The sequence below is a fragment of the Bombyx mandarina genome, chromosome 11 (genome assembly GCF_030267445.1).
Source record: "Bombyx mandarina strain Sakado chromosome 11, ASM3026744v2".
NCBI classification, from domain to species: domain Eukaryota; kingdom Metazoa; phylum Arthropoda; class Insecta; order Lepidoptera; family Bombycidae; genus Bombyx; species Bombyx mandarina.
Window position 1 is genome coordinate 4111181 of NC_143218.1, and position 144179 is coordinate 4255359.

The 144179-nt window shown below is 40.0% G+C and overlaps 11 protein-coding genes across 14 annotated transcripts in view; 5 read left to right on the plus strand and 6 right to left on the minus strand.

Annotated features, from left to right (window-relative positions):
- The first annotated feature begins 265 nt into the window (after positions 1-265).
- Urm1 (Ubiquitin-related modifier 1) lies at positions 266-2586 on the plus strand. 2 transcript variants are annotated; one of them, XM_089731436.1, is made up of 3 exons: positions 266-966; positions 1600-1806; positions 2414-2586. In XM_089731436.1, exons 2-3 carry the CDS (start codon positions 1606-1608, stop codon positions 2540-2542), a joined length of 330 nt encoding a protein of 109 aa, XP_089587562.1. In that variant the 5' UTR covers positions 266-966; positions 1600-1605; the 3' UTR covers positions 2543-2586. The 2 variants fall into 2 exon arrangements, with proteins under 2 accessions (XP_089587562.1, XP_089587563.1); XM_089731437.1 differs by having other exon boundaries at positions 272-966; positions 1604-1806.
- A 5287-nt stretch (positions 2587-7873) lies between these two features.
- LOC114244376 (lachesin) lies at positions 7874-75136 on the plus strand. Of its 2 annotated transcripts, none has more exons than XM_028176166.2 (11): positions 7874-8181; positions 55248-55359; positions 57430-57519; positions 57875-58002; positions 64512-64706; positions 65549-65702; positions 66617-66714; positions 66966-67087; positions 67878-68058; positions 68493-68660; positions 69470-75136. In XM_028176166.2, the coding sequence occupies exons 2-11, from the start codon at positions 55296-55298 to the stop codon at positions 69626-69628; spliced, it is 1359 nt and encodes a 452-aa protein (XP_028031967.2). In that variant the 5' UTR covers positions 7874-8181; positions 55248-55295; the 3' UTR covers positions 69629-75136. The 2 variants fall into 2 exon arrangements, with proteins under 2 accessions (XP_028031967.2, XP_028031968.2); XM_028176167.2 differs by having other exon boundaries at positions 65561-65702.
- On the minus strand, positions 19721-24658 carry LOC149501925 (uncharacterized). Its single transcript, XM_089731548.1, has 5 exons — positions 24630-24658; positions 24323-24519; positions 21818-22117; positions 20992-21308; positions 19721-20219 (listed from the first exon to the last, which is right to left on the minus strand). The coding sequence occupies exons 1-5, from the start codon at positions 24656-24658 to the stop codon at positions 19929-19931; spliced, it is 1134 nt and encodes a 377-aa protein (XP_089587674.1). The 3' UTR covers positions 19721-19928.
- On the minus strand, positions 28223-29203 carry LOC114244378 (uncharacterized). The gene is given in 2 exon segments (XM_028176168.2): positions 28223-28820; positions 28823-29203. Coding segments are annotated over 2 exon segments (543 nt in total). The 5' UTR covers positions 29052-29203; the 3' UTR covers positions 28223-28506.
- Positions 75137-76465: 1329 nt separating the features above from the next.
- Positions 76466-82648, minus strand: LOC114244366 (uncharacterized). The gene is made up of 6 exons (XM_028176149.2): positions 82320-82648; positions 81132-81329; positions 80681-80797; positions 79241-79342; positions 78170-78265; positions 76466-77434 (listed from the first exon to the last, which is right to left on the minus strand). The coding sequence occupies exons 1-6, from the start codon at positions 82476-82478 to the stop codon at positions 77069-77071; spliced, it is 1038 nt and encodes a 345-aa protein (XP_028031950.2). The 5' UTR covers positions 82479-82648; the 3' UTR covers positions 76466-77068.
- A 2018-nt stretch (positions 82649-84666) lies between these two features.
- Positions 84667-95731, plus strand: LOC114244445 (uncharacterized). 2 transcript variants are annotated; one of them, XM_028176273.2, is made up of 12 exons: positions 84667-84864; positions 85308-85424; positions 87139-87301; positions 89308-89564; positions 90513-90679; positions 91263-91434; positions 91836-91945; positions 93354-93453; positions 94163-94291; positions 94369-94470; positions 94707-94802; positions 95261-95731. In XM_028176273.2, the coding sequence occupies exons 1-12, from the start codon at positions 84757-84759 to the stop codon at positions 95402-95404; spliced, it is 1665 nt and encodes a 554-aa protein (XP_028032074.2). In that variant the 5' UTR covers positions 84667-84756; the 3' UTR covers positions 95405-95731. The 2 variants fall into 2 exon arrangements, with proteins under 2 accessions (XP_028032074.2, XP_028032075.2); XM_028176274.2 differs by having other exon boundaries at positions 91356-91434.
- Positions 95732-99285: 3554 nt separating this feature from the next.
- LOC114244401 (RNA-binding protein 48) lies at positions 99286-100569 on the plus strand. Its single transcript, XM_028176195.2, has 2 exons — positions 99286-99609; positions 99770-100569. Exons 1-2 carry the CDS (start codon positions 99502-99504, stop codon positions 100562-100564), a joined length of 903 nt encoding a protein of 300 aa, XP_028031996.2. The 5' UTR covers positions 99286-99501; the 3' UTR covers positions 100565-100569.
- Positions 100570-105346: 4777 nt separating this feature from the next.
- Positions 105347-113303, minus strand: LOC114244434 (uncharacterized). The gene is made up of 2 exons (XM_028176244.2): positions 113093-113303; positions 105347-108084 (listed from the first exon to the last, which is right to left on the minus strand). Exon 2 carries the CDS (start codon positions 108073-108075, stop codon positions 106465-106467), a length of 1611 nt encoding a protein of 536 aa, XP_028032045.2. The 5' UTR covers positions 108076-108084; positions 113093-113303; the 3' UTR covers positions 105347-106464.
- A 1800-nt stretch (positions 113304-115103) lies between these two features.
- Positions 115104-127553, plus strand: LOC114244372 (uncharacterized). Its single transcript, XM_028176159.2, has 14 exons — positions 115104-115364; positions 116085-116219; positions 116913-117035; positions 118404-118537; positions 120804-120944; positions 121579-121699; positions 122303-122407; positions 122908-123059; positions 124234-124293; positions 124814-124927; positions 125888-126019; positions 126298-126369; positions 126841-127057; positions 127383-127553. The coding sequence occupies exons 1-14, from the start codon at positions 115215-115217 to the stop codon at positions 127518-127520; spliced, it is 1794 nt and encodes a 597-aa protein (XP_028031960.2). The 5' UTR covers positions 115104-115214; the 3' UTR covers positions 127521-127553.
- Positions 127554-129334: 1781 nt separating this feature from the next.
- Positions 129335-138545, minus strand: LOC114244404 (uncharacterized). Its single transcript, XM_089730757.1, has 10 exons — positions 138460-138545; positions 136377-136457; positions 135765-135839; positions 135547-135645; positions 134390-134488; positions 132831-132975; positions 132259-132350; positions 131129-131616; positions 130867-130928; positions 129335-130005 (listed from the first exon to the last, which is right to left on the minus strand). The coding sequence occupies exons 2-10, from the start codon at positions 136455-136457 to the stop codon at positions 129932-129934; spliced, it is 1215 nt and encodes a 404-aa protein (XP_089586883.1). The 5' UTR covers positions 138460-138545; the 3' UTR covers positions 129335-129931.
- Positions 138546-141488: 2943 nt separating this feature from the next.
- The window catches only part of LOC114244360 (uncharacterized), a 7219-nt gene continuing 4528 nt past the window's right edge, over positions 141489-144179 (minus strand). The window contains exon 2 of the mRNA XM_028176142.2: positions 141489-144179. This exon is cut by the window's right edge and continues 1973 nt beyond it. The gene's annotated coding sequence lies outside the window, so the exon portion shown is untranslated.

Here is a 144179-nt window from a genome sequence, read left to right on the forward strand (position 1 = left end):
CTTCGTTTGCAACGCAAAATGCACTTTCATAGACGCTAAACGGTTAACAAGCTACCATTATAGCACGTACAGATCTGGAGGAGCACTACATTTAGCAAAATGAAAATAATTGACACAACCACATTCCACGTGTTCCCGCCAAAAACACTACCTAAAATAAATATATTATTATACAATTTCAAAGCTTCTTAAACAAATTTTAGTCGATTTTTTTGTTTTATCTCTATTCAAATGTTTTTCTTAATGATAACGATCGATCTACACTAGTACCATAGATAATACCAAAAGCAACGAATCCAAACCATATCAAAGTGATTTTTTGGCGCAAACGCGAGTGAATCGTTTTGTTTTAATAATTTAGTTTGTTCAGGCTTAATATGGTGGTAGTTGCTAACAGTTTGATATCTGTGAAAGTGTCCGTATATAGGAAAATAAAAAAGACCCTTGAAAGTAGCATCTCCGGTTTTTCCAAAAAGTTCACTTGTAGTCTTCGTACATAATCACCATTTTACCAACATTTTATTTCACCCCTTCGCATCTCATTTCTTTTAATTTCACCCCGATTGATAAAAATCTCAAATTAATCAATTTTATCGCAATGCGCTTCAATTTGTTTTATAGGATAACAGGATAGGATAGTAGAAGAAAATATAAGACTTGGCTTAAAGGTCTCGTTTCCAGGCCATAATTTAAAAAAAAAACCTAAAATTACTATCAAATTTCACATGGCCAGAAAATTTTGAATGATGAATTAAAAATATTTTCCAATTTAATTAATAATTCTGAGCAGTTTCTTAAAATAATGAGAACCGGAGAACTAATTCTCTTAAATGCAATTAAATTATTTTCTTGATCGATTGTTATAAAATCAAACAAATCACTCAAATAGACTCAAATTTTCTATTATTATTATTTGTAAACTGCCTATACCTATTTGTTTATTTTTATATTTGGTAGTATTATAAGGTTCGTACAGAATTTTGTTTATATTAATGAATTACACATGACCTATTCGTCAATTGAATTTAAGGTACCAATTGAATGATAGTTAAAAAAATTATAATGCAATAGACGTATTGGAGACAAGTGGAAAAAATGTAGAATTGGCAGAAAGCTGTGAATGGCTGTGATTTTGAATTCGCTTTTGCGAATAACGTTTTGCCGGAAGACAAGCTTTGCTCTACTCATAAGACTTAACAATGAAAACGTACATTCAATATTACACAGAACACCAAGAAAAAAACGCTTTGCATATTCGTATCCAGCGATAAGACCATATATCTGTCCAAGTTATCAGAAAAATATCTGAAAATAATTACACATAATTAAAACTACTGTTACAATTTAATATTAATTTAACATGTCTATGTTCAACAAACTACTGACGTTAAATATTGTTTCACAATTGACTCTTTTGTCCCTATATGATAGTATGGGATAGCCTTTGCATAATATTTAAACTTAGATACCTCATATTTGAAGGTAACAATTGCCAGCAAATTTCATAATGTGTTTGACATAGCAAAACTTGACTGCACTTTGTGAGTAGGGAACAAAACCATTTAAAAAATCAAAATCCACTTCGGACTATGATTTCAGATAGAAATGGCAGAGACTCTAACTGTAGAAGTGATGTTTGGGGGCGGAGCGGAATTGCTTTTCAATAAAGTAAAGAGGAAAGAAATTACACTGCCGCCGTTGAAGAAATTTTTACCGGATTCTCAAAATCAGAATTGGACGTTAAAAGAGCTGTTGATTTGGTTAAAGGACAACCTGCTGGTGGAAAGAGAAGAGTTGTTCTTGAAGGTTTGCTCTTATTTAACATTAGTGTCAACAGCCAAGGGTGCTTCAAAACTTAGTATTAAAACACAGCAGACATCTTGTAGTTAGCAAATTTTGTCTATTTTGTTAAGAGGAGTTCCACAAGCAGACCTCCAGGCCTCAACTTGTGACTTTGTTGAATATTAGTGAGAGTTTATACTACCTTCATGCAGTTATTTTATTTACCTAATTTAGGTGATAAATTATTTTTATAGGTCACTAACCATATGGCCAATCTCAGGTGGTTACAGCAGCCCATAGGCACCACAGTGTGAATTGTTTAACTGACCGCAGAGATTAGGTTGAAATCTCTGCTGTAAATTTATAACCGATGACTCACGCTATTTAGCAGAAATAGACAAGATGCAGGTAATGTAACTGTACTGAGACCTTAGGACTTATATCTCAAGGTGAGTGGTGCATTTACGTTGTAGATGTCTGTGGGCTCCAGTAACCACTTAACAACAGGTAGGCTGTGAGCTCGTCCATCCATCAAAGGAATAAAAAAAAAAGTTGTGCGAGCTCGCATATGCTTTGCTACCTGGACCATTCTATTTATTATTAGCTCATAGTTTTCTGTCACTCGTTACAGGATGATTCTGTCCGACCCGGTATACTGGTGTTGATTAATGAAGAAGACTGGGAGCTCCACGGACAGTTAAATTATGAACTCAAAGAAAATGATAAAATCATGTTCATATCGACGTTGCATGGCGGTTAAATTTGATAACATAATGAATTAATTAAAACTATTTTTACTGTTTATGATTGTGTTAATTATTTATAAATTATATATGGAAGCAGACCAGATAGAAGGTTGGCCCGCACACTCTGAACTGTATTGATAAAAAAAAAAAAAGTTTTTACAAACCGAATTGTGAATCCAACCATTCACGGATCCACTTTAACATACTCAATTTGTTTTTTTTTCTAATTAAAATCGATCCAACCAATTAGGAGTTCAGTCACATACAGAATAATGATATTATATAAATAATTTATTGATGTATTGAATACATGATTTTGTAAAATGACATTCAATGACCACCCAATAAATTGTTTTCGTACGTGATAAGATTAAGATAATTTGTTCAGTCATAGCCTCCAAAAGAGTGAGCTGGTATACTGGCAAACGATGACATAATTAAAGAAGTTTGAATGATAATTGTAATTTACAAAATAAACATTGGTGATTTTAATATGTTACGACATTGAATAAATATGAACCGATTAGATAGATTAGATATGTTGATCAGAGCTTATGACGTCATATGTGGGGTTGTAGAGTTTTATTGTATATTCTATGATTGGTTCGCTGACTTGGGCCGCAATTGGCGTCACATGTGACCGTCGCGCGTGGACATCAGCAAACCAAGAGTCTCGGTCAATCTGCTAGAACTTCGTTAGAGGAAGGACATGTCATAGCGCCCTGGGAATTTTGTGGAGAGGGAAATCTTCGCCCGCGGTCGAAGAAGCAGATGAGCACGCGGAGTCTTCAGAGCAGTCCTCGTGGAGCGTACAGTGCTAAATACAGAGAGAACCGAAGTCCCGCAAAATTATTATTTGCGTAATTACTGGTGGTAGGACCTCTTGTGAGTCAGCGCGGGTAGGTACCACCACCCTGCCTATTTCTACCGTGAAGCAGTAATGCGTTTCGGTTTGAAGGATGGGGCAGCCGTTGTAACTATACTTGAGACCTTAGAACTTATATCTCAAGGTGGGTGGCGCATTTACGTTGTGGATGTCTATGGGCTCCAGTAACCACTTGACACCAGGTGGGCTGTGAGCTCGTTCACCCATCTAAGTTATAAAAATAAAAAAAAGCAGATGAGTATGCGAAGTCTTCAGAGCAGTCCCCGTGGAGCGTACGGTACTAAATACAGAGAGAACCGAAGTCTTGTAAGCCCAGAGATTCCAGACGGTTGCTTACTTCGCCGCGGAAATAGGCAGGCCCCTGGTACCATTCGATCATAATATGCCCAACTTCACTCCACCACGCCAACAAACGCTGATAGGCAAACAGAATACTCTAATATTACCCAGAGTTAGTCGCTCAAGACATTTACGGCAATATATCTTTGCTGTCATAGATCGAAGTCACATAGAAAAATTATGTCATATTTTTTATTGGAACGAAGTTCCTTATGGGACGATGCGGAGGGTACCCTAACCGGGAAAAAACGTCCGTAACGTAAGATTTTTATTAGATTACTACTTACGTACTGTAATGCACACAGTGTACGACTTAACTTTGTAAAAACCTACCAAAAATATCATATATTTTTATCATTCATTGACCACGATCTCAGAGCGTTCGTTTGCGCAATACACTAACTCTTATGCAAACAACCGTGAATGAAGTGTACCACAATAAGTTCGCACGTTACCAAATGACCGTGGGTTGCTGCGAAACTTCAGCAACTGCAACTAGTTGTATTTTCTTTACACCTCGAATAGAACTTAAAATTAATATTTTTATAATATGGAACTTCGTTCCTATCCGGTGTCCCACGACGCCACACATCTTTTTTATTGCTTAGATGGGTGGCGAACTCATAACCTACCTGTTGTGAAGTGGTTACCGGGGCCCGCAGACATCTACAACGTAAATGCCGCCACCCACCTCGAGACATGAGTTCGAAGTCTCAGATTTTACAGTACAACGGCTGCCCTTCAAACCGAAACACATTATTGCTTCACGGTAGAAACAGGTAGGGTGGTGGTACCTACCCGTGCGGACTCACATGGATCGTGTAATCTTTTAATTATTAAAACAAAGTCACACAAACTGACTTCAACCACGTCTCGAAGCAAAACTGACGTCATGATATCTTCTCCGTACTTCTGCCTGTGTCTAGTTTGATGATTTCTTATCACCAGTAGCTCATCCTCTCCACGTGTCCTCTATCTTCGGCAACACTAATTGCTTCAGGTCGCTCTAAATACGTTATCTCGGATCCTCCCGATCCACTAACGGTGCTTTTAGGTACCTCAAGCACCGGTCATCGTTCCCGTCGAATCCATCGCTTGCGACGAAGGGCTCGGCGAGAAAATTAACCCAAAGACACAGCCCACTGAGTTTCTCGCCGGATCTTCTCAGTGGGTCGCGTTTCCGAGCCGATGGTAGATTCTGCGAAGCACGGCTCTTGCTAGATTTATGTTAGCAGCATCGTCAGGTTTGAGCCCGGCGAAGCTGACATGGTCTCTCTAGCCCAAAATAAATAAATTATTAGTAACAACAATTCGTTCCTTAGAATTGAACTTCAATTGAGTTTCTTCCATTCATATAGCAAAATAAGTTTTTTTGACAATATGATATATTTTTCCGAATTTTAAACTTTAAATGGCTCTCCTCTGTAGTTGCAAAAATGTCGCTCAAACCAAATATCATTTTACCCGTCGATATCATGTGAGAATAAGCCGTTTTTTTTGTAAGAAATCCTCTATCGAGTTTTCTCTTTCAAAACAGTTTCTCCGCAGTCTTGACTGAAATAACTTAACTTAGCTTTGAAGCACAAAGAAGTGCTTTTGCGCCTTGTAGAGCGTCTACGACGTAGCGTCCAAAATCGTAGCGCAGCTGTAGCTATGCCTACAGTACTGAAGTCTAAGATCCAACTTAAGTATTTTTTTTGTTACGTTGGCTAGCGCACGGCGTACCTGATGATAAGTAAAAAGGCCTTTGGACATTCGCTCGAAGTATCAACTGTATATTTAGTACCAAATCTTCAAATGTTTAACGGATAGCGATAAATTTCACGACTAAAATCTCCGAATGAATTATACTTACAATAGTTCTTACATAATTAACCGTAGACAGAAATTTGAATATTGGGGAAATCTCAAATTGGAGGACTTATTGGTGGTTGGACGTCTCGTGAGTCCACGCGGGTAGGTACCACCACCCTACCTATTTCTGCCGGAAGCAGTAATGCGTTTCGGTTTGAAGGACGAGGCAGCCGTTGTACTGTTATAACTGAGACTGTCCCTAAGTCTGCTCCTAGTGTTAGAGCTGAAGGCGTCTAATGCAAGGTTGTTGGATGAATTTTGGATTTATTTTCGTGAGTTTCGTTGCGATTTTAAGTAGTACATAATATTCCTTATTGCTTTACTTAAGTATATTATTATACTTACTTATACTTATTTAATTATTATTATTATAATACTTATTTAAGTATATTCATGTAAATTTAAAGTCACGTAATTTCAGTTATTATTTATGAACCCTATCTGCTCGTGTGACGTGAAAATAGCGCGGAAACTTGTTTAATTATTATTGTCTACTTAACATTATATGTATATGTATGCATTTTACTGTTAATCTCTCGAATAAATAAATAAAGATGACGTACCTAAGTCCTTTAACCTGAATAGAAGAAGAGAATCGAAAATAAACATGTAAAAATTAACAATAAACGTTTCCATGAAAATTGGGGAAACGCGCCCTCCTTCTGTCTCCCTCACATTTATTCCGTCTCGTTCTATCTCACCTTTTACAGTGAATGTAAAGTTTTTGGATGCGGCAATTTGAAAAGCTAATTTTTTTTTCGTACATTGCTAAATTTAGATATTTTCTCTTTATTTACAACAGCAAACTGTTTTATAGTTAGAACAATAAAGTACTGTATAGCTAACAAATAAATCTAGATTCTTGACTATTCGATAATCTTGCGTTGATGTATTTACAAAAATATGCAAATATGACATTCCTGTTATTCCAAACGCTGTACATATCAATTATAGTCATTATCATTGTCTATGTTTGTATTCATGTAACAATAACGACCCATCCTGGACATAGGTACTGCTAAAAATGCATTACAATAATTTTATGAGTGTTAACAATATATTCATTCTTACACTTAATAGGATAAAGCTTTAATCCCTAATTCGCCTTTTTAGGGGAAATATTTTTTAAGTCGTCTTAGCCTAAAGGATAAGGACGCCCGGTGCATTCGTATCCAGTGACGCGATCGTGCTGAGGTTCGAATCTCACAGGCAGGTCAATTTTTGTAATGAAATACGTACTTAACAAATGTTCACGAAAGGCTGCCACGGTTAAGGAATAACGTCGTGTAATAAAAATTATTTTGCTTATTTACTGATGTAGGACGTGTTCTGAGTCCGCACGGGTAGGTACCACAACCCCGCCTGTTTCTGCCATGAAGCAGTAACGCCTTTGAAGGATGGACCGAAAACCCGTCCACTTCTCATGGTAATAAAATAATAATACTTCGGATGCCGATATAGCCAGTATATGGAATTCCCTGCTTCCTTTGAGAACGACAAAGTTTCATTGATTAGTTCATCGCTTAAATACACCCTTATGCGTGTATTTAAAAAGAACTTTCTTCAATGGACACTAACAATAAGACAATCTACTGCAATAAATTCTGATGTGTAATCCCAGCTGCTTTGACTCTGCGTTAATGTTTCTTTTATTTTTTTATTGCTTAGATGGGTAGATGAGCTCACAGCCCCCCTAATGTTAAGTAATTACTGGAGCCCATAGACATCTAAAACGTAAATGCGCCACCCACCTTGAGATATAAGTTCTAAGGTCTCAGTACAACGGCAGTCCCACCCTTCAAACCGAAACGCATTACTGCTTCACGGCAGAAATAGGCAGGGCGGTGGTACCTACCGGCGCGGACTCACAAGACGTCCTACCACCAGTTGTACGTATATATTTAAACGTATATAAGTATGGATGTCAGGCCCTGATAGCCGTAACATAGGGAACCTTAAACTGAAGTCGGATGACCGTGCGTGATTTGTTTCTAGCTATTATTATTTACTAAAAGTTTTAGAAAACTGTAACTATAGGAGACGCCGTTAAGAATATAACAAAATAAAAGTAGTTTACATAATAAGTCAAATTATTTTTAATTACTCTCCTAAGCTGATTTCATTTCTAAAATGTCACACAAAATCACAAAAGGTGACCGTATGTGATTTGTTCCCAGTTATTTCATTCTTATTATCTATATACATAAATATTGCGAACCTTAGAGCGCCACATCCAAATTTTAAGGCTCCTTGTAGCTTTATCGAACGGCGCCAAGGTAGACAGTCTAAGTCTGGAGCACGATACGCAGACACTCGTTTGTCCGCAATCCCAGTTTTTAATTCGGGTTTCCTGTGAAAAAACCTTAAAAAAACAATAAAACATTTAGTTAATATGTGTAATTTTCAAATAAAACTCATATTTCAGTGTTAAAATTGTGTTTTTTTGTGTTAAACTAATTCACTCGGATATTCTTGCTCGTTTCCAAGATGGCTTCTACCCGTTGACTTACACTAGAAGATTTCTAACGTCATATCCTGTGTGTCCTATAGCGGAATCCTATTGAAAATAGACAGGTAAGTCTATTTATTAATTCCACTACAATATATATAAAGTTTTTAGGTTGATAATATTTAACAACTGATAAAATATATCGGAGAAAATAGTACAGAGTTTTCCTGTTGCAATCAAAAACCATTTTCCTTGTGAGAGCGTATAAAATACGCATTATATTTGATTGTGTTTGTTGCTAATGAAAGAAAATATCTATGGAGATTAATCGAATTAAACTAAAGCGCTTCTGATTTCGCGAATAGAGAATATCTCTTTGTTCGCCAAATTAAATCCGATGTATAAATATTGGCTAATATAACGGCTAGACAGTTTAAAAAGTTTTGTTTTATTTTATATTACACCGTTTATGGTCTATTTGGCGTTGATTTGGTTAATGTAGTCCATGGACGTCATTGCTGTATATCATCTTACGATCCGGCTTTGGAATAAGCTCCCCTCCACGGTGTTTCCCGAGCGCTATGACATGTCCTACTTCAAACGAGGCTTGTGGAGAGTATTAAGTGGTAGGCAGCGGCTTGGTCTGCCCCTGGCATTACTGACGTCCATGGGCGACGGTAACCACTCACCACCAGGTGGGCCGTATGCTCGTCTGCCTAAAAGGGTAATAAAAAGGTCAACCTCCATCATGTTTTTGAAGTGTAAACTTCGATAATTCGCCCTCTAAGGCATGACCCGCGCTTGGTGACAGAAACCTTCAGAATTTTGGTAAAAATACACCTTCTTACAAAGTACCTAATAAGGTTTTCAGTTGCCAATACGATAGGATTTTACGGCTCATTCGGTCGCATTTAAGTCGTCGCGACCTAAAGGATAAGATGTTCGTTGTATTCGTATATAGCGATGCACCGGTGTTCGAATCCCGCAGGCGGGTACCAATTTTTCTAATTAAATACGTACTTAACAACCATTCACGATCGACTTCCACGGTGAAGGTATAACATCGTGTAATAAAAACGAAACCCGCAATTATAATTTGCGTAATTACTGGTGGTAGGACCTCTTGTGAGTCCGCACGGATAGGTACCACCGCCCCGCCTATATCTGCCGTGAAGCAGTAATGCGTTTCGGTTTGAAGGGTGGGGTAGCCGTTGTAACTATACTGAGACCTTTCCGGCTTGGCTGTGCCCCTGGCATTGTTAAAGTCCATGGGCGACGGTAAACACTCACCATCAGGTAGGCTGTATGCCCGTATAAACGCAATAAAAAAAATATGGTATCGTCGGGAGACCACATCATTAAAGCATTTGCTAGCTTTATTTACTTCAAATCTTCTGCCTCTAATTGGAACTTGATAGAAGAAATCCAGTCTAGGATAGTCAGGATAGTAGGCAGTAGTATGCTTAATGCCTCTAAAAATTCTTCGCTCCAAACATCACAGCGGCAAAAAGAATAATTTCCAACATTGGTGGTAGTAGGTACTGGTGGTAGAACATCTTGTGAGTCCGCACGGGTAGGTACCACCGCCCTGCCTATTTCTGCCGTGAAGCAGTAATGCGTTTCGGTTCGAAGGATGGGGCAGCCGTTGTAAGCAATAAATTACATTCTTAATGCCAAGGAAACTGTTGAGACGCTGCTTACCATTCCGAAGCTCATTAGCGGAAGGGCAACGCACGAGATGTACCATGGGAAGAACTTGGTTTCAGGAGTAGCGGGATAAGGCATAGGCCAAAAATCATGGCGGTTCTAAGTGAAGCGAAATCTGGAAGCTCTGTGATGTCTAGCTATGATTAATGGTTTCGTCGGCTTGTATAAGCAGTTGTCGCCATTGCACATTTCGTAATTCTTTTGTAGGCAGAAGAGCATATGGCCCACCTCATAGTCAGTGGTTACCGTGGCCCATGGACTTCAGCAATGTCAGGGACAAAGCCAACCTGCAGCCTACCGTCAAGTTCTCTCCACAAACCTTTTTTGATGGACATGTCATAGCGATCGGGAAACGCCGTGGAGTAGAGCTCATTCTAAAGCCGGATGGTACATTTTTTTTATTGCTTAGATGGGTGGACGAGCTCACAGCCCACCTGATTGTTAAGTGGTTGCTGGATCCCATAGACATCTACAACGTAAATACGCGACCCACCTTGTGATATAAGTTCTAAGGTCTCAGTATAGTTACAACGGTTGCCCCGCCCTTCAAACCGAAACGCATTACTGCTTCACGGCAGAAATATGTAGGGCGGTGGTACCTACCCGTGCGTACTCACAAGAGGTCCTACCACCAGTGAAAAAGATCTCTGGAAACGCACTGTCGATGAACGCAGTGGTTCTAGGTTGTATGGATGAATTGTACTCTGGTAATCAATCATGGTATGAGGGTAGGTAGCACACACGAATTATCTATGTCCGTTGCCAATTCTACAGTCGTACCAAGCCGTCAAAGCGTTATGACTGCGAGGCCCTACGTCATCCAGTGTCCAATGAGTTCAGCGCGGCCCCGATTCGCGTGCTTAAGTCAAATAAATACAATTTGATTTATAAATTAACACACAGGGGCGATGGTTTGTCGTTGCTTTATTTGTATTAGGCACGATTTAGGTCCGTTAATACTAACTAGTGGTCCCACAGTAGACGAAATTCGATTATAATTAATTAAATGGTTTTATTCTCAAAGACTATTATACTTCTATAAAATAATCACAGTGTGTAATGTTTTTTTTGAATTGATTTAATGTATTTTTTATGCATAAGTGGTCCCCCTGTAGTCGGAATTCGACTATAATTAATTGAAATTATAAGTTTGTACACTATCATGTTTCTATTGTCAAAGACTATTTATTATACTTCTATAATCACAGATTTCGCCAAGACTACACTTTAGACAATCAATATTAATCTATTCTCAATTAGACTACGAAATTTAACAATAGCAAAAGAGTATATAAGCGTGTGTATGTCAAATACATGGTATGTAGTGTGTGTAATGTTTTTTTTATTGATTTAATGTACATATTTATTTATGCATAATTAAAAAGAACTAGAGGTCCCGCAGTAGTCGAAATTCGACTATAATTAATTGGAATTGTATAATAAGTTTGTACACTATTATGATTGTATTTTATACTTCTGTACTCACAAATTTCGCTAAGGCTACACTATAAAAAATATTAATAAAGCCATTTAATAAAATATTAATAAAGATATTTAATCTATTTTCAATTTGACAAGACGCCAAGAACAAAAGTTTGACAATAAATAGTATGCATGCGTGTATGCGTCAAATACATGGTATGTAGTGTGTGTAATGTTTTCTTTATTGATTTAATGTATCTCTTACGCATTGTTTTTAAAAAAATATTAGCATTGTGCACTTCTTCTCTATATTCTCTATAAGTGTGGAAAATTTCATGCTCCTCCGTCCGCGCAATTTTCGTAAAAAAGGCGTACAAAGTTTTGCTTCACGTATCAATGTATATAGTTAGATTAGATCACCGACATAGCGAAAGGTATTATTGTTCTAATGCCGCCAAGCCTCGTCGAACCTACTCTATACTAAGACCCTAGAACTCATATCTCAAGGTGGGTGGCGGCATTTACACCGTCCAACTGAGCTTGAAAGCCTCTCCGAAGCTCTCATTTGGCAATAACTGAGTTTAAATTGCCATTAGTATTAAGCGTAGAGATCATTATTCATTTTAACTACGTCTTAAAGCTCTGAACGGGTGTGCCAACAGACTGTGCGAGGTTTTTGGTCCGACTCTATGGAGCTAGGTTAGTTGCAAGCCTTTTTAAAGCTTAGATAGGCTGAACATGCCCGGCTGACCATCACTTTTAGCGATAAGGCCGCCTATTGTACAAATTTATCAGCTTGTTGACTGTTTTTAAATGTAAATTGTGTTTTTGTGTGCAATAAGTGTATTCTCTCTCTCTCTTTTTCTCTCTCGCTCGCTTTCTCTCTCTCCTCGCTCTCTCTCATCATGTCACGACGCACCTGGTGTTAAGTAGTTACGGGAGCCAATAGACAGCTACAACATAATGCCATTACCTGAACGAGACATAAGTTCTAAGGTCTCAGTTTGAGCAGTCCAACGGCTGCCCCACCCTTCAAACCGAAACGCATTACTGCTTCACGGCAAAAATAGGCAGGGTACTTACCCGGGCGGACTCACAAGTCACCCTACCACCAGAAAGCAAGCAATATTCTTTGAGATTTAAACAATGGCAATAATTTATTGTGATTAGATTATTTTAGCTTCCACTGTAGTCAGTTGATCAAATTCAGTGTTATTAATTTATCGTTGCGCATTCTTTGGACGGCTTAAGAGAGTTTTAACTATGAATGTGAAAGGCTTTAAAGGAAGACGTAGACCTAAGAAAAAATGGATGGATTGCGTGAAAGACGATATGTGTAAGAAGGTAGTGAGCGAAGAAATGGTATATGATAGAGGAGTGTGGAAGAAGAGAGCATGTTGCGCCGATCCCAGGTGACTGGGAGAAGGACAGGAGAATGATGATTCTTTGGACTTCTTCCCGGAAGAACGAAAACGAGCTAAAAGTCGGCGAGAGACTATACACCACCAGAGTGCATATCACGATGCACATCAACGAGAGATTGTTTGGTGGGTGATCACAAGGTGAGTGGCGCATTTACGTTGTAGATGTCTATGGGCTCCAGTAACCACTTAACACCAGGTGGGCTGTGAGCTCGTCCACCCATCTAAGCTATAAAAAAAAACCTTTTTTACGCCTTAACCGTCTTCGCCTTCTTCTTTTTCTCTGTCGTTCTGTCTGTCATTCTTTTCTCCCTCTCTTACCGTTTTCTCTCACTCACGTTTTAAAGCTTCGTTCGACACTCTTTAATTCGTTCCATTCTTACTAATACACATATAATTCTTCTGTCCGCGTGTACAGTTACGTAACCGATTTTGTCCTATTTTAGAGTATACGCGTGGACACCGATAATGCCGTTGTCAACCAAGCCACTGTCACTGATAACATTTCATTTTAATTCACGATTCTGGTGTTTGATAAACTTTCTTGAGGCGTGTCGAATTGATTAGATTAGTATAAACAGTTGAATGTGGTAGCGGTTCAGCGGTTAGAGGTTTTGCGGAGCTGAGATTATATTACAGGGGTCCATGGACATCGCTAATAATGCGCGAAAAAAGTAGGTTTAATAGTAAACGGTTAGTGCTCGTGCACCATTTTTTATAATGAAAAATGTAATGCTCTCTCGCTGACAGAGAAAGATAGAGAGAGAGAACATACTTCACTACCCACCAAAACACAATTATCATTAGAAAACAAGCAGATACGTTTGTACAATAGGCGGTCTTATTGCTAAAAGCGATTTCTTCCAGTCAACCGTTTAATTAACGGAAGTTCTGGAAAAGATAAAGATACAGCAAGTATGCTGCGATGTTCTATTAATAATGCATTATTAAAGAAAATACATACATACAGTAAATAGATATTACTTACCAGTTGTACTTACCAATTGTTCACGATTGACTTCCACGGTGAAGGAATAACCGTGTAATAAAAATCAAACCCGCAAAATTATAATTTGCGTAATTACTGGTGGTAGGACCTCTTGCCAGTTCGCACGGGTAGGCACCACCGCCCTGCCTATTTCTGCCGTCAAGCAGTAATGCCTTTCGGTTTGAAGGATGGGGCAGCCGTTGTAACTATACTGAGACCTTAGCGGTGAAAATATTGAAAAATCGATAGTAACTGGTAAGATTGCAGGCAAAAGTACTGGTGGCCGCAATCCAATGCGCTGGTCTGACTAGACCGTACCACTTTGGATACCACAGTCTATGATGCCATACGCACCGCCGAGCATAGACGAATATGGCGAAACATCATCCAAAGAAGGATAATGGGATACGACCAGGTCACGACCCTCAGCCATGAGGAATGCGACTCAGGGATGAGAATATAGATAATAAACGCCCAGGCGAAGAGCAAAAACCTTTTCACGACATTTGCCCGACGCGGGAATCGAACCCACGGCCCTCGGCACAACCATCAGGTGCGCTGACTACTGGACTATCGAGTCAGACTTTTGACTAATTAAAACTAATTTTACTTATTATTTAAATTACTTTTAATGTGTTATAACATTTTCGGCGTCTCTTATAGTTACAGGGTTCGAAAACCCTTGGACTATGGGTGATGTTGGGACCGACATATCCAGGGATTTGTCGGGGCCTGTACCTATTTGCTGGTAGCCTTAGAAGCTATTTCAGCTACACCTAGACGGGTAGCTGAGCTCACGGGCTCAACCTGAGAGAATTTGCTAACACTAGCCCTAGCAAGAGCAGTGCTTCGCTGAATCCATCATTGGATCGGAATCTCGATCCACTGAGAAGAACCGACGAGAAACTCAGTGGGAACCGGGTCTTGCCACAATAAAAAGGTTCGCCATTAGCGCATTGTCAGTCGAAGTTTCTCCTAGCTGTCGCGCGAGGGTCAATCCGAAATCGTCCTTTTGTTTAATAATACATTTTAATTAACGCATTTGTAATATCACACGGACCGTGCCAGATCATAAATAAACATGTTAATTAGATTTTTAATGTATAAAAGACTAGGGTTTTCTTACAACGATACAGATACAGTCCGCTATCAAACATGGCGCGATTTGCGATTTGCCTATTAGGTAAGGTAGCGTCGGCAATTTTTATTTTTTATTGCTTAGTTGGGTGGACGAGTTCACGATCCACCTTAAGTGGTAACCGGAGCCCATAGACTCCTGCGACGTAAATGCCGCTACCCACCTCGAGACAGGAGTTGTTAGGCAGGGTGGTGGTACCTAACCGTACGAACTCACAAGACGTCCTACCACCAGTTTTTAAATTTACAGCTTTGGTCACTTGAAGTTTGACGTTTTAAATGTTACGATAATTGATACTCTAAAAGGGTTTTAAACTTTAGCGGCTGACTACCTTGTAAATAGTATTATTTGACGGGTTCTTACCAAGATTTTAACATGTGGTGGGTTTTCGACAGTTCGGCTTGTCAGAAACGCCACTTTCGCGTGTAGAGTAAGGACCGCGCGATGCTTAGGGGCAAGTCCTACCCTCTTCTGGTCCGTTTTTATGTTACCACCGGAACGCGATGACTTACCCCGAAAATAGGTCTTAAAATCGAACTCATGAAATATGAGAACCGTTTTTAAAACCGGTTAAATAGCAGGGTGATTTGAAATTCGTATGGCTGTTACTGAATTAGCGGAAATGTATGAAGTCGTCTCGATTCGTCTTTCCCAGAGTCTATTAAATATTACGGCACCTTAGTAACAGAAATCGACATAATTACTTCAGTACACCAGTGACCTACATGGCAGTCAAAGGGCTAATGAGTAAATCCTTAATTTCAGCCGTAATAAGCTCTGTCTCCTGCAACCCATTGGGCCAGACCACGGTCTGCGAGTCAACCCCGAATTACGCTCTGTCCTCGCAACTGTACCCAGGCTTGATTCCGTCGTCCACTACGAGCGTGTGCGAGACCAGTCCGGGTAATATGCTGCCGATGCTTCCTTTCCCGACCGTCGGGGCGGGTTTGAGCTATCCGATGCCTTACCCATTCGGAGTAGGACTCGGCTTCACAATGGGCCAACCCGGGTCAACCGTGTGCGAGACTGTATCTAATGGTCACACCCCGTTGGGCTACGCTGGGGTCGGATTCCCAGGTCTGTCCGGTTTTGCGGGTCTACCCAGCATCCCGATGCCGGCGTTGTCGAACTTGGGCGTCCCAGCTGTAAGTTCTGTTTGTGAAACAATTCCGAACATCGCAAGCCGTGCCCTGCCGGTAGGAGGGAGCACGACCGTCTGTGAGAATGTGCCCAATTTCATGAGCTACGGTCTTCCATACGGATACGGTTTCCCCATCGGAATAAATCCAGTGGGGGGAGCGACGACAGTCTGCGAGCCCACCGTTCACGGGTACGGCGTTGGATTACCCTTCGGCCGGTCTTTTTTATGACTTCTTCCACGTCATCCTCGTTCGAAACAGAAGACCGCGACTACATGAAGTTCTTATTGTCCAAGTCCAAGGGGCATACCAAAAAGAATCATTACATATCGATGGAAATTTGAAATAGTTGACGAAATTCATGTTTATCTGGATGACCGTCTTACATTAGCAAATTGGAATATTCTTTTTTAAGTTGCGTATTTTACACTAAAAGATATAAAACATGCCGAATCTGTATCCAAAAAAAAGTTCTTCATTTGGAATGAATTAAACATTGTGTAATTTTTTTGGTCTTGGCTTAATAAAAATAATCTATGTTCGGTTCTTGTTAAGAGATAAACTAAAATACAGAATTTCGCTATCATTCAACAATACTTTAATTTACAAGCAATAATTTGGCTGCGCTTTTGTGTCTACGGGCCACAACAACGACCCGTTCAACCACTCAACGTATTATTATATTCCTTCGTCTATAAAAAAATGAAGAAAAAAAAACATGTAAATGATTTAAATAAAACTGGGCTTATTTGAAATGTATTTTTGTATTTTTGTTAATTATAAATTGACAAACACTTATACATTGAGCATCGTGGTATCTTCTCCTGTGTTATTAGCGCCAAAAGCACACACACACTCAAATATTATTAATCACCCTACTCGAATCCCAAAATAACTTTGAGAAACGTACACAGATACGGTAGGCAGCAGTTAGGTTTTGCCGTTGACGTTGCTGACGTCCGTGGGCGACAGTTACTGCTCACCATCAGATGGACCGTATGCTCGTCTGCCTACAAGGACAATAAAAAAATACAAATCGAGTAATAATCTATTTAGGTTACAGATGTAAAGTTCCTTTAAAAAAGAGATAATACAGCTCTTAGCACAACATCAACACGATGGTACGAAGTTATTGTAGAAATTTTTATTCTGGCCATCGCTAGTAGCTTCGATAATAAGCCTTTTTTTTTTTTTTTTCTCGGGCCGGGGGCCGAACCGCCTACGAGGTCCCCGCGCCTAGGGGGCGCGCGGGGTATGTGAGACTCAACGATCTGCAGGTGTTGAGAGCAGATCGCGGGCCCAAGGATTTTAGGGCCCACCCACTAAACGACTCCCCTGCACTCTTACACCCGACGTCCGATCTCCGTCCGGGGTCAGAACCCGTTCAGAGTAGGGGGGTTCCCGCGGTCAACACTACAACCAGACACGCGGCGCCACCCCGAGGACGCCCGACCGACGGGTCGTCGAGGCGATAGTCGACGACCAACGACGTCGGTCTCCGCGGTACGGCGGCCCTACCAGGCCGCCCGGGCGGTGCCGCTGGTGTTCCGGGATACGCCGCTGGGCCAGAACCAGCCTGCCGGGTCGGAACGCGATACACCGCCGACCGGGTTGCTCTTCAACAGTATGTTCGGCGACGACAGCGACGACGAAAATGCGGACCGCATCGCAGTCCGCAGCCGCCGACGCGCCGTCCCGTCCTCCTGGTGCCAGCGCGCTAGAGTGACGGTAGCGTGCGGCGCAGCCTCAACCCCCTTAGGTCGCCCCGTGACCATCACCGGGAGGAGACTGCCTCCTCATAGGGGCTGGAGCTGGACAAACGCCCTCCTACGAACCCCGGCTCGACGGCGGCGGCACGGCGCCGAGAGGGAAGAAGAGCTCTCCCTCTCCCGTTCCGCCGCCTCCTTCTGCGAGATGGTGGACTCGCAGAAGTCGAGCATCGCCTGCCAGGACTCGTCGCTGCCGAGCATCGCAGCCACGACGGTCGGAAGCGACAAGTCCGGTCCTATTTTTGCAACGAGGACGCAGCGCTGCTCCGCGAAAGCGGTGCAGTACGCGAGCGTGTGCTCCACCGTGTCCTCGTTGCAGCCACTGCAGTGGTGGCACTTCGGCGTCGGCTCCCTCCGGGCGACCAGGTGCAGGTAGCGACCGAAACAGCCGTGTCCCGTGAGCACCTGTGTCGCTCGGAAGGTGAGACGTCCTCGGTCGCGATTCACCCATTCCGAGAGGACCGGGCGGATCGCCTCGACGGTCCGTCGCCCGTAGGCGGGGTCCGCCAGGCGGCGAGACCATGCCTCGAGCACGGCACGCCGAGATTGAAGCTTCCGCGCTCGAACTTCCGCCGCGCCGGGACGCGGCTCCCCCCTGGAGCGGAGATCGCATCGCCACGCGTAATCCGCAGCGAGCGCCTCCGCTTCCAGGTCCCAGGGAGGCGTTTCGATAATAAGCCTAACTCAACGACGCATCGACAAACTCTATTTAAAATCGCGACATCCCTACATGCATTATATTTTTGATAGTTGAAAATGCAAATTAAGGAGCGGACGGTTAGCGTGGTATGGACATATTGTGATGCCTAGAGAGGAGATGCATGTGGCTAGAAGATGTATGGAAATAGTAGTGCAAGGTAGAGGGGGTTTTCCCCGACCGAAAAAGACATGAATGGAGTGTGTGAATGACGATATGAAAGAGAGAGGAGTGAGGGTTGAGGTGACGGCTGATGGAAGAGAAAAATTAGTTGTGCCGACCCCATCTAGTGGGATAAGGTGGGGAAAAATAGAAGAGAATTGAAAACGCATTTAATCTCTCCTCCTCGCGGCGTTTCCTCACAGCTGAGGGTCGTGACCATCCTGCTTAGACAGGATTTAATTTTTTGGTAATGTCTTTCCAGCGTTTCCGATCATTGGCCGTGTGAAGGTCTTCGAGGAATGGTGCGGTGCGAATTTGTTCAAACATTTAATTGAGCTAGAGTTGAAATTCTCCCGGGTCACTTAATTTGCGACTGCGGTTGAGAGTAGCTGGCGTAGGGCAACGATCCGAGAGGCAAACACCAAAACCCTCCGATTTCTGTCTCCTAACCTACCTTCAGTTCCATGTTGAAGGCGTGCAATGAAACTAATCTGAGCCTCGTCCTTGCGTCGTTTTTTTTATGGCTGAGTTATTACTGTTGGCCCAGAGACCTTCTTTAACCAGGACAGGTGGGCGAGCAAGGTCTCAGCCAGAATAGGTGGGATTTGCTAACAGCTACCCGAGCACCTCCAAAGGAAACCTAACAACTCAAGAGTAGCTGCTTCGCGAATGAATCTACTACCGGATCGGTATCGGGACCCGCTGAGAAGATCCGGTGAGAAGCTTAGCGGGCTGATGTTTAGGTTAGGTTGCACGTCGAGCTCTTTGCCGAGTTCGAAGATTACGGTTACCGGAGTCCCTACTCCTAGTGTTAGAGCTAAAACCTAGGAAGCAATAATGCGTGTCGGTTTGAAGGGTGGCGCAGCCGTTGTACTGAGACCTTGGAACTGTCTCAAGGCAGGTGGCGGCATTTACGCTATAGATATCAATTGGGCTCCGGTAACCACTTAGCACCAGGGGTGCCGTGAGCTCGTCCACGCGTCTAAGCAATAAAAAATACAAAAACAATGATATTAATCACAAACAAAACATAAATCTGCATTTATTTCGATCTTTCACACGTTTACAAATGTAATCTACAAAATAATTAATTAATACAATAATTATATATAAAAATAAATGACAGTGCAGACTACAAGGCGAACGGTTGATTTTTTAAGATTAAAGTTACATATCCGTTATTTAAATTAAAACTCCACTGAAACTAAGAAGGATCAATTTTCATACCTAAAATACATTTTTTGTTACTTTAAGTTGTGTTTATCGTATACATAACTTTTATATCACAATTTAACACCTAACCTGGGACGTGGAGTACGAAGCTTGGTATTTTAAAGACCCTGGACAAAAGTCGAAATGTCATGGAAATTGATTAAATCACCAAAAGCCTGCAGTGTGCACCGTTTTGTTGTTTTAAAGCGCAAATAAGCTAGTTGCAGCTGCTGCAGCTAATAGGCTGGTTGCAGCCACTGGTGCAGATAGGCTGGTTGCCGCTGTTGGGGCAAATTGGCTGGCTGCAACTATTTGTGCATAGCGGCTGGTTGTAGCCGTTGAAATCGAAGTTACGCGATACGCTTTTGATGCTTGGAGTTCCTATTGTGTGGACCCGGTAGATGGGATTAGGTGAAAAGCAGATTGTCGGGGCAGCAGGCACGGATATCCTGGGTAAGCTGACGACCAGTGTATCCGGGACTGGAGGCTGCACTGGCTTCGGTTGGACCTGGTAAATTTAATTAATTAGGTTAGCTTATTCGTAAAGTGGTTTTAAACAAATGATGTATCTAATGATAGCCAGACTGCTCTCAAAGCACTACGACCCGTGTAAAGTAGACTCCATTCTAACGCTGGACATGTTGCGTCTGATACGCTAGGAAAAACAGTAACGACCACCCACTAATTTATTTAACAAAGACATTGACTATGACCTGGAATCGATCCAGATTCAAAGGCGCAGGTCTTAACACCACTACACCACCATCCAGCTGTTTATTTATTACATAAAATCTTCGTTAACCATACTAAGGTTTACGTTGGATTCCTTCAGTTCGTTGATGGTCGCAGCCACATCAACAAGGCATGCACGGTTATCCGGCATCAGTATACAGTAAACACCCAGACAAAGAACAAACCTTCATGTTCCTCACACGAATGCTTATCCCAAGTGGAAATCGAGATCGCAACCCTCAGTGCGAGTGAGTGTCTTAACTGTTGCCCCACCGAGTCAATCGATCAGATGAAAATGCGATCAGAAACGAGCAATTATGATTGTACAGTTTATTATTTTAAGGGCCTTAAGCGATTACCAGTGTTTATAGACGTCGTAATGTGAACGTGAACGCGCATCTGAAGGTCTCCATTGTATAATTCGGCGTCTATCTAGCCCTACGAACCGGATTGGAGGGCTGCTTCGTGCAAGAAACATGGGGAATAGTGTCATCAACTCGTGCGGTCTTAGAACACGCACAACGATGTAGCTTCGCGGCGATAATTACCTGGATCGGTGCTGGCTTCGGCACTTCGACCGGTGGGGGTCTGACCACAATTGGCCTTGGGGTCGGTGGTCTCACTGATGGCACCCTGACGTAGAACGGTGAAGGTGTCGGGGGTTGTACTGGCGGTGGGTTAACAGTGATGGGAGCGGGGGCAGGGGGCTGGACGGATGCTGGTCTCACGTAGATTGAAGGCGGAGTCGGCAGGGTTATCTTCCCCGGGCGCACTAAGATTGGCTGAGGCCTCGGAAACCTGACTTGTCCAGGCTTAACCAAGAATGTCCCTGAAATTGAAACCTTGAAGTGTTGAGCTATGGCATCTTCTCAGCGAGTTGTAGACACAATTAAAACCACTTTTACCAATTAATCCCGCGTTATTTTACGCGATGGCTGTAAAATATTCAAAACATCGGAAATAAAATCATAAGAAATACTAGATTAAACCGTAAAAGGGATGTTAGTTGTATTTACGAGTCGCAAAAGAACTATAAAATAGCTTTATAATGGAGGAATAATCACAAATTCTGATTAGACATCTACAATCTAGCATATCCTCAAGAATGCCTCTTAATTTGTTTCCGGCAACCAAAAACTGTGAAGAGTGCAAGGTTTTGTTTGCCGTCCTCCCACCAGCTCCTAGTCGTCAAAGCCCATTGTATGACGACTTTTCACTATTAGAACCAAAAGGCTAGGCTGCTTCGCCGCGAACACGGGCAGGACAAACTGCTATGTGGGCCATATGGTATCCAAACAGTTCCGTATGATTCCTGTTGGCGCAATTGAGGCCTTCCAATTTCTACGTATAGATGGCGCTGTAATAAAAACTCACCGGCCGGAGCCTGTCCGTACACAAATTTGACATTCGATTCCTGGGGACTGCAAGCGTGCAAATCTACGACCTCTCCCTGGATGTTCGAGTCGTACGCGTCGCATGGATTGCACGGGTCACTGGGCTCCGGCTGGCAGGGATCCTCGTAGGGACAAGGCGGGCATGGCGGTAAGCACGGATTGCAGGGTGGGAAGCATGAGTCGCACGGGTATGGGTTCGGAGGGGGGCATTCGCAGGGCTGTGGACAAGAGTCGCAGGGGTTTCTTACTGGTTGACCGTAGGTCGAGCCCAGGAGTAAAACTGTGAAGAAAAACAATCGGAACTTTAATGTCTAAAACGTCAATATTCTTGTCCATGGTTATCTGCTAATTTGACCAACAATTCCAATCCTAACATTTCTTACATAATTCAACATATGACACAAGGGTTTTGCATAAGTCTTTCACATTCGCTTTTAAATCGTCACAGATTTGCCACTGATTGTTGTTTTATAGCTGAGGTAGTAAATACTGCGACTATCCGTAGCCACTGACAATACCATGGGCACAGCCAGACTAAGGAGTCGGTCCATAAATAATCCTTCCACGAAACCAAGGAAATCCAAAATTGATTGTACTTGACATAGTCATTGATGTTGTCTTCGTATTTCGTGATGCGTATAACTAAAGTAACTTTTGCAGCTTAACAAGCTTACTGTGGGACTGTGTAAAAGTCCCTAAGTCGCGGTGAAGGAATAATATCGTGTAATAAAAATTGAACCCGCAAAATTATGATTTGCGTAATTACTGGTGGTAGGACCTCTTGTGAGTCCGCGCGGGTAAGTACCACCGCCCTGCCTATTTCTGCCGTGAAGCAGTAATGCGTTTCGGTTTGAAGGACGGGGCAGCCGTTGTAACTATACTTGAGACTTTAGAACTTATATCTCACATTGGGTGGCGCATTTACGTTGTAGGGGTAGTGTAGTATGGGCTCCAGTGACCACTTAACACCAGGTGGGCTGTGAGACCGTCCACCCTCATAAGCAATAAAAAAAAATTTTAAATGAAATCTCAAGTTGATAAAAATTAATGATTCCCTGACTTTGGATTGGCCCAAATGGTATAGCACGCTAAGCCTACCGGTGGGCCGCATAGCGTTCAACGCGTTAAGGACAAAAAGCTGGACGCGAATTTTAAAACCTTAAAAAACACTACTTTTAAATCGACCTTGTTTTTTTTTTAAATTAATTTTTACTTACGAGATAACCAAGCTACGAGCCCCTTTACCATCTTCTGGTCGTCTGAAATAACTTCGAAGCTACGAATATTTATACAATACAAATTTTAAAGCCATAATTTTTCTAATAACACAAGCGACACGTCATTGCCAAGCAAAAATAGACATTACCCACAACGTTATAGCAACCACATTGCTTTTACGCATCGACTTATCAAAAAGTTTAGAAACAGTCCGTCGGAATCATTGTATAAATATTTGAAAAGTTCTAACCGCTTGATTTGTGATTAATTAAAAATAAAAAATTTAAATAATTAACAAAGAAAAAAAATACGTGTCTAATTCATTTAGGGACGGTCTTATATATATTTTAATAACAATTAAAAGTTGATAGCGAATTCTCAGTTTCAGGGAGCATCCATTAATTACGTAAGGGTACTGGTAGTAGGACCTCTTGTGAGTCCGCACGGATAGATACCACCACCCTGCCTATTTCTGCCGTGAAGCAGTAATGCGTTTCGGCTTGAAGGGCGGGGCAGCCGTTGTAACTATACTGAGACCTTAGAACTTATATCTCAAGGTGGGTGGCGCATTTACGTTATAGACGTCTATGGGCTCCAGTAACCACTTAACACCAGGTGGGCTGTGAGCTCGTCCACGCAACTAAGCAAAAAAAAGAAGAAATTTGGAGAATTTTTCCTCAACTCTCTCTCCGTCCTCTAACCTCACTCGAGATTCTTCAAAATTTATGTTTTGGCTGTAAACGTATTGGATTATTGAGTAAAAAAACAAACAAAAATACAACTAGTTCTATTGTTTCTATAGACTAGTGTCTGTGAATATTACCGTAATTTAAAATAATATCATCATTCTCCTGTCCTTCTCCCAATCACCCGGGATCGGCGTAACATGTTCTCTCCTTCCATGCTCCTCTATCATATACCATTTCTTCGCTCACTCCCTTCTTACATATATCGTCTTTCACGCAATCCATCCATTTTTTCTTAGGTCTACCTGTTCCTCTAAAGCCTTCCACATACACAGTTCATTTAAAATAACAATCATAAAATTAAATAATAAATATTGAACAAGAATTACGAAATTATTCTATTTGGATCCATGGAGATTCATGTACGGCATTAAGAGCGACTACTGGAACTAATATAACCAAGTAATTTTCAATAAAATCATCTCTTCTCTTTTCTCTTCTTCAACCCGTGTACACCGAATGCTGAGGTCTCTTTAAATGCGCTCCATTCCCTTCTCTTGCCTCCCACATTCAGTCCCTACCAGCCCCTTTGACCAGATCGTAGGCCCACCTCATTGGTCTACTCCAGTATTTCGAAGGCATGTGAGCGACCCACATCCACTTGCTCCGAGCAATCACTTTGGCTATGTTAGTTAAACCAGAGAACTTGTCAAATTCTTCAATAAAATCATCAGTTCCCTCAACTTCGGTCTGAATTAGCCACTCTGAGCCGTTTTCGCTTGCGCATAGAAACTCAGTAGCTCGTCTTGTGATCGTATCTAAGACCTATCTAGTAGCCGAAGGGTCTATTTCAGCTACTCACGTATTGGTAGGTGAGCTCACACGCACAGCCTGACAGACTTTGCTAACTCTGACATTATGCAAAGGTTTTTTTTATGATTGAGTTTCACCACGACAGGGTGAGTAATGTCTCAGCCAGGAGTGGTGGGATTTGCTAACAGCTACCTGAACGCCTCCAAAGGAGACCTAACAACTCAAGAGTAGATGCTTCGCGAATGAATCTACTAGTTTAGAATCGCGACCGGCTGAGAAGATCCGGCGAGAAATTTAGCGGGCTGATGTTTAGGTTAGGTTGCACGTCGATTTCTTTGTCGAATTCGACGAGTACGATTACCGGAGTCCCCGAGCCTGCTCCTAGTGTTAGAGCTGAAGGCGTCTAATATTATGCAAAGGTAGTGCTTTGCAGAGTGTACTACCGGATCAGAAACGCGACCCACTGAGAAGATCCGGTGAGAAACTCAGTGGGCTGTGTCTACGGGTTGCCCTTCGAACTTTTGATCGATGATCGGTGCTTGGAAAGCCTGAAAGCACCGATGAGAAGGTTCCAACAAGATATGTTTGGGGCGACAGCAGCTTTTGCGTTACCCCCCTCGCTTGAGACGGATATGTAGTCAGAGGCGGCCACGGTAAGAGAGATAAAGATTATTTATTAATAACTAGCCGTACTCGCCCGCTTCGCTGGGCATTTAAAATTAACATTATTATTTATTGTCATTATTATAAGGGAATCCAACACTCATATAAATATTAGCCTATCCATTAAGTACATGTATTTTCTACATGTATACCAAGTTTCAAGTCAATTGGATGCATGGTTCGGTAGTTATAACGGAACATCCGTAAAAACCACTGTAGATTTATATATTAGTATAGACTAACGACCCGCCTACACTTCGGGAACATTTAATTTATTGTTGATTATGAAGATAAGATAGCAGTGCTTTTTCCTACTTACCGTTATATTTCGGGTAATTAACACTATATCTTTACTAGCAGACCCGGCCACACGTTGCTGTGGCTAAGGTTGTTGTTTCTAAATAACACGTGGCCGGCTATGCTAATACTGAAAATTAACAAAGTAAGAACAATTGGATTTCACTGTATTGCGTTTACTACGAAATAAATTTCACTTATATTTCACATATAGTCTTTGCAAAATGTGGTGTTTGTGCCATTAAATTGTAGCTTATGTGAAACGTTGGTATTTTTAACACAGCGCCATCTATGAGATACTAATGTCGTAAAAACTGATTTATGGCGCCATCTGTTTTAGACTTATGAAACTTACAATTAATAACAATAATCAACTCAAGAAATGAGTTTATTGTTAATTAATAAATATTGCGAGCATTAATCGAAATAAAAAAACATCCTATGGCCTAAGTTGAAGTAAAACATATATTTAACAAAAAAGAAAGTAAAATCGGTTCAGTAGTTTAGGTGTCCATCGCGGACAAACAACGTGACACGTAATTTATATATATTAAGATAAATTATAGCCAGTGTTATTCTGATGTGTTAGCTATATTATTGTAAAGTTTCATCAATATGTATTCTGTAGTTTTTTCTTGGAAGAGTAACAAATGTACATCCATTCATTCTTACACACTTTCGCGTGTATTATAATTTTGATCTTACTATCCTGATTGAAAGGATATTATTAGTGACATATAGCGCTTATCAGTCTAGAGATGGTAATAAGATCCCATTTATTCAAGAGCTTGTTAGAGCGTCTTGTGGGACCGCCCACCACTGCCCTGCGTATTTCTGCCGTGGAGCAGTAATGCGTTACGGTACGACATCGGTTATACTGTAGAACTAAGACTTAAAACTCATGCTTCGATACGGGAGGTGATATCTACGTTGATCATAATTTAGTAGGCTCCGATAACCACTTAATTCCAGGTGGACTGGTAGGGTGTCCCGCTATCTAAGCGATAGCAAAAAAAATTACTGGTGGAGGACCTCTTGTGAGTCCGCACGGATAGGTACCGCCGCCCTGCCTATTTTTTTAATTTTTTTTTTATTGCTTAGATTGATGGACGAGCTCACAGCCCACCTGATGTTAAGTGGTTACTGGAGCCCATAGACATCTACAACGTAAATGCGCCACCCACCTCGAGATATAAGTTTTAAGGTCTCGAGTATAGTTACAACGGCTGCCCCACCCTTCAAACCGAAACGCATTACTGCTTCACGACAGAAATAGGCAGGGTGGCGGTACCGAACCGTGCGGACTGACAAGAGGCTCTACCACCAGTACCTACTACCACCAATGTTGGAAATTATTCTTTTTGCCGCTGTGATATTTGGAGCATAGAATTTTTAGAGGCATTAAGCATACTACAGTTACTGCCTACTATCCTGACTATCCTAGACTGGATTTCTTCTATCAAGGTCCAATTAGAGGCAGAAGATTCGAAGTAAATAAAGCTAGCAAATCCTTTAATGATGTGGTCTCCCGTCGATACCACATTTTTTATTTATTTATTACGTTTATACGAGCATACAGCCCACCTGATGGTGAGTGGTTACCGTCGCCCATGGACTTTAACAATGCCAGGGGCAGAGCCAAGCCGCTGCCTATCATAACTATACTGAGACCTTAGAACTTATATCTCAAGGTGGGTGGGGCATTTACGTTGTAGATGTCTATGGGCTCCAGTAACCACTTAACAACAGGTGGGCTGTGAGATCGTCTACCTATATAAGCAAAAAAAAAACGATTTAACCAACTGAGTTTTTCGCCAGAACTTCTCAGTGGGTCGCGATTCTGATCCGGTACTAGATTCAGCAAAGCACTGTTCTTGCTAGGATTATCAGCAAGATTTTGATTTGTTTACATTATCCTTGCATAGATGGGTGAAATAGTTGACAGTTCGCCTGGTGTTAAGTGGTTACCGGAACCTAGAGACGTCAAAGCGTAAATATCGCCACTAACTTTGAGACATTCTCGGTTATAACTGCTGAATGGTGAGTTTCAAGAAATAGACGGTCTGTGGTACGTTCCCAGGCGAGCCTACAAGACGTCTTACCACCAGTAATTAAGCAGAGTATATTTTTTGGGATTTTTTTAATATCATCTCGACATGTTTATTGTTACAATGAAACACACAGAAGACCCATCAATATGTTTAATCATATAATATTTTGTAAATAAAAATTACATTTGTAAAAGATTTTTAACTAGATCAAAATAAAAATGCAGATATTTTCTATTCATAGTCCGTTATGAAGGCCGACTTGATTCGTTTGGAAAATGACACATAAATTACACACAAAACGCTTCTATTGATATGAGAATGTTTTTGACTAATGGCAGGCGGGAAACATGTGATTTATCCGTGGCTGCTCAGAAGATTTGGAGATTGGTAAGGTTTTTTGCGCAGAAAAGAAGCAATTTTGGAACCAATACATATAAGCAGAGTCGCCAAACTAATTCTGGCGGCGTCAAAACCAAAATTAAGACTTATATAATGTGTACGAGGAAGTATTTTTGCTTAAACTAGAAATTAACAAAAACAATTTTTTTTTTTTTTCTCTTTACAAATCACCGAAAGAACTGGATTGACGTAACTGAATATTAGAGGAAATAATATGTTTTTTTTTTTTAATAAATGTTCTTTGAGGTGTAGAAAGAGATAGAGGAAGATCGTGCGAGAGAAAGTGATATCAGACGCGTTGATCACGACCCTCAGCATTGAGAAATACAATGCAAGGAGGAGCAGGAATTATAGATGTTTTGACGCCTTTTTTTTGTAATTCGGAACATTATTTTCTTCTCGCTTCTGCTGAGATTCGAACTTCAAAGAAGACTTTCTTTATTGAGGACTGTTTTTTTATTTATTTCCTTTAGAAAACGGCAAATCTTATCCGAGAGCTTTGTGAGTTCTGTCGTTGCGTTTTGTGTAACTTTCACCGGAGCTTAGGACTGACAGGAGTAGCTGCAAGTAGCGCAGGGGTTGCAAGGGTTGCAGGGATTGCAGGGGCTCCCACAAGGGTTAGTTCTTCGAAATATTCCGGCGGGTACGTGAATCGGTGGCATCTGCATTGTGGGATACTTGGGTTGCCTAATAATGATCTCTGGAGGGGTGATGGGGCAAGGTTTCTGCTGCGTTATCGTTATAGGAGGGGGACATATGGGTGCCGGCTTGGGGGGTCGTACCACGATAGCTGGGGGATTTATGGGGGCTAAAGGTTTCGGTCTGGCCAGCACGGGGGGTGGTGTTATCGATGCTAGGGGGGCGGTCTGACTACTATAGCCGGGGGTGTGATTGGAGCTATCGAGGGTGGCTGAACGGTTATTTGCGGGGGCGTTATTGGATATTGCTGCGCTGGGTACACGACGATCGGAGCTGGCTGGAGTATAATATCGGGAGATGAGGTTATGAAGAAAGTTCCTCCTGGCACTCTGAACTTCTGGAAGCCGATCTGCTGCAGACGATCCACGACCATGTTCTTAGGTGTCATAACGTTAGGAAAGCCGTGGGCTTTAGTGGCTGGAACATTAAAAAAGACATTGTTGTTAATAACGAACGCAGGTTGTTAATTTTCATACAGGGCAAGTAATGTAAAGTTAATTAAATCGGTCGTCGGGTCCAGTCAATGGCCTCTTGTAAGGCATTGCGACATTCTTTATTGCCTTAATAGACATACAAGCATATGGGCAAACTGATGGTAAACACCGACCCTCGTACAGATCAGAAATGTCGGCCAAGAGGCGGCCTGAAAAGGTTTAAGGGTTCGTGAGCCAATAACCAAAATTACATGTATTTATTATTAGCTCAGTATTCTCAGCCAGCTTATGCTTTGATTATGCTAAGATTATGAGGTATTTTCGATAAAGCAAATTAGTGAGTATAAGTGCTATGGCCAGCGTGTTTCAACAGCCATAGGACATACCGCGCACCGCCGAAGGTCTATTGCCTTACCCTCGTTTTATGAAGGACATGTCTTATCACCGTGGAGGAGAACTCTTGCACTTGATTGGATGTGGAAACCACCTGTATATTAGTGTGTGCTTCTCAATGACTTCAGATGACTGCTTCCAGAAGTTCTTGTCTTATCAATAAAATGTATTGAAGACTTGCATATCTCTGCTGGACTGACTTTCTCTCTTTAGAAGAATAATGAAGATACGACGAGACGAATGTTGTGTTCCTATAATCTCTATGGACATTGGTAAGTCTACCAGAGTCGCTGCAAACGTTCTAACTCAGTTACCAACTAAAATACACCTAATACGCCTAGTTCTAATTTCTCGATAACTACCCTAATGGGAGGCTCTCAGCAGTCTTTGTTACCTGCAGCTTGACTTCATCCCAGAGTCAGAATTTAATAGATTAATAAAATATTAGCTGGTCTAAGGCTTACCAGGCCATGCTCGATTACTGGGAGCGTTCGAGGCTGCAAATGCATCGGTTCCGTAGTTATTGCCTGAGCCGGACCCACAGGAAGAGGCGCAGGGGTCGCACGAGGAGCTGCCGGGATCACAAGGTGGGGCGCAGGGATCGCAAGGGCTTCCGCAAGGGTCGCTAGGTGGGGCGCAGGGATCGCAAGGGCTTCCGCAAGGGTCGCTAGGAGGTGTGCATGGGTCATAAGGAATTGTGCAAGGGTCGCATGGATCACATGGAACACTGCAAGGGTTACATGGCGACGCACAGGGATTGCATGGATCACAAGGCGGGGCGCACGGGTCGCATGGAGCAAACGGGCTACACGGCGCGTTCGATGTACACGAAACGCACGAGGCGCATGGGTCGCACGGTGGCGGGCAGGGGTGGCACGGTTGCGGGCACGGATTACGCGGTGGCGGACGGGCGTCGCATGGAGATAAGCATAAGCACGGGGCTGGGCACGGACACGGGTTACAACTTTGGAAGCAGTTCGGCCACAGCTGGAGGGCCGGTGCCGCTGCGGTCGATGCTATTAATACTGTAACAATGAGATTTTACAATTACTGCTTCGGTAGCCTTAGCATGGTAGTACGTAGGGGAAGCTCATCCAGAAGAGGAACGCAGAAGCCCTCATGGTCACTATAAAAAGGGGCACAGCCAAGTTGCCGCTCACTACAGTGAAGTTTTATCAACCTCCATTGTTTAGGGAGCTCGGTGAAAAGGAGTCCAGTTTTTATTTTAATTTTTTTTTTATTGCCCTTGTAGGCAGACGAGCATACGGCCCACCTGATGGTGAGTGGTTACCGTCGCCCATGGACTTCAGCAATGCCAGAGCCAAGCCGCTGCCTACCAGTTGGACTGTCCGAGACAATAGTCGTCTCCGGTGACGTATTTTTCTTGGTAGCAGCCGTTGTACTATACTGAGACCTTAGAACTCATATCCCAAGGTAGGTGGCGTAGAAACGAGCCAAAAGCCCGGCACTAACTAAATAGTTGGACAGTATAGAAATCGCAGCGGACCGATCTTCATGGAAAAAATACGTGTGGTCTCGTATCTCAATGATGAGGGAACGTCGAGGAAGCTATAGTCCAAAATAATTTGAATCCCTGGATTATTATCATTGTAATTCTCCGATCTGTTTAAGTCAGTGGATTCCAAAACACACTTAACCGGTTTGAATTCATATGCGTGTCCACTCTAAAATGAAGATTATTTAGACATCAATCGGTACGTGCTTTTAAGTTGCAGCTTTCGGGATCCATCTAAGCACGAAAGGTCGGGAGCTTTAGAGAGAGACAAAACACAAACGTACTGAAACGATCTATTCTAGTCGAAGTCATTTAAGCTTGCGTTATTAAGGATAGCTCGATCTTCCTCTGCTCCTCTGGAGGAGCCGGAGTCCGAAATGACCCGGTCTGTTACCACCTCAACCGGATATCCGATCGAAAAGCATTTTTTATTGCCTATTTGGGTGGACGAGCTCACGGCCCATATGGTGTTAAGCGGTTACCAGAGCCCATAAACATCTACAACGTAAATGTCGCCACCCACCTTGAGATATGAGTTCTAAGGTCTCAGTATAGTTACAACGGCTGCCCTGCCATTCAAACCGAAACGCATTACTGCTTCACGGCCGAAATAGGCAGGACGGTGGTGCCTACCCGTGCGGACTCACAAGACGTCCTACCACCAGTATGCCACCACCACCATCAGTAAACCACCACCACCACCACCAGTAAACCACCAGCTTACTGAGGACACCAACAAAGATCTCTCCTTACCTAAGACTCCTAATGCAGTAGCACGCGCCATGGCTCCACAGCTTCCGTGTGAGGCTGCTACCAGCGCCAAGCTTTATATAAGCAGTACTTGTTTTAATTTGCAATTGGATTTGCACGCATTAATAGGGCTGTCGATTGTCAAAAGCAAAACTTCTGATATTTTTTGTGGCAGGTCGCTGTGTACATGACAACGCCCCTGTATTGCTGACGTCCATGGTCGACAGTAACTATTCACGAATAGGTCATCGTCTGCGTACCAAGGCCAAAGCTTTCCGTATTTCTAATCGACTGAAATGCCGAGCTTCGTTCAATGGTTGAGTCCGTGGACAATGCAAAGTGAATTCCACCACCTTTGAGACGTGAGGTAGTTATCTCAACTGTTGGCTGCTAACAGGAAAGAAATATCTGGTCATCGTTCTCTTCGAACCCGTCGCTTGGGACGAAGGGCTTGGCGAGTAAATTAACCCACAGGCACAACCCACTGAGTTTCTCGCCGGATCTTCTCAGTGGGTCGCGTTTCCGATCCAGTGGTAGATTCTGCGAAGCACTGCTCTTACTTGGGTCAGTGTTAACAACACTCCCGGTTTGAGCCCCGTGAGCTTACCTACTAGTTTAATGAATCTAAAATAACCCTTCGAGGTTACTAGATGAGGTAGGAAAAGGTATGAAAATAAATAAACTATGTCATCTACCCGGGTGAGCTCATTATTCGTACTTTCCTATCATCACCATCATTCTCCTATCCTTCTCCCAGTCTCTTGGGGTCGTTGCAACATGTTTTCTCCTTCCATTCACCTCTATCATATACCATTTCTTCGCTCACTCCTCTCCTACACATATCATCTTTCACGCAATCTATCCATTTCTTCTTAAGTCTACCTCTTCCTCTCATAATATGTCCTTTATTTACGCTAATTCACCAAGCGCTTCCACAGTATAGTTATATTTCACAGTTAATCAACTGTACTCAAACATACCATAGTATTTAAACTTTTGTATATAAATAGAAGCGTTTGACTCAAATTGACATTGAACGAAATCATGGGTATTATCCGACTGTTGTTTTTTATTGGTGAGCAATTAATTTTAAACTTTAACTCGACTGCCGTAGAATGTAAAATTCGTAACTTAAATTTATATATTAATACGTGAAGCAAAAACTTTGTAAGTCCTTTTTACAAAAATTGCGCGGACGGAGGAGTATGAAATAGCCCACACTTAAAGAGAATATAGAGAAGAAGTGCTGAATGCTAATATTTTTTTAAAATTATGCATTATATATACATTAAATCAATAAAGAAAACATTACACACACTACCATGTATTTGACACAACACATACATATAAATATACTCTTTGTGTATTGTCAATAGTGAAACTTTTGTTATTCTTTAAAGTCTGTGGTCAAATTGAGAATAGATTAATATTGTTTGTCTTTAATATTTATCTATAGTATAGTTTTGGCGAAATCTGTGATTATATTATAGAAGTATAATAGTGCTTGACAATAGAACCATAATAATGTTTACACTTATAATTTCAATTAATTATAGTCGAATTTCGACTACTGCGGGGACCACTAGTGTAAATAAACGCACAAATCGAGAGGCTTTGAAAAAGTGTGGCTTTGAAGTCGTCGTAGCGTGTGTAATGTTTTTTTTAAATTGAAATAATGTATTTTTTATGCATAATAAAAAAAAAAATTACCATTCTGCACTCCTTCTCTATATTCTGTATAAGTGTGGGAAATGTCATACTCCTCCGTCCGCGCAACTTTCGTAAAAAGGGATACAAAGTTTTTGGTTCGCGTATTAATACATAGATTTGGTCATTCCCTTCAGCATTACTCTCCTGCGCTTTGGCCGGTCCGTGGCGGTGCTACACCACGTCCGACGGAAGCCAGATCTGCTTCGACAAGGCCGGCGAGCCGTGCCTCTCCAGCCCTCAAATAATAATGCCCCGGCGGGCTCTCCCCTGCGTTGGAGCCTCCACTGTCTACACGCCCTGCAATTAATTGTCCAGCGAAATGACTTTCAAATATCCCAGGAATGTTTCGACCGTATCTTCGCGTTGGCAATAAAATAAAAAATAAAATAGTTTATTTATTTACTTTCTATACTTGACAGTATAAAGGCGGATTTAATGCCATAGGCGTTCTCTGACAGTCTACCTTAGGGGAGTGCAGATATGAACCTTGATAGTGATATTATTTAAACATATTTGTATATATAACATACATAACATTTATAGATACAAATACTCGCACTTAAATAAATACATATACATAAATATATGCATATAAATAAACATTATAAATTTACCAGTTGTTTAAGCAGTTTCAGTTTTAAGGTTAATGTGGAGCGTAATTAAATTCCTTGTTTGTTTATCGTCGCATATATTCCGGTCATCGGTCTCGTCGAAAGAACGAATGAAAGAGTCACAAGACCCTTTACGAGCAACGTGTCAAGCAAGTTCTTCTACAAGGGCAATAAATAAATAAATAACTAGCTTCTGTTACGAATGAGAAGGCCGAACTCTCTTTAAAAAAAGGATTTATTCGACACTACAAAATATTTATAATGAACTAGGTGATCCGGCAGACTTCGTAGTGCCTCAGTCGATAAATAAAAGACCTAAACTTTTGTTTAAGATAAACTTAAAACAAACAAAAGGAAATCGTCCGACGGGGGACACATCAAAGGAAAAACAAAATTGCTATTTTTATTTAATTCCGAGCATTTTCATATTTATTTACCTTTTAAATCTTCTCTGGACTTCCATAAATAATTCAAGACCAAAATTAGCCAAATCGGTCCAACCGTTCTCGAGTTTTAGCGAGACTAACGAACAGCAATTCATTTTTATATATAGAGATATAGATATGCCTCAATCGATAAATAAAAGATACATGAAAGGGACACATCTAAGGAAAAACAAAATTGTTAGACAAATCGGTCCAGCCGTTCTCGAGTTTTAGCGAGACTAACGAACAGCAATTCATTTTTATATAAATAGAATAGATAGATAACTAATTATAATAAAAGGATTTGGAGATAGTGAGGAAAATTGGTAAACGTCCCACTTCAATAAATATCTGACCCGAACTGAGACTGGTATGTTCTTATAAAATCATTGTAAGAGGGCTTATGATGGTAAGCATTAGTCTATACAGGCTAGGGATATAACAATTCGAATTGCAACTAATGTTTGTTTTGTACTAAAGACACGCATGAAATCCGTACTATGATTTCGGCACCTACTCAAGGAGTAACATTGAAAAAAATACTATGAGAATACAGTTTTAAAATCAATTTATTGTCTAAAAGTTGCTTTGGCACTGGTCCCGTTAAAACCGCTGCTTCTCAAACTTTAACAGAGTAATATTCTACAATCAGCATTGAATGAAACAACAAAAAACACGTGTGGCACTCGGGGACTGCCGCGGTAAAGCTATTGCATAGCATTTTTTATCAACTTATGCAATTATAATTAGACTAGCGACCCGCCCTCGCTTCGCTTCGGAAACATTAAAACACACAGGACCAAAAAAAAAATTAAAAAAAAAAAAAAAAAAAAAGTAGCCTATGTTCATCAGGGACAATGTCGGCTTCTAATGGAAAAAGAATTTTTCAAATCGGTCCAGTAGTTTCGGAGCCTATTCGAAACAAACAAACAAACAAATCTTTCCTCTTTATAATATTAGTATAGACAATAATAATTTAATATTAAAACAATAGTAAAACAAGACCACGATATATTTATAAACATTAACAAAAGCAAAATATTAACTGTTCCCTCCACACTCATAAGCTAGACCATGCAAGAGAGAGATGGGTAGACTTTTCATGATGTGCATGCAGTGACGACGTCACGCTGCGCGCTTATTCACAAACACTGCACAAGCGCAACGTGTGAATGTGTTGAACGCGAGCTACATGGTAGGCGGAGAGGGGGTGTTAGGTTTTATTTTCGTTACGGAATTTCTTGTTTCGGTCGTCGCGCTCAAAGCCTGCGATTAAAGCTATGCAATAGCTTAATAACGTTAAGTTTCATCATACGACACAATGAATAAAGGCTTACAATTTTGTGTGTGTGTATGTTTGCGTGTGTGTAGGGACACAGTTTAGGTATCACGTGCAAGTGCCCATCGTTTATTATAATGAGTCAGTCATACATAGTCCGCCCGACATAGCAGACACTTCTGACATACATAACGTGACAATACACGCGAGTGAATTGGAACTAAATGTTTTTTTTCTTTTTCTTAAGGCAGCTACAACCTTACTTACAGTGTATGTATGCGCGTCTGTTTGAATGTGTGTGAGCGTCCCCTTACAGCTAATTAATTTCTAATTTCTGCCGTGAAGCAGTAATGCGTTTCGGTTTGAAGGGTGGGGCAGCCGCTGTAACTATACTTGAGACCTTAGAGTTTATATCTCAAGGTGGGTGGCGCATTTACGTTTTAGATGTCTATGGACTCCAGTAACCATTTAACACCAGGTGGGCTGTGAGCTCGTCCAGACATCTAAGCAATAAAAAAATAAAAAAAAATTTGCTATGGTGTCAAAAGTGCTAAGTGCATCGGAATGTCCCTCATTAAAAAACCCAATATGACCCAGCGGTAGCTTTTATTAACTGTTCTGAAGTAAATGCCCTTTAGCCGACAAGGTCCTTTGCTTGCTACCCACATCTTATTGTGCACTTTAGACTTACACATCATGATTCAAAGTGGCTTTCGCCTTTCGGTATCTATTGGATCTGGTAGCAGCTCTACAGGACTATCCAGGTGTATCCATGTCTAATCTTTTATTTACGGGCTAAACGAGCATCGAAAATCTACATGGCCACCGCATCTCAAACTTTCAGTACATACGCCCCAATTTAATTGAATCGAAAGGTTTAGAGCCGTCGACTTTGTTCCGAAACTATCAACAGAGTTTGTTCATAGTTGGGACGCTTCCATGTCCCTCTCCGGCTACGCTGTTATAAAGTTCGATTTTTCCGGCTTTTATTTGCGCAAAACTTGTCATAGAACTCTAGCTTCTTTTCGAACAAAGAAATATTTCTTATAAATTCAATGGTGGACAAGCAAAGCCCGCGTTACAGTGAAAGGTTACCAGCGCCTATGGACACTGACAAAGTCAGGGACCAAACTGCTATCTACCACTGAAGACTATCCTCAAAACTTGAGAGGGACATTACGTGGCAAGAGTGATCTCTGGAATGAACAGTTGCTCCACATGCTTCTTCTTCTTCTTGCTTCGGTTTCACCAATACTGAGGGTCGTGATCACCTCCTCGCAACAAGAGTTTATTCCGGAGCATTCCGCACTACTTGCTTCTATCTGCCGCCGCATGTAGAGCATCGTGAACTGTGGTGTCGAGGGAATAATTCCTCAGAGCATAGAGAAGTGATATCTCTGAGCGGCAAGACTGCGTTTGTTATTATATAACTGAGTTTCTGTATCAAAGGCTGTATTTGTTCACGGGTACTCAGTGTTAAATTGGATCCCAGAGCCCGCAAGCGTTACAGCTCAATTCCACAACAAGAAATTGGGTTCTGAATTGCATGGTACAGTGGTCATCCCAATCTTCAAGCCGAAACGCATCACTGCTCAGCGGCCGTAATATGATGGTGCTACCAACGCGTATGGGCTCACAATATGCCCCCTTTTTTGGAGGTTGGTGACGAACTTCCTACGAGGCTCCCGAACCTGTGGGAGCACATGGGGGCCGTGAGGGCACTTGGGACCCCCGACCTACGGAAACGTCACGTCTATAGTCTCTCGATCAAAGTCACTGCTGTTACATACGAAACCTTTATCCTTCGACGCTACATCCTGTTAGGAACATTATATTTTCCATTTTAACACTATAGTCATGAAACTTTTAGGATTATTTTATTTAAATTGCAATACTATAAACAGACGTAAAATTAATAACAAACTCTATCGAAGTATGATTAAAATATATTTATTAAGAGTCAACCCTCATGCCCATCATTTATGTAAGTATTATTATTTTAAAGTAGTGACACTATTACATAACTTGTAGAATAATTCATGACTCAAACACTTTTGCTGCACATAAAGTTGGCGGATTTGGTCACGGCTTGAGCGGAGTTACAACCAATTATAATTTGAAGGCAAAACTAGGACGATCTCTGAAAGTATACCGCATAAGGCAGTACAAGGATTTTTACTGATCGTAGGATCTCTTGTGAGTCCGCACGGCTCGGTACCACAACCCCATCTATTTCTACCGTGAAGCAGTAATTCGCTTCGGCTTGAAGGGTGGGGCAGGCGTTGTAATTACACTTGAGACCTTAAAACTTTTATCTCAAGGTGGGTGGCGCATTTACGTTGTAAATGTTTATGGGCTCCAGATTGTAGTAATAAAAGGAAGTATAACTACATAAAGAATGTCTGAATTTTTCAGCGAAAGCCAAAACTTCTTTTGTGATTTGACTCCCTGGCTGTTAAAAACTTCAATGCGGAAAAAAATAACGGGCCACTTCAAGCTCACAAACCAGAGCTTTCGTTCTCCAGCGAGGCTGAGGAAACTTAACGAAGTCCTGAAATAAATAGAATATATATACATATAAATGAAGAACTTTTCATAAACTTTATTCAATGAAAAGAAGTCCGCTTCGGGGAGCTTTTCATTCGTGCACGGTTCATTAGAGAATTCGCGGTTAATATCAATGGTCCTGAACTTAAAAGCGAAGCAGCTTTATATTGGATAATGATAAAGTCGACGAAGCTCCGATTTTAACAGATAATTTATGAGTGTCGGCGAATATACAGGTATAGTTAATATCCTATTGGGCTAAGGAGATATTTTTGTGGGCCGTCTGGATTTTCTGAGGAATTACTCGACAATAGCACCTATTATGCATTTTTAGATATTCATTATGAATGTGATAGGCCGTCTTCGAATGAGGATTGAAAAGAGACAGCTCTTACCCAGAAAGTAACCGGTAGACAACCGCCAAGAGCAAAAGTTACATTTAACTTGAAGTAGTATGTCTATATTTCCTAACCACTGCAAAGCATGCAGATAGGGCTACCACAAGCTCTAAGGAATTAAATACCCTCGAAATAAGTGGAAAAAAAGAATTCTAAAAATGATTTATTTTTCTATTGATATTAATCTCGTTACTTGATGAAAGGTGATTGCATACAGCAGAGATGCGAATGTTGCGATGGATGTGTGGAGTAACGAGAATGGATAGAATACGGAATGAATATGTTAGAGGAAGTCTGAAAGTGGCACCTGTGACAGAGAAGCTGAGAAGTGCGCGTTTGGGATGGTATGGACATGTGATGAGACGAAATGAAAATGAGGTTGGTAAGAGAGTGTTAACTATGAATGTGGAAGGATATGGAGGAAGAGGTAGACCTAAGAAGCAATGGATGGATTGTGTGAAAGACTATATGGGTAAGAGGGGAGTGAGCGAAAAAATTGTATATGATAGAAGAGTATGGAAGGAGAGAACATGTTGCACCGACCCCAGGTGACTGGGAGAAGAGCAGGATAATGATGATTAAAATTATAATTTTAAGTATCTTATTAACTACTAATATTATTTAGTTAATTTCAACACACACATTACAGATAAGATTTTTAGCTTAAGGAGATGCTTAATTCAGTTTCCATTTTACATATCTGCGATAGAACAAGCGCATGTCCACTCCGGATTTACGAAGCTTAATGTCACTCCGTCGTCGAGTTCTTTTAACTAAACTTTGAGAAGCGCTGGCTGTCCTTTTAATTTTGGGATCGACTTAAAAAAGTTTTTAATTAAATCTAATGCAGACTTCGGAATCGTTGGCTTTTCGAGTCAAGATACTTAGAAACCTCTGATCTCGATTTCTTTGGATACATTGCCAGAAAGAGAGGTTTTTTAAGAGAAACTGCTGGCAGCACGCAAGGTATGCGAAGGCCCAGAGGCAGAAGTCCAATGCGCTGGTCGGACCAGATACACTTTGCTCTCAACACTTCAGTCCACGTTGCATTCCACACAGCCGAGGATGGGCAGGAGTGGCGTAGGATAATCCAGGAGAAAGTTATTAAAGGAGGCAACGATCCTGACAATTGAGGATTATCGAGGCAAGGAGGAATCTCGATTTAGTCACTTCTTAAATTACTCTTGATAGCTCAGTTAGATCTTGACATGCGTGGATGAGCTCATGCTGAAAAGGACGCCACTTGCATAACGGCTGCCCCACTTAACAATTCGGGAGTCAAGACTCATCATCATTTTGGGCCTTACAGCCCAGGGTGGGCCTTAGCCTGGTCCAGTATGTCTCTCCAGACGGGAATCAAGTCTAGAACCGCTAAATTCCTGCACTGTCGCAGCCTTGTGGCCAGATAACAGATATTTGAAGGATTCCTGAATCGTGCTAACGACATTTTCAAGATAAAGTTACATATATACAAGTTCTGAATAGCATTCGTCCTCAGACAAAGCCCACTGAGTTTCTCGCCGGATCTTCTCAGTGGATCGCGTTTCCGATTCGGTGGTAGATTCGGCGAAGCACTGCTCTTGCTAGGGTTAGTGTTAGCATCGTCCTAAGGTTAGAGCCCCGTGAGCTCACCTACTCATTCGATTACGCTAGCATAACCAGCAAAGGTAGAAAAAAAAACAACATTCAGACCGTGGACCAATAACATCCGCTCGGTGGAAGATTTTCCCTATGTCTTTAATTCCAACTGTTATAATATTCAGAGAACATGGCTGCCCATTCTCTGAAAAATCCTTTAGCGAAGACACCCACGCGAAGAATTGCAATGGTATTTCCAGACCAGACTCTGTTTCCATGCTACCACAAATTCTGAATACCTTCGGACATCACTTCAATTACGGGAACATGCGCTTATCTAATTAATATTTTTACTGTTTTGTTAGATTCACGTGTTTATGGCTCACCCGGCGAGGCCATAGTCATCAAGACACAAGAGTTCTAATTATCATCAAATAGAAACGCATTACTGCTTCGCGGGGGTTTCATTAGCATATTAAGAAACCCTTTAAATCCCTAATAAAAATACAATTAGTTCATAATCTAGTTAATTCTCAGCTTCTAAATCAGCAATGTTGTGTTATTTCTGCTCTACTTCACCTATGGTTATTAATATTTAGATAAATTTCGCGAGATCTTTTTTATCTGACGACCAGTAAGGGCTCTTGCTTCATGATTTATGCACAATATGTCCAAAGGATGAACGCACTCCTTACCAATCAACCGCAGAGAGTGTAAGGGGAATGATGTGGATATTTGCATTGCTTTTTAGTAATGTTATTATGGATAATACAATCCACTTGTTATACAAAATTTAGACTATGTATTTTTACAGTTTAATCTTGAGTTTTTAAATATCGCTAGTGGTCGCCCGGTAGCCGAGATTCGACTATAATTAATTGTAATTATAAGTTTTGTACACTATTATGATTCTATTATCAAAGACTTTTATAGTTCTATAATCACAGATTTCGCTAAGAATACACTTTAGACAAATATTAATGACCAGCGACCCGCCCTCGCTTCGCTTCAGAAACTGTAATTTATTTATTATTCATTTCTCCACTATTTATCGGATGTTATTATACATTTATAAACCTTTCTCTTCAATCACTCTATCTATTAAAAAAAAGCCGCATCAAAATCCGTTGCGTAGTTTTAAAGATTTAAGCATACATAGGTATATGGGGACAGAGAAAGCGACTTTGTTTTATACTATGTAGTAAAGACAAATAATATTGAATCTATTCTCAATTTCACCACAGACTGTAAGCAATAAGAAAAGTTTGACAATAAACAAATAGTATTCGTGCGTGTGTTTAATGTATTTTTTAAGCATAACTAAAAAAAAATTAGCATTCTGCACTCCTTCTCTATAATCTCTATATTAAAAGTAATTTCTCTGAATGAAACATCTCAACTATGTGTTTTACTTTACATAAAAAATAAACTGTAAAATTTCTGTTATTCTCATATATTGTGTGTTCGTAGTGCATAACCTAATTATCTAAATAATTTTAAACAGAAAACTCGTTATCATCTTGTAGAAGTAGCGTGTTACATACGAGGGATTTAGGGAATCTTTCTTTTCGTGTAGAGTCGAACCGTGTTATCGGAAGGCTAGCGGCAGGACGTGTTGTGAGTCCGCATGGGTAGATACCACCACCCTGCCTGTTTCAGCCGTGAAGCAGTAATGCGTTCCGGTTTGAAGGGTGGGGCAGCCGTTGTAACTATAATTGAAACCTTAGAACTTATATCTCAAGGTGGGTGGCGCATTTACGTTGTAGATGTCTATGGGCTCCGGTAACCACGTAACACTAGGTTGGTTGTGATCTCATCCGCCCATCTACGCAATAAAAAAGGCTACCAGTAGTTTCAATTAGCTTGCTTCTATGCTTGCTAGTTATACATGTTAGTAACTGCCATCTCCAGCTAAAACCTCATACCAAATCCCAAATCTCTTAGTAAACCAATAATCAACCACTTGAACACATCTGGTACAGTTTTCGTACGCCCCCACTTAAACTTTAAAAGCCCCATAATTGATTTTTCAATCTCGGTTCGCCCCTTTTTATGTGGCCCCTCGTTTTGCAGACAATTGGATTCCGTAGGCGCGCTGTGAATGTGAACTCCGATAATGATGTTTTAGACTATTGAGACAATGATAAGGAGAAAACAGAGATGTCGATTTGTGAATTTGAACTTAACCTATTGTTCAAACACGTCATTACGGATCCTCCCGATCCACTAACGGTGCTTTTAGGTACCTCAAGCACCGGTCATCGTTCTCGTCGAACCCGTCGCTTGCGACGAAGGGCTCGACGAGTAAATTAACCCATAGACACAGCCTACTAAGTTTCTTGCCGGATCTTCTCAGTGGGTCGCGTTTTCGATCCGGTGGTAGATTCTGCGACACTGCTCTTGCTAGGGCCAGTGTTAGCAACACTCCCGGTTTGAACCCCGTGAGCTCACCTACACGTCAAGGAGAAGCTGAAATAGCTTCTCAAGGCTATCAGCATAGGTAGGAAAAAAGAGCCATGGTAGCAATGGCATAGTTCTGGAAGCGAGTGGCTACGGTCGCCTGTGGACAACGGCAGTGCCGGAAAAGAAGAAGCTGAACCGATAAATAGTCTTTTGCCACGAAATTAGGAGATTTTTCTGCTACATTGTTGCTATTAATGTATAAGAACAATGTCTATTAATATCTACAAGTTTAGTAGTATGTGGTATTGAGCGGTCAGTATTATCCGCTAGTACGTGTCCTCCCGTATACCTCGCAAAACTACTAAAAGGTTCGTCGGAGAATGAACAGCAGCAAACTGTGACTAACATCCGGTATTGTTGCGTGAAAGAGTAACAAACATAGGTACTATACGTCCGTACATTCTAACAAACTTTCACGGTTTTTATTATTAGTAGTATTTTTAAATAGTTCGATATTATTTTAGCAACTATTAAAATTTCTTTAGTCAATAAATTGTAATGTTATTGTATTACCCGGGATTTATTCCCGTAGATGCATTACAGATTTCGAAGTTTCCGCCCGCTGTATAAAAGCGATTGGAAAACTTTCCCCTCGCTTATTTCCCGCCCACATTTGACAGTCCCTGTCAAAAAAAATCAGTTCAACTCTGTGCCTCGTAGATTATACACCTATTAACATACTCTGTGGTTTTTATTTAAAAAAAAGAAACAGTGTCGATGCAGTATTTAGTCTAAAGTTTGTGTTTAATTTCATCAACATCTCCGAAGCTGTATAAATGTGAGTAAAAATTTATTATTAAGTTTTCTTGATGAGCACTCAACTGCTCTCCGATTCCAGTTGTGTTTTTTTAAGATTGAAGTATTTGTTACTGTAGGCCCGGAGGCCTTACCAGTTTCACCAGGACAGGCAAAGGCTCAACCAAAGCGGGGTGGGATTTGTTATCATCTGCCCGAGCGCCTCCGAAAGAGACCTAACAACTCAAGAGCAGCTGCTTCGCGAATGCAAGATTACGGTTAATGTGAGCTCCGGTCTAAGTTGTATATTAGTGGACGCATTGGCCCGCTTATCTCCGTGAAAATCTTTAACCTATAAATACACAATTGAGACCGTGGCGCCTTTTTTATTTATTGCTTAGATGACTATTCCACTGTTGCACTTTTATTGCTCACTTCCATAACAACCTTCTGTGTTATTAAATTAAATTAAAAATTAACTGATACCTTTTTTACGCGTAGCTAACTTAATCGTCTCCGCCATCTTGGTTTTTATTTGTCATTCTCTTTTCCCTTTCTCACCATTTTCTCTATCAACCTTAAGTTTCGTTTCACGCTTTTTTCAAACGTTCCGTTCTTACCAATCCTTCATAAATGTTATTTATTTTTAATTCAGTAAATAAACCATAACATTTTGTTAGTAAGTATTATTACTTATATTCTATGTTATACTCTATTGGAACTACGAAGTCCTATTTGACAGCTGTTATTATTATGTTATTGTGTGTGTGAATTAATTGTTTAATGATTTAGATTGATTGTGTATTTTTAAATCACGATTGATACTTGACGACCATGAAAAAAACATGATTGTTATTTCGAATTATGCGAAACGTGAAGAGTTACGTTCTAAGAAATATGTCAAAAGGGACTTCGTAATTGGAACAGAGTATAGTAACTTAAAAACCTAACACATAACAGAACTATTAGACTATTTATTACATTTTTTTCCATCTGACCGCTGTAAAGGCTTATTATTTAACAGTCCTGAGTCGATCTTGCTGGATATGATTTTCAGAAGACTTTTGCCACTGTCATCACACTCACACTGATATATCCATCTTGATCTTAAAGCAAGCATTCTTCGTACGAACGTTTAGTGATTTATTAAACGCGCGAAATATTCAATAAATTATCTTTACCGGAACAAGGAAAGCTGAGGTTTAATATTGGAATACCGATCGTCAACTATTCGCGGGGGCTCAACAATAGGGACGCCATTATTCGTGAGTTCTGACAGTTTTACTAGTAACCACGGCCGTAGAGACAGTAAGGGTCGGTCCAGCAGCCGTCAACGCGAAATAAAAATGCAGTTTAAAATAGATCAATGGAGAAAGCGAATCACGTGCTGAGACAATGAAAAGGAATTTTGGGAATGAGCTCCCCTCCGCGGTGTTTCCCGAGCGCTTTTTTTTCCTACCTATGCCGATAGCCTTGAGAGACTATTTCAGCTTCACCCTAGCGTGTACATGAACTCTCGGGGCTCAAACTGGAGGTGTTGCTAACACTGGCCCTAGCAAGAGCAGTGCTTCGCAGAATCAACCGCCGGATCGGAAACGCGACCCTTGAGAAGATCCGGCGAGAAACTCAGTGGGCTGTGTCTATGGGTTAATTTACTCGTCGAACCCATCGTCGCAAGCGACGGGTTCGGCAGGACGGTGACCGGAAGACCGCTATGACATATCCTTCTTCAAACGAGGCTTGTGGATTATTAAACGGTAGGTAGCGGCTCGGTTCTGCCCCTGGCATTGCTGAGATCAACGAGCGAGTGTAACCATCACCATCAGGTGTTGGCTCGTCTGCCTACAAGGACAATAAAATAAAAGACATTTCATATTAACAAATCGATTTAGGTTAATCAATGAAAATTGAACCGTAATACACAGTGCAAATGATTTGCATAGAGTATTTAATTGGTCTTAAAAAAGTAGACATAACTACTACTTTTACTGATTAATATAGCGCTTGTCAATAAACGGATTATTCTTATAAAACGCGACGTATACTCGTTTGCCGAAAACGACAAAAAAAAAAGAAACATTGACATGTCACGTTCCCGCCAAAAAGTCGCTGTCAAATATAAAAATTAACAGAAAGCAATACGTTATCATTAATTTGGTGGCACGCAATACTGTTTTATTTAAAACTACATCGCGTGTAAACGCTGACCGGTTTAAAATTTACAATTTTTATATGAGCTCTGTTCATACGTCATTGTCCGAACAACAATACAAAAACTATGAAGCATTACCGCGTTAAAACAAAGATCTAACGATAGGGGCGCTATAGTATTGATTTCTCCCTTTTAGGTGTGAGCACGACTTGCATAAGGTCGGTTGTGAAGTTTTCAGAGACCGACTTTTATTAATTAAATAATAAAATAACAATATAGATAAATGTCCTGGTCTGAAGTCTGAAGTCTGAAGTCATCGTGGCCTAAAGGATAAGACGTCCGGTGCATTCGTATGTGGCGATGCAACGGTTAACAAAATGTTCACGATTGATTTCCACGGTGAAGAAATAACATCGTATAATAAAAATCAAACCCACAAAATTTTAATTTGCGTAATTACTGGTGGAAGGACCTCTTGTGAGTCAGCACGAGTAGGTACCACCGCCCTACATATTTCTGCCGTGAAGCAGTAATGCGTTTCGGTTTGAAGGGCGGGGCAGCTGTTGTAACTATACTGAGACCATAGAACTTATATCTCAAGGTGGGTGGCGCATTTACGTTGTAAATGTATATGGGCTCCAGTAACCACTTAACACCAGGTGGGCCGTGTATGATATGTAAAAACGAAGAAAAAATTGGTTGTTTATAATATCACTTTACTGACGATAGTTTTATGTGATAACGTCAATAGCCCTTATAGGCAGATGAGCATACGTCCCTCCTGATGGTGAGTGGTTACTGTCGCCCATGGACGTCAGCCATGCCAGGGATAGAGCCAAGCCGCTGCCTACCGTTCAATACTCTCCACAAGCCTCGTTTGAAGAAGGACAAGTCATAGCGCTCAGGAAACGCCATGGAGGGGAGCTCATTCCAATTCTCAAAGGATATAACTTGAGTCATCCGTGATCACGACCACTAAAGCATTCGAAGAACCATAAATAATATGACATAATAAACGCAAGAATAAAACCGTAAAAATTCTTTTAAGCACGGCCACGAGTCGCGAGAATCGAACGAAAATTTCCGTAAAACCATTTTTAATGTTCCCAATGTTTGACGTAGCAACAAAGTGGCTTTTCGTCGTGATTAAAAATCAAATGTTCCGTCCGACCCCTATTTCAGGGGTAGTTTTAGCCCCAACGATACGAATACAGGTCGCGTGTCGGACATTTATCACGATCGTCCGATACAATAAGTACTGGTATCATTGGCCGCGGCTATAGCTCAATTCTCACAACGTTTTTTATTTAGCTAGTCGAATTTTGCTGGTGGTAGGACGTTTTGTGAGTCCGCCCGGATAAATACTAAAATCCTGTCCAATTTTGCCGCGAAGCAGTGGTCCTGTTTGAAGGGTAGACCAGCCGTTGTACTGTAGAAACTGAGATTTGAAATTCATGTATCAAGGTAGGTAGCAGCATTAACGTTGTTAATGTCTATAGACTCTGAGAATCACTTAAAATCAGATGAATTGTGAACAAAATTAATAAAAACACGGTTTAAATCTCCTTTTTTTTTTTAAATACGGCAATTGGCTTCTTGCTGTGCCATTATTGCCAGTATCAAGTTGGATCTTCTTTTCTATTTTTTTTTTTTTTTTGTACTCTTAAATACAAATTAAAGGAATTGTTTAGGAAAATTAAGTATTAATTACTGTTACCATGGAAGACAATGATAATAATGAAGAGAACGACGCTGGAAAACGCTGAAGGAATTATTTTTAAAAACATCATCATGGCGTCAGTCGTGCCTTCGTATAGGATGACTAGCTTTTGCCCGTGACTTCATTTACGTAGAAGGTGAAAATATTTTTGGTATAATAGAATGTTAAGGGGCTATTTAAGGTACCAAAATCGCGCTTTTTAACCGACTTCAAAAGAGGAGGCTATCAATCCGAACACAATTTTTTTATCTATATAATAATATGCTCACCGATTTCTCGAGAATGCTTAAATCGATTCTGATAATTCATTTTTCTTTTTCTTTTTTGTTCGAAAGGGTAGACTTCCCGAATGGTCCTGTATTCATCATTATCAGGATCTGATGTTGGGATCCTGGAGAAATCCAGAAAAATCTATACTTTTCAAAGCCATCCCAAAGTGTATCGTGAAGTGATTTGGGTGTTTCTTGTTAATCTGTGCCGCCGCCTTGTTTATCATTATTACGCGATTTGATATTTAGCCTGCTGCGATGTTATTTTAAAAGTGCAATATCTTCTAAGATACTCATTGAAATCAAATTATATAAAGGGCAAATTTGTTTTAAATTAAATATTTTTAATGAATAACGTATTTATCTACATAAGGATTAATATCATCTTTATAAAAACACCTTCACTAATAATGGTTTTTTGTAGAACAAATTTGGTTAGCATAAAAAGAGTTATAGTGAGCCAACCTTAACATATAGACATATACTCTTGCGGACTTATTTTGAGAACTTTTTAAGGGGAACAATTCTGTCATACATTATTTTAGCGAAACTAGTTATAGCCCTTTCCGCAGCGAACGCAGCCGAAGCTCTCAAAAGTAAAAAAATCCGAATTTAAAACATCATTTATTAGTGCTCCGTTCATATTGGCCTTAGCGTTATGTTAGCCCATAGACTTACTCAATAAATGGGTTAACTAACGCTGAAATAATTTTCCAAATCGGACCAGTACTTCCCGAGATTAGCGCGTTCAACCAAACAATCAAACAAGCTTTATAACATCAATATAGATGGGACGATAAGTTTTTTTTTTAAATTTAGGATACCATGCAATACATCAGCACAGAACATTACAGGTATCATATACATTGATTTCACACTAAATGCTAACACAATTACAAGTACCGACTGCATGCATTGTAAAAAAACAGTTCATTATATAAAAAAAAACTACATATAACATTACATGAAGACCTTACATTATTACAAATAGCACAAGCTTAGAGCGCAATTTAAAGACCTCAAGTTTTATGGACTGTATCGTGGGCTACTTTAGCGCCATTCGTCTTTTGACACGCACCACCGCAGCCACTCTGGGAAATAGAAAAACGCAAAACTTAATTCGATAAACATCCCGCCCGTCACATGGGAATCCTGCTAATTACTGGCATCAGTATTGCGGGGTGGGTCCGTATTCAATGGGGTGACATTTATTCGTGGGGGGCGACGGCTTTACGGCAATTGATTGTAATATGTCGATTTGTTTACAAGAGTGATTTAAAAAAATATTATATAAATAAGATAGTACTTTTACTGGTGGTAGGACGTCTTGTGAGTCTGCATGGGTAGGTACCACCGCCCTGCCTATATCTGCCGTGAAGCAGTAATGCGTTTCGGTTTAAAGGGCAGGGTAGACGTTGTACTGTAAAAATTGGGACATTAGAGCTCATATTCTTTTTTTATTGTTTAGTTAAACGAATGGACGAGCTCTCAGCCCACCTAGTGTTAAGTGGTTACTGAAGCCCATAGACATCTACAACGTAAATTCCGGCACCCACGTTGAGAGAAGACTTGAAGATAGCAGCTATGACTATGCAACAGACTTAGTGCTCATGTTTCATGGTAGGTGGCGGTATCCACTTAGTGATATCTCTCTCTCTCTCTCTCTTCCCAGCTATTTATCCCACATGGTGGTGGGGTCAGCTTTCCTGACTTTACTCCTCCACTTCGCTCTGTCTTCGAAATCCTCGTCAGCAACATTGCATTCTCTCTTGTCCTTCAGCACTACATCCCTCCACCTTGTCTTGGGTCTGCCTCTAGGTCTCCGACCGGGGAGGTCGAGCAGTAGCGCCAAATTTCCGACGTAGTCAGGTGGCTTCCTTTTCACGTTACCATACCATCTCAGCCTACTCTCCTGCATCTTGTCGGCGATGCCCCGTACTCCTAGACTTCCACGCACGTACTCGTTGCGGATTTTATCGAGCCTAGTCACGCCGCACATCCATCTCAGCATCTTCATTTCAGCAACTTGAATGGTATGTACGTTCCTTTTGGTTGCCGCCCATGTTTCGCTGCCATACATAAGAACAGGCCTTATTATGGTCTTATAGATCAAACCCTTGAGCTTAACGGGCATCCTCCTATCGGAGGTGACACCACTTACTTCTCGCCATTTTAGCCACGCTGCGGCTATTCGGTGTTGAATGTTGCATTTTAAATTTCCAGATCTGTGCATCATAGTACCCAGATACTTGTATTGATCGCACATGTTTACAAGTTGACCGTCAATGGAAATTGGACTGTTGTCACCTGGATCTGGGTCATTAAAAGACATGTAATGTGTCTTCGCAACACTCAATAATAGGCCACCGGCCTGTAACTGCTGTTTCCACAACAGGAGTGCCTCTCGTATCTCTGTGCGGCTCTCGGTGCAGATAGCAACGTCGTCTGCATAGATGAAAGTCCACGAGGCTGAGGACTGCGCCACCTCAGTGAGTGAGTCTATAACCATGCCGAACAGAAAGGGACTCGGTACTGAACCTTGATGCAGACCTTCTGCAACTGCTATTGGTTTTGTCTGAACCACTACTGTTCGTACCATTGACCTCGCATCCCTGTACAGATATCTATGAGCTGTACTGATATCTATGAGCTCTAATAACCATTCAACACCAAACCGTTAGATATTTTACCCTCCTCTATGAAGACAAATAAGGCGCCTTGCTTGCCAACCCTTGCCTTCTGTCAGAAATACGTCAAATGTCAAACTACAATGACAGATGCAAATGAATTCAAATTAGACATGTTGACATTTCCACCCTAATCTGCAGGGTCGCGTAATCTTTGATACAATATGAGAAAGGATTTAATACGGAACTCCCACGGGGTTTAAGCTTTTAAATTCACGGGGGCCCGGTCCGCTCGGACTTTGAGCTTTAAGGATTTATTAATTATTTAGATAATTATTTGTACCAGCTAAGCTAACTGAGTTTCTCGTCGGATCTGTTCATTGGGTCGCGATTCCGATATGGTTATAGATTCAGGGAAGCGCTGCTCTTGCTAGGGCTAGTGAGAGAGAAAGAGTATTCTTTATTGTACACCAATAATAGTGCTAACGAATTCTCGCAGGTTGAGCCCGTAACCTCACCTACCTGTCTGCGTGTAGCTAGAATAGCCTAAGGCTAGCAGCGATTACGTAAGGGAAAAAAATACCGCCTTTCAACACGCGCCAGTAACGTAACGATAAACTGATACAATCCCAATCAGTACCATCGCCGCTGAGAACACTAACATGGTACATTCTGCCTATCCCTGACGCGCGAATAATATGTAAGATACATCTAATTAACGCTGCCTACGGGTGCTCAAAATCATAGAGTAAAAAGTAGAACTGTTCAGAAAATCCTTAATTAATTTTAAGAAGTCTTATTTGCGTTCAGGAAGAGAATGGATATGGTTTTTTTTTGTAAATTTCTATTGTTTTAGTAAGTAGACTAGCTGACGTGGTTAGTGGTTGTCGTCGCGCATGAGAGCATTAACGCCATGGTGACAGCCAAATCTCAGCCTATCAAAAATAAGCTTTGCAAGAGAAACACTAAATTGATACGACATAAATCTTTAAGTTCGTGCAAAAGTTCCAAAGCTCCGCAACGCCGAGGGGAGTTCAAGCTAACCTCTGATGGATTTTGACATACGTGCTTCGCAAAAAAAGCGTAATAACAGCTTTGAACTACAAACATTTTGAACTGTAGGGTGTACGTAGGTGAAGCCGAGAATTTAATAATCCGCAAACATTTTGGTTAGGGGTGGCATTGTACGCCCCTCGTATAAGCCGAGGGGTTGAACCACGTCGCACAAGCTATTAAAGTTAGGTTTACCAGCAAAACGGCATCGATGCCTCAGTGCTCTGATCTGTTGAGTGTAATGAGGGAATAGATTCGACAATTGCGTTTTATCAGTTTTCCTAAAATCCATTTCGTAGATGGGTAGACGATCTCACTGCTAATCTGTTAATTAGTTAGGTTATATATTAATACGTGAAGCAAAAACCTTGTATCCCTCTTTACAAAAATTGCGCGGACAGAGGAGTATGAAATTTTCCACACTTATGGAGAATTTAGAAAAGAAGTGCAGAATGCTAATTTTTTTTTAAATTATGGATTAAAAATACATTAAATCAATAAAGAAAACATTACACACACTACCATGTATTTGAGACACACACAAATATATACTCTTTTTGGTTTATTATCAAACTTTTGTTATTGCTTAAATTGTGTAGTCAAATTGAGAATAGGTTAGTATTGTTTATCTTTAATATTACGAGTATTTGTCTATAGTGTAGTCTTGGCGAAATCTGTAACAATAGGACCATAATAATGTTGAAACTTATAATTTCTATTAATTATAGTCGAATTTCGATTACTGCGGGACCACTAGTATTTTAGAAATACCCACACCCCATCAATTAGTAAGTGTGGTTCGCTTACCGTTTAAGTAGCTAGCGATGGTGGTACTCCATCAAGAAAGTACCTGTAAAAACATTAATAGAACACAAATTTCAGGAACGGTACCGATACGCGGTCATCAAAACATTTTAAGCGCTTTTTCGGATAACGAACGCGACGGGACAATGCAAAGCCGCCGTAGTCCGAAACATGTCTCATCGGATCCCCCGGATTCACTCTCGGTGCTTTTAGGCTTCTCAAGCACCGATCCTCGTTGAACTCTTCAGCGTAAGCGAACTCACCCATAGACACAGCCATCTGAGTTTCTCGCCCACTCTTCTCAGTGGGTCGCGATTCTGATCCGGTTGTAGATTCTGCGAAGCACTGCTCTTGCTAGGGCCAGTGTTAGCAAATTCTCTCGTGTTGAGCCCATGAGCTCACCTACCCGTCCAGGCCTAGATGGAATAGCCTCTGAGGCCACCAACAAATAGGGAGAATAAAAAAGCGCTTTTATGCGAATGAAGTTTAGGTCTCACCGCGAATTCTCCTTTATGTCTTCTGAAAACAGGTGTCACGAAGTGGTAAATTGAGTTTAGAAAAAAGAAAGAAGTCGGCTGGAGCCAAATCTGGTGAATGAGGTGGCTACTCGATGTTATTTGTCGAGATTTTAGTAAGAAAATCGTTCATAATGACGGCCTTGTGCGAAAGCGCATTATCACGGTGCAAAATTCAAGTTTTTTATTTATTTTATTTTTTATTGCATAGATGGGTGGATGAGCCCACGGAGCACCTGGTGTTAAGTTATTACCGGAGCCTATAGACTTCTACAACGTAAATGCTCCACCCTCCTTGAGATATAAGTTCTAAGATCTCATATAGTTACAACGACTGCGACGTAGTTACGAGATATAGTTACAACGAAGGGTGGACCTTCAAACCGAAACGCATTACTGCTTCACGGCAGAAATGGGCGGGGTGGTGGTACCTACCCGTGCGGAATCACAAGAGGTCCTACCACCAGTAATTACGCAAATTATAATGTTGCGGGTTTGATTTTTATTACACGACTAGTGGCCCGCCCCGGCTTCGCTTGGGAAGTAGCGCACGCGATGTAAAGAATTTTAGGTAATTTTTTTACATATTGGAGTTTCAGAAAGGATCCTTAATTTTTTTGAAAATATAATAAATATAGCCTATGTCACCCGGGGATAGCGTAGCTTTCCAACAGTGAAAGAATTTTTTAAATCGGTTCAGTAGTTTCGGAGCCTATTCAATACAAACAAACAAATCTTTCCTCTTTATAATATTAAGTATAGATGTTATTCCTTTACCGCGGAAGTCAATTCTTTCTTTCCTCAGATCTGGCCTTTTTCGTCGAATTCACTCTCTTAAATGCTGCATAACCCTGAAATAATCTATATATTAATACGTGAAGCAAAAACTTTTTACTCCTTTTTACGAAAATTGCGCGGACGGAGGAGTATGAAATTTCTTACACTTATAGAGAATATAGAGAACCAGTGCACAATGCTAATATTTTTTTAACATAATGCTTAAAAGATACATTAAATCAATAAAGAAAAAATTACACACACTACCATGTATTTGACACAACACATACATATAAATATATTCTTTGTTTACTGTCAATTGGGAAACTTTTGTTATTGTTTAAAGTGTGTGGTCGAATTGAAAATATATTAATATTGTTTGTCTTTAATATTATTAATCTATAGTGCAGTTTTGGCGAATACTGTGAACGAATATTACGAATATTATCGAATTATAATAGTGCTTGACAATAGAACCATAATAATGTTTACACTTATAATTTCAATTAATTATAGTCGAATTTCGACTACTGCGGGACCTCTAGTTTATTTACCATTTGACCTTCCGACAAGAATGCCGATTGCACAACACCGCGATAGTCAAATAACACAGTCAGCATGACTTTGACTTTTGATCGACTTTGGCGCGGCTTTTTCAGGTTTGGTTCAGTTGGAAAGCGCCGCTCCGAAACTTATCGACTGTTTTGTATGTCAAGCTTATAGATTCACGTCTCGTCAATAGTGACAATGCGTTTCGTGAATGTTGTGGAAGAATTGAATAGTTCTCGTCTAGACTGTGTCAGATCACTGTGTTATAATTTGCGTAATTACTGGTACTGGTAATTACTGGACCTCTTATGAGTCCGCACGGGTAGGTACCACCACCCTGTCTATTTCTGCTGTAAAGCAGTAATACGTTTCGGTTTGAAGGGTGGGGCAGCCGTTGTAACTATACTGAGATCTTAGAACTTATATCTCAAGGTGGGTGGCGCATTTACGTTGTAGAAGTCTATGGGCTCCGGTAATAACTTAACACCAGGTGCTCCGTGGGCTGATCTACCCATCTATGCAATAAAAAAAAGTGTTATTTAAATTGACAAATCTATTGACTATGTTTTCAATCGAAGAGAACTATAAACTGACTGGCGTTTTAGCCTGTTTTCTTTAAATATTTCCACCGTCTCGCCTATTACGACTAAAAGCAATGGTGCGTTCACCCTAATACCAGTAAAAAACTACTCCTAAACCACCCCTGCGTGCAACGAATCAATCCTTAACAAGATATCAAGGGGCGAGTCACCCCTGACTTTAATATTTCAACTAATATCAGAGTAGATCCAAGTGATTGATAGCGAAGTCAAATGGGAGTGTTTCAAAAAAAAATGCACTTTTGGGAGACGTATCGATATTTAAGACTTAAAATTGACTGACTGGGTGGTGCGGTGGTTAGCGGCCCAGACTGTTGCGTCAAGGATCGCCGGTTCGATTTCCTCATAGGGTAACGTTCGTGTGATGAACAGGCTTGTTTGCTGGTTTTGCTCATCGCAATTACATCCCTAACGCTTGGAACCAATGTTTACCGATACTCATAATACGATGTAAATGCAACCATACTACTTCGTATTTAAGGTCGAAATCTCAATCTTACTTTCTATCCCAGCCTTCAACCGAGCCTGTGGCGTGCGAAACTAATTCCTCGCAACTGTGGGCTTCCCTATACAGTCCCGCAAAATCGCCAGGAAATCGATAAATATCCCTACCAATCCCACTTGATCTATGGCCCTGCTAGCCTCGCCTAAGTTCTGATAAGCTGCGTTTGTTTTGATAGATGAAGCTTCGTGAGCGGCACGGCACAGCGGGCTGAGGGGCAGCCAAGATGGAGGCAGGTTGGCTGGTGGTGGTGGCGCTCTTCGTCGCTGCGAGCGCTCAGAACAATCGCAGTGAGTATGACGCTGGAGACTTGGAGAGTCCATAGACAACTGTCATCACAAAAAAATTACTATTTTCTCTCTAGTTATGTAGCTCATGGTCTACCACTAGATGCTTTGCAAAGAAGTCTCAGTTATATATTTATTTATTTATTTAAAAAGTACTGCCACATCACAAACATTTAACATTGAAAACAACTTAAGCTATTTAATTTATGGCCTGATGCATGTGACAATAATGGCGTACATAACGTTGGCAATTCATCGGCTCGAAGATGGAATAATAATAATTAAAAAATAATACCTAATGAAAACATACTTTGAAATTCAAATTCAACAAGTAAAACAGTAATAATTGTATTAATAATAATATATGAATAATTGTATAGCTGCTAACCCATCCAGCAAGCCGGAACGTGATTACTTCGCGACTGAAGCTGGCAGGATAGGTCTCCCAAGAGATGGTGGTGGAGTGTTTGCAAGGGTAGATACCACCACCCTGCTTATTTTTGCCGTGAAGCAGCAATGCGTTTGGACTTGAAGAGTCGGGCACCTGTTGTTCTATTAAAATCGAGACCTTAGCACTCATGTCTCGAGGTATGTGGCGACATTTACGCTGTAGTTATATACGGGCTCGGGTAACCACTTAACATCAGGTAGGTCGTGAGCTCGTAATACATAATAACATTATTTTTAAATAACAACAACCGGCAAATCTCACAGAATACAATACGATATATTTCGCCAAACGAAACACGATATAATAAACGGAACTAACAATAAAGCAATCGTTAGAGTCTGGCAACACCGGAAACGGGTCGTAACTAAGTCGCGCCGCGTTCGGCTCCGCTTCCGGGCGCCATTTGCTTTTACCTTGCTCCCTCAAGATGGACGCCTGTGTTTCGCTGTTAATGCATTTTCGTATTTATTGGTGAAATGTAATTTATTAGCTGTGCTTTCTTTTTGTTTGTTTTTATCGTGAAATATATTAAACTAACACCTTAAAATAAACAGTGTAAGTATTAAGCAAACCTTGGGGCGACGAAGGTATTTCTGTTTTCCCTATGCTATGCGTACCATATGTTCCTTGTAGGACGGGTTCTAGGGGTATTATTAAATTTATCCTATTTTACCATCGCAACACGAGAGAAGAGTAGCAGTTAACCTTCGTACAACCTAGTACAATAGTAATAATATATTGTACAACATAACGTGGGTATGTCGTAACTGGGTAACAATAGCATGTCGGTGACGCGAACCCGTAATACTGTTACGCGCTGGGGTTCGGGATAAATAAAATTCCACCGAAGTATAAATTAAACTGTATTAGCACTTAGAACGCTTAAAACACTTTAAATTTCTCAATTCGCTTCTTCCGCTTCGCTTCGGTTGATCCGTTCGCAGTTTCGCTTCGAGTAGCTCCGATTACTGACTGACTGCGTGCCATCTCTGCAACGCTACAATAGCCGATACGACATCCCTAGAATTATCGAGAATATTCCACACAAGTCGAATATTGTATTCCCGCTATCTGACAATAGATGGCGTTGTACTTCTCGAGCGTTCTAGGTGCTACTAGATCCTTCGATATTCTTTTGACTATTCAGCGACAGATGACGTTACTGTTAGCGGCGTAATAATATTTCCGTAATTCAAAAATTGCTCAACGTGGCTGTAGAAATTTTCGCTTCAAAAAACTAAATATTAGATCTCACAAAATAGCGACAGACGCGTGTAACTCGCTCCGTAAAACCGACAAAATTACGACGAATCGCAACGGAAATTATATCTAACACTAAACGTTGTGATTCAATTAAATCTGCAAACATTTGTGTCTTGCGAACTTCGCAAATGCCGGCGGTAGTGCGGCGACGCGGCGATGACTCCGCGTCATAATTGCGGCTGCCATTATTACTTCCTTCACTCGAATAGTTCGCGGTCGATGGAAACATTCAAAAGTCTAGACGACATTAGTAAGGATACAGCAGCGAAACTATTTAAATGTGATTTTCCACTTACACTGAACAGAACATGAAGGAATTTCTTGAAAGTGCGGATTCAACTATGCTTCTTGCTCCACAGATGATGGACCACGGTTTCTGTCGAGAGGCCACTCGTTTAGAACTGTGGTTGGAGACACGCTGCTCCTTCCCTGCCAAGTCCAGAATCTTGGTAAGTTGACATAATCTTTTTATGTGATTTCAACAATCGTCCTATTTCTCAATGACTTTTTAATGCCTCTCCTCAGTCTGTCTGAGCCCAATGATATTTTTTTTTGTATTGCCTAGTTTGGGTGGCTACCGGAGCCTTTACACATCTGATTTTAAGGGCAACATTGGCGCTGTTGCGTCACTCCTTTGATTTACCCTGGAGCACTACATGTAGGTACACAGACCCTTGTTGTACGTCGCAAATAAGCTGGTCAATCCGATGTGAGACGAGCGTCAGCAGTCCCGTGACAGACGGACCACGTATCAACTCTGCTCGTGTGCCAAACATACAAATTAATTCTAATCACCGATTCCAGGATCCCTGGTACTGCTGTGGAGGCGAGGCCCTGCAGTGCTCACGGCTGCGAGTCTGATGGTCACGCGAGATGAAAGGTTTCGTCTGGTTGATGGTTACAACCTTCAGATAACCGATGTCGGGCCTCAGGTGAGGGTCTAGGAAATTGTAAAATTAATAATAATAGACATAAATGACGTTGATTTAACTAGAAATTTCTCCTCTGCACTCAATACATGCATTCGAGACATTCAAAGCTCAACTATGTACTGCTGTATATAACTAGTCAGGTTATAAGTATTGTCACACAGTAAAAACTTTTCTTTTAGAATGCTGGCCACAAAAAAGTTTATTGAATTCGAATTTCGAATTGTTCATGAAAATAAAAATGTATACTTTTAGAATTTTACTCATTTTTAAATATGGAGTGGACGCTTCAAGAAGACCGTGTTGCAGTTATTGCGTTGCTTCGTTGCGGTTGCGCGCTAATTCAAATTTTTAACATACTGAAAATTTTGAATATAACCAAAAGTTTCGTTTATCGTACCATCAAACTATACAATGAAGACTCTAGTGTAGATGACAGGTCAAGAAGTGGTCGCCCTCGGTCTGTTAGGACTCCAGCAGTGATAAAAGCTGTGAAGGCGCGAATTCAAAGAAATCCCAAACGTAAGCAGAAACTGTTGGCCCTTCAGATGGGGTTAAGCAGAACCACGGTGAAAAGGGTGTTAAATGAAGACTTAGGGCTTCGGGCATATGGAAGAAAAACAGGACATCGTTTGAATGCTCGTCTAATGGACCTGAGACTTAAGAGATACCGCGCTTTGTTGAAGCGGTACGCGGGAAAAAAATATCGGGAAATTCTTTTTTCAGATGAAAAAATTGTTACCGTAGAAGAGACATACAACAAACAAAATGATAAGGTGTACGCACACAGTAGTGAAGAAGCGAGCAACCGTATTCCGCGTGTCCAACGAGGTCATTTTCCATCCTCGCTCATGGTTGGGAGTTTCTTATTGGGGCTTAACAGAGGTACATTTTTGTGAGAAAGGTGTAAAAACAAATGCAGTTGTGTATTAAAATACAGTCCTGACGATCCTTGTGGAACCTGTTTCTCATACCATGTTCACTATCAGGCACTGGGTATTCCAACAAGATTCGGCGCCAGCTCATAGAGCGAAGAGCACACAAGACTGGCTGGCGGCGCGTGAAATCGACTTCATCCGGCACGAAGACTGGCCCTCCTCCAGTCCAGATTTGAATCCGGTAGATTACAAGATATGGCAACACTTGGAGGAAAAGGTGTGCTCAAGCCTCATCCCAATTTGGAGTCACTCAAGACATCCTTGATTAAGGCAGCCGCCGATATTGACATGGACCTCGTTCGTGCTGCGATAGACGACTGGCCGCGCAGATTGAAGGCCTGTATTTAAAATCACGGAGGTCATTTTGAATAAACTTTAGTGTCATAAGAATCTATGTTTTGTTAAGTTCGTTTTGGTATATGAATGGTTACATAATGAATAAACTTGTTTCAATTATTTTACATTAAACATGTGACAGAATTTATGACCTGACTAGGTATAACAAGCTCTACTCCGATCGGGGAACCGAAGCCGGTTCAGTGTGCTTCGTTTGCTGCTAGGGGCGCTGTTCCAACTCCATACAAATTCGAATTAACTTTTATGCTATCGAAAACGTTAAAAAACTCGCACTAAATACACTGGGATTGGTAAATGCTGTAAACAAAAGAGAAAATTACTTTTGAATTATCGAACCAGCCCTTCAGAAAGTCAAAAGCAGATTCTAAAAAATTATAGTGCGCGACTTAAAAGAATTATAAAGCTAACTCAAAAGAGTCAAAACAATTTTTATATATCAAATGCAGACAATAAATCGAAAGCTACATGGAGAATAATTAATGAAAGTAAGGCAAATTTTCCAAAAGAATATATAACACGAATAAAAGTAAATGACCGTATAATAACAGACCCCATTAACATTGCCAACGAATTTAATACCTTTCTTATTAATGCTACTAATACTGATAATGATATTGATAAAATAAACTCTCCGGTAAATTTAAATGAAACACCAGAAATTTTGAAAATAGATACAAGTAATAGTCACAGTACACCTCACTCTTTATTCATGAATCCTGTTATTCCGTACGACATCTTTTTGTTAATGAAATCCCTTAATAACACTCATAGTTCTGGTTATGATAATATTATTACATCGGCAATTAAATCGGTAGCACTTATTATAAGCCCAGTAATTAGCCATATCATAAACTTATGTATAGAACATGGCGTTTTTCCAAGCAAACTAAAAAGATCTGTCATTAAGCCACTCTTTAAGAAAGACGATAAAGAAAACATTGCTTGTTATAGACCGGTATCTTTACTTCCCATTTTTTCCAAAATTATAGAGAAAGTTATTTACGAAGCTATTAACTCCTACTTTGAAAAACATAATTTATTTACACAAGAGCAAAAAGGTTTCAGAAGAAATAAATCAATTAATATGGCTATACATGACCTATTAAAACCTATATATTACAACTTAGATAATCGAACTCCTACTGCTACACTGTACATGGACATGACTAAAGCGTTTGATTATGTGGATCATAAAACCCTTCTAGATAAATTAAATGCTTACGGAATTAGAGGCAATGTCCATAAATTATTAAAATCATATTTAACTGACAGATATCAAAGGGTTGAAATAGACAACATATGTCCACTGAGTAGGACAGTACAAAGCTATCACTCAAATTGGATGAAAATGAAATTCGGTGTACCTCAAGGCAGCGTACTAGGGCCGCTCCTTTTTCTAATTTATATTAATGACTTCCCTAAAGCCATAGAACATCCGATGATTCTCTTTGCCGATGATAGCACCGTCATCTTTACAGAAAAAGAATTAAATTCCTTAGAGTCCGCTATTAACACTACTCTTAAGCTAGTTATAGAATGGTTATTAAGAAACAATTTATTAATTAACCTAAATAAAACAAAAATTGTCACATACCCACAAGAAATACAACACTCTTTGAAAATAGAATATGATGGGACACATATTGAAGAAGTGAATAGTACTAAATTTCTGGGTATTTGGATTGATAATGATATGAAATGGCAAACACACATTGATACAATATGTAAAAAATTAAACCAATATACGTATGCCTTGTATAAGTTAGCGAAAGTAGTAGACCAATCAGCTGTACTGACAGCTTACCATGCATATGTGGCGTCAACCCTTAGATATGCTTTAATATTCTGGGGAAATGCCACTAATACAGAGTACGTATTTAAAGCACAAAAGAAATGTGTGCGTGCTATAGCAAACATTCATGTACCAGACTCATGTAAGCCTTTCTTTCAAAAGTTTAAAATCATGACTTTTACATCGTTATATATTTATGAGGTAGCGATTTTTGTCAAAACGAACAAACATCTGTTTGCAAAACCGCAATCTGTTAGGAATACTTTAAAGATCTCTTCGCTACCTCATAGAACTGCCCTTTATGACAAGAGTTTTTTTAGTATGTCATCAAGAATATTTAATAAACTACCAATAAAAATTTTGAAGACAGTAGATTTACAAGATTTTAAGCAAAAATTGCAAGTATTTTTAATAGATAAGGCTTACTATAGTATGTCAGAATATTTAGACGATAACTTTACATAATTAAGATGATAAAGTAGAATAATTTAAGTTTTATTTTTTATTTTTATGTAGACTTACACCTAATATTTGTACGCTTTACTAGCAGGACATAGTCATACATTTATTAATATTAGCTTATTAATCTTTGTTAAACTATGACCACAAATAATAATAAAATAAAATAAAAATAAATAAATAAACTGATATCGACAACTAGACAAACAGATTAGGTAGTAACATTGTTACCCTCAAAGCTATCGCTCGTTAACTCAGAAAGTAATTTACCCTTATTATTCGGTCTAGTAAAACGAAACACAATGGCGTAAGATACTCCGAGCCACGTCGCTAACGGCGAAAAGAAAAATTTAAACCTAAGCATCGCGAAAAACGCGTAATTGGGCCGTTGAAATATGATAATTGCCGCATAAAAACCTCCGCGGCGTTTCGGAGATCGTTATTTTTTATGTGCGGCAACATTGAATGCGATTTCGCGCGCAATTTCGCTACGGCCATTTTGGTGTATTTTTTTTTTTGACGCGAACAATGGGATTATGACTTTTGAGAGTTACGACTTGTATTGGTGAATCGGTTTGTTTTTGTTTTCTATTGCAAGCTGCTTCCGTATATTCACAAGCTCGGGCCGAGAATGAATAAATACTCCTCACTGAACCACCTATTCATCATTATCATCTTCTGTTCACCGTCCACTGCTGAACATAGGCCTTTCTGATTGATGCCTAGTGCGGTCGGTTCGTTGCCTATCTAATGTGACCCAGCGATTTTTACTAGGTCTCTTCTCAGTGGGTCGCGATTCCGATCCGATAGTAGATTCAGCGAAGCACTGCTCTTACTAGGGCCAGTGTTAGCAATTCTCTCAGGTTGAATCCGTGAGCTCACCTACCGGTCTGCGTGATGTTTGAATTGCCCCTTACCAACGATTAGGTAGGGAAAACTAGGTCTTCGGTCCATCACGTAGTTGGCCGTCCAGCACTGCGCTTGCCAGTACGGGTTACTAATTAAAACTCAATTACTTTGACTGGCTCGGTGGAGCAGTAGTTAGCGGCCGTGACTGTGGCGCCGTGGGTCGCGGGTTCGATTCTCGCATCGAGCAAACATTCATGTGATGAACAGGTTTATTTCTTCTTTGTTTGGGGGCTTATTATGTGGTACTCCAGTAGACGAAATTAATTGAAATTATAAGTTTGTACACTATTATGATTCTATGTATTATCAAAGACGATTTATTATAGTTCTATAATCACAGATTTCGCCAAGACTATACTTTAGACAAAATATATTAAGACAAACAATATTGAATCTATTCTCAATTTGACCACAGATTAATGCCATTCATTCATTCGCAAACTTAGCGGCTGTGCAAATGGGTTCGGTACTCAATTTGCGAACCCGTTTGCGCTTCCTCCTACACTTGTTTACGAATGTCTCACGAATTTCTCCTCCTTTTTAATTCGTCAATAGAACATTGAAGAGAAAAAGAGTTTTGAATTCTTTCCCAGACATCATTAACAGCCATGCTGTATTTATGGGATTTCTTTTGATGAAAATACGGTACACAGTAGACGTCACGATCTATGAAAATAGAGAAACGTCCGTTGCCTTCGCAATCCTGGGCGCAACTGGTCACACGAATGTGTGGGAGACTACGCGAAGGATCGCGGTTCGCGCGCTTTGATGTCTGTTAAAAAACCGACACAGCTTGGAAAACCACGAATGCAACGAAAACTTTGCATAATCATTTGCAAATGTCGTCCTACACTTGCGGGTTTGCGTATTCGTGCGAATGTGAGTGACCGGTATAAAACAATACGAAAAGTTTGACAATAAACAAATCGTATGCATGCGTGTGTGTGTCAAATACATGGTAGTGTGTGTAATGTTTTTTATTGATTTAATTATTATTATTATTTAGCATTATTTATGCATAATAATAAAAAAGAAGACGTAAAGATCTTTCTCATTGCCACCGATAAAGGATCATTAAGAGTCACTCGTGAGCAATAACACCGGGAGCAAGACTAAGCTGCGCTCTCATAATATCACTTTTAATGTCTCCGAAATGTTCCTAATCGAACTTAGCTCGCGAATGACACGAAGGATTCCGGTTTGGCGTTTCATTTCGTTTTAATGTGACGTCGTTAGTTGAAGATTAAACGTTCAGTTAATATCCAAGTCGCGGGCCCTTGATTAACTGTCGGACGCTTCGCAAGGGAGCTCAGGGCGCCGCGTTTCTTAATACGTTCGTTATGGAGATGGGTAAGTTTAGTGTAGAGCGGTAAGACTTATTCGAATCCGTAGTTATAGAGCAGGATTACGATGGTCAAACAGGAGATGAATAGCTATGCCGAAACCTGAATAAAGTGTATGCTTATAAAAAAATTAATTCAACAAAAACGTCACAATTTTTTCGCGTTACGTGCTGCTATCTCACAGTCTACCCAGCGTTTACCAGACAACGGACAATAGGACCTGGGATTATCAGCCTGATTCACTGAGGTTAATCCAGCTGACTTTTCAATCTAGCCACGCTTCTATTTTTACTAAGAGTAAGCCTTAATGTTTCGATGCATAATCCTCTAGTAGCTCATAATCATTTTTGCAAACTGTATTTCGATACGAGCTATTTAAATTGAGCTCGATTCAAAGACTGCGTTTCACCAGCTACGTGCGATGAACGACATCAGAATAATTCACTGAGAACTCAAATTAAATGGAATGAACAATATTAAAAATTCCGTCCTGGAAATACTTGTGCAATTTTCGGGATCAGTCACGCCGGAGTTGAGTTCATCCGTATTATAAAAAATCACTGTGTAATAAGTCTTCCGTCTATTTATTTATAGCAGAAATGCTCCCTTCGTTTACACTTGTGAAAGTGACTCCGCGTGACGGATACTTGTGTGAACTCATTAAGGATTTCATCAGAGCAGCACGGCGACACCAATTTTCGTTTGATTTTCCAGGACGCAGGCGACTACGTTTGCCAGATATCTGACCGAGTGGCTAGGGACCAGGTGCACACTGTGGAAGTATTGGTGCCACCGAGCGTCAGAGCCTCTCCGGAGACGAGACACGTGACGGCCAGACGTGGAGGAGCTGCCGTGCTGGAGTGCCGAGCAGCTGGGAACCCTGTACCAACCGTCACGTGGCATCGATTGGTGAGTTTTAAAATTGGATTCAGAATACGTGCTCCGATGAATTATTCAAATCAAATCAAATCAAAAAAGTTTTATTCAACATAAATGAAAGTACATACTTGTTGAACGTCAAAAGAACTTCGATATGATCTCTTGTTTTTATCGTCACACCGTCCGTTATCGAAGCAGATTTCCCCCCCTTCCCACAAATTACGTGCCCAGAGATCTTTTTTGTGGCACGAACCCATTCACTTTTACAATAAATTCCATTAATCGCTTCGAGATCACCTTTGATATATCGATGTTCAAACGAGACTCCTTAGAAGTATGTAAGCTAAAGCACGGTTGTGCCTTTAGCATCGCTGATGTCCACGAACAACGATGACTACTAATAATCAGGGGAGGTGATTACGACTCATTTGACATTAAACGGTTACAGAAGCCCATAGACATCAACAACGTAAATACTGCCACACACCTTCAGACGTGAGCTCTAAGTCTCAGTTCTACAGTACAACGGCTGCACGAGCCTACAAACTGTAACGCATTACTGTTTCACGATAGAAACCGTTCTGTGTGCTTAGTGCGAGTTTTTTAACATTCTCGATAGCGTAAAAGTCAACTCAAATTTGCTTTGGAGCTGGAATGTTTGCCTACGTTTGCCGCTAGGGGCGCTGTAACAACTCGGTACAAATTCGAGTTAACTTTTACGCTATCGAGAACGTTAAAAAACTCGCACTGAGCACACTAGTGGTTACCACCACTACTCGTTCGGACTCACTGGACGCCCTATCACCAGCAAAGCTGAAGACAGTCCAGTTCTCTGTCTAGTTTTACCAAGCAATACATGACATATTATGAAGCTTTTCTACCAGAACGACAGCAGCTCTCGTCTCGGCGAGGGCCCGCAGCTGCAGCTCTCCCGCCTGGAGCGGCACCACGGTGGGGTCTACGCGTGCACCGTGGACAACGGCGTCGGGCCACCGGTGGTTACAGAGTTCCAGCTGCAAGTGCTGTGTGAGTTAATCTAGTAGAAGTTATTTACCGCAGTCGAAACAAACTAGAAAAGTCACAACGTAGTCACGGTCTTACGAAACCGTAGGCACACCAGTGCTCTGAGGAATTGTTCGAGATGATACCGGCATCTCGTTTTTACCATCGCACCGCCCGCCATCGGAGTAGAGTTCATCCATACTACCTGGAGCCACTGCGGTCATCCACAGTTCCAGAGATCTTTTTTGCCACGTACCATCCGGCTATGGAATGAGCTCCCCTCCACGGTGTTTCCCGAGCGCTATGACATGTCCTTCTTCAAACGAGGCTTGTGGAGAATACTCAACGGTAGACAGTGGCTTGGCTCTGCCCCTGGCATTGCTGAAGTCCATGGGCGACGTTAACCACTCACCATCAGGTGGGCCGTATGCTCGTCTGCCTACAAAGGCAATAAAAAAAAAGAAACATTGAAAATTTGAAAATAGTTTTTTAATGTTGTCAGACGACCAGATAGCCTAACATCTACCAACCATCCGGAATTATCAAACCCTCCAGGGTGACCGTCAATCTTCGTATATAAAAATACAATGTAAAACGAATGTTTCTTACAATTAAATCGCACATAATTTATCTAATTGTCTTAAAACTACAAAATGCTTCCAGTTGAACCATTTTTTCTGCACTGGTTCACGAATTCACGGTCCGCTGGCTATTAAGTTATGACTGGTCTTTATGGACTAATTGAAAACTGATCCTCTAATTGAGGTATGGTATGTACCTTTTTAAAAACTAATAATGCCTTACTGTTTCGCTCGCAATAATCCATAATAGTAAATGTTCATGTCCATGTTCTTGCAAATTAATTACGAAAAACTCCTCTGTCTTCGATTACAATTCCCTAGTATTCCTTTTCATCTTTAGTTTTCTTGTCATTTCAGATCCTCCAGAGATAACGGTGGAGAGATCCTGGGTTCACACTGGCGAGGGGTTCCGGGCTGAATTAGTGTGCACGGTTCTAGCTGACCCGCCCGCTGAGGTGAGCTTTAAGTTTTGAAGAAGAGTGCAGGGGAGTCGTTTAGTGGGTAGGGCTCTAAAAACATCCTTGGGCCCGCAATCTCGCAGTCTTGCTTGCTTGGCTCTGCCCCTGGCATTGCTGAAGTTCATATGCGAGAGAAACCACTCGTCATCAGGTGGGCCGTTTGCTCGTACAAGAGCAAAAAAATACCTACGTCAGCGTCGCCATGTATCGACATTGTTAATACCATAAAGTCTATTTATTCCTCTCAGGTTTCTTGGTACCAGAATTCTTTTCCGCTGAGCGCTTCCGAACGCGTGACGATGTCGGCCCGAGGGAGCAACCACACTTTACTAATAGCTGATGTGCAACCCGAAGACTTCGGGAACTACAGGTGAACAGTTTGAAGTTTAGCTGATGTTGTTACGCGCTGGGGCTCGGGACAAATAAAACTTCCACCGAAGTACAAATTACAACTCTATTTAAAACTTAGAACACTTTAAAATTCGTAATTCACTTCTTCCGCTTCGCTTCAGGTAGTCCGTTCGCTGTTTCAAATCAGACAAATCATCAAAAACAAACAAATTCTGTTAAAACTTATAAGACTTTTATGGTAATCTAACCTTTTTCATTGTCATTATATTATTTCGGAGGCTTCGAATACTGTAGAGTTCACGGACGACATATTGCAATGACGTTAATAAAAACGAAATTAAAGCTCAAAGCAATTATGATTGTGTCTCAACGACCGCGGTATTTAATAGATACTAAATATTCTTACGCCGGTAAGAGTAACTCCATCTGTTATCAAGTAGCAGAAACGAATACCTAAAGAACTAGTAGCATCGAGAACGCTCGAGAAGTGTAACGCCATCTTTTATCAAATAGCCGAAACAGATCGAAACGGCTCGTACTACCGGGAATGTTCTCGTTAAAGCTAGACTTGTATCGACTATAAAAGCGTTGTAGAGATAACGCGAAGGCAGTCAGTAATCGAAACTACTCGAAGCGAAGCTGCAAACGGATCATCTGAAACGAAGCGGAAGAAGCGAATTGAGAGTTTTAAAGTGTTTGTGAAGTGTTTCAAGTGCTCTAAGTGTTTATTACAGTTTTTAGTTGTACTTTGGTGGAACATTTATTTATCCCGAACCCCAGCGCGTAACAACACTTTACTTCGGTTTCAGCTGCGTGGCAGACAACAGTCTGGGTCGCGCTCGTCGTCACGTGGAGGTGTCGGGGCGGCCAGGCCCCGCACGCTTCACGTCGCCGCCGCTGGCTCGCGCGCCCCACTCCTACACGCTCAGCTTCGCCGTCGACAGCTACCCACCCCTTGATGAGCTGAGGCTACTTTACCGTCAGCTGGCCGTGAGTTTGTGTTAATACTATGTAGAGTAAACGTCTCGCAATAACTTTTGAGACAAAGTTGGGATATATTTATTATTTTTATTTCCTTCTTGTCGATTCAACCTATAAGCAACTTTTTAGATCATACCTTTAAAGAAATCAATCATATATGATCACATAGTAAGTAGTACCACTGCGCGTAGGATACGTAAGCCAAAGCGTACCCTACGCTTTCTGAATTAGATATATAACTATAACTTTTTATATTTATGTTTATTTAGATGACTTTGTTATGCTTGAGCTACTCAAGCTAAATCTATCGTATTAACAATAACTCCACCGCTCGGTAATTCATAAACATTAGATTGTAAACAAAAAAACCTCATATATCACTACAGAGGCAATAGTGAGGTTTTACTCTGTCATAACCTGACCATCTCTCTCTTTAACGACAGATAAACGAGTCGTTTCAACAACCAGGACGTTGGCACGACGTCGTCCTGGCGGCGCCGGCTGCCAAGGGATCGTTGACGCACAGAGTCTCACACGAGCTGCGCGGACTGCAGCCCGCTGCCGTGTACGAGGCTATCGTGCAGGCGAAGAACAGATACGGGTGGAACGAGGTCAGATACGTCGTGCTCTCTTAAAGCGACTCTTTCGTCTGTGCCTGGCAATTTCTTGTTTTCAACTGATTTTTGCCCTACCTTATACCCTGGTAGCCTAGAGGTTATTCCAACTACGCCCGGGTGGGTAGGGGTAAGCTCACGGGCTCGACCTGAGAGAATTTGATAACACTAACCCTAGCAAGAGCAGAGTCTACTGCTACGCAGTAGTCTCTAGTCTATACGCAGAGTCTACTGTCGGATCGGAATTGCGACCCATTGAGAAACTCGGTGAGCTGTCTTTGCGTTAGTTCATCTAACGGTTACCGGTGCTTGAGAGGCCTAAAAGCACCGAGATAGGATCCGGGGGATCCAAGAAGACATGTTTCGGGCGACGGTGGCTTTGCTTTGTCCCGTCACGGTCACATAGGACTTCAAGTATCTATTTAAGTAAAGTAGTAAAAAATTTAACGCCATTAAGTTTTCTTTGCTGGTGGTAGGACCTCTTGTGAGTCCGCACGGGTAGGTACCACCACCCTGCCTATTTCTGCCGTGAAGCAGTAATGCGTTTCGGCTTGAAGGGTGGGGCAGCCGTTGTAACTATACTGAGACCTTAGAACTTAGATCTCAAGGTGTATGGCGCATTTACGTTGTAAATGTCTATGGGCTCCAGTGACCACTTAACACCAAGTGAGCTGTGAGCTCGTCCACCCATCTAAGCAATAAATAAATAAATTCTGTGATTTAAGATTGGATACGATGCTTTTGGTAGATTGATCAAGGGATCGAGATTGATTTGATGGATATGCTAAAGTTACGATTGATTGCAGGTCAGCGACATATTCCAATTCCACACTCTCGGCGGGCCCCACACGGCTCATGCAGACGAACTGACCCCGATGTTCTCCGCGGCGCCCGAGCCGCGACTAACCCAGAGTTTGAGTGTACTAGTCATATATACGTGTTACTGGCTGGCGATCAGCCAATGAGAGTCCGCCTTTTAAAATTAGTGTCGCAACGTTCTATTTTTTTCGAATTCGCCCGATCGTTTGACGATTAAAATGACACCAGTTCTTTTAAGCTTTCGAAGTGTTGTAAAGCCGTTATAGACTTTTTAGCGATTTAAGCGATTTTCGTGTAAGCGATATTTACAATTTAAATTTTCTAGCGTTTAATTTTTACAATGTGAACTAACTCGATTTCATCATTCCGCAAATTTAGAACTCATTTCGAAAACTTGGCTATGGCCATGCATTGACAGCAGATGAGTTCATCTCTTCCTTCTCACCTATCATCATCATTCTCCTGTTCTTTTTTTTTTATTGCCCTTGTAGGCAGACGAGCATACGGCCCACCTGATGGTGAGTGGTTACCGTCGCCCATGGACTTCAGCAATGCCAGGGGCAGAGCCAAGCCGCTGCCTACCGCTTCTCCCAGTCACCTGAGGTCGGCGCAACATGTTTTCTCCTTCCATACTCCTCTATCGTATACTATTTCTTCGCTCACTCCCCTGTTACCCATATCGTCTTTTACGCAATCCATCCATTTCTTCTTAGGTCTACCTCTTCTTCTATATCTTTCCACATTCATAGTTAACACTCTCTTGCCAACCTCATTTTCATTTCGTCTCATCACATCTTCCTTCTCACCTAGTATTAAGATATTACTAATCAGCAGCGGCCTGACTGTGCCTCTAACATTGACGATATCCATGAGCCGTATGCATCGTGTGTCTATAAGGAAAATAAAAATAAAACTTGTTTATGTCAACGCTACCCTGAGACAAGAGATTTTGTCTCATCGCAATTTATCTACACCCTACCACGCTAAAGTGTAACCAGTAGTTTAATGTCGGTATTTTAATCACATTACTTGTGTAAATAGATAAGTTTTCACTAACCTACATTCAGTTTTAAGTCAATTTGTATGATTACGTTACGGCCATCAGTAAATTGACTTTTTAGTCTGTATTTACATTAAATTACATACAATTGGTTGCAGTATCAAATAAATCGACTTAAAATTACCTCGTTCCATATCATCTTTCTTAAAACAGATTAAGAATGTACATAATAATATTAATTAATTGAATTTTATAAACTTGACAATGGCAACATTGACATTGTAAGAAGCTAATTGCCATATTAAAAAAAAGAATGTTCGGCTTTAAATGACTGGATGAACCGCTGTCGTAGCGTATCACTTGATATAATATGTCCATGGGCTCGCGCCGTTGATTGGTTATAGGAGATTATAGACAACACAACGTGAATGTCGTCGCTCAAGGACATCAGCAGTACCAGGGGCACGGCCAAGCCGCTGCTGCGTCATATAATAACTCCCCCGCCTTATGGAGAACATTAATGCTTAGCGACAGTGACACGCAGGACTGTGGTACCGATCCGTGCAGACTTACGACCGGTTACCTACATAGAATGATACTTTTGACGGGTTCGATTTTATTTATCAGACGACGTTCTTTGGATAGTTCTGTGGGCGTTTACTTTTATGCATCAATCAACAACAGACACAAAATGAATTTATTATTAATATTTATATTAAAAATAATAAGCAATAAAAACGTGTTAGTGATAGCGTTTATAATAATATTACGTAATAATTATGTATGTAATTAATTATATGTATAATTTTTAAGAACTATTCTTTTACACGGCAATAATTTGTATGATTAGTGTGGCAACATTTTCAATGTTTTTGGGTTGTGCAGAAAATTGACAGATTGCGATGTTTTCGGTCAAGATAATAAGTACTCGCGTAGTTTGTTTAATATTTAATTAAGTCAAAGATAAACAAAAATTGTTTCTATTTAACTAAACAAATGTGTATTTAATAATGTTTTAGTGCAATATTAAGTTAAAATACACTAATTGAAAAGCAATAATTTTAATATTAATTCAAGAAGTGATATATTTTTATTGATCATTTTTAAATTAAGTATCATAATTTATTGCCGATTTTGTGAACTAAACTTTCGTGTTGTATATAAAGTATAAAATATTTATTTAGGATAATACTTAACTCAGTATAATAGCCGGCAAACTTCTTGAGCATTTGTTGACGTAGTGGGGGTAAGTTTGCGCGATAGACATTAACCCCACGAAAAGCACAGCGGTGCTATTCAAAAGGGGTCGTCCTCCGAATACCACTTCGAGCACCCCACTCCCCAATAGGCGCGTAAACACCTCCGCCGTTAGCCCCATCACTCTCTTTGACCAGCCCATACCGTGGGCCCCGAAGGTCAAATACCTAGGCGTCACCCTCGACAGAGGGATGACATTCCGTCCCCACGTAAAAACGGTACGCGATCGCGCCGCGTTTATACTAGGACGACTCTACCCAATGCTTTGTAGACGAAGCAAACTGTCCCTCCGTAACAAGGTAACCCTCTACAAAACTTGCATACGCCCCGTCATGACGTATGCAAGCGTAGTGTTCGCTCACGCGGCCCGCACCAACTTGAAACCCCTTCAGGTTATACAATCCCGATTCTGCAGGATAGCCGTCGGAGCACCATGGTTCCAGAGGAACGTGGACCTCCACGATGACCTGGAGCTCGACCCCGTCAGTAAGTATCTACAGTCGGCATCGCTGCGCCACTTTGAGAAGGCGGCACGACATGAGAACCCTCTTGTCGTGGCCGCCGGAAACTACATACCCGATCCTGTAGACCGTTTGGTAAACCGTCGACGTCGCCCAAAGCACGTCATCACGGATCCTCCTGATCCATTAACGGTGCTTTTAGGCAATACAAGCACCGGTCACCGCCCTCGCCGAACCCGTCGCTTGCGACGAAGGGCTCGACGAGCGAATTAACCCACAGACACAGCCCACTGAGTTTCTCGCCGGATCTTCTCAGTGGGTCGCGCTTCCGATCCGGTGGTAGATTCTGCGAAGCACTGCTCTTGCTAGGGCGGTGTTAGCAATTCTCCGGTTTGAGCCCCGCGAGCTCACCTACACAAGCTAGGGTACGCTGAAATAGCCTCTCAAGGCTATCAGCATAGGTAGGAAGAAAAAAAAAAAAAAAAAAAGTTTGCGCATGGTACACTCACGTGCAAAAACATTATTTACTCTGCGTCATAATGCAATTAAATTATTAAAATCAACATAATATATGTATTTTTTTATATATTTATTAGAACATCAACAAAAAATGTAGGTTAATAATTGTAATAATTTAATCTTGGGGTAAAATAGATATTCCTTCTAATAAGTCAAAACTAGAGCTGTTGCCAGGTCTTGGTTCAGTTGAAGCGAAGCTGGTATTTGTATAAATTTTTTTTCGTTATCATAATCTTGACCATCATCATCATCACTGTTTTCATCACCCGAGTCGCTATCATCGTGATGAGTCGACATAGGGCTCATCGGTGTAGTTTACAACTCGGTCGATTCGGTCTTCTTTTTTGTCTATAATTAATTATTTTTTGAAGATATTCGATTCGTAGTAATCGAATGTTACTTTTTTCAATTACCAGCTTCCGATTATTTTCTGTTCTTTTTTTCCATCTAAAGCCTAGCTCTTTCATAATACGTCGTAAGCTTCATTCCGAGCCATTAAAATTTATATCTTCTTTAAAATTTTCGAAGCCTTTCTACGGTACGGAGTTTCGCTGCTTGTTATGTAGTTATTATGATTACATCTTTTTATTACAGATTGAACGAAACTATCCATTCGGGTAACTTTCTTCTTCCCTGATCTTTTCTTACCCGGAGTCCGAAACACGGCGAGCAAGCCAGAGCCTTTAGCTTCCTTAATAATGCACCTAACAGTCCTCACTGATGGTTTTGTTACTTCCGAAGTCTGTTTTAATTTTTCCATATCATTCTTCCCCTGTTTTATAATAAAGCAATATACGTCGTACACAATTTTTCTACCCTTTCTTTTGAATACTACACCGGTTTGTCGCGGCATAGTGTATGTTTTATAAAAAATCAACAAACACTCAACAAATAGCAATGGCAACAAAGTCCACAAGTAATTATAACAAATAACTTAACGATTAATAACGATAGACTTTAATAATATAATAACTTTCCACTGTACGCAAGCGTACTTTTGGGAGCAAGCGGAATGAGGGCGCGGTGCGGGACGCAAGGTTCGACTGATCTACCAATAAAGCGCTCGATACGATTTCCCCTGCCGTCGCGCCTCACCCTCACCACCAAAGTGATCTAAAATTCGGTTCTGCGCAGTCAAGGTCATTTGCTCAAGATGTTTGCCGGTTACTATACGTGACATTGGAGATGAATTGTCACGTTAGACGATCGTGAATTTCGGTATTAGATTTGGTATAATCAACATTATTTTAGCATAAAACTTCTTTAAAGACATTATAGAGATCGAATCATAAGATAAATACAAATTTTAAAAATGGTTTTTAAAATAATTATATAAAAAACAGTTTATAGCAATAGCAAAGAGAACTAACAATTTCAACTTGTTTTTATCCTGTCGTTACTAGTTAGGATATCAGAGGGTCAGCGGTTGGACTTTTTGGCGGGAACGCAAGGAGAGAAGTTGTGTGATTTGTTTTATTATATTTTGTCTATTTAGTGTTTCTCAGGTTTAAATGTGTAATAACGGTGGTTTATTAACTGTTTAGTATCTGTGAAAGTGCACAAATGTGGGAAAATAAAACAAAACCGATGGACGTAACTTCTCGGAATCCAACAAAAAGTCCACTGAAAGTCTCAGTAAATGACCACCATTTTACTGAGATTATATTTCATCCCATCTCATTTAATTTCACTCTATAATATCATTTTTCATAACAATATAATAAGAATATAAATTAAAATAAGACTCAACCTAAAGGTCATAAAATCCCATAAAAAAATCGTCCTAAATAGACAAAATCAAACAAATCACACAACTTTGCTCCTCGCGTTCCCGCCAAAAAGTTCGTAGTTACACAAATTATACAACACAAAAGTTTTGATTTATACTTACGGAGGGTGGAGGTAAGGAGGACTGTCTCATGCAGGTGTCAAGTTGAGACAATATATAGCTGTGAGCGGACGCCGCAGCTCTAGAGTCCAGCTCGGCTTGACAAGTGCGCGATCATAGTCGTAGTTCGAGCGAAGGGTCCAGACTTTAACAGCTTAATATAATTTTCGACGCCATCTTTGACATAACATCATTAGCTACGGTGACGCCGCGGTAACCGGTCGCTTTTCGGACACATTTTATACACAGAGAATGTGTTCCCTACGTCTACCCTCGAAATTTATAATTTTCGAAAATAGCCTCTATAATTTTGTTAGGTTAGCTTCATTTGTTCTTTTTTGTAAAAATTTTAATAGCTAATTTTAATAGAAGACATTCCTTGATAATTAGACGAATGTAATAATTGAAATTTGTGTAAAAATTAAAAAAGAAACCCAATCGGACCGGCTGTAGTAATATTAATCGCTATTCAATAACAATAAAACGTGAACTCTGTAAAGTAGATAATAAACATAAGTTTATTACAGAAGTATGTTTTATTTAAATACCTTATTTATTGATATTGATCCGGCTTAACCAATATTACTCCCGCTAGACCTGTGGGGTTGGGTGTGGGCTAATTAAGATCGACCCAAAGGCATCGAACCCAGCGCCAAATAGTTGTACTGCGACAAACAAAAAAAACTGAGAATCTTGTTAAAAAAGTATGGATAGCAACAAAAAAAAGATTTTTTTTATTGAAATTTTTGCCTAATTACGAAGACTATTAACATGTTTGTTTTAATGAACCATACACATCTATATCATTTTCTTGTAAAGTTGAATACTGGTCGAGGTAAATTAAACATGAATTTAGATTATTTAAAAAAAACCACCTATTTAAAGATCAAGTCTGCAACACTGTCGGACCCTATAATTTATGGATGGGCGACGATGATGATGGTGATTACTCAAGCAGATAAATCTTCGAGCTTGCCGATTCCACTTATCTGCTTTAATTAATTAAATTGGTAGGCAGGCAGCGGCTTGGCTCTGTCCCTCTCATTGCTGACTTCCATGAGCGACGGTAACCACTCACCATCAGGTGGGCCGTATGCTTGTCTGTCTACAAGGGCAATAAAAAAAAAAACTTCACTTCAGTGTCACATCAGTTTTTACTTACATCACATCACTAAAATCCCACACTTTATTATACACTAGCGGCCCGCTCCGGCTCCGCTCGGGTCTTTAACAAAAATTTCAAAATAAAAAATTATAATACACATCTATATAATACAGCCATTATATTTGCGTCAGGTTTCTAAAGATAGAAAATTGTAAAGATAGTTTGAATATTATCATTTTAATGAACTTTATTTTCATTTAATAATACTTGTTCTTTATCTATTTTTTTATTATTTATATATTATTATTTTCCTAATTTTCGTGAGTGAGTTTATTGAGTCAGAGCTTCCCTGTAAACGATATTTGAAGTTGTTTTATTTTTAAAATAAAAGAACATTTATTGCAGCATAACTATAATAGTTAGACATATGCTGTCGCGACACTTTTTGTAAATAATAATGTGTTATATACAAAGTCATAGTACATTATTTTATTCTATCATCAGTAGCTTTTTCAGCGCACGCGATTAAGGAATATTTTACGTAATATTTTTACACCTTGGGCTACATTATTTGAGTTTTAGTAAGGAACCCTAATTAAAAAAAAAAAGAATATAGCCTATGTCACTCGGGAATAGTGTAGCTTCCAAACAGTGAAAGAATCTTTCAAATCGGTTCAGTAGTTTCGGAGCCTATTCAATACAAACAAACAAACAAATCTTTCCTCTTTATAATATTAGTATAGAAAATACAGATTAATTAAGTATATGTTTATTCCTCTTTACAAAAAAAAATTCAATTAAAAGAATAATTCACATTTCAACACAACTTAGTATTCGTATAATTTGGAGTCGCAAATATACAATTTACTACAATTAAATTTTCCTTATGATATTTTCATTTCATCTAAATTACTAGAGATATAACATCGCAGTAATGACATATTTAGTAACCACGACAACAGAACTACACAAGTTTTGGAAATTAAACCTCACATTACTAGACATATATTATTTACATTTGTTTATTACTCTAAGCCCGTGACCAACTTCACGGCTGTCCTTTAGTCTGAAGAGCCCTTATACCTCAGAACGTGAGTCTCATCAATGACATCAAGACATGAGGTCAAAGACTGAATTATATTGCATAGCCCTTCAATGTGAAATTTTTTTTTTATTACCCTTGTAGGCAGACGAGCATACGGCCCACCTGATGGTGAGTGGTTACCGTCGCCCATGGACTTCAGTAATGACAGGGGCGGAGCCAAGCCGCTGCCTACTGCTAACTTGCCGCTAACAAACCGCTTCAATGCAGTAAATACTTCTCAGAGAGTCATCATTCACCATTAACTCATTCAGTTAGTCGTAAACAACTTCATAGGTGACCTCGTTACCCATCTCATCAAACAGGACTGCTTCCCCCATATCGTACGCACTCTCACTCTTAACCACCACCTTCTCCTCGTCACTTTCTTCTTTAACATTCACTAAATCACTGACACTTTTAACTGCACGTTCGATTTCAGCATTGCTTCTGCCTTTCTTATCCGAATCGCTTGAAGAATTATTCTTAACTCGCTGCATCGCCATCATCTTCCTATACTTGCTTTTGTACGGAGCCGGCATCTTCAGGTGCACGGTGCTGACGTGTAGCTTCATTGAGTTGGACTGGCTGAAGGCCTTGCCACATTTCGGGCACTTGTACGGCTTTACTCCGGTGTGGACCTGAAATTCATCACACATTTTAGTTAATAGATGGTCTCACTTTTTTTTTATTGCTTAGATGGGTGGACGAGCTCACAGCTCGCCTGGCGTTAAGTGGTTACTGGAGCCCACGGACATCTACAACGCAAGTGCGCCACTCACCTTGAGATATGAGTTCTAAGGTCTCAGTATAGTTACAACAGCTGCCCCACCCTTCAAACCGAAACGCCTGCAACCCTACAAAATGTCTAACATTTGTGCTGACATTTCTGTAAGCTCCGATAAACACTTAACACCAATTGATCTTTGAGCTGATTTATTAGCAGTACTAGAAAGTATTGGTGGGAGTATAAGTCACCAGTCACTGGGTCTCTTATAGATCTTATAGATTTCTCTCCAGTGACTGACACCTCTGTTCAGGCCGTAATCCAAACTGAACTAAACTACTTTCCCAGCCATCACTCAGTATGATCAGGCTCTCATGCCCCTCGTGATACCTCCATACTTGATCAGAAAAAGTGCCCAGTTCATGTACAGAGTCCGATGAGGATTCTCACTAGAGTTCTCAGCTTATTGCAACCTCTAATGAGAATCCACACTAAGTAATTCTCAGATATACTAGATATCGTGAAGTTTTCCTGATGTATTTTACCCAAATAATCTACTCTAAGATAATCATCAAGCTCACAAGCCAGACTGAGGCTAATTGGGCTCACTCATTCGTAATAATGCACTCTTAAAATATAATTAACTCACACGGTCATGTCTCAGTAGAGCTGCTTTGTTACTGAACGCTTTGGGACACTGGAGACATTGATAGGGCTTCTCTCCAGTATGAGTTCTGACATGAACCTGAAAATATTTATTTATGGTTACATGATTACTAAACTAAATTTTATTACTAAACTTATTTTCGTTCACGATAACTAATAAGTTACACATATTTCAACTAAGGGTGTTCTTTCAATATAAGGGTGTTCTTTCGAATATATGTAATTTTTTAATTATTCAAATAGAATTACATAAGATTTCACAATCTGTCTTTGTTGTATTTTAAAGGACAAAGATAGTTTCAATATTAAACCAATTCTATCTACCAATAACTAATTTTTTTTACCATTAAGTATCTTATACTTAATAATATACAATGTGTTACAAAATATCCCCTAAAAATATAATTCATTATCAAAGCCTAAATTTATTGCAACCATAGTGAGCTGTCAGGGAAACCGATTATTTAACAGAAAGATCTACATATCTATTTTACATAATAATTGTCTACTTTAATACTATGCCTATTTTTCATTCATAAATGTGTGCTACCTCAATACAAGGATGTCATTATACTCAAGTACTGTCTTCAAAAAATGTGAAGTTGGAAAAAAAAGATGTTGTCAATTTCAAATCTTCTAATCGTTACCTACAACTAAATGTATGTACATTCTGCGTAGTTTACTCTTTAATTTTACTGAAACAGGGTGTGTACATCAGTGAAAAAAAAATTTTTTTTTTGTGGTATGTTATACAGCGTTACTAGAGTTCTTAAATATTGTAAATGGACACGTTATAAAGCCCCATTTAACCTCCATTCGGCTTTACGGTTTGTAACACCCTGTATATAATTCTTTTGTCCGTTTGTATGTTAGTGAGCTCCTCCTAAATGGCTGGAACGATTTTGATTTTTTTTTTTGTGTGTACTTATGTGGATTTGAGAATAGATTGGATTCACAATACGGTCCACTACAACATTTTTTTAATTATTTTCGTTTTTTTATTTTATGATATAACTATTCCACTCTACTATCAAAATACTATGTTAATGGTTACCTTCAAGAACAAGGGCATTGTAAATGTTTTCTCGCACATGTGGCATTTGTATGGGCGTTCTCCTGTGTGCACTCTCTGGTGGTACCTCAGTGCTGCATTTGACTGAAAATGGAAAAGATCTATGATGAAACCTGTCCAGTAAATTACATTCAACAGACCAATGTAGAATAATGTTGTTTTGAATCCGTACCAAAGAACTAAGATATTCACAAGACTTCTATGCTCGTTGTTACTTAAAAACGATTAAGTGTGGATGTATCAATTAAGAACATACACTGTGTGTTATAGACATAAATGTGAACTGACATGTGTCATTGAGCTTGTAATTTGCTTAATCTATGCATATAAATAAAATTAGAGTGTCTGTTTGTAGTAGTGAAACAACCGCTTTTTACTACATGCATATGAATATATATATACGGTACATACACCAAAATAACATTTTTTACAATTTTTGTCTGTCTGTCTGTTGGTTCCGGCTAATCTCTGGAACGGCTGGATCGATTTTGATGAGACTTTCACTAATAGGTAGCTGATGATATGAGGAGTAGCTTGGGCTATTTTTTTTAGACTAGCTTCACCCCGCGGCGTTACCCGCAGTTATTGTCGTACCGCGCGCAACATGGCGGGACTCGCCTATCAATAATAAAATTTGATGTTTCCGAAACGAAGCGAGGACGGGTCGCTAGTTAAATAATAAACCATAATAATCACAAACACAAATCAAGTCTAACAGAGACTCAAACCTCGTATTGCTCATATACCAGATATATTCGTTACCATCAGAAACTAGTGAGCTTATTGACATGGATAAATTCTGATGAGATATCTTATCAGTCTCCCAACTTGAAAGGTTAGCATGGCTGTTATAAAACAATAGTTTCATAGTGATTGTATATTTGAAATCAGCTCCAAGCTTGACTCAAAATAAAGGCCTGAATATATACTTCTTTCTATTACAGTAATTGTTTCATTTTTAACATTTCGATATAAAATAATTGATAGCTATGTGTATGTTATCTGTATTAATTTATTTCCTTTTTATTGACTGTGTTTCTAAGCATAGCAGTGGAATTCATCACACGCATGATAGGGATTCAGAGATTTAATTTTATAGGCATTTTTAGATCGATTACACAAAATTCCTTCCCAGTTTTCCTCAAACTTAATCCATATGTTTGTTAAATATTAAAGCAATATAATTAAAATCATTGAAATGTGTGAATTGAATCACGGACGACTTCAATGAGGTGTGTAGGAGTTTCTTAAAAATCATTCAATTAAAATTCATAAACTTACAAATAAATATTAAAACTTCAATGTCATACTGGGATGTCTATGTTCTCTGAACTCCAGCATGCTGTCCCGAGAGATGATACGTCAGTAGCAATAAAACTAGTAGTCCAGTACTCATCAAGAGCACATTAAATAAATACTTACAGTATATTTCCTGCCGCACACTTCGCACACAATGTTCTTTGGCTGTTTGTACTTTCTGACTTTAGCTTCAGATTCAATGGGTTCAAATTTCAACGAGCAAATGTGGGTTGAACAAGACTGAAACAGAGAATTACAGATTATTTGTAGTGTAAAAGGTAAGAAGCCTAGTGCTGTTCTTAAAATCACAATTTTGCATCCTATTCTCTAAACACCTATCATTTTTGTGTATACTGTGACATTGGTAAAATCAATGCCTAAGGCAATGAAGCCAATTTAAAAAATAATAATATTAATAATTATAACAGGTAATGAAATTATGTTGGTGTGCATATTCCACAGGAAGTAAACACTGCAATGCCTAAATCATATGCTGATAACATAACTCCAAGCACTTCTTGTAGATTGATTTAGACTTATCAACATTGATTTGATGATGACTTAAATAACTTACAGCATAAACTTCACCGCAGAATTCGCAGACAACTTTCTGAACAACATTCCCTTGTATCTGGACCTCCACTTCATTAGGATCCGTGTAGCCAAGGAATACATCATCGGTCTCCGTGCCCTCCTGGTCCAGGTCCAGATCTATGTGCGCCTCCTCGTAGTGCCTCACACATTCCTCTTCCAGAGAGAAGGTTTTGTCGCACTGAAATCATGACAATTGGAACTTAATCATGTACATAAGGATAACTTAGAATATCTTTATGGGAGCTAGCTTCAGATGAGAGTAGATGCATTCTAGATATTTTTTTTATGACTTTGGAGGATGGACGGCTCCCGGCCCACCTGAGCCTAACAGAGCCATTTACATCTACAAAGTAAATGATGCCACCAACCTTGAGAGATGAGTTCTAAGGTCTCCGTTTTTAGACAATGGCTGCCCCACCCTTCAAGCTGAAACGCATTTCTGTTTCACTACAGAAATAAGCAGGGTGGTGGTACTTACTCATACAGACTCAATACGTCCTACCACCAGTAAAACTACTGTCTTATTCTTTAAATAGAAACATAAGATCTTTTTGAGGTAGAAATAAGAGGAATGGATCCAAATAAACTGATTGCTTCTTGGTCAAGGCTTTAATGACTTTGGGTCCAATGTGTGTTTGTAGAAGAATGATATTTGAGGTTAGAATATCTATTATTGTGTCTCTTTAGAGCCGTGGGGGAGATTATTATAGATTATCATATCACCAACATCTGTTTATACTCATAAATATATTAGTTTACTTAAAAGATATCTAATTATTGTAACAGTACTGGACTTCACTTAATTTATAAACATGTAGTCTATTTATAAATTTAAATACTAGAACAATTCCTACACAATATGCAATTACATGTTACCAAGGAAATTTTCAGATACTGCCATTAACACTGTTTAATTTTATACTAATATTTTCGTGATTTGTTTCTTTGTGTTGAATTGTGTGTATATAATTATGTAAATATGTAACAAGACATGTTAGTTGAAATTCCAATAGTAAAATGTGTAATAAACAAGTTAAATTCCGTAATAAAGAAAATGAAACTCTACTTTTATACATTATATTCTCAAATAATTTGACTTTTATATTTGGCAAAGGGTCCAAAACGAATGCCGCCCCATAAACTACATTTTTCTCTGTTAAATACTTACAACGCCACATTTAAATTCTTTTTTCTCTTTTTTATGAGGATGTTCTTTCTCCAAATGTAATCGAAGATCATCTTCGGTTGGAAATGTCTCGCCGCATTCACAGATTATATAGTGAATACTAACAAATGAACAATAAAACATACTATCGTCCTCACTCATTTTGTTATTAAGAACTACAAGCACAGATTAAAATAACGTATTTGTAGAAAGACACAGCGTATCAAACTTTTAGATTTTCTACGACGCCATTTTGGTTTGTTCTGTGCGTAGTGCATAGACTAATTATAAATCAAAATGATCCAAATTCGTGGCGGATGTCATAGATTGAATACTAAAGTTTGACAGTTACCTACGACAACGGATGTTCGTAGTGATGCACGCGCCACAAAAATACAAAGTCTTAGTCGATTTCACATTAGGATTTTTTTTCTAAAATGTCCTTGTTAGAATGAACTTATAAATATCTAATTGAATAAAACTGATCATGCAAATATATTCCTGATATTTACTCAATACAGACTCTAACCCACAGACACATCCTACTAAGTTTCTCGTCGGATCTTCTTAGTGGGTCGCGTTTTCGATCCGGTGGTAGATTCTGCGAAGCACTGCTTGTTCGTGTTAGCAACGTCGTCAGGTTTGAGCCCTGCGAACTCACCAGAATTACCTACAGCAAAATGTAGTAAGCTACGATAAGCTTCCTTTGCTGATAGTGGTGACTACATTCATACTACGTAGAATCACAACGTTCATTGACAGCGTATTTACAGTTTTTTTACCACTTAGTATTCGATTTTGGAATCCTCTACAGTGTTTCGAAGTTAAGTCCGTCTTCGAAGAAAGTTTGAAAACAGGCCTTTAGCTTAGTTGTGCCTGTGTCATTGATAACTTCAACTGGTATTAGTGGCCATTTAGCTGCATTCGAAGATTTATAACTGAAACATAAATTATAATTAATGAACAAGAGCCACATTAAGCTGTCAGTATGGAAGTGGCTATTCCATATGCTACTTTTTACTATTAGAAGTAGTAAGAAGACGTCTGCAAATAGATAATAGTCAGACAATATTTAGTATTCATGTCATCATGTGGCGGTTTACCAACTCGTCAAGTTCCGTAAAGTCAAGTTCCTGCTCATATAACCACCCTAGCATCCACTCTTAGTTTAAAAGAGCGCGCAATAATCCACTATATCGAAACTTAATTTGAGTCTTTATAATTGAGTCTTTTGAGGAATTATTCGAGATGATTCCCTCATCTCCTTTTTATCATCACACCTCCCGCCATCGGAGTAGAGTTCATCCATATTATCTGGAACCGCTGCGTTCATCGACAGTGCGTTTCCAAAGATCTTTTTTGCCACGTACCATCCGGCTTTGGAATGAACTCCCCTCCACGGTGTTTTCCGAGCGCTATGACATGTCCTTCTTCAAACGAGGCTTGCGGAGAGTACTTTATGGTAGGCAGCGGCTTGGCTCTGCTCCTGGCATTGCTGACGTCCATGAGCGATGGTGACCACTTACCATCAGGTGGGCCGTATGCTCGTCTGCCTATAAAGGCAATAAAAAAAACTACCTTTTTTTGTTAATAGGTTTTTTTGTTAATTATACGTAACGAACCAGTTAATATATGATTTGATTTAGTACAATTTTAAAATATCTTTAAACACAAATAAAATACAAAACCAATTAAAATTTAATAATAATAATTCATTTTTTAATTGTATTTGCTTTAGACTACATTGTACCGTTGTTATTTTGTCTGATTAATGTCTCAAATTAATCCTCTTCATTTCATTTCACTCCATATTATCATTTTTCATTAAAATAAGAATATAAATTAAAATAAGACATGACTTAAAGGTCTTAGTTATCAGGTTATAAAATCCCTTAAAAAAAACAACGCGAACAGGACAGGACGTTTTGGCGGGAACGCGAGGAGTGAAGTTGTGTAATTTGTTTTATTTTGTCTATTTAATGTTTCTTCAGCTCTAAATGTGTAATAACGGTGGTTTATTAACTATTTAGTATCTGTGAAAGTGCATCAATGTGGGGAAATGAAACAAAGTTGCTGAACGTAGCTTCTCGGGATCTTCCAAAAAGTCCATTGAAAAAGTCTTAGTAAATGACCACCATTTTCAAGAGATTATACTTCATCCCATATCATCTCATTTTATTTCATTTCGTTTTCAATTCATTTCATGCCATTTTTCATAATAACCAACTTTATTTCGTTTCATAATATCATTTTTTATATAAAAAAGTTATCTTTAAAATTAAAATAAGACTTGACTTAAAGGTCTTAGTTACCAGGTAATAAAATCCCATAAAAAAAATTCAACCATAACTCAAAATGACGAATGTCAAACACAAATGGCATCTGAAGTTTGAGAAAAAATTTAGATGTTTGCAACTGAATTAGACTTTTCATCAACATAATGGAAAATAAAAACGTTTGTATCGCTTGTTTAGCGTCCGATACGAGACTGCACGACATGTATCGATACGGCCTAGTAGAAATATATGAGGATATCACAACTATTCAAGTACGTAAAAAATTCCCTCCCTAATTTTATAAATTGGTTGTTCGCGGTCGTGTTCCAGCGTTATCACGTAAGCTTCTTATCAAGCTGCTGGGCCAGGCGTAACATGCGGTCACTGTTTTCTTTTTCCTGAAAAAAAAACCTATTAACATTTGAACTTCCTTATTCCAATAGTTCATGATACTGACTAAAGGTGCATATTCGCTCCATGATTAGCTTAATTATCTTCGTTAAAGACATTTGCATTTTGTATCTCATGTCTTTGCAACACACCCAAACAGGAGACTACATAATTTGTACCCGTTGGTTGATTCTAGTCTCACCTTGTTTCAACTAAAATCTGTATTGACGAATGCACTGAGAATTAATTGCACAGTGTTGTTATTGTATAAATGAAAAACACTTTGTACATTTTTTTAATTTTAGTACAATGCATTGTATTTCAGATAACTGCAGACGAAAGTAATTATCAGCACTATTTGTGCAGCGTTTGCGCCACACAGCTCATGAAGTGTGCTACCTTCAAAGAGAAATGCCACAGGGCTCAACGTTTAATGAACATGGTAAATATTTTTAATTTAAACAATAAAATTTAACAAATAGAGACTTTTAGTAGAAAATTATACAGTTGTTAGCATAATATTTAAATGTCAATGATTATCTCCTCAATTGCTTATGACCACCAAAACTACAGTATTTGAAATGTCAAAAAGAATATAGTGATGATCAAAAAGTGAGATTAAACTATAAAACTAGGTTTAATAAGTCTAATGCCCGTATCTTTAGACGTTTCGTAAAATAGTCCTCCACTCTTAACTCATCCGATGATGCTCGAGAATTCCCTCCAAACTTACTCGAGTTTGGTATTTTTAGTCGACCATTACAATATTCCTCAACTGACCTCGATTGAGGTAATAATGATGAAAATTTGATCAAGCTAGCATCAAACCCATAGAGTTCTGTAGTCTATGGTCATTGTTTAATGTCGAAGTCAAGCTGCCGCTGTCTGTTTGACACTAGATGAACTTGTTTGATGTTTTGGTTGCTGAGTTATTCGTAAATATGTGTGCGTGCGGTAAATCTGAAAGTGTATTATTTATTTTCTAACCTATTATTATTTTAGATTTCGGATCCGGCTTTGTATTTTTATTCGCCGCTTTTGTGTGATTTTGGTTGCATCGTGTTGTTGAAGTGCTTTTCCACAACCACCAGTTTATTATTATTTAAATAAAACTTATAATCGCATTGACTTTATTTATCAGGTAGTAAGCAAAATATGACTCTTATGTAGGTAAATAAAATAAAGAGTTTCAAATGTCTAACCTCGAACTATTTACTTTATTAATAAATATTATCAAACTTAAATTATCAAAATATGCGCGAATCATGCACAGATCCAGGCCATTGCACAACAATATCATATATTTCCATTTGCGGTCCACATACTATTTGGACATCGATAGAAAACCAGCCTTGAGGAACGTTCAAGGTACGTCGCGACGTACCTTAACTTGACAGTTCGGTCACTTCACTCCGGTTAGGAAATTTTTCCAAGGACGTTTGAGTGGAGTTTATTTTTACGCCTAATCATACCAAAACGCGTGTTGGAGGTTGAGTCGAGTCGAGTTAAGCTCGTGTAAACGACTAAAGATACGGGTGTAAGACTGATAAAAACCAAACAATATACTATATAAATTGTTGTAAAGTAGATTTTGTCAGCCAATTTAGACTATGAACAAGAACTACTTTGGTAGGCAGGGGTTTTGGTAGATAGGCAGATATCTTATTGAATTTTGTTAAGAGATACTATAGGTTCCATTGACTCTCTCTACTCTATCCACATAGGATGGACATATGCACGGACACGGACATACGACAAGCCATAGCCCACCTGGTGTTAAGTGGTTACTGAAACCCTTAGACATCTACAACATAAATGCGCCACTCACTTTGAGATATAAGTTCTAAGGTCTCAGTATTATTTTCAATGGCTGCCCCACCCTTGAAACTGAAATGTACTATTGTACTATGTACACGGTAGAAATAGGTGGGTGGTGATACCTACCTGTACGAACTCACATGAGGTCCTACCACCAGTAGTAATTAATGCTATTCATACTATCTCTTCCGAATAATACTTTTAGTACATAGTTTCTTTTTTTCGTCTGAATGTAAAATATCTTACATACTTTACTATGCCGCTAAAAACATTTAATGATCAGTTGACATTCATGATATTAATCTGATTTTTTAAAATATTTAATTGTGTTATTTCAGTTAGGTTCGTTACCAATTCAAGAAGTCGACAGAGAAACATACCACTTGAATACACCCCTCGCCATACACACCTTGCATTCTATGTCTCTGTCCACCCAAGTGGATTACATCAAGGAAGAATATGATAATGTGGAGAATTGTGCATATCTGGATGATTTTAAAGGTAATCTATATATTAATACGTGAAGCAAAAACTTTGGATCTCTTTTTACGAAAATTGCGGTGACGGAGGAGTATGCCCACACTTATAGAGAACATAGAGAAGGAGTGCAGAATCCTAATCTTTTAAATTATGCATTAATAATACATTAAATCAATAAAAAAACATTACCCACTACCATGTATTTGACACACACGCATATCATTATATACTCTTCGTTTATTGTCAAACTTTTGTTATTGCTTGAAGTCTGTTTAAATTGAGAATATTGTTTATCTTTAATATTATTTGTCTATGGTGTGGTTTTGGCGAAATCTGTAACTAGAACCATAATAATGTTCAAACTTATAATTTAAATTAATTATAGTCGAATTTCGACTACTCCGGGACAATTAGTTAAAGTAATTACATGAAATTGAAAATAGCAACAAAATCAATCCACTGTGAATGACAATTTTGAAACCTTTTGATGGTGGGTGCGTTAATAACAAAGAATAAAATAGAATAATTCACGTGGTACGGCCAAGCGCGCACATTATATTGCATACGGATGCATTTTATATCAAAGTCATTCATTTACCGGTCAGTTCATGGCATCTCCAGCCATCACATACTCGCATATCATTTTTATCATATAAACAGCCACCAATCAGTGTAAGCATATCCATCAACAATCACTCACTATTGGAGTTATCATTATCACAACAGAGGGTTGTGTGGACAAACCGCACACAGGCTTTTAAAGTCTTCGAGACACTGAAATAGTTCAACTAAACTGTCTTTCTAATAATATTATTTAACACTTTCACTGTCGTGTAGGTCACTGGTACTCTATGTGATGCACTAAAGTAATTATGTCAATTTCTCTCTTCAATCTTTTTACTAAGATACTGTAATATCTAGTAGACTCTGGGAAAGAATAATCCGAAGATACTGAGAATGATTCTATTACAAAGAGACTAAAATATATATTAAACAAAAGAAGGCAAAGTCAGGCAATCCAGGCGCTTATTAACAGAAATCGACATAATTACTTCAGTGCCTCATGTAGCGCACCGGTGATCTATCCGGACACCGTCCTCGTCGAACCCGTCGCTTGCGACGAAGGGCTCGGCGAGTAAATTAACCCACAGACACAGCCCACTGAGTTTCTCGCCGGATCTTCTCAGTGGGCCGCGTTTCCGATCCGGTCGTAGATTCTCCGAAGCACTGCTCTTGCTAGGGCCAGTGTTAGCAACACTCCCGGTTAGAGCCCCGTGAGCTCATCTACACGTCAAGGAGAAACTGAAATAGTCTCTCAAGGCTATCAGCATAGGTAGGGAAAAAAAAGGTGAACTACATGGCAGTCAATATGTTAATTGGAATTTATAGAAAAACGTTCAGTAATTGTGGCTTGTGTGTTAATGTGATTAAATGATAAGGCAATCAATGTAGTCATATTATGCAGTATATTATGCCAGTATTCAAAATCTTCCAGCACACACCAGCTTTGTGAAGGAAATACACTTAACGTGATAAAGGAAATTTAAAATTTTTTGTAATTGCTTGTAATTGGGCATCTTCTTGGACCACAAATGCAGGTCCATTCTGCCCAATGCAGTCACCATCTCCAACTTTAATCGTAGCACAGTCGACCTATCATCTGTATACAGTTTAATTGTGTATAATAAGGGTTCCGAAATTCTTTTGTCTACTGCCTACTTTGAGAATAAATTATTTTTAGTGCACCCATTTTTTCGCTTTCTTAAAAACCAGTTACCGCCACCAGCTTAGTCGGTGTCAAAGAGTCCTCCTAGATGAAATTACAAATCCTCTTCCAAGCCTTTACACAATGCCCCCATTTTTTTCTGGGTTTCTTATCACCCCCCCTTTAAGCTTGTAGTGCCTACAACATCACCCACTTTTGGAAAGACTGGAAAATAAAAATATGTAAACTATATAATATAATATGTTAAAAAACTGTAATTTACTGTGGTAAATAGCCTATGTCTGTTGTCACCAAACTTCAGATATGTCACCGATAAACGAAGAGACGATAGAAACAGAGGACTTAAAAGAAGAAATAGACAGTAAATCCTACGACAATGTGAAGTTGTTTGAGGAAGACATCCATGTCATGATGCTGTCCGAAGAGGAGCAACTAGCCGAGATCCAACGTAGGAAAGAAAGCGTCAACTACAAGTGCTCTTTATACAAATGCGAGAAATGTTATAAGGGTTTCATGACCGATGTCACATACACCAATCACATGATAAGGCACGATCCGGTGAGTACAGGACTCAATGTACAACAGATGATACCTCAATAATGGTATTGTCTTTAATGAGAATAACATGTTCAGTCTGCATTTTTTCAGATCATACCTTCAATTCTGAGTACATTCAGTAGTTGAATGAAAAGGTCATAGCATTGGTTTCATTTTATACATTTTGTTGTGTTCAATTATATATTTTAGAGGAAACACAAATATTGTCATTATATGGAAGTTATTGTACAAACAAAATTAATAACATAATGTTTATAGTTACATAAAAGTCCAGGATACAACATTGTTTTATCTTGAAGCCACATTATATGTAGTTTCTGCTTTACACGTCCTTACGGATCCATCAGATCCAAAAACCTTTGCATTAGAATTTAGATGCCTTCAGCTCTAATATTAAGAGCAGGCTCGGGGACCCCGGTAACCGTACTCGTCGAATTCGGCAAAGAGTTCGACGTGCAATCTAACCCATGCATCAGATTACGATCCGGTAGTAGATTCATTCGCGAAGCAGCTCTTCTTGAGTTGTTAGGTCTCCTTCGGAGGGACTCCGGCAACTGGTGAAACTGAAAAGGCCTCTGGGTCACTAGTAATACTACAACACTAAAAAAAAAGTTTCCTATTTATGTATTTCATTGATTATTTGAGTTTACAATAGTCTGTATATTCTATGTAAAAACGTACTTTAGAGACTGATGTTCTTAGAATCAAATTTGTTTCAACGATCACTCCGACAATTGAAGACATGAGTGGATGAAGGGGCTAAATACCATTTTAAGGTGTTACGTGCCTATAAAACATATTAGAACTTAAACCTCTGGGTTTGAAGGCAATCCCAATCCTTTTCATCCACTTGTCCCCTTCATCCACGGTCCGCATCATCCTCTTCATCCACGGTGTCGTCGGCTGTATGAGTCGGAAGCGACAACTGAGCTACGTTTCCGCCCGTAGTGCAGCGGCGCGCACGAGTGCGGCATATGCGGCATCCGGCGCGCGTCGGTCCGCGAGCTGCGCCTGCACGCCGCGTCCGCGCACGAGCGGCACTTCCTGTGCGCGCACTGCTCGCACGTCACGCGCTCGCTGCACCGCGCCCGCGAGCACCGCGCCTCGCACGGCGGGTACGGACCGGGGGACCGGGGGGCAGGGGGGCAGGGGGGTCGCCCACTTCTCAGTTCTACAGCTCAACGGCTGCCCCACCATTCAAACTGGAACATATTACTGCACTAGCTTTTGCCCGCGTGGATAGTTCACAAATAATGCTTTATTTTAGAACAAATTTGGTTAGCATAAAAAACGTTATAGTGAGCCAACCTTAACATATAGATATATGCTGTCGCGGACTTTTTTTAGATCATTTAATTTTAGCGAAACTTTAACCGTTTCTGCAGCGCACGCAGCGGAAGCTCTCAAAAGGGGAAAAAACCCGAGTTTGAAACATTTTTTATTGGTGCTCCGTTTGTATTGGTCTTAGCGCGATGTTATATAGCCTATAGCCTTCCTCAATAAATGGGCTATCTAACACTGAAAGAATTATCCAAATCGGACCAGAGTAGTTCCTGAGATTATCGCGTTCAAACAAACAAACTCTTCAGCTTTATAATATTAGTATAGATAACCGAAAGATATTTCCCAAAAACTTGTCTTACGTGTGCGCTCGCCACCCCGAGGCAAGTGTCAAGGAGTGCTCCCTACCGTCGCCAGATGTCGCTTCCGCTGCGAACGGTGCGGCTCGAGCTTCAAAGCGTCGACCACGTATTTGTCTCATATGAGATTGAGACACCCGACTCATGATAGGTGCCCGCTGTGCCACAAGCGGTTCCTAGGGCGGCTCGGCCTCAAGATGCACATGAAGAGGGCGCACGGAGAATGCAAGGTAAGGGCTTCCCACGGGCAGTGGGTTCTATTTGGGTTCTATTCCCGCATCGGGCTAACATTCGTGTCATGAACAGGTTTGTTGACCTTTTTTGTCTAAATGGGTGGACGAGCTCATAGCCCACCTGGTGTTAAGTGGTTACTGGAGCCCATAGACATATACAATGTAAATGCGCCACCCACCTCGAGATATAAGTTCTAAAGTCTCAGTATAGTTACAACGACTGCCCCAACCTACAAATCGAAACGCATAACTGCTTCACGGCAGAAGTAGGCGGGGTGGTGGTACCTACCCGTGCGGACTCACAAGAAGTCCTAACACCAGTAATAAAAATTTGCAACAGACAGATTTACTTACTGGTTCATTGTATAGTGTGCGAATACGGTTACGTTGTGTTGCAGAAGAGTCTCGAGGAGCACGTGTGCGACGGCTGCGACGTCAACTTCAACAGTGAGGACGCCCTCGAGCGACACCGCTCCGTGCTCAGCGACGTCTCCTGTCAGGACCTGAGGTGGGGGCTGGGGTGGGACATCTTCCCTTTGTCGATACTACCAAACTATATATATTGTTACGCGCTGGGGTTCAGGATAAATAAATGTTCCACCAAATCACTTAGAACACTTTAAAATTCGTAGTCCGCTTCGCTTCATGTGACCCGTTCGCTGTTTCGCTTCGAGTAATTCCGATTACTGACTGCCTTCGTGCAATTTCTGCTACCCTTTTATAGTCGATACGACATTCCTAAAATATCGAGAACATTCTTCACAAGTCGAGTATTTTCGATGTGTGTTTCTGTTATCTGACAATAGATGGTGTTTTACTTCTCGAGCGTTCTAGATGCTACTAGATTCTTCGATATTCGTTTCGGCTATTCGGCGATAAATGGCGTCACTCTTATCGGTGTATTAATATTTATTTAAACTAGCGATCGCCCAGTGGTTGAAATTCGACCATAATTAATTTAAATTATAAGGTTGAGCATTATTATGATTCTATTGTCAGGTTTGTATAATCATCAATATCCTACCACCAGTAAGATTATAAACAAACTAGTTGTACCCGTCCGCTTCGCTAGGCATTTAAAATTAACATTGTTATTTCTCACCCCCACAAAGATTCTCATCATTAACGCCCCGGCAACTGGTGTACGGAGTCCAACACTCATATAAATATTAACCTATCCATTAAGTACATGTATTTTCTACATGGATACCGAGTTTAATAATACACTAGTGGTCCCCGCAGTAGTCGAAATTCGACTATAATTCATTGAAATTATAAGTTTAAACATTATTATGGTTCTATTGTCAAACACTATTATAATTCGATAATATAATCACAGTATTCACCAAAACTGCACTATAGATCAATAATATTAAAGACAAACAATATTAATCTATTTTCAATTCGACCACAGACTTTAAACAATAACAATAGTTTCCCAATTGACAGTAAACAAAGAGTTAATTTTTATGTATGTGTTGTGTCAAATAGATGGTAGTGTGTGTAATGTTTTCTTTATTGTTTTAAAGTATCTTTTATACATTATTTTAAAAAAAATTTAGCATTGTGTACTGCTTCTCTATATTCTCTATAAGTGTGAGAAATTTCATACTCCTCCGTCCGCGTAATATTCGTAAAAAGGGGTACAAAGTTTTTGCTTCACGTATTAATATATAGATAATCGGATGCATGGTTCAGTAGTTGTAACGGATATATATTAGTATAGACTCTATAGTCTATGATATGTATTGGTGACTTTCCAGATATATTAGTATAGACTCTATAGTCTATGATATGTATTGGTGACTTTCCAGATATATTAGTATAGACTCTATAGTCTATGATATGTATTGGTGACTTTCCAGATATATTAGTATAGACTCTATAGTCTATGACATGTATTGGTGACTTTCCAGATCGTGCGCGGAATGTGGGTTCGGTTTCCAGACTGAGGAGCTGCTGCAGGAGCACGTGGACTCCGTGCACGCCGTGGACGAGACCGCCAAGTGCAGCAAGGTGAGCAAGCACTCAAGGCAGCCAGCGGGAGGCTTCTTACAGCCTTCATATTTCTTTCCTACCTTGAGAGGCTATATCAGCGTTACCCTAGCGTGTAGGTGAGCTCTCGAGGAGGCCTTCCAATCTTGACCCTCGACACTTGCGTTCAAGAACTCACATTTTGAGAAGACTAAAAACTATGAAAAACTCCACACCAAAACCAAACCAAAGTAGAGTCGCACCTCCTACACGGAACACAAAAAATCTGAGTGAGTGAATTGCGTGTATGAGTGATTGAGTTCATTGTGTATCTGAGTGACTGAGTGAGTGAATTGTGTAACTGAGTGAGTGAGTGGGTGAATTGTGTGTAAAAACTTTTATTAATACACAAAATATTATTTTAATAACCTAAAAGTACATAAACGCGCTACGTCAGATTACACAACATAATATAAGCAACATGCTTCGTTAAAAAGTACAATACTTATTTTCAGCTACAAGCGTCGTCATAAGTAACATTGTGTGTATGAGTGAGTGAGTTCATTGTGTATCTGACTGAGTGAATGATTAGTGTGTGAGTGAGTGAGTGAATTGTGTGTATGGGTGAGTGGGTTCATTGTGTATCTGAGTGAGTGAGTGAATTACTTATTTGATTGAGTCTATTAGTGAACGGCCTCTTTCCTTAAATCAGTGTAGGTAGGTATGACACTAACCTGGTCTGGTGTTGCAGTGCGACAAGAACTTTGCGAACAAGCGGACGCTGTCGAAGCACATCCAGCGGTACCACCTCGGCAACCTGCGCGCCGTGCGCCCCGCCGAGACCGAGTACGTGTGCGAGATGTGCGGCACCAGGTGCTCGGTGAGTCGCAAGGAGCCCAGGGACACTTACCTATTGTCAGTGCCACTCTGTGACGAACTGTGTCTCCTCTCCCGCAGTCCGCGGTGTCGCTGCTCAACCACCAGAGGACCCACACCGGGGAGAAGCCCTATCAGTGCCCGGACTGTCCGAAGAGGTTCAGCGTGTCGCAGGGGCTCCGGGTGAGATTTGTGTGTATGTGTAGCTTGGGCGGGTGGAGTCCACTCACTGCTGTCCATAGACAACAATGTGAGTTCTTCAGCACAACGACTGCCTCATCCTTCGAGTCGGAATACGTTAATGTTTCGTGACAGAATTAAACATTAATTAGAAAATTCGGTATTCGTCTGCGGGATTCGAACCCCGGTCTCGGGTCCTGCCGCGACCAGCTACGTGACGACTCCTGATCGGTCCCCAGATCCACATCCGGACGCACACGGGCGAGAGACCGTTCAAGTGCACCAACTGTCCCAAGGCGTTCAAGAACAAGGCGGCGCTGAACCGACACAACCGGGTGAGTGACGCACACACACGAACCACAGACTTGTAAAGATTATAGTGATCCCCCTGTAGTCGAAATTCGACTGTAATTTTACTGGTGGTAGGACCTATTGTGAGTCCGCACGGGTAGGTACCACCGCCCCGCCTATTTCTGCCGTGAAGCAGTAATGCGTTTCGGTTTGAAGGGTGGGGCAGCCGTTGTAACTATACTGAGACCTTAGAACTTATATCTCAAGGTGGGTGGCGCATTTACGTCGTAGATGCCTATGGCCTCCAGTAACCACTTAACATCAGGTGGGCTGTGAGCTCGTCCATCCATCTAAGCAATAAATAAAAAGTTGAATAAATAAATATTCTGCGAGCGCGCTATCGAAAGCGAAATCGGGTCATCGACCTCGCCGATTTTTCTTTGTAATACATTGCGTGCAATCTAAATACAATGGAATTTGAGTTTTTGTTGTTTCTCGGCAGGTGCACACCGGCGTGCGTCCGTACGCGTGCCCGCACTGCCTGAAGGCGTTCTCCCAGTCCAACTCGATGAAGCTGCACGTGTCCACCGTCCACCTCAAGATGCCGGCGCCCTATCGCAACAGACGGAAGAACAACAGCAGCTAGGGACTGCCGTGGAATCCCTAGTCCACCTAACTATCGGCGCGGGCTTCGGTCCAGTTCCGGGGCGCAGCGATACGCACCTCGTAGTTTATGAGCTCCAACAGCCGCATCACGTCGGGGGACGTGAGCATTTATGAGTCCCCGAAGAAAATTGGCGAAACGCTTTGAAATTAAGTGACAGAATAAGCAGTGCTCCGTGTCATTCGCTGAGGGTAGAGTGAAACGACTTCGCGTGACAAGTGTCTGTGCAATCGTGTGTCGGTGAGATGGCGCTGGTGTAGCAAAATACCCGAATTTTAATAAAACCATCAAGTATTGTATTAAATTAAATTGGTGAAGATTGTTTTATTATTGTGTATTTTGTTCGAAAGCCAAAAATATAAATTGCGTAATTGCTGGTAAGTCAGTCCGCTTGGGTAGGTACCACTGCCCTGGCTACATCTGCCGTGAAGCAGCAATGCGTTTGCGACATGTCTCAAGGGGGGCGTCGGCATTTACCTTGTTGATGTCCACGGGCTCGGGAAACCACTTAAGATCAGGTGAAACGTACGCTCGTTACACATCTAAACTATATCCAAGTTGTAATACAATGCAATACTATTGAAAGTACGACAGAGCGGGTAAAACACAAACATAAATTAAAAAACAATGAAACATCTGCTCGGCTAGTGGACATCACCGTCGGGCGCAGAGCGGGGCCAGTGCTATCTACGCTATAAAGACCTATAGAGAAATAAAAACGCACGACATTAGATGTTCCGGATGAAGTCTTTAAATAGTACTTCTAATGGCGTCAAAGAAATTTACCATTACATTTATTGGTCTAATAACCATGCAAGTCATTATAAAATAGTTAAATTATATTAAACTAGGCCGAAAGAAAAAAAAAACGTTTTAACTAGCCATGCAAATTAAAATGGTCTTAGTGAAGTCAAATACTTTCCTGCATTCGCTTGTTATAACTACAGAGGCCATTTCAGGCGATAAAAAAATTGTTACGTACGCCAGTATTGATTTTTAGTTAAAAAAATTGTACCTAGTTTTCGCGGTCATTTTATACAATCAGCTGTTCGTGTTGTTTTCTTCTTTTTATGGCCTGGTAACTAAAAGCTTTAGGTAATGTCTTATTTTAATTTATATTCATAATTTCATGAAAAATGATAATATGGAGTGAAATTAAATAAAGATGATTAATTTGAGACATTAATCAACTGGGATGAAATATAATCTCAGTAAAATGGTCATTTACTGAGATTTTTTCAGTAGACTTTTGGAGGATCCCGATAAGTTACGTCCAGCGGCTTTGTTTCATTTTCCCATATTTGTGCACTTTCACAGATATTAAACAGTTAATAAACCACCGTTATTACATATTTAAACCTGAAGAAACACTAAATAGACAAAATAAAACAAATCACACAACTTCACTCCTCGCGTTCCCGCCAAAAAGTCCCAATTCTGCATAGAATAACTTTTATCACAGATTAGTTCAATATAGTGCGCAGATGAAACCTATTACATGAGTCGACTATTATCAAAGCCGGCAATCTGACAAATATATTAAGTGTATAATCTATGAATCTGACTTTTGGATAATTATTGGTAAATCAGAAAAACGAATTATTGACTTTGTATTCCATTGGCAGTCACAAAACTCTTCGGAACGACATCTTAGATGTTAACAGGTTAACTATTAACCTTTATTTAATGCAGGTTTTGAACCGTATTCTTTGAAGGAGACGATTATATTCAAATCAATCTGTATTGACATATCAATAACATTTTTTTGTCCAAATGCACAGATTGCCACCTTTGTTAATAGACGACTCACATTTAGTAATCAACAATTTATCAATGTATAGGTAATAAATGAATTTGTACATTTTTTTTGTAAATAAACCTTACGAAAGTAAGAATGTACAATGGATGGAGTGTATGAATGACGATATGAGAGAGAGAGAGGAGTGAGTATTGAGATGACGGCTGATAGAAGAGAATGGAAGAGAAAAAAATGTTGTGCCGACCCCACCTAGTGGGATAAGGTGGAGAAAAAGAGGAAGAGAAAGTAAGAATGTACAAACTTATTTAACTTAGTAAATCGTTTGTTATTTTAAGAGAATCGTGTTTGTATTGATTATTGCATGTTTTGTGTTGAAAAATAAAAGTATTTGTAAATATTGTATAACTCTTTTTATTATTTGGTAATACGAATAACACTTAAGTTGTCCGTAGCCAGGAACACTAAAGTCTACGAAACAGAAAAATCTAAAATAAAAATTAATACATAAAAATCTCATTAAACCTTAAACATAAGTTACATTACATTATTACGGATTCTGTATCTTCTAACAGTATAAAATGATATTATTTTCTTTTTATTTGACTTTCATGTAGTAATGATTTTAACTACTTTTTAAGCTATTGCATAGCTTTTATTGCGGCGACCGAATCAAGATTCCGTAACGAAAATAAAAACTAACACCCCCAACTCCGCCTACCATGTAGCTCGCGTTCAACACATTCACACATTGTGCTTGTGTAGTGTTTGTGAATAAGCGCGCGGTGTGACGTCGCACTGCATGCGCATCATGAAAAGTCTGCCCATCTCTCTCTAGCGCGGTCTAGTTTATGAGTGTGAAGGGGACAGTTAATGTTTTGCTTTTGTTAATGTTTATAAATAGATGGTCTTATTTTAATATTGTTTTAATATTAAATTATTATTGTCTAATTATAATTGCATAAGTTGATAAAAAATGCTATGCAACAGCTTTACCGCGGCAGTCCCCGAGTGCCACACATATTAAGGTTTATTTCATGTTCAGATCAAAGTTACCATAGTAAGAACCGCTCGTAGCATGTCTTGCTTCGCTGTTACTTGATACTTATAAAAAGAGCACCGGATGTCATACAAAATGAATGAAAGTCGGAGTTCTTTTGACGTAGAGTTGAGCTATAATGTCCAGCGTTATATAATACCACGGATGGAGATTCATTGAAAGTGCCCTCTGGTTGGTAGATTGATACGTAAAGCCCCCTCTGATTGGTCCGATTATTAAAAGAAAATAAACTCAGAAACCCAACCTACATTTAGGATGAAATTGCTGACAGATGATAGGAGAAAGTAGTAAACTAATCAATCTAAACAAGAATACCGGGATTAATATGTCCATCTCGACATATTTTATGTACAAAAATTTATATTCAACATAAGAGATATTCCTAGTAGTAGTGAATCTAGAATGCTCATGATTATTATAAATAAAGTCGTCGTAGCTTAAAGGATAAGACGTCCGGTGCATTCTTATGTAGCGATGCACCAGTGTGCGAATCCCACCGGCAGGTACCAATTTTTCCAATAAAATACGTACTTAACAATTATTCACGATTGACTTCCACGGTGAAGGAATAACATCGTGTAATCAAAATGAAACCCGCAAAACTTTAACTTGCGTTGTCACTGGTATCCGCATCTTGTGAGTCCGCACGGGTAGGTACCACCAACCTGCCTACTGCATAAAAAAAAAAATTTTTTTGTTGGGGCACCAGTGGATTAGTAAGAAATAGCTTTAAATTCTTATTTGATGTTTCACTTCACCTTTAAGGCTCTCTTACAATAACATCTTAAACTCGCGAGTATTCCTCGTTGAATAGCCTGACTGTCGAATAAAAATATAAACAAGTCCAAATCAATGTTGTTGGAGCGTTTTCAGTGCTATATCAATGAAATAATCAATTCAATAGAAAATTACAACTCGTTTTGTAATACAAATGACCATTCATCTTCATATTCAACTATCGAATCCAAATTCTATGAGAAAAACATCGATAATAGATTAAGTTCTGAGCAGAGCACAGTGAAACTGGACTTTTTGGCGAGAACGCGAGAAGCGAAGTTGTGTGATTTATTTTATTTTGTTTATTTAATGTTTCTTCAGGTTTAAATGTGTAATTATAGGAATATACTTAAATTAAAATAAGACATGACTTAAAGGTTTTAGTTACCAGGTCATATTATCTCTAAAAAAAAAGACCCAAAATTTGACGAAGGGCGAGTAGATCTGAAACTACTCTCGCTGTTTTCTATTAATTTTTTAAGTAAAATGTCTGAAAACGAAGAAAAAACTTCGTTATTACCACATCACGTACAACAAGAATTGTGTACGACACGTTTACCTTATCGGCAAGGAAGAAAACTAACTGCGGTGAAAGTAAATACAAAATAGTTGTTTTTATCTAAACAATTCTAAGATAATTTATTAATAATTCTAATAAGAAATCTAATTAATATCATTAATTTACACCGTAGAACAAGCATGTATTTTCGTTTAGCAGTTGTTTCTGTGTTTTAACACAATTATTTGCAAACAGGTCTACACTGTCAACCATGAATCAACTCATCTCTTAATCTTCGGTGTTCCATCAATAAATTTGAGACAAGAAACCAAGTCATTAGTGCAGCGGTATGGTGCCATCAAAAAGTTCAACCTAACCAAAGAATATGAATGCGAGATATTCACCGAAGCATACCACATTCAGTACGAGAAGATACAATCCGCGCGAATAGCAAAGAAGTACTTAGACTGCAAAAACTACTACGGAGGGGTCCTGCACGTGTGCTACGCTCCAGAAATGGAAACGGTCAACGAACTAAAAGATAAACTAATGGAACGCAGGAAAGACGTGTTCTACAGATTGCACAAGAACAAAAAAGATTTATCCTTTAGCAAAAAAACAGTTGTTAATGAAATTGACGACGTAACCCAAGAAAAAGTCGTGGAGAAAGCTAAATTGAATATGGGCAATTTTAACCTTATACATTCTAATAAAAGGAAGACGAATAATAGTCATTTAGTTAATAAAAGACTTAGAAATAGCCATCATTTAACAGATTATACAAAAATCAATCCAAAAATAGATGTTTTAGAAAACAATGTCACAATACAAAATAGCCCTAAAATTGAATTAAAACACAAAGATAATGTCGAACTACAAAAAAGATTGAAGACTGATATTGACATTGTCGATTGTACTAGTACAGAGAGAGAAACGATTACTAACATTAATGAAGCATTGAATTACAATAAATTCGGAAATGAAATAATTAGGAATGTCATTAATAAACCTCCTAATAAAATTATATTTAGTTTTAATAAAAACAGCTAATGAAATTTGAGGTTTTCATTTATTGACTGATATGCTGGATGAATACAATGATTCTATAGTTACAAGGACACAATACTTTAGTGACGAGAACTTAAAGCTTAAAAAGCATAAATATATTCATCCACAGTGTTTTCAGAGAATATTTTTGCCACGTACCATCCGGCTTTGGAATGAGCTCTCCTCTACTGTGTTTCTCGAGGGCTATGACATGTCTTTCTTCAAACAAGGCTTGTGGGGAGTACTTAACGGTAGGCAGCAGTAGTAGGTAGTAGGCAGAAACAGGATTGGATAATGGAGAGAAATCATGTGTACAGGCCGCGTGGCGAACCCTACACTCATAGGTCATGACAAAATACAACAACACTAAGCAGGTTTTTTTTTTCCTACCTAAGTTGATATCCTTGAGAGGCTATATCAGTGCCGCCTTAACTAGTAGGTGAGCTCACGGGGCTCAAACCTGATGACTGTGCTAACACGAACCCTAAGCAAGAGCCGTGCTTCGCAGAATCTACCACCGGATCAGAAACGCGACCCACAGAAGATCCGGCGAGAAACTCAGTGGGCAGCCTACCTGGTGTGAATACTGGAGCCCATAGAGATCTAGAAAGTAAATGCTGCCACCCACCTTGAGATATGAGTTCTAAGGTCTCAGTACAGTTACAACAGCTACCTCACCCTTCAAACCGAAATGCATTACTGCTGCATGGCAGAAATAGGCAGGGTGGTGGTACCTACCCGTGCAGACTCACGAGAGGAGGTAATTACGCAAGTTATAATTTTTCAAGGTTTGGTTTTTACTACACGTTATGTTATTTTTCACAGTGGAAGTCAATCGTGAACAATTGTAAGTACATAATTCATTAGAAAAATCGGTATCCGCCTGCGGGATTCGAGCACTGGTGCCTCTCTAGATACGAATGCACCAGACGTCTTATGCTTTAGGCCACGACGACTTTCTGATATTCCACTCACAAATAAATAAAACGCACTGCTAACCTTAATGAAACAAATTTAATAAACCATTACGTTACAAGATGTAGGTACTTAACATTAAAATATTAACTAATTTCATTTTTTTACAGTTCAGGCAGCACACCTAATATTTCTTAGTCCATTTTGGCGAAAAAACGGTCAAAAAAAGTCCCCAGAAATTTGACTTTTAATTGACCGATGTAAAGAAAGACAACAAAAGCCAAATTAACATAAAGTAAACAAGTATCTCTCTTAGTTAATCGTTTGATTTATGGGAGGTAGAAGTAAGGAGTATCAGTGTACTAAAAAGTGTCCGCTCAAAGGGAGTCAATTAAAGTGGCGCCACAGTAGCAAGTGGAAGGAATTTAAAAGCAGCGCGATTATCTATTAGAGCATACACTAAATTAAAACTGTAAGAAACACTTTCTACATGAAGTGATACAAATAAATAGTTAAGATTTTAAACACAACAATTTTTTAGTTACACAAATGACGAATAATATTAAGTTTTTCAACCCGGCACACTTCACACCGTTCAAAACTGCTATATTCACATCATTCCCACTAGCGCTATTTCGGTGAGTCTTCCAACAACAACTCGCTGTTAACAGGCGGACTTCAACTTGTCCCCTATGCCCGTAAACAAGATGGCGCTCCTCACATCTACCCTCCATAAACAAAAGTAAATATCTCTTACTTATTCGTTTAATTATAAACCTCTCAGCCTGTTTCTGCAAACGGCGACAATTAATTCAACCCAAATTGTTATTTACATTGTTAAATGAGTTTACAAATAAAATCAAAGGCATCCATTAAACTTCATATCGAGGAGGGAAATGCTATTTTATTTAAGCAACATTTCGATGTAAGATGTGTTTTATTTGGTATTACCATCAACAGTTCGACGTTTTTAATTGAATTTCAATTTAATTTACCCCATTCAAAGAACATAAGTTTTTTTTTTGTTACGATGTTACGATATAGCTATTGCATAGCTTTTATCGCGGGCTTTGAGAGCGGCGGCCGAATCAAGAATTTCCGAAATAAAACCTAACACCCCTCACTCCGCCTGCCATGTAGCTCGCGTTCAACACATTCACACGTTGCGCTTGTGTAGTGTCTGTGAATAAGCGCGCGGCGTGACGTCGCACTGCATGCGCATCATGAAAAGTCTGCCCATCTCAAAGGGGACAGTTAATGTTTATAAATATAGGGTGGTCTTATTTTATTATTGTTTTATTATTAAATTATAATTGCATAAGTTGATAAAAAAAAAGATATGCAATAGCTTTACCGCGGCAGTCCCCGAGTGCCACACGTGGTTTTTCCAAATTTTAAACCTTTAAATGTCTCTGTTCTAAAGGCGCAAAAATATCACTTAAATCAAATAGTCATTCACTCCTCGACATATACTCACGTACCTACGGCGACAAATAAAACGAATTAACCTTAAAATTAAAACTGTTATTTATTTACTAACTACAAATAATCAAGTGAAGTCGACATGTACACAAGTCCCGGAGTAGTCTGGCCGCAGGTTGCTGGGCACAGGACCTGCCATTCAACTCTGCTCACATCACGTGCCATGCAAAAATGCTGTTATTTCAAGAATATTATCTATGGCAAGGATGAGCAACACGCGGCCCGCGACTTTTTGGCGGGAACGCGAGGAGTGAAGTTGTGTGATTTGTTTTATTTTGTCTATTTAGTGTTTCTTCAGGTTTAAATGTGTAATAATGGTGGTTTATTAACTGTTTACTATCTGTGAAAGTGCACAAATGTGGGAAAATGAAACAAAGCTGCTGGACGTAACTTCTCGGGTTCCTCCAAAAAGTCCACTGAAAAAATCTCAGTAAATGACCACCATTTTACTGCGATTATATTTCATCCCATATCATCTCATTTCATTAAATTTCATCCCAGTTGATTAATGTCTCAAATTAATCATCTTCATTTCATTTCACTCCATATTATCATTTTTCATAAAATTAAGAAAATAAAGTAAAATAAGACATGACTTAAAGGTCTTAGTAACCAGGTAATAAAATCTCTTAAAAAAAAAAAACACGCGGCCCGCCAAGATTTTCTAAAATTGTTTTTATTTTATCGACTTTTCTCCATCAATTCGTTTTTCTGCTTTTTTTTTTGTTTTTTTTTTAATAAAGAAATAAAGTTTCGTAAATTATTAATAAAAGTTAATAAATGTGCGCCAAAAAAAATTAAATTGGCCCATTGATTAAAAAGGTTGCTCGGCCCTGATCTATGGCATTTCAATGTTTTCTCCCAGGACTCTGTCGCATGTCTTCGTTTGAGAACAAGTTTCCCTTACATCCCAAAATTGGTATACCTAATAACATTTACTTAGAACTCGACTTTTATTCTCCCAAACAATTTTCACTCGCTCTGTCATTTTCTAACCTTAAAAAATATTTGGACATTTCATATTATCATACAATTCGAGTGACAACGAGAGCCTTATGTCGGAAAAAAGCGGTACTAACACACAGTCCGACAATGAAAATCGAGGTTTTGTGGCAAGTAGCATCCGTGAGTAAGGTTCAGCAAGGATCCAGGAGTTGCAGAGGTGCGATCAAGCACAACTCAACTCAATACAATGCGTAATGATAACAGTAAGTTTCAACAATATAAAAAAACAGTTCTTCTCAGGACGGAGGCTAGTTCTTGTGAATTAGCGGTAGTTCTTTTGACGTTCAACAAGTATGTACTTTCATTTACGTTGAATATTTTTTATTTTTATTTGATTTGATCTATTTAAGCAAAATAAAATGAGAATAATAATAATATCAATGCTATCAAAGTGCATTGACCCTTAGAGCGCGAACTGTCGATAGATCGACTAACACGTATAAAGTGCGTAGCGTCGGAATACCGACTATTTGCTTGTTGAGTTTGTTAATAAGTCTTAGCGCACGCGTGCATAGCGTTAGTAATAAGTAACAATTATAAATAACCATTCAAAATTATTTCGCTGTGGAATTAGTAACATTTCTTTCTTACTGGTGGTAGGACCTTTTGTGAGACCACATGGATAGGTACCACCACCCCGCCTATTTCTGCCATGAAGCAGTAATGCGTTTCGGTTTGAAGGGTGGGGCAGTCGTTTTAACTATACTTGAGACCTTAGAACTTATATCTCAAGGTGGATGGCGTGTCTCCGTTGCAGAAGTCTATGGGCTCCAGTAACCACTTAACACCAGGTGGGCTGTGAGCTCGTCTACCCATCTAAGCAATAAAAAAAAACATCAGGTGGGCCGTGAGCAAGTCGAACCAGCTAAGCAATAACAAAAAGAAGTTTTTTTTAGCACACTGTGGTGTGAGTTCCACACGTTAGCTCTGTGATTTGTTCAAAACAAAAACAGTCCAATATCCTTAAAACTGATACCAACAAACATTGTGTTACTATATAATTATCAACATATCTCTTTTTATTGCCTAGATGGGTGGACGAGCTCACGGCCCACCTGGTGTTAAGTGGTTACTGGAGCTCATAGACATCTACAACGTAAATGCCGCCCCACCTGCCTTGAGATATGAGTTCTAAGTTCCCAGTTTTTACAGTACAACGGCTGCCCCACCCTTCAAACCGAAACGCACTACTGCTTCACCGCAGAAATAGGCAGGATGGTGGTACCTACCCGTGCCAACTCACATGACGTCTTACCGCCAGTACTTACGCAAATTATAATTTTGCAGGTTTGATTTTTATTAAATGATGTTAATCCTTCACCGTGGAAGTCAATCGTGAACATTTGTTGAGTACGTATTTCATTAGAAAAATTGGTACCCGCCTGCGGGATTCGAACACCGGTGCATCGCTACACACGAATGCACCGAACGTCTTATCCTTTAGGCCACGACGACTTCATAAGACTATATACTCACAAAGTGCCTATTAAACACCACAAAAATAGCTACATGAGACACTATTCAATACTCACACGAGTAGAGGATATGCGAGCTTATAAAGTATTACTAAATATATCGAAGGTTGAAAGGCCATTTGATTTAAGTGAAATTTTTACAATTTTACAGGAGAGCCATCTAAAGTTTAAAATTAGGAAAACAATTATCATAACAGAAAAAACCTTTTTAGCTACTTAAATGGAGTAAACATAATTGAAAATTCAATTAAAAACATCGAACTGTTGATATTAATCACTACATAGTATAAAACAAAGTCGCTTTCTCTGTCCCTATGTATCCTTAAATCTTTAAAACTACGCAACGGATTTTGATGAGGTTTTTTTTAATAGATAGAGTGATTGAATAGGAAGGTTTATATGTATAATAACATCCATTAAATAGAGGAGAAATCAATAATAAATTACAGTTTCCGAAGCGAAGCGTGAACGGGTCACTAATATCAAATAAAACGAACCTTTAATTACAAAGATTAATGTCGCTTAAACAAAATGGTCTTTCACCCATCAATTTATATATTTGTGTTCCTATTGGACTGGCAGCAAACAACATGTAAGTACAACCGATTCTCACACTAGTCATTGGAAGCCAATGTGAACTCACTTCATAATCAACTAAAATTCATATCCGCGAGTCACACATGAAAAATCATTAAGTGTGCAAAGGGAATTGCCTTCCTGGAACTCTCTTAACTTCTAAAACCTTACCTCTTCTCCTTCATTCTTCCTAACTATTCATCCCACATGATAGCGGGCTCAGCTTTGACATCAATATCAAGAATATAATTATTTTACAATACACCCTAAAAGTTCATTAACTTTTGTATGTAACACATTTATGAGGCTCGAGTAAGATCACAGAATGCAAGCTGTTTTCAACAGGTATCTTCAGCAGTGGAGTTGTTTCTAATATAATAGTTTTAATGGGACAATCTCAATCTTCAGGCTTGAAGTGCCATCGGCAGTTTAAGTTAGTCTCGTCTTCTGTCACATGCAAACCTCTTGCCCTTCATCCAACTCCTCAACTTCGATCTTCACTATGGACAGGTTGACCCCGGTATTCTCACATGACACTATATGCTCATGCAACTCCTGATCATTAGTAAAACATGTACCGCACTTCAGACACTTAGATACTGGCACCTCTTCAGTTTTAGGTTTTTTCTTATTGTGAACTTTCCTCGTGTGCTTGCTCAGATCCACCTGCCTTTTAAAGGACTTGCCGCAGATCACACAGTGAAACTGTCTGACTTTAACGTGTATTTGCTTGTGCGAGGCTAGATATCGTTTCGACGCAAACTCCCGGTTGCATATGTCACAAGTTGCTTTACCGTCCTTCGGATGGACGGTGTTCATGTGAATGCGCAAGTGCATCGAGCATTTAAATATCTTCTGGCACATGTCGCACTGCTTGGCCGCTTCTGGCGGGGCGTGGGTCACTCGCATGTGGCTCTCCAGGTTGGCGGCAGATTTAAAGGTCTTATTGCAGATCTCACAGGTTGCAGTTTCGATGGGATGCACCATTTCCAGATGCCTCCTCATCACATAGTATTCCGTGAACTTTTTTGAACAAATTGGGCAGGTTTTCGAGTTTTGTTGGACTTCAGAATGTGTTTGCTCCAAGTGCCAATAAAGCGCTGTGTTTGTTGTGAACTTTCTGTCGCATATCATGCACGGTAAGGTACCGACCTTCATCTGCTTAGCGGCAGGTCTGCCGTCCTTGTGCACGCATCGCATATGACGGAGCCACGATTTCTTCGATGCCAGTGTCCTATGGCATATTTCGCAGGTCATCTCGCGACTGGCGCCGTGTACGTTCCAGGTATGCTTCTTGTATACGGGAAAAGTAGGAAACTCCTTCCCGCAGTCCTCGCACACATATGTTTTTCCCTCTTCCGGATGGCTCCACAGCATGTGCCTTCGGAGCAGCATCTTGCTTTTATATTCTTTATCGCATTGAGGACATTTCGCTGCTTCGCCAGGATTGTGTACATTACGGTTGTGCACTCTTAGTTTGTACTTTTTAGCAAATGATTTATTGCAAATTGGGCAAGTCACCCTTTCTTCGGGCTTGGAGTGAGCATAGAACTTATGGTTGCTCAGTTTCTTTTTATTGGCGAATTCTTTACCGCACAAGTCGCAGGCTTTCGCTTCGCCCTCGGCCACGTGGACGCTATCGACGTGGGATTTCAAGTGAGCATACGATTTAAAGTTCCTATTACACTGCGGACATTCCACGGCGTTCTCAGTGTGCAAATGCGTCACGTGACTTTTCATGTTGGCCTGATTTTTGAACGTCTTAGGGCATAACGGACATTTCACTCTATCTTCCTTTTTGATCTTTTTCTTAGATTCATCAGCATCTTCGGACTCTTCGGGCTCATGTTTCACGTCAGTTTCCAATTTAATTTCAGTGTTCAACGAATTAGCCGTAAAATAATATGCCATATTGTTTATTATTTGTTGGGAGTATTGAGGGTAGTTGACGGCATTGTGTCCTGGAGCCGGCTCGCTGTGGTTATGCAGCTGGTCCATATCGCCTTGCTCGAGTACATCCACCGGCTCGCATTTCACAGTTACCACTGGTGTGACTTCCATTTTTTTCTTCTGTAAAATACAAAATTATTGCAACTACATTAAAGAGTTTCAATAAAAATTTTGCAATTTATATTTTACAAGCGGCCCGCTCCGACTCCGCTCGTGTCTTTAACAAAAATTTCAACGATATTTGAAGTTGTTTTATTTTTTTAAATAAAAGAACACTTATTGCGGCATAACTATAATAGTTAGACATATGTTGTCGCGTCATTTTTTGTAAATAATAATGTGCTCTACAAAGTCGTAGTACATTATTTTATTCTACCATCAATATTTTTCGCAGGGAACGTGATGTAAAGAATATTTTAGGTAATTTTTTACACCTTGGGTTACTACATTATTCGAGTATTAGTAAGGATCCATAATTTAAAAAAAAAGTTCAGTAGTTTCGGAGCCTATTCAATACAAACAAACAAATCTTTCCTCTTTAGAATATTAGTATAGAGTATAGATAACCTCATCGGTACAGTGGCAACTAACTATATGCTGCCACTCGCTTTGAGATGTGAGGTCGAGTCTTAATTTATCGTTTAGCACAAGGTGTCCTACCCTTCAAACTGTGGGCTGGTAATTCCTATCCATACGGCATCACAAGACACTTTAAAAACTCCCACTAGATTACAAAAAAAATACAGGTTTGATTGACGAAGCAGGTAGAATATTTCTCAACATAAAATTATAGTTTGGTTTATTATGAGGATTTATTTATCTTTGGTTTGATCTTGTCCTCTTATAATTTAGGCACCAATCAAACCTGATCCAAAGGTAATTAATTCATCTTACGAGGGCGGGATCATAAGTAACTAGCCTCTGTTATTTAAAAAGATTTTTTAAATAACAGAGATTATTAAGATTTTTTGTCATTTGAAAATATATTTCGTCAAAGGTTTTCAAAATGGATAAAATTGAACAAAGAGCGGTGATAAAGTTTCTTCATATGAAGGGCATGAAGGGGAAAGATATCTATGAAGTTAAAGAATGTTTTGGGTAAATGTGCTCCTTCTTATGCCACAGTAAAAAACTGGGTGGATGAGTTTAAACGCGGTCGTACATGTGTCCAAGATGAAGCCCGCCCCGGACGTCCAAAAAGCGTCACGACTCCGGAAATGATCGTGAAAGAACATGCTATGGTTTTAACAGATAGACGATTGAAGTTATCTAAAACAGCTGACACTACGGGTATCTCAAAAGAACGGGTACATCATATCCTAATAGAGGAATTAAATATGACAAAGTCATCGGCCCGTTGGCTGCCGCGATTGCTTACGCACGATCAAACAAGGATTCGGGTGCAACACTCAAAAGAATGTCTGGACCGTTTTAGAGTAATGAAGCCCATCTTTTACGTCGATTTGTGACAACAGATGAAACATGGGTTCATTATTACACGCCAGAATCAAAATTCAATCAAAACCGTGGACGCAATCGGGATGCCCGGCTCCAAAAAAAGCCATGGCTGTAAAGTCGGCTGGAAAAGTGATGGCTTCCGTCTTTTGGGATGCAGATAGGATCTTGATGAGGTTACCTTCCTAATGGTAAAAAAATTCATGGGAATACTACGCTAATCTTCTAGATAATTTTCATCAATATATTCAGCAAAAACGACCAGGTTTGGCGAAAAAAAATCATCTTCCACCAAGACAACGCTAGGGTTCACACATGTGTTAAAGCTATGGCAAAAATCAACAAATTGAAGTATGATTTGCTGCCCACCCACCTTATTCGCCTGATCTAGCGCCATCAGACTTCCACTTATTCCCTAAGCTCAAAACTTTTGGGCGGACAGAAATTTGCTACAAATGATGAAGTCATAGTTGCTGTAGAGGAGTATTTTGCAGGCCTCGAAAGAAATCATTTTATGGAAGGCATTACTGATTTAGAACGAAGATGGAATAAGTGCGTAGAGGTTCACGGAGACTATGTCGAAAAATAAAATTAATTTTATCACGGAAAGTTAAGTGTTTTATTATTAGGCTAGTTACTTATCATCCCGCCCTTGTAACATATTCCTCTACTTTTTTGCAAGTACATAATTAATCTTTTTGGAACGAAGTTCCTTATGGGACGATGCAGAGGGGGTAACCGGGTAAAAACGTCCGTAAGATTTTTATTAGTAATGCACACAGTGTACGACTTAACTTTGTAATAATGTACAAAATATAATACATTTTTTTATCATTCACTAGCGACCCGCCCTGGCTTCGCTTCGGAAACTGTAATTTATTATTGATTTCTCCACTTTTTAGTGGATGTTATTATACATGTAAATCTTCCTCTTCAATCACTCTATCTATTAAAAAAAAACGCATCAAAATCCGTTGCGTATTTTTAAAGATTTAAGCATACATAGGGATATAGGGACAGAGATAGCGACTTTGTTTTATACTATGTGGTGATTGACCACGATCTCAGAGCGTTGGTTTGCGTAATACACTAACTCTTATGCAAACAACCGTGAATGAAGTGTATCACAATAAGTTCGCACGTTACCGAACGACCGTGGGTTGTTGCGAAACCTCCAGTTTTATTTTCTTTATATCTCGAATAGAACTTAAAATTAATATTTTTATAATAAGGAACTTTTCCTATCCGGTGTCCCACGACACCACACATCTTTTTATTTATTTTTCCGGGCTGGGGGTCATACCTCCTACGAGGTCCCCTGGTGTTCCGGAACACCCCGCTAGGCCAAAACCAGCCTGCCGGGTCGGAATACCGACCGGTTAGCTTTAATGTACATTAAGGGATGATTCAAGCTACACCGTGTCGCGACCGGACCGGACCACTCATTCATGTTACACCGGGCTGTTTGGGTATAAAGAATACACGGCCGTGTCTGCGTTATGTGGATTTTGTCAGCTAGTGATTCCATCTGTCGATAGACTTGACGTTTAAGTAAATATGCAATTTACACAATTTGAATTGGCACTTTATTGCAATTGCCATCGATGATGAAGTATTGGAAAAACGTAGCGAAACTACTAAAAGAAAATTGGGTGTACATCCAATCTGGAGAAAGCGAGAAGCAAAAGGAGAATTTGCTTCACTTTACAAAGAATAAATAGAAGACGAGAGCAAGTTTTCTCATCGTCCATTTTGCTGTTGAGCTGCTCATCTCACTAATATTTGACGTTGACTGCTCTGCGGGCGCCCGCTCATGTTAATGTTAGAACGTGTCGGGGCCAGACCGTGCTGGAGCCGGGAACCAATACCCACCGACATTTCAACGAGATACTGAGACACGGTCAGGCTTGAATCACTTCATACAAAAAGTATACCACAATGTTGGGCCGTGCTCCGGCCGGAGTATTCTCCGGTCGCGACACGGTATAGCGTGAATCATTCTTAAGAATGTAGTTTAATCACTGGGGATATTTGGGAAGATGCGCAGGGTTTGCCGCTTTTCAATATTAATACATATCGTTATGCAGAAAATTCTATTAAGCACGTAAAAGACACTATCCTTAATACTTGGCTATGATCAAAAGACTTTGCATTACTTTTTAATGACAAAATACATTTTTTTATTTTCAGTATTCATGCTGGAACATTATCACAGGCTTTCTTAGTTTCCTACACAGACTCTGACTTGTATATATATATTTGCTTATCTACTTTGGGATCCTCTTTATCGTGAAGACAAAAACCCAAGTCAAACAAACTGCCAGACATTAAGATAGTATTCATTTGCACAGTGTGAAATAAAACATAAAAATTAGGAATATTTCTATTTCTAAACTAAACGGGAGTTAGCACAATATTGAAATGTTTATGAAAGTCACCTTAGTCTGTAGTTATGTAGCCACTAGAATGGTATTCCAAATGCCCAAAATAATATTGAGGGGTGAAAGGAAATTTATTTAAGCAATATATAATATATAATTAAACCTTTCACCTGTCGATATAATAACAATAAAAAAAACAGAGAGATGAAAGTGTAAAATTAGTTTTAATTATGACCACGACCCACAAAACTGAACAAATACAGTGTACATAATATATTATATAGTTTTGCTGCCCTCGTAGGAACTGTGGCCCACAATCAAATCAGCAATTTTAAAAACAGAATAATGTCCAATTTGTCAGTTGTTATTGCCACTTTAATAATTTCTAAAATATATATGTGTGTAATATAAGTAATATATTTAGAAATTTCAAGTTATTGTCTTCTCTTGATACAAGCATGTAGACAAATTGTCGCATAATGGTCGATTCTTAAGAATTTTGTGTTATGCGTTTTTTTTATTGGTTCTTTAGGGAGACCAGCATCCGGCCCGTCTGATGGTAAGTGGTCGATGTCGCCCATGGGCATCAGTAACGCCAGGAGCACAGCAAAGCTGCTAACTACTGTTTTGTGTTATATGGAAGTTTGTTCAACTTGTAAAGTTTATTTGGGCAGTGTAATCGGGTAGGCCATGGCCGCGCGACATTGCGTAGTTTACTTCTTCATAAATTATATTTGATTTTGGTAATAATCTATCGTTCAGAGGTTATTGCAAACAAAAACATTGTTAGGCCAATGTTATTGTTTGTTGTGAGACGCGAAATCTTTTAAACACTTGATTTATTAGAAAGAAGTTAGCCAAAATATAAAGCTGTTTGATCGCGCCCGTGTGCGACTTCGGCGAGGACATTTTTCTGTATATATATTTTTTCAATAGTTAGTGGGAGTTGACTATAATCGCTCAAAGATATGCTAAAATGATTTTCCTTTTGATATTTAATTTCTTTCAGACATTTGTCTTCCACTTACGAGCAGGTGTTCTAACACCTGTCATTTTAAGATGCATTTTTCGTTAGTAATCAGATAAAAATGTAAATCAAACGATAAAGGAAACGATTATAAACTTATCATTTACGTACTCCTTCGTTTATTTAGACTGAAAAACTTGTGAATAAAACAATTTTCGTTCTTAAAGGGCAGCTTACTATCAACAGTGGCACTGCCTGCCATTTTGTTAATAAACTTTTTGCTTGACATGAAATATTTTATGTGATTGAAGGGCTTTTAACTCACCTATAGCATGATATTACTCCTAAAAGATTAACTAACTTATTTTTATGTTAATTTTATATGAATCTATTGTTTATTTTACGAAAAAAACATGTAAAATTCACTTTATTCACTAAACATTGACACAATATGTACACTGAAAACAGAAATCAAAATCATGACAGAAAAAAAAGGAAAGCGGCGAAGCCTTCATACTTGAAGGCAGTCCAAATTCGAAAAGTTAAAACCATAGATAGAAGTAAAACGTATTAAATCGATTCTATAAGATCATCTTTAGTCGATTCTTTTGCTAAAATCAATTTCGGACTGGAGCTGTATGTGGGAATTAATCGGAAAATATCTTGAAATAAAAACATACGTATGGTGCTTAAAGGTATTTTTTGATTTAAGCTAAGGTTTTTTTTTATTTAATTACGGTAACTTCAACTAATCCCTTTTCATTGTTTTAGTTTTTATTTAAAATAAAGCTAGTTATTTTAATAATGCTCAAAGTAAAGAAAGACCCTTGGAATTATGACATTTTAACTTTGGACTTTAGACTACAGCTAATGTAAAATTTGAATTTTAAATTATACTTGTACGTAGCATATTTCAATATGTCCCGCATAACTATAGGTCCTTTTTTGATAATAGTAGTTTGGCATAGTAGCGATAAACTGTTGGACGGTTAAATTTTGAGGGGATTGGGTTCTGTAGGTGATGAGGGGCTATTTAAAAACACACTGCTTCATTATAATTATATTGCATATAGTTTGAACACTTTTACACCATTATAAAATTATTATCTTTATTTTTTTTTTATAAAACTATTACATGTTTCTCTTGCCGTGTCTATATGAGAAGTCCTGTGACTTTCTTACGAGAATACAATCATCTGTTTTTTTAAACATTTAAAATAATTCTATAATTCGAAACCTGTAATCATGTGTCAAGTGTTGCCTGCCATTATATTTATATTCAAACTCCAACATAAACTCATCCATCTACTCTGGATAGAACTATTATTGATTAACCCCTTTGATATTCTTACTCTGAATGATCATTAAAAAATGAGTAAGCCGTGTCGGTTAAATAAAGAACATAATTAATATCGCTAGTCTTTAGAACAGAATGCAATTACATACCCCTAATATAAAGAGGTTTATAATCCCTTCCGTAAAGCCTAACACTTAGTCCTGGATTAAAATCTGTTTTAATATTCTTCATTGCCAAGAATGCACAATTTAATTCCTGTACGTCATCACGCACCAAAAATAAGTGTAGCTAATGTTATTAGCCTCCAATTGAGTAAAGGGTCGAACATGACTGTGGTCAATCCTGAACCGATTCTTCTCCTGCCGAATTGCCTGCTAACGAAAATCAATTGGACCGCGAAATAACGCCACCCTGGATTATTTCATATACAAATACCTTTCATATACAATAATGCAAGATAAAAACAAACAAAAACATAATAGAAAAACGAATTGATAGGAGGAAGTTGATAAAATGAATTCAATTTTAGGAATGCTTGGAGGGCCACAAGTGGCCCGCGGGCCGCTTGATGCTCAATCGACCCTGGTGTATCTATGTAATTAGTACCTGCCTCCGAGGGGTCCTGAAGTTTTTTTGCCATATCGCCTAAAAAAATTGACATCATCGGGCCGCCGATGGTTGTTGGGACGACCTATGAAAGGGGACCAACAGGTCACAGTCTAACGAGTTGGTCCGACCAAATTCAACTCTCAAGATCCAGACAAACACAAAATAAGTAGCATCTAAAAAATAGATTTTAAACACTCTTTGGAATAATCGCAACCCTAGTAAAAAGCTATATCAGTATTCAATTTTTGACGAATAACATCTAATTCGTTTCAAAGCAGTTATTACGATATTTACCCGTATAAGTATAGTAGTTTTATATAATTTTTGGTTCTATTAAAAACCACTTTCAGTCAAATTATAGCTTTTAATGAATTCCCACAATTAACTGATAATTTAGATACCTATGCGTTTCCAGTTGGAAAAATAGAACTGCTACTACTCAAAGTCAGCTGTCAATTCTACTGACTGCCATATTGTTTACATTTAGCTGTGTCTCTTGAAATACCTTTAAAAAATTTCGTTCTGTATTTGTTCAATTAAAATGCAAGAAACTACCGTAGAGGATGCAGATAAATATAAATTGGATTTTGAATTAGACAAACAGATATGCAGATGCTGTTTGAGCACAAACAGGCGCATGGAAGGTGTACAGAAGTACAACACGTATATTTACGATTTAGCATCCATAGAGGTATGTTAAAAATGGAAATAATCTTGTTTTATGTCGTCTGAATTAAAATAAGACAAGTCAATGTTGATGTGTAGTTTTTGTGAGATAAATTGATGATGCTGTTGCGAAAGAATCTCGACGCCGGTCGGATCAGACATTGTCTAAGGGTAGGGATAGATAACAACTCTTCATCACTCACTGAGTTTCTCGCCGGAACTTCTCAGTGGGTCGCCTTTCCGATCCGGTGGTAGATTCTGCGAAGCACTACTCCTGTTAGGGTGCAGTGTTAGCAACTTCGCCAGGTTTGAGCCCCGTGAGCTTACCTACTTGTTCGGTAACGCTGATATAGCTTCTCAAGCTATCTTCTCTATTATACTCTATATACTATTCTCATAGGTAGGAAAAAAAAACCTCATCTGTTTACAATACATTGACATTTCACTTATCAAATGTGGACGCAGCATTTGGTAGGCAGCAGTTTGGCTCTGTCCCTGACGTTGCTGACGTCCATGAGCGACGGTAATCACTCACCATCAGTTGGGCCATATGCTCGTCTGTCTAGACGGGTAATAAGAAAAAAAAACAATTTGTGGTGTCCATGGACTCCAGCTGGGCAGAGAATTATTTCACAAATTGCAAACGATTCGGCGGTCGGAAAGCGGATCATATTCTGTACAAACGTACAAATAACAAAAGAAATCGACAAAGGTTTTTTTTCAAAACGTTAATAATTTATTTCAGGTATCAGAGTCAGACGGTCTCCCTCAGTGGATCTGCTGGGAGTGCATAGCTTTATTAAGCAAATCAGTAAAGTTCAAATCTAAAATACTCAAAGCTCATGGTGCGCTTTTTGAGTACTTGAGCAGATGCGCACCGGTGAGTTGCTTAGAGATTAAAGTTATTTTTTCTATCTGTTATATTTTGAAGAAAGATTGACGATGAGAGATCCTCCTTAGAAACATAACTGTACTAAATATACTGTAAAGAGGGTCATTCTTATTATTCGGTATGCTGCTCACATGTTGGTCAGTTGGACAATTAATCAATTGAACGAGTTTTAGTTAAGGTCTCATATTTCGCACTAAAATTCATCACTAAACGTTTTTTACAATTGTATGATTATTTTTGTCTCGTCATAGAGGTTCCAAAACACATAGCTAGTTTATAACGTCCTTTCCAGTTGGAGAAGAGTTTAAGGACAAAGTTATAGCAATTGTAATTTTGATGACATATCTCATGGTGGTGATCATAAAATCGTTATGACTCAAGTAATCGTCGGGTCGGTGAGCTTGTCTAGCTATCTTGTATGATAATATTGGCTTTCGAGTCCATAGCATACTAAACTCATATCATCCCGACTGACAATCTTATATAACAAAGCCAACATGTTGTTCTACGTCGCTTTTTTCATTGCCCAAGGTCATGACCTTGAAATTTGACCGTAGCCTGTCTCTTGAGCTGTCTCCACGTCCTCGGCTTCTCTTAAGGCGGTTGCGACTGGCAGCCTAGTTAGGGTTATTTAGTCGCACTAGCGGCTAGCACATTTCACACTTGCACATTTGTTAACAGTTTCCAATTGATGCACGTGATCAAGAACTGAGTGAGTATGCTGGACCGTACTTGGAAAGATCATCGGTGCTCACCTTCAATCATAGCGGCATAGGTAGAACCGGGTACCATGAAGATTTACAGGTAAGAGTTATGTTGCTAAGATGTTGGTAAGATTCAGTGTTTCTCAAAGATTTTGGTGCAACACTCACTTCAGGAAAAACTGAACACGCAACACCCCCAGAGTCGTCGTGGCCTAAAGGATAACCCGTCAGGTGCATTCGTATGTAGCGATGCACCGGTGTTCTAATCCCGTAGGCGGGTAACAATTTTTCTAATGAACTACTGACTTAACTAATGTTCACGATTGACTTCCACGGTGAAGGAATAACATCGGGTAATAAAAATTAAACCCGCAAAATTATAAATTGCGTAATTACTTGTAGAGGTGTATAGGCTCTGGTAACCATTTAACACCAGGTGGGCCATGAGCTCATCCACACATCCAAGCAATAAAAAAAAACCTCATACTTGAGTTGTAACATATGGGACTGTCTATATATTATCTAAAAGCTGTCTATTCGCTTGGTTGATCCGTGAATATGAATTTCATAAGGGAGATCATAGGGGATACGTTCCGGGCGTGACAAAATAATAACATACTTTAAGCATAGTTGTAATAAGGTCTGTTTTACGTTTTTTATTAGTCCATTTGACGACGCATCTACAAAGGACATTCGGTTGGATAACTAAGTACATATTGGAATCCTTTTTATCAGTGTGCATGTACCGATGTAGCGATTAGATCAGTGAATAAAGAAATCTTTAGTCACTACTAAGAAGTTTTTACTGTATAAATAATCTCATTGAGAGTGGCAGTGGTAAACAGTCGACGTCGCCCTAAACACGTCATTTCGGATCCTCCCGATTCACTAACGGTGCTTTTGGGTGCCTCAAGCATCGGTCATCGTCCTCGCCGAACCTGTCGCTTGCGACGAAGGGCTCGACGAGTAAATTAACCCACAGACACAGCCCACTGAGTTTCTGGCCGGATCTTCTGCGTTTCCGATCCGGTAGTAGATTCTGCGAAGCACTGCTCTTGCTAGGGTTAGCAAATTTTCCAGGTTCTGTGAATCTAGTATAGCCCCTCGAGGTTACTAGAACCGGTAGGGAAAAAAAAAATACATGTGTGCCATTCTTACGTGGTAGAAGTGAAACCTTCTAAAATTAAAATACAATTATCCTAAATGTCTAAGTATATGTAAAATTTTGTCATTAGTAAACAAATAATTGTAAATCATCTTTTATAGTATAAGGTGGCGCCCTCTGTGAATTGATATTTTAACTTCCTAAATTAAAATTCACTATAAGAGGTTTCATACGCACGTTAGTATTAAAAAAACTCTATGGAATAATTTTTTCGTTTCATCAAGTTTGAAATCACAACTATTCTAAAGAAGTTTCACTTCAAAAAAGAGGGTGGCATGCATTTGTTAGTAAATAAAATTTCAGCACGAAAAACTGACATCACCTTCGGAAATACAACTGTTTGTCCTGCCAATGCTACCGATTAAATACGAGGAGGAAGTCAAAGAAGAGAGTTTCTATTCGGATTATGAGGATAATATAACAGTCGAGCAGATAAGGTGAGTATCCAGCCCCCACCCACTCTGCTTGGGTTCTGACCCCGGGCGAAGATCGGACGTCGGACGAGAGACTGCAAGGGAAGTCGCTTAGTGCGGTAAGGCCCTAGAACATCCTTGGGCCCGCGATCTGCTCCCAACAGTCCCAACATGCAGACTGTTACATCCCACATATCCCGAGCGCTCCCCTAGGCGCGAAAGCTTCGAAAGAGGTTTGGCACGCAAGCAGAAAAAAAATATCGTATGCTTTTTATTTATTTATTGCATAGATGGGTGGACCAAAACGCATTGCTGCTTCACGGCAGAAATAGGCAGGGTGGTGGTACCCACCCGCGCGGACTCATAAGAGGTCCTACCACCAGTATGTTTAGTTGAAGTGCTAGTTTAGTTGAAGAAGTAAATGTTAGCATCGGATCATTAGACTTATGACCCTGAACTGACATAGACTGGAAAGAGGGAGAGGCCTATATCCAGTTGTAGAAGTTAATTTGAAGCTTCAGCAACTTAAAGCCATTTAAAGTTACTTAATTTCAGCATATCCCTTCGTACCTCAAAGACAGGTACTTATAATGTGTGTCTGGTTTCTCGATTGGCGCGTAGGTGTCTTATACTGGTAATATGACGTCTTGTGAGTCCGCCTGGGTAGGTACCAGGCCCCGCCTATTTCTGCCGTGAGACAATAATGCGTTTGGGATTGAAGGGTGGGCAGCCGTTGTACTGTAAAATGAGACTTAGAACTTTTGTTACAAGGTGCGAGTGGCATCCACATTGTTGATGCCTATGGGCTCCGGCAGTCACTTAACACCAGATAAAAGATTAGCTTGTCCACTCATCTATGCAATAAAAAAAAAGATTTCTAAGTTTGTTAAATTATCTTTGGACTACTAGGCTGCACTAAAAGTATCGGGAATGGAATATTTCCACTGTTCCTGTCATATTAAAATCTTTTTAATTGAAAACTCCTTGTTTATAAAAATCGAATACCATTTATTTATTTAAAAAAAGATTCTGGGTCTTGTCACGAGGTTTTGTCAAACTTGTTTAGTCGTTGAGAAAATGGAATTGACTCGAGAAAATTCAAGAGCGATGATTTATTATGACTTTCGAAGTGGTTTAACACAAAAACAGTGTGTTGACCGGATGATTTCTGCATTTGGTGATGAAGCCCCATCGAAAACCACAATTTATCGCTGGTTTGCTGAGTTTCAACGTGGACGTGTCAAGCTCAGTGATGATCCCCGTCAAGGTCGTCCAAAAACTGCAGTCACCCAAGAAAACGTTGATGCTGTGCGTAAGCTGATTGAGGAGGATTGATCGACATGTGACATACAGCGAAATTGAGGCAACTTTAGACATTGGCATGAGTGAAATACAAATAATCTTGCATGAACAATTAGGTGTAAAAAAGTTGTTTTCCCGATGGATACCGCATTCGCTCTGTGAAGAGCAAAATGCGGCTCGCGTTAGTTGGTGCGTCAGAACTCTCGAAAGATTCCACGCAGGATCCTCAAATGCTGTATACAACATTGTATCAGGTGACGAATCCTGGATATACGCGTACGAACCCGAAACAAAAAACCAGTCGCGAGTTTGGGTGTTCGAAAATGAGTTAAAGCCAACAAAAATTGTTCGTTCACGGAGTGTTGCAAAAAAATGGTGTCCACGTTTGTCTCCAAAACCGGCCATGTTACGACTATTCCTCTTGAGGGACAAAGAACGGTTAATGCAGAATGGTATGCTAGCATTTGTTTGCCACAGGTCGTTTCTGAACTCCGTAAAGAGAACTGCAACCGCCGCATCATCCTCCATCACAACAATGCGAGTTCTCACACCGCCCACAGAACAAAAGAGTTTTTAGAGCAAGAAAACATAGAATTATTAGACCATCCGCCGTACAGCCCCGACCTAAACCCTAATGATTTCTATACTTTCCCTAAAATAAAGAATAAATTGCGTGGACAGAGATTTTCATCACCTGAAGAAGCTACAGGAAGCTAAGGACGCCTACAAAATGGCCATTTTGGAGACCCCAACTTCCGAATGGAATGGATGCTTCGATGATTGGTTCCATCGTATGGAAAAATGTGTCCAATTTCGCGAAGAATACTTCGAAAAGCAATAAATACATTTTTAAATAGTAATGTTGTGTCACTTCGTTAATTCCCGAAATTTTCAGTGCCGCCCTCGTATAATCATTTTACAATCACTGTGATCAAACACACAGACAAATCTGCTGACAATTTAATTGTATATACATGTTCTCTTCCAGAGCAAACGTTGAGGAGGTGGAGAAGTTTTCAGAGGAGGACCTGAATGATTTTCTAGATGAGAAGGAGATAGAGTTAAGAGAGGAATCCGGGAAAAAAAGATCGAAAAAGAAAGATGTCCGAATCAAGAAGAGAAGTAGGGTGTGAGTTACTTATAATCTATCAACAGCTGTTAGTTCAGCTGATGTTAAGTTGTCACTGATAATGTAGGATTGATAAGGATTAACTGGTTTTACATAATTAGTGTCTGGCAAATTATCAAAATTCAACCCTAAACACTGACGTCTCATTGAGCTCAACTATGCTCCTGGCTTGGCTCTGCCCCTGTCATTACTGAAGTCCATGGGCGACCGTAACCACCCACCATCAGGTGAGCCGTATGCTCGTCTGCCTATAAGGGCAATAAAAAACACCCTCATCCCACTAGTGGGCACGCATTGTGGGCTCAATTCATGAATCTAGATGAGAAAGAGTAACATTTTTGACATTTAAAGTTTTGTTTTATTGCATAGATACTTAAACATGCTCATGGACTTAATGGTGTTAAGTGGTTACCGGATCCCATGGAAATCAACAATGCAAATGTCGTTCTATAGTGTTATGGTTGCCCCCGGTCGGCTCGGACTGTGATCGAGCCCCACCCCCCGTGGATCCCATCAGAAGCTCGACAAGAAGCCTCAGCGCTAAGCAACGATCGCTTACCGTGAGGTGAGCGAAATGCACGCCTGTAACGGTCGCCCAATATTGAATACCTCTGATACCTTTATAATCCTTCAGCAAACCGAGTTCAGAGGAGCAGGAGCCCCTCAAGTCGTCCATAAGGAAACCCGTGGACCTGGACCCGGAGAAGATCAGGATAATAACTCTGAACCCCGAGGAGCAGATAAAGGCCAAAGAGGTACGTCTTAGGAAGAACTATAGAAATGAAATGAAGATGATTAATTTGAGACATTAATGAACTGGAATGAAATTAAATGAAATGAGATGAGATGATATGGGATGAAATATAATCTCAGTAAAATGGTGGTCATTTACTGAGATTTTTTCAGTGGACTTTTTGGAGGATCCCGAGAAGTTACGTCCAGCGGCTTTATTTCATTTTGTCATATTTGTGCACTGTAACAGATATTAAACAGTTAATAACCACCGTTATTACACATTTTAACCTGAAGAAACACTAAATAGACAAAATAAAACTAATCACACAACTTCACTCGTGTTCCCGCCAAAAGTCTTCCGTTGAATATATTTTTTTTACATTTTATAACCTGGTAACAGAGACCTTTACGTCATATCTTATTTGGAAAATGTTCATTACTTTTGGGTCATTCGTTGAAGTTTTGGAAGCACAGATTCGAATATCAACCCCAATGACGTATACATTGTGTGCTATGAAAAAAAAATATCGGTTTTTTTTTTTCAAATATCTCAGAAGTCAACAAATTCTGCGTTAGATTCTTTGAGGAAATTAATATTGTTTTTTTTGTTAAATCTTTCACAGCTAGAAACCACAAAGAACCTCAAGATGCCGTACCACTGTCATCTGTGTTTCAAGGGCTTCAACTTCGAAGTGAAACTGAAGAACCACATGGAGAAACACAGCCCGGTATGTGTCGCGGGGGGATCTGACTACCAGAAGATCCTGCCCGCGCCCCCCAAAAATTTCCCACAATTTTTAAAGCTGGGAATAACTCTGAAACTAACTCTACTGTTATTCCTGGCGAGACGGTCCCGCCTGATGGTGGGTTGGAGGTGCTGTCCATGGACACGAGTGTACGGTAAAGACCAACGAAAAGCAACACTCAGACAAAGTAGCTGTTCACGGGAACTCTTCAAGTCTTTGGACAAGTGCAAAGAGTTGGAACTGTTTTTTTTTTCTAACCGAATACAAAGCAAAGACGTTAATCAGCGTTCAGCCACACGAATTATTATGTTAATTGCATCTACAAATTTAATGTCTGGTGTTAGAGATGTCACGTGCTCCCATTTCGAAGGGTGGGGAGGACGTTGCATAATTAAAACGGGACTTCGGTCTCGTGTCTTGGCGGCACTGATGTCCATTGGCTTTTCGGTCATTTAAATAATGAAGGGTCATGTCTTCCGCAGTCCCGGGGCACGTTTGAGTGCGCCGTGTGTCACATGTACCTGCCGACTTCGTACAGCCACAGCGTCCACACGCTCATACACACGCGCAGGTACGAGTGCGTGCAGTGCGGGATACGGATGATAGACAAGAATAGCATCGTTCATCATTACCGGTGAGTGTGATAGGTTGTGAGCACCCGTGAGCACTTGTGAACATCTGTGAGTACTCGTGAGCATTTGCTGTCAGAATGGTCTATTTTGTGTTATCAGTAATTTACGTTTATACTGTTTTTTTTCACGATTCCTAACTGATGAAATTAAACCCCATTCGATATAAACCTGCAGCCGGCTCTAAGACGCTTTCTAAGCTGAGCCTTTTAATAATTTAGCACATTATTATTTACGGGAGGACTCGATTATTATTTCTGCACATCAAACAGTTTTATCAGCGCGTCCGCTCCTTGCTACGGTCGTTTAACAAGTGATCATTGACAATACACATAAATAAGTTATAGGTAAGCAACTCAAGCACTCAACAAAAATGTTTACGGGCGTCGGCCACTAGATGGCTTCGCTTCGATTAGTTTCTCATTGCTCCTGTAGATGGCAGTAACCTATCCTATATTTTATTTTTAATGAAGGAATTTTTAAATTTTCCGAAACCACAAATCGATAAAATTTAATGAATTTGTCTGCCTACTAAACTGATAAAGACTTGTCATTTTTTTTATTTTTTTTATTTTCTGTGTTTAGTTGTACAATGATTAAATGTCTTAACTTTAACAACTTTAAACCTTTTACTGGTGGTAGGACCACTTGTGAATCCGCGCGGGTAGGTAACACCAACCTTCCTATTTCTGCCGTGAAGCAGTAATGCGTTTCGGTTTGAAGGGTGGGGCAGCCGTTGTAACTATACTGAGACCTTAGAACTTATATCTCAAGGTGAGTGGCGGCATTTACTTTCTAGATGTCTATGGGCTCCAGTAGCCACTGAACACCAGGTGGGCTGTGAGCTCGTCCACCCATCTAAGCAATAAATAAAAAAGCAAACTTAGGGGAATCCGCTACAAGATGTCGCTAGTTACTATACAAAAAAAAATTGTCTTAAAGTATCGCAGTTTCAGGGCCGTGGTCATCGAATTTCGAAGCGGTCACTGTCTTTATAAACTGCGCGGTGTTCAAGCAGGTGGGGGACGTCGAAGCGCTTGTTTTGAGTGCTACGGCGTAACGCTATTCGCCTACGAGTAATGCTACGTCGTATCATTGTTACGTAGGCAATGTTTTTGGGTTATCTGCTACGGCGTAGCACTCGTAGAGTTTGTAGAGCTTTGGTTTTTGGTTTATCAGGTCTAAACACGAAGGACTGTCTTCGGTCTTCACGTGCACCATTTGCGGGAAGATTTCCAAGTAAGTCGCAGCAGCACTCAGGGTTCCACCACCCCGTCGGTTCCGGCTGTAAGGGAGAGAGAGAGAGAGTAAGGAGAGAGGCTGTAAGGCCAGAGAATCCTCGCACCTCTTGCCACCGGAGCAGAGTTCATCCATATTATCTGGAACCGCTGCGTTCATCCATAGTGCGTTTCTAAAGATCTTTTCTGCCACGTACCATCCAGCTTTGGAATGAGCTCTCCTCCACTCCTTTTTCAAACGAAGCTTGCGGAGAGTACTTAATGGTAGGCAGCGGCTTGACTTTGCCCCTGGCATTGCTGACGTCCATAAGCGACGGTCACTACATTGCATCAGGTGGGCCGTATGCTCGTCTGCCTACAAACTTCGATCTCTTGTCTTATGGTGGATCCTAGAGAGGACCAGTTATCAATAGGTGACCTTGATCTCTAATTGGCCCATCTCAGCCATGTGATTAAATCTGGCTTTCGATTATTTTGTGATGACAAATCGCATCGAGCACACGTAGCGTCTCTGTCCCCAGTAACAGCAAGACGCACCGCGGCCACCTGAGGAACCACCACGGCGGCTCGCGGCCCGAGTGCGAGCAGTGCGGGAAGACCTTCATAAACAACGACTCGCTGGCGGAGCACCTGCTGTGAGTGACAAGACCCCCCGCCCAACCCCCTCCGCCCCGCTGAACTACCATTTTTAATAGTTGTACAGGGAGGCAGCAATCTATCTCGAACCGACATTCGAGGGTTAACAAACCTGGTGTTGATGGTGCGCGACAAAGCTTTGAAGTCGTCAGCTCGGCAGCTCCTGCGAGCTGTCCACTCTGCGGGTGGACCGGACCCGAGATGTCGGGCTCTTGTCTGATCTGTTGTAAAGCGGCTACCAGATCCTGTAGACGTCAGCCGAATTCCGACATCCGCCTTGAGACATGAGGTCGAAGTATCAGCTGTACTGGACCCCCCCCCCCCTCCCCCTCGAGAACCGGAGTGTATGACTGCTTCGTGGCAGAAATGCGCTAGATGGTGGTTTTTTTTTTTTTTTTTTTTTTTTTTTTATTGCTTAGATTGATGGACGAGCTCACAGCCCACCTGATGTTAAGTGGTTACTGGAGCCCATAGACATCTACAACGTAGACGCGCCACCCACCTTGTGAGATACAAGTTCTAAAGTCTCAGTATAGTTACAACGGCTGCCCCACCCTTCAAACCGAAACGCATTACTGCTTCACGGCAGAAATAAGCAGGGCGGTGGTACCTATCCGCGCGGACTCACAAGAGGTCCTACCACCAGTAATTACGCAAATTATAATTTTGCGGGTTTGATTTTTATTACACGATGTTATTCCTTCACCGTGGAAGTCAATCGTGAACATTTGTTGAGTACATATTTCATTAGAAAAATTGGTACCCGCCTGCGGGATTCGAACACCGGTGCATCGCTTCAACACGAATGCACCGGACGTCTTATCCTTTAGGCCACGACGACTTGCGATGGTAGTAAACTACAAGGGATAGATGAAGGCGGGGAGGTATTACGACGGTCCACCGCGCCCTCGGGTCCAGCGTCAGAGCAGATGCTCACTGATCCCCGCGTGTCCCTCCAGTATACACAAGGGCGTTAAGAACTACGAGTGCGAGCTGTGCGGCGCGCGCTTCCGGACCAGGAACCAGGTCAAGTACCACGAGCTGAAGCACTCCTCCACCAGGGACTACTACTGCGTCGAGTGCGACAGCAGGTCAGTTTTCTAATCACTGGATAGTCGATAAGAAACCTCCATAAGTATTTATATCGAAAAATATTAGTTGAACATCCGTGAGTATTCGTGAGCATGTTGAAAATTGTAGATATTCGTGGTGAATTCGTTCAAAAGTGCGTTACTGCTCGAGAAACTCATGTCCGTTGAGTAAAATATTCGTGAGCATTCGTGAGCATATCCAACTTAATTAGTTCATTTTAATTTATAGCTCGATGACGTGATGTCCACGGACCACTAATCGCTTTTCCGCATTCCAGGTTCAAATCTCCGTACAGCCTCAAGCAGCACTTAACCAAGAGTTTGAAGCACAGAGACTTGGACAGCCTCAAGTGAGTCCTAGAGTTACAATGAGTACGCAGCCATGTAGTGACGTCACTTTTTTTATTGCTTAAATAGGTGGACGAACTTACAGCCTACCTGGTGTTAAGTGGTCACTGGAGCCCATATACATCTACAACGTAAATGCGCCACCCACCTTGCGATATAAGTTCTAAGATCTCAGTATAGTTACAACGGCTGCCCCATCCTTCAAACCGAAACGCATTACTGCTTCACGGCAGATATAGACAGGGCGGTGGTACCTACCCGCGCGGATTCACAAGACGTCCTACTACCAGTAATTACGCAAATTATGATTTTGCACGTTTAATGCATCGCTAGATAAGAATGCACCAAACGTCTTATCATTTTAGGGCACGACGACTAAACAATCCTTCCCACAAATATGCTCTCCACGCACATCCCCCCTACATTGATCAGGCATTGCTACCCCGGCGGGTGGTAAGGCTAGTCTCCCTCAGACACAGATGCGGCGCGTGCGACAAGCGGTTCAGCACGGCGGGCGCGCTGGCCACGCACCGCGCCGTGCGGCACGAGGGCGCGCGCCCCCACGCCTGCGCGGAGTGCGGCGCCGCCCTCGCCTCCGCCTCCTCGCTGCACAAGCACGTGCGCGCCGTGCACCGCGGGGACCGGCCCCCCGCCGTGCACGTGTGCCACACCTGCGGGAAGGCCTTCAGGGTACGCGCCCCCGTTTGTTCATTGCTCGGATATTACACATTTGACTTGTACCATACATATCTACATACCGGCCGACTGAGAGCATGGCCTCCGTCGATGAGAGCTGGACCCCCAGCTTGGGGTCGCAGTCTCAATAGCCTGTTGTTGGGGTGGGGGGGTCTGTGGTGTAGTTCTAGTTCGAGAAGATAGCGAGTGAATGATTCGGATACTGAATGAATGGTTTAGTAAGATAGTGAATGACCTTAGATTTTATGTCTAAAGAGTGAACGATTGAAACTAGTGGAATTAACCAGAGAATTAACAATACAACATGTTCACGGCACAGAGTTCAAGTGTACTGACGAACCACGTGCGGACGCACACTGGAGAGAAGCCCTTCTCGTGCGAAGTGTGCTCGCGACGGTTCTCCCAGCGGACGGCCATGAGGACTCATCTGAGACTGGTTCACTTGTCGAGGAGTTGAACGGTCCCCCCGTAAATAAAAGAGAAATAAAAATTGATTGTTTTATTTGCATCTTTTGCTTGAAGACGCATCTACACCTTTCCTTGTTTTCAGTGCAGTCGCTCAATTTTCCCCTAAACGACCCCTGTAGAGATGAGTCGGATTTATTAGAACAGATCCGAGTATTAGGTATTTTACGGGATTAGGCTGCACCTAATCCCATTTTGTCAATGTGTTTAATCCACCTGTTCCACCTAATCTTCGTATTCTTAAACATAAAATCGAATGTTCAGCATACGCTCCCAGCTGCTCCTGCACTATCTCACTCACTTACTCGTTGCAAAGTATCTCACAATCCCTAAATACCTAATCCTAATCGTTTAAATAATGATCCAACGATCACATTTATCAAATCCTAATAACGAACTCACAGAACTTGAGATTGGGAATAGGCAGATTGAGATTGCTTACTAAGTAAAGTATTGGTTGTGATTTAGATTAGGAAGATTATGTGGATTAGGTATTTCTTAAGATTAGGAACAGATGGACCTAGTATCTGATTTACCTAGTACGACCCATCTCTACAACCCTGGAATGATTTTTCGTTGTTAACGAGTCACGGCTGGACGATCCGGCTCGTCAGATCACGAGGGAACCACGGTCGGAAGATGCGTCCTCGGAGACCGTTGGACGATTTTTTTGTTCATTATAGTCCCGGGGGGTGAGTTACGTGGAACACCAGTGGTTATTCGGCCAAATGCAACTTCATCTTCTTTTTTTTCTACCTATGCTAGTGGGCTACTGGAGCGCTATGTTAGTCCTACCGAACGAGAAGAACTTAATTGCAGTATCATTTCCCTTATACATATATATTTTGGGAACACACATCAATAGCCCAACTTAATTTTACAACTAACGCCATCTATTGGCGACATTCACATAAATACACCTATACTGCAAATGAGTCGCAGGCACAACTAAAGCTACTGTTACGCTCTGGGGCTTGGGATAAATCAAAATTCAAAATTCTACCGATTTACTAAACTAACACTGTATTAACACTTAGAACACTCACAAAACACTTTGAAATTCTTAATTCACTTCTTCCGCTTCGCTTTTTTTTTATTGCTTTGAGTGGACGAGCTCACAGCCCACCTGGTGTTAAGTGGTTACTGGAGCCCATAGACATCTACAACGTAAATGCGCCACCCACCTTGAGATATAAGTTCTAAGGTCTCAATTATAGTTACAACGGCTGCCCCACCCTTCAAACCGAAACGCATTGCTGCTTCACGGCAGAAATAGGCGGGGTGGTGGTAAAAACAGGTGATCCGTTAGCTGTTTCGCTTCGAGTAGTTCCGATTGCTAACTTCCTCCGTGCCATCACTGCAATGCTTTTATAGTCGATACGAAATCCCTAAAATTATCGAGAACATTCCTCACAAATCGAGTATTTTCGATATGCGTTTCCGCCATTTGAAGATAGATGGCGTTGTACGTCTCAAGCGTTCTCGACTTTACTAGTTCTTTTGATATTCGTTTTGCTGTTTGACGATAGATGGCATTGCTCTTCCCGGTGTAACACTACTATTAAGATTAAGGTACAACCGCGCGTTTGTTATCATTACTATATTTCTAACACTTGTATATTGTTCTCCATTTTTCTATTAGAAAACATTTCTAGAATTTTACATTTCATTTCATACAGATCTGTAATAAAACTTAAACAATATAACGTCAATAACAAACACTAGATAGAATCGTAAAAAATATTTTTAACTTTACTAACTTTAACTCATCAGGGACGAACTTTTAAGGAAAAACAAAAAAAATAAAGTGAACTTAATTTATTATTTATCACGATTTGTTCATTTCGTGTTGAAAACAATTTAATAAGTAAAAAAACAACAAAGTTAGTAACTATACATTAAAAAAAATATGTACACTTATGCGGCTATTTAACGTAGAATTAAATATGCAAATAATTAAAAAACAAAACGAAACTTACACACACATTATCGAGGAGTGAAAATCTGTTTGTTTAAATGACATTTTGGCAACTTTACAGGAAAGTTTAGAGTTTTATCAAATATCAAAATTTAAATATCATAACAGAAAAAACTTCTTCAGTTATTTCCATGAGGTACACTTAATTGAAGTTCAATTAAAAACATCGATCTGTTGATGCTGATACCAAACAAAACGCACCTTTAATTACAAAGATAAATGTCGCGTTTTGAGCGAAATGTCACTTAAACGAAATAACCTTTCACCTTATAGAGGTTAATTTACTACAATATCTTTTAACGCCATCTTTGAATTAGCGCCACTCGCTCCGGCGACGCTGAACTAAACGGTCGCTTTCTGACAGACACTATTTCATAGACGAGAGTACGGTCCGTACGCCCGCCAGTGTGGAGGACAGTAAGTGCTTAGCTCCCTTCCTGGCTGTGTCCGCACGTGACCAGGTATACGGGTGTCGGAGAAACTAGAAATACCGGCGCATCTGAAACCATAGCAGATGCGATTAGTATTATGAACTCTCACGCTACCCGCTGAACTCCGCGGTAGCTACACTCGAACATTTTGATTGGCCCTGTTGTCCCTCGCAACCTTTTGTGCTGCTTCAAATGCCACAATTCTCCTCCTCATCAGCATCTCACGGCTGTCCACTGCTAGACACAAGTCTCTCCCATAGAGTGCTTAGCGGGAATGAGTGCTTGGTTAGCAAGAAGGGCTACAACGGGAATGTATAATAAATAGCACGCACATACGCATCGGGGCTTAGAGTGGAGTCATAGAGGGGGCATGAGGGGGCGTGAGGGAGCGTCACAATGTACTATTACCATGTACCATTTTTACTACCAAGACACGCCAATATATGTTACAAAAAAAAACAGGCTTAACTACCCACGTATAAAAGCTATTCCCGTGCACGACGGTAAGAGTGACGCCATCTGTCGCCGAATAGCAGAAACGAATATCAAAAGAACTAGTAAAATCGGGAACGCTCGAGAAGTGCAACGTCATCTATTATCAAATAGTGGAAACACACATCGAAATGACTCGCCCAATCGGGTATGTTCTCAATTATAATTGTAGAGTTGTCGTATCGACTATAAAAGCGTTACAGAGATGGCACGCAGTCAGTCAGTAATCGAAACTACTCAAAGCGAAACAGCGAACGAATCATCTCAAGCGAAGCGGAAGAAGCGAATTGAAAATTTTAAAGTGTTCTAAGTGTTAAATAGAATTTTAGTTTGTACTTCGGTGGAAGTTTTATTTATCCCGAACCCCAGCCCGTGACACCCGCATAAGTCAACACGACCTTATGTCTCTGAAGCGGATATGCCGAGGTTGAACTCACCCAGCGCGGTGCCGTGACTCTTCAAGTTGTCCAAAGAGTTGCTGTGTTGATTTTGTTCTTTACTGAAATAACAGACAATTTTAAGTTGTGTGAAAAGTAGGTGGTGGTTTTGGTCTCTCCCTGGTATTAAATATATCCTTGAGCGACGGTCACCATTTATCATCAGGTCATGCAACTTCGGTCTTAACGTTACAAAAACACGAAAAACTTCACGTGATGACTAGCAATATGTAATGATAAGTTATTGTATTGCTGCATTTACCTGTGTTCGCCCAAATTATTTAGCGAAGTCGACAGACGACAACCGGGCATCGAGTTCTGCAGATCCGCCAACGAGCAAGCCGGACGTAATCTCGTCACTAATCTATGCTGTACTGTCAAGCCATCTGTCAAAGTCTCGCTGACATTTGAGGTTTGCTGCGTCTGCACGTCCTTGTCAAGCTTCCTACTATGACAGTTACAATTGATGTTGCCAGCACGAGAATTCCCTGCTAAGCCGGTAGGATTACGCAGTCGCCTCGACGCGTTTGTTGAGTTGTGAATGTTCGGGTCTGATGAGTAAATCTGTCTGTATTTTTCGGTCGTTTCCGATTTCCGCTTGCTCATCATCGACAGTTGGTATTGTCCTTTCCTGTGGATCGAAGGTGAGATGCTGGGGGAACGGTTCGGGGAGGCCGTGGCTGATGCGGTCTCGGTGGGACGTCTTATCGCCGTTTTGATCTCGTATTCTGTCGCTATCGCTTCGAAGACCTAGAACAAGGTTCGCGTTTATAATCTGGATAGCGAATTCATTGGAATGTTGTTTCATTGGAATTCTCAGCTCGGACCTATTTTCACAGTCTTACAAATAGAACTGTATTTAATGTTGAAAATAGGCAAATTGACATTCTGGTGGTAGGACGTCTTGTGAGTCCGCACGGGTAGGTAGCACCACCCTGCCTATTTCTGCCGTGAAGCAGTAATGCGTTTCGGTTTGAAGGGTGGGGCAGCCGTTGTAACTATGCTGAGACTTTAGAACTTATATCTCAAGGTGGGTGGCGCATTTACGCTGTATATGTCTATGGGCTCCGGTAAACACTTAACACCAGTTGGGCTGTGAGCTCGTCTACCCAAAAAAAATCAGTTATACTAACAATAATAACGTAGATACGTTTGTATCGTCGTATTGTTCATGTACACTGGGTAAGTACCACCAAATTGACTATTTCTGTCGTAAACGCATGCCAGAGGCGTGACCATCTAAACACGCGCGCGGAGCACAATACCTTCGAATGTAAATTACCCGTTAATAGTAAATAACATACCACAAATTCGTCTGCTCATCTAACTTCAAGAAATCTCAACTTCTGATCAAGATGCAGCGGCAGATAGCGAGCGATAATGAAATCGTACCTGTTCGGCGACTAAGTTTCTGGAGTAGGGAGAGTTCTTGGGCGGGAGCGGCTCCCTGCACAGAGCGCATCGTTCCAGACGTGTCCAACAGGCTGGGGATAAAAAAAAAGATGTGTGGTGTCGTGGAACACCGGATAGGAACGAAGTCCCTTATTATAAAATATTAATTTTAGGTTCTATTCGAGGCATAAAGAAAATAAAACTTGAGGTTTCGTAACAACCCACCGTCATTCGGTAACGTGCGAACTTATTGTAGTGCACTTCATTCACGGTTGTTTGCATGAGTTAGTGTATTGCGCAAACGAACGCTCTGAGATCGTGGTCAATGAATGAAAAAAAAAGTGTTATTTTTTGTACATTATTATAAAGTTAACACTGTCGTACACTGTGTGCATTACTAATAAAAATCTTACGTTACGGACGTTTTTTCCCGGTTAGGGTACTCCTCCGCATCGTCCCATAAGGAACTTCGTTCCAAAAATCAATCGATTTACTGATATTGGGAGCCACATGGGCGGACCCCCAATCAGGCCTAATTCTGGCGCGAGGCAGTCAAGCCTGCAGATACACACTTTCGCAGTACAGGTGAGATCTGGCGCAGTGCAGTGCTCTGGTGGCGGTGGAGGCGCAGACGCAGCACGAGAGCGCCCTCAGCACCCCGGCGAGCGCGCGGCGTGACCTCTCCCCCCTGCTGCCGCCGCCGCAACTCCACAGCAACTGTGCAATCGTCAGAAAGCTCTTGAAGCTCCTTAATCGATAGCGTCTTTACAAAGTATTTTTGAAGTGAAACTTCTAATGGACGTTTAACGCTACCATGGAATAGCAAGAAAGAGCAAGAGTGAATGCGTGGCACTAGAACGCATGCGCGTAGTATACCAGCATATAGCATATGATACAGGCCAGCGCGAGCTTTAGCAACGAGTAGCGTCCAATATTTTAATGAAGTATTTTATGATTTATGAATTAAATGTATAAATGTTTTCATAATTTTGCCAATTTTAATTTTAATTTTAATTTTACTAACATCGTTCTAAGTATTACTCTACTTACAACATGTGGACTTAAGATGGTCTGAATTAAATGTTTTTTTTTTTTTTTTTTTTTTTTTTTTAAGTATATTGATTTTCTATCTATAATTTAAAATATAAACAGCTAGCAGACCCGGCCACACGTTGCTGCGGCTAAGGTTTTTGTTTCTAAATAACACGTGGCCGGCTATGCTAATACTAAAAATTAACAAAGTAAGAACAATTGGATTTCACTGTATTGCGTTTACTACGAAATAAATTTCACTTATACTTTAGCCTCAGCAACACGTCGTGTTTGTGTTTATGCCATTAAATTGTAGCTTATGTGAAATATTGGTATTTTAAACACAGCGCCATCTATGAGATACTAATGTCAAACAGTATTATAATTGTCTGTAAAAACTGATTAAAGACGCCATCTGTTTTAGACTTATGAAACTTACAATTAATAACAATACTCAACATAAGAAATCATTTTATTGTTAATTAATAAATATTGCGACCATTAATCGAAATAAAAACCATCCTATGGCCTAAATTAGAATAAAACACATATTTAAAAAAAAAGTTAAAATCAGTTCAGTAGTTGAGGTGTCCATCGTGGACAAACAACGTGACACGTAATTTATATATATTAAGATATGAATGTTGAAGATGTCGCATCTCTTATAGACAACATTCCCTATTACAAGAGCAATCTAATTTAAGGATGAAAAATGAAGAAAACCACAACACTACACATCGAAATAGAAGTTTCACTTCATTCACGCGCATTAAGTTGCACGCGAACCGTTTTTTTTCAAACGAGGCTTGCGGAGAGTAACTACTTAATGGCGTACGCAGCGGCTTGGCTCTGCCCGTGGCATTGCTGAAGTCTACCACTACCATCAGGTAGGCCATATGCTCGTCTGCCTACAAAGGCAATAAAAAAAAGATCTCCAAGAATCTCTCATTCTCTTTTTCAGCTAACAGATGTTCACTGATAAAGGCCTTCCCCAAGCCTTCTCACAGGGAGCGGTCGGGCGCTATACCAAACGGCTGCCTATGACCTTCAAAAGGTCCTCGGTAAAGTGCAGTTCATAAAGTCACAACAAAAAACTTACCTCGGGATCATCCTTGGGATCGACGCCGCAGTTCCAGACGAGGAGAGACACTCCGCCCCCCGCGCCGTCCCCCCGGATCAGACCGGCCACCTGTCCCACCTTCAATGAAAAAAAATAAGAAGAAATAGTTTATATATTAATATACCAGCTTTTGTCCGTTACTTCGTCCGCGTGGATTAGTTACTTAAGACGCTAAATTTTACTCGCGATTTCATTTTTTTTTATTGCTTAGATTCGTGGACGAGCTCACAGCCCAACCAATGTTAAGTGGTTACTGTGTAAATGCGCCACCCACCTTGAGATGTAATTTCTAACATCTCAGTATGGTTACAAAGGCTGTCCCGCCCTTCAAATCGAACTGGTTGAATTTCGCGTTAATAAACGCGAAATTACTAGAGGGAGGATAATAATCCTCTAGTAATTTTGGACGTTTCGTGTATTGCATAATTATCCCACGCCGACATGGGACCGCCGTGGACTCTTGCTCAAGCGTCCGAACTCCCTGCAGGTCAGAAGTCGGGCAGAGTAAGAGGGATACCGCGATCAACACTGCAAATAGATGCGCGGATCACCTCAGGGACACCCAGCCGACGGAGACTTCGAGGCGAACGGAGACAGAACCTCGGATAGAGATACACAACGACCTAGTCTAACTACAGAGAGCGATTTGTTTTACAAATTTGCTGAAAACAACCTTTTTCTAACTGTCTCTCGTCGGAACACTTCAGGTATTGTTACGCGCTGGGGTTCGGGATAAAAAATTCTACCGAATTACAAGTTAACACTGTATTCAACATTCAAAACACTTAAAACGCTTCACAGGCACTTTAAAACTTCAGGTGATCCGTTCGCTGCTTCGCTTTGAGTAGATCCGATTACTGACTGACTGTGATCTCTGCAACGCGTTCATAGCCGATACCACATCCTTAGAATTATTGAGAATATTCCACACATTTGGATTATTGTGTTTCCGCTATCTGAAAATAGATGGCGTTGTACTTCTCGAGCGTTCTAAGTGCTACTAGGTCCTTCGATATTCGTTCGACTATTACGCGACAGATGGCGTTACTCTTACCGGCGTAACAGTATCTATATAATTAAGTCACATTTAAGCTCAATTTGTCGTAAAGAAGACAGTAGGAAAATAATGTATTTACCGGTAATCCCAGGAGATCTCTTCCGTCGGCTTGCAGTAGACAATCTCCGGTCTTCAAGCCTGCCGCGTCAGCTCTGGACCCCGGAGTCACTTCGCGGACCTGCCGTAAAACGACTGTCTCTAAGCACCGGGCTATTTCTGCCGCGAATCACTCATGTGTCAATTGCAGTTAATTGCAAATTGAATTAATCAAGTTAACATAGTCGGAAGGTGTTTTACCCACGGATACGGATCCCACAGCGTCCTCGTCAGTCTGAAGCCAAGCCCCTCGCCCTCATCTTCAGGAAGGTTGAGCTGCCAACCAGAAATAGCGGGTTTAACAGCATCCTCTTGGGGATTTAAGTTATTTTAATTATTTCTTAATTGAATGAACCTTATGAAGGCTGCAAGCAGAAATAGTTTTATTGAAATACATATTTAGCTCATGTTCCACTTACTACATGGAGGAATAAGATCGTGCAAACACAAATCAATTTTTTTATTGCTTGGTTGGGTGGACGAGTTGGTCCACCTGGTGTTAAGTGGTTACCGGAGTCCATAGACATCTACAACGTAAATACCGCCACCCACCTTGAAATATGAGTTCTAAGGTCTCGGTATAGTTACAACGGCTGCTTTGAACCGAAGCGCATTACTGCTTCACGGCAGAAATAGGCCGGTAGGTACCACCACCCAGCCTGTTGCTACCATGAAGCAGTAATGCGTTTGGAGCCTGGGTAGCGTCACGGTGACCTGAGTTCGTCCACCCATCCAAGCAATAAAAAAACTGTCTCAAGTCATAGTGTCTCAAAGTTTATCGTTCAACATATTGAAGAGATGAACCGTTCTTACCACAATGAGTCTGACGCCATCATTATCGGACTGGTTCTCCATATTTCTGCTGAAGATCTCGCCAGTGGACGGGTGAGACATCTATAATAGCACATATATAATTAAAATTAAACTAAACATCTGGATAAGATCAAAGAACGGAGGAATAGGTAGACCTAAGAAAAAATGGATTGCGTGTAAGACGATATGTGTAAGAGGGAAGTGAGAGAAATAATGGTATATGATAGAGGAGTAGACAGAAGTGTAGACAGCTTAGAACGTCTGATGGTCACTGGGAAAGTAGAAGGAAAACGTCCTAGAGGCCGGAGCCCCAAGCGTTGGTCCGACCAGATCTCCGAGCAAACCAGCGGACCATTTAGCGCTGCACTACACCAGGCAACTGACCGGAACCGATGGAGGCTGACAGTCGACAAGCTAAAACGGAGTCACGATCCTCAGCAATGAGAGAGCGATGGAGAAGAAGAAAGATAGAGGAGTAGGTATGAAAGGAGAGAATAATTATGTTGCGCCGACCCCAAATGACTGGGAGAAGGACAGGAGAATGATGGTATGATCCGGATAAGAACCGATAAATGGTATTTCACATCGTCTCAGAGGATTACAAAGATGATTAATAGTGAATTTCTAATTTACAAAATTAACGAATTGTAGCGGTTTGTGTAGGTTTAATTTCGCGGTTTTTTGTTTGAGATTTTTCACTAAATTCGACCATAATTAATTTAAATTATAAGAGAACATTATTATGGTTCTATTGTCACATTTCTATTATAATCATTGTCCTACAACCACAGCTTTGGCCAAGGCTACACTATAGACATTTAATATTAAAAACAAACCCTATTAATCTATTCTCAAATTGACCACAGAAATTGAACTATAAACAAAACGGTATATAAGCGTGTGTATGTCAATACATGGTAGTGTGTGTAATGTTCTTTTATTGATTTAATAATGAATTTTATATCTTTTTTTTTATTTTAAATTTAGCATTCTTCACTTCATATTTCTTATTATTATTAAATTCTTAAACTATAGTTAAGTGTGGAGAATCTCATGTTCCTGCCTCCGTGGAATTTTCATAAAAAGAGGTACTATAAAGTTATTGCTTCACGTATTAATTTAAAGAATACATTATAACTAGTACCGAGTGACATATCGCGTCAATATTGCCACGGTCATAAAGCAATCCGCACAACACGCATTCTAAAACACTTGGCTCATTTATCGAATCAAAGTCACAACAATATCGGACCTGCTGAGGCGACATTTCCCAATATGTCCCCTTCACTGAGGAATTAGGCGTTGGTATCTAACAATTCGATTTGTTTATATTTTTGTTCTTTAAACGTTCCTAAATTGTGATCAAACATGCTTATGCTTATAAGTATTATTTTTCTACTTATTCACTAGCAGCCTAAGGAGTTTATTCCAGCTACGCGGGGACGAGTAGGTGAGCTCACGGGCTCAACCTCAGAGAATTTGCTAACACTAGCCCTAGCAAGAAGCAGTGCTTCATTGAATCTATCACCATATCGGAATCGCGACCCACTGAGAAGATTCCACTATAAAATTCAATGGGCTTGCATTATCAATTATCATTGTTATTATCATTGTCATTGAGAGTGCGACCTGGTTTCACTAATACCCAATTAGATGTGATAGATAGTCGAAGGTTGTTAAAACCTCAAAGTCGCTTATAAAGTAAATAATTATATTAAATTAATAATTAACTATATACAGTAAGGTACGTGACACAATAAGTGACTAAATTTAATAATTATATATTGTTTTATATTCACAGTTTTAATATATTCCGGATCCAAACAAAATGAGTTAGATTCTCACCATACGGTAATCCAACGTATAAAATATTTTAGAATGAAATACGAGCGATCTGAGCGGTCAAGTTCCAATAGGCCTTCGACTTGGGTCTATCAGTAATACTATTTCAAAATACTATCAGCAGAAGTAGTAATATCTCTCTCACCGCGTCCCACATCCTCCGAAAAACTCAACTAATAAAATCCTTCAACTACAATTTCACTACAACTTTATAACGTTAACTTATTTAATTAAAACTTACGGTCAATTAAAAAACGAACTTGTGACGCTTATTTTCGTCTGAGCTTTCACACTGGCGAGCTTCGACTGTGACGCTTATTCGTTTAAGACACGGCGAAAGGACTGTGCGAACAGTTGTCGATATAATATTTAAATTAGACGCGTCGAGCGGTGAGATCAACTTGTATTGCCTTTTATTTTATTTTTTATTGCTTACATGAATGGACGGGATCACAACTCAGGATTACAACGGCTGCCCCACCCTTCAAACCGAAACGCATTACTGCTTCACGGCGGAAATAGGCGGGGTGGTGGTATTTATCCGTGCGAAGTCACAACACGTCCTACCACCAGTTGTTACTTTGTAACTATACTGAGACCTTAGAACTTATATCTCAAGGTGGGTGGCGCATTTACGTTGTAGATGTCTATGGGCTCCAGTAACCACTTAGCACCAGGTGGGCTGTGAGCTCATCCACCCAACTAAGCAATAAAAAAATAAGAACGCACACTAAAAAACAGTCGAATCTATAACCTGTTTTTTCTGAAGTCACTTAGTGAATACTAAGTATGATAGTTCTAGAACACTAGTACTAAGCAGTGCTAATTACCATTAGCTGTATCGATACTTTCCCATCACTACTCGGACTGGTTCACCTTAAGCTCACGGCCACGCATCGTTACCAATACCGCGACTCGTTACTCAATCACTTTAATAGTTTAATTTACGAAATAACATTTAGCAGATCATCATTCTCCTGTCCTTCTCCCAGTCCCTTGGGGTCGTTGCAACATGATTTCTCCTTCCACACTCCTCTATCAAATACTATTTCTTCGCTCACTTCCTTCTCACACATATCGTCTTTCACGCAATCCATCCATTTTTATTAAGCACTAGCTGACCCGGCAAATTTCGTAGTGCCTCAATCGATAAATAAAAGACCTAAACTTTTGTATAAAATAAACTTAAAACAAACAAACGGAATCCGTCCGACGGGGGACACATAGAAGGAAAAACAAAATTGTTATTTTTATTTAATTCCGAGCATTTTCATATTTATCTACCTTTTAAACCTTCCCTGGACTTCCACAAATAATTTAAGAACAAAATTAGCCAAATCGGTCCAGCCGTTCTTGAGTTTTAGCGAGACTAACGAACAGCAATTCATTTTTATATATAGAGATACCTCTTCCTCTAAACAAAATTTATAAATTACATTAAGCAGATACTTCTTTTAAATCGTCGTGATTACGATTCGGTGGGAGCTTGTGTTCGCTTTGAATTTTAACCAGATGACGTTCGCTTATATGGTCATTGGTAATCGCGGCTCACGCTGCTGTTGTAATGAAACCTGATAAATTTGCGAGTTTAATTTATCCGCCATGAGATATAAGATTGAATTGATTGAATTGAAAAGTCCTAGATTGAATGCACTCGATCAGTATTTATTTACACGTCATTACGGATCCTCCTCATCCACTAACGGTGCTTTTAGATATGATAAGCACCTGTCACCGTTCTTGTCGAACACGTCGCTTGCGACGAAGGGCTCGACGAGTGAATTAACCCATACACACAGCCCACTGAGTTTCTCGCCGGATCTTCTCAGTGGGTTGCGTTTCCGATCTGGTGGTAGATTCGGCGAAGCACTGCTCTTGCTAGGGCTACTGTTAGCAACGTCGTCAGGTTTGAGCCCCGTGATCTCACCTATACGTCCAGTAGAAGCTGAAATAGTCTTTCAAAGCTATCAGCATAGGTAGGGAAAGAAAAATAGTATTTTTTCAGCGCGAATATACCTACCTATGTAATTACCGCGAAAATGTTCCCCGCGCGAGTCCTCCCGACCGACATAAGCGGGATCGTGCCAAATACAATATAATAATGTATTTAGTTCAAAAACTATAGAGACACGTTTAAATAGTAAGGCCGAGTAACAATTAATTTTATTTTCGAGTCTGTATATATTGGAGCGAAGTTGTAAAACTGTTGTGTCGTCATCGGACCTTGACGCGTATGCGATTGTCAAGTTGATCAGACGTGTTGGAGTCGGTAGAAGTGACGCTCAATGATTCTAGATTCGCCGAGCTAGTAGGTGAGCTCACGGAGCTCAAACTTGATGACGTTGCTAACATGAACCCTAGCAAGAGCCGTGCTTCGCAGAATCTACCACCGGATCGGAAACGCGACCCTCTGAGAAGATCCGGCGAGAAACTCAGTGGGCTGTGTCTGAGAGTTAATTTACTCGTCGAGCCCTTCGTCGCAAGCGACGGGTTCGACGAGAACGGTAACCGGTGCTTATTACCTAGAAGCACCGTTAATGGATCGGGTGGATCCATAATGACATGTAAATACTGATCGAGTGAATTCAATCTAGGACTTCGATCTTATATCTCATGGCGGATAAATTAAACTCGCAAATTTATCAGGTTTCATTGCAACAGCAGTGCGATTACCAATGGCGATATAAGCGAACATCATCTGGTTAAAATTCAAAGCGAACACAAGCTCCCACCGAACCGTAATCACGACGATTCGTGACGTGACGGGTTCGACCGATGGCCGGTTACGTCACAAGCAAACATACCAAACTAATAATTATAAACGCGTTAAAAAGACTCTTGTATTTACAAAAGCTTAGTAAGTCCGTCGGTCTATCGAGCAATAGCCCTCATTTACCGAAGATTGCTCTGTGTATACACGCCTCACATATCCGCCCGCTCGGTCCAAGCAAGGCAAGGCTACAATAACATAATATTATGAATAGCTAACTGCGGAAATGTTTCTTATTTATTGCTAAATACAATTTAGATAAAAAAAAATGTAAAGTTGTTTAGTTCCGACTTGTACAGGTTGGAGTGATATGAGGTGGATAGCAGTAATCATTAGTTATTTATTCATTTAATGCTTTGGTCGGTGGACGAGCTCACAGCCCACCTGGTGTTAAGTGGTTACTGGAGCCCATAGACATCTACAACGTAAATGCGCCACCCATCTTGAGATAGAGTTCTAACATTAAAAAGAGTTAAAAAAAGTAATAAAAAAGTCATAAATAAAAAACAGTAAATGTGCGTAAATTTATTTTCAAATATAATTCCTTTTAAATATACATTTTATATAATTAAAAGTGCTTATTATTTAAATTGTACTCCCATTTTTAAACATTATTAATTTGACTTAAAATTCATTTTATTCCGAGCTGTGTAATTGCGATCCTTTCGGCTGACAATGACAGTTCCGCTTTCCTCGTCCTGTTGAGTCTTCAAACGTCATTGTAGACGTGTGGACATATGCGAGGAGTAAGACTTATTGGGTCTAAGTGACATTTTTGCATCTTTACATTTAAGGTTTAAATTTTGGAAGAAAATATCATATCAATGGAGTAAGATTAATTATTTTAATTATTCACTTAAACCGTAGCGAACTTACCTCCGTAAGTCATTAACAATACTGTAATACTGTAATAAATAAATAAATAAATATTTACTAACAATCACGCCACGTTAACTGGTCCCGTGATAAGTTCGTAAAGAACTTGTGTTACAGGTACCAGATAACGGATATAAATGTAAGATTTTTATTATACACATACATATATTTAATATGCATCCATAACCCTGGAAAAGACATTTATATTTATCATACAAATGTCTTCCCTTGGCGGGATTCGAACCCGCGACCCCCGTATGTAGTGACCATGTCAGTTACCACTACACCAGACGCCCGTTAATGTCAACAAACAACGCGTTTTAAAACCTAAAATAAACTTGCCGTTCCCGACTCCTTCCCCGAGCGAATCACAATTACACAGCCGAATGTTTTCACAATAACAATACGTAATTTTATTTACAAATTACATTTAAGAAAACTTGTCGCGTGAACATTTTCATTATCTAAGGAGCTGATCGCTTCAGAATCGTCCTCATTTGAAGATTTGAGAAGCAAATAAGAGTGTTAAATATGGAGGGTAGAAGTAAAAAGGGTCATCTTGTATAGAGGAGAAAGTTGAAGAAGTGTCCGTCTGTAAACAGCTAGTTGTTTTTGGAAGACTCACCGACATAGCGCTAGTTGAGGAAGTGGAAATGATATGAATATAGCAGTTTCAAACAGAGCGAAATGTACCGGAGTGAACAATTTAATGTTTTTCGAGCCTTCTGTAGGTACTTAAAATATAAACAGTATTTAAAATCTCAACTGTTTATTTTATTACTATTGAAGTAGGAAGTGTTTCTTTCGTTCTTAATTTAATATCCTACTCTAATAGTTTATGGCGCTGTTTGTAATATCCTTCCACTTGCTACTGTGGCGCCACCTCAGCTAACTCCCTTTCAGCGGACCCTTTTTAATACACTGAGATGGTGTTACTAATTTCCCGGTCACCGTCCTCGTCGAACCCGTCGCTTGCGATGAAGGGCTCGACGAGTGAACTAATTCACAGAGACAGTCCTCCGAGCTTCTCGCTGGATCTTCTCAGTGGGTCGCGTTTCCGATCCGGTGGTAGATTCTTGCTAGCAACACTTCCGATTTAAGCCCCGTGAGCTCACCCACATGTTAGGGTGAAGCTGAAATAGCCTCTCAAGGCTATCAGCATAGGTAGGGAAAAAAAACTAATTTCTACCCTCCATAACGTTAACAAAAACACATTACGTTTCTCATTCAAATAAATAGAGTCTATCACGTAATATTTAAACACCAATACTGTATTGCCGCCAATCGTCTCATCCAGTCTAGTGTCGGGTTAGTACAATATCTTCCTGACAGTTAAATACAGTAATCTCTCCTATAAGACGGTAGATAACTTCCGCGTTATAGGAATACTCACACATAACGCGCTTGTATGATCCCATATAACGCGTTATATACAAATATAATATAATATAATCAATGCACAAATCAGCTAGGAACACAAATTTAATAAATTAATTAAATTTTATAACGACACAATTGACACGCGAAATTAATTATCAACTGTACAAATCATTATAAATTCGACAGCACATACATACATTAAAATATAACGTGTGAAATCCCCGCGTTATATGGGCGAATACCCGTGTTACACGAGAGACTGAAATCGCGTAATATGAAAATGCGTTATATAAGAGTACCGTGTTATATGGGGGATTACTATAGAAATCATTTGACTACATTTAACTGCATTTATATATATGTCGGGGAGACCGCTTTATTAAGACCATCGCCAGACATCATAGCTAAAAGTCTAAAACGAAAAACATTGTTAGTTTACTGAGCGAAAGGCATTCTTTCTCATTCCCGTGAGTTTTACGAGATCCGCGCAAGGAACTTCAATGAAATTGTGAACAAAAACCGACTCAATAGTATTATTAATGACGGACGAAGCAAGGCGATCTTATTTTAGGGCATTTCTGACATCAACAATCATAATTCATTGAAATCAAACGACTGGTAGATAAGCACTGTCCGTTCCCGCAGTCAATGTTACCTCCGCGTCTCTTTCTTCTCCTGTCGAGCTGACAAAGCATCAGTCCATACAGATTCCCGCTAGATTTGTTTTCAAGGTGCAGCAATACTAACAAGTGTCCATTTAAAACAAGGCCTAACACCAAAGTAAATCTTACGCACGCCAATAAAAGTAACAATATATTTCAGTAAAAACGAAAAAAAAAACACAATTGCCTCTTTATTCGCAAATACAGCCTATGGACATTCGCAAAGACACCTCCTAGTGCTAAAGTACGCTATTCAAGCCGGAGCACGATGAG

What these genes read in the sequence shown, in the direction of transcription:
- LOC114244401 (XM_028176195.2), top strand. Translation starts at nt 99,502, where the DNA reads ATGTCTGAAAACGAAGAAAAAACTTCGTTATTACCACATCACGTACAA. An exon ending in GAAAACTAACTGCGGTGAAA is followed by an intron (nt 99,610 to 99,769) that starts GTAAATACAAAA and finishes ATTTGCAAACAG; the next exon opens with GTCTACACTGTCAACCATGA.
- LOC149501925 (XM_089731548.1), bottom strand. Translation starts at nt 24,658, where the DNA reads ATGTCAGAGTTAGCAAAGTCTGTCAGGCT. An exon ending in CGATCTGGTCAAAGGGGCTG is followed by an intron (nt 22,118 to 24,322) that starts GTAGGGACTGAA and finishes TTTTCTTCACAG; the next exon opens with TTTTACTCCTGGGCTCGACC. An exon ending in CGAAGCCAGCACCGATCCAG is followed by an intron (nt 20,220 to 20,991) that starts GTAATTATCGCC and finishes TAAATTTACCAG; the next exon opens with GTCCAACCGAAGCCAGTGCA.
- Urm1 (XM_089731436.1), top strand. Translation starts at nt 1,606, where the DNA reads ATGGCAGAGACTCTAACTGTAGAAGTGATGTTTGGGGGCGGAGCGGAA. An exon ending in GAGAAGAGTTGTTCTTGAAG is followed by an intron (nt 1,807 to 2,413) that starts GTTTGCTCTTAT and finishes CACTCGTTACAG; the next exon opens with GATGATTCTGTCCGACCCGG.
- LOC114244372 (XM_028176159.2), top strand. Translation starts at nt 115,215, where the DNA reads ATGCAAGAAACTACCGTAGAGGATGCAGATAAATATAAATTGGATTTT. An exon ending in ACATGGAGAAACACAGCCCG is followed by an intron (nt 122,408 to 122,907) that starts GTATGTGTCGCG and finishes TGTCTTCCGCAG; the next exon opens with TCCCGGGGCACGTTTGAGTG. An exon ending in AGAGACTTGGACAGCCTCAA is followed by an intron (nt 126,370 to 126,840) that starts GTGAGTCCTAGA and finishes AGTCTCCCTCAG; the next exon opens with ACACAGATGCGGCGCGTGCG.
- LOC114244404 (XM_089730757.1), bottom strand. Translation starts at nt 136,457, where the DNA reads ATGTCTCACCCGTCCACTGGCGAGATCTTCAGCAGAAATATGGAGAAC. An exon ending in GAGATCTCCTGGGATTACCG is followed by an intron (nt 134,489 to 135,546) that starts GTAAATACATTA and finishes TTTTCATTGAAG; the next exon opens with GTGGGACAGGTGGCCGGTCT. An exon ending in GAAACTTAGTCGCCGAACAG is followed by an intron (nt 131,617 to 132,258) that starts GTACGATTTCAT and finishes ACCTTGTTCTAG; the next exon opens with GTCTTCGAAGCGATAGCGAC.
- LOC114244376 (XM_028176166.2), top strand. Translation starts at nt 55,296, where the DNA reads ATGGAGGCAGGTTGGCTGGTGGTGGTGGCGCTCTTCGTCGCTGCGAGC. An exon ending in GAGCGCTCAGAACAATCGCA is followed by an intron (nt 55,360 to 57,429) that starts GTGAGTATGACG and finishes CTTGCTCCACAG; the next exon opens with ATGATGGACCACGGTTTCTG. An exon ending in TACTTTACCGTCAGCTGGCC is followed by an intron (nt 68,059 to 68,492) that starts GTGAGTTTGTGT and finishes CTTTAACGACAG; the next exon opens with ATAAACGAGTCGTTTCAACA.
- LOC114244434 (XM_028176244.2), bottom strand. Translation starts at nt 108,075, where the DNA reads ATGGAAGTCACACCAGTGGTAACTGTGAAATGCGAGCCGGTGGATGTA.
- LOC114244445 (XM_028176273.2), top strand. Translation starts at nt 84,757, where the DNA reads ATGGAAAATAAAAACGTTTGTATCGCTTGTTTAGCGTCCGATACGAGA. An exon ending in AGACCGCCAAGTGCAGCAAG is followed by an intron (nt 93,454 to 94,162) that starts GTGAGCAAGCAC and finishes CTGGTGTTGCAG; the next exon opens with TGCGACAAGAACTTTGCGAA. An exon ending in TGTGCGGCACCAGGTGCTCG is followed by an intron (nt 94,292 to 94,368) that starts GTGAGTCGCAAG and finishes CCTCTCCCGCAG; the next exon opens with TCCGCGGTGTCGCTGCTCAA.
- LOC114244366 (XM_028176149.2), bottom strand. Translation starts at nt 82,478, where the DNA reads ATGAGTGAGGACGATAGTATGTTTTATTGTTCATTTGTTAGTATTCAC. An exon ending in TGTGCGGCAGGAAATATACT is followed by an intron (nt 79,343 to 80,680) that starts GTAAGTATTTAT and finishes TTCCATTTTCAG; the next exon opens with TCAAATGCAGCACTGAGGTA. An exon ending in CAATGCCCTTGTTCTTGAAG is followed by an intron (nt 78,266 to 79,240) that starts GTAACCATTAAC and finishes AAATATTTTCAG; the next exon opens with GTTCATGTCAGAACTCATAC.